The 144179-nt window shown below is 27.2% G+C and overlaps 5 protein-coding genes and 1 long non-coding RNA gene across 8 annotated transcripts; 2 read left to right on the forward strand and 4 right to left on the reverse strand.

Moving 5' to 3' along the window:
- Positions 1 to 6152: 6152 nt before the first annotated feature.
- Positions 6153 to 6740, reverse strand: LOC129966314 (zinc finger protein 346-like). The gene has a single exon (XM_056080733.1). It carries the CDS (start codon positions 6738 to 6740, stop codon positions 6153 to 6155), a length of 588 nt encoding a protein of 195 aa, XP_055936708.1.
- A 1949-nt stretch (positions 6741 to 8689) lies between these two features.
- LOC129965668 (uncharacterized) lies at positions 8690 to 55527 on the forward strand. Its single transcript, XR_008784228.1, has 4 exons — positions 8690 to 8832; positions 22192 to 22243; positions 42075 to 42194; positions 55103 to 55527. It is a non-coding gene; the product is annotated as an uncharacterized LOC129965668 (long non-coding RNA).
- LOC129965667 (E3 ubiquitin-protein ligase DTX1-like) lies at positions 40101 to 67442 on the reverse strand. Of its 3 annotated transcripts, XM_056079764.1 has the most exons (11): positions 67029 to 67441; positions 63846 to 63991; positions 59741 to 59954; positions 59527 to 59638; positions 55668 to 55696; positions 55085 to 55213; positions 51768 to 51868; positions 46726 to 46860; positions 45435 to 45596; positions 42052 to 42141; positions 40101 to 40552 (listed from the first exon to the last, which is right to left on the reverse strand). In XM_056079764.1, the coding sequence occupies exons 1-11, from the start codon at positions 67234 to 67236 to the stop codon at positions 40316 to 40318; spliced, it is 1563 nt and encodes a 520-aa protein (XP_055935739.1). In that variant the 5' UTR covers positions 67237 to 67441; the 3' UTR covers positions 40101 to 40315. The 3 variants fall into 3 exon arrangements, with proteins under 3 accessions (XP_055935739.1, XP_055935738.1, XP_055935740.1); XM_056079763.1 differs by having other exon boundaries at positions 59527 to 59954; positions 67029 to 67442; XM_056079765.1 differs by lacking the exon at positions 67029 to 67441 and adding an exon at positions 65253 to 65482 and having other exon boundaries at positions 59527 to 59954.
- A 4281-nt stretch (positions 67443 to 71723) lies between these two features.
- Positions 71724 to 73884, reverse strand: LOC129966909 (plasminogen activator inhibitor 1 RNA-binding protein-like). The gene has a single exon (XM_056081521.1). The coding sequence runs from the start codon at positions 73684 to 73686 to the stop codon at positions 72496 to 72498; it is 1191 nt and encodes a 396-aa protein (XP_055937496.1). The 5' UTR covers positions 73687 to 73884; the 3' UTR covers positions 71724 to 72495.
- Positions 73885 to 78670: 4786 nt separating this feature from the next.
- On the reverse strand, positions 78671 to 86730 carry LOC129966786 (uncharacterized). Its single transcript, XM_056081349.1, has 3 exons — positions 86531 to 86730; positions 85373 to 85468; positions 78671 to 82122 (listed from the first exon to the last, which is right to left on the reverse strand). The coding sequence occupies exons 2-3, from the start codon at positions 85444 to 85446 to the stop codon at positions 81033 to 81035; spliced, it is 1164 nt and encodes a 387-aa protein (XP_055937324.1). The 5' UTR covers positions 85447 to 85468; positions 86531 to 86730; the 3' UTR covers positions 78671 to 81032.
- Positions 86731 to 123057: 36327 nt separating this feature from the next.
- On the forward strand, positions 123058 to 135937 carry LOC129966891 (transmembrane emp24 domain-containing protein 2-like). Its single transcript, XM_056081500.1, has 4 exons — positions 123058 to 123337; positions 126185 to 126377; positions 130641 to 130748; positions 135755 to 135937. Exons 1-4 carry the CDS (start codon positions 123146 to 123148, stop codon positions 135877 to 135879), a joined length of 618 nt encoding a protein of 205 aa, XP_055937475.1. The 5' UTR covers positions 123058 to 123145; the 3' UTR covers positions 135880 to 135937.
- Positions 135938 to 144179: the final 8242 nt, after the last annotated feature.

Raw genomic sequence — 144179 nt, forward strand, 5'->3', positions numbered from 1 at the left:
AGAAAACTATTTTTTAATTGAATATTTACTGTTTTAAGTCTGTATAAGGCTCTAGCAAATGTTAAAAATCTAACGTCATAAAGTTCACAGACATGGAGTTACGAAATCTTCCGAAAGAATTGATACATTTTATTCACATGAGCATTACGCAGAAAATAATGCATTATGTACGAAAAACTCATTCAATATTTTCGTCTCCGTTTTCACAGAGATATAATACATTATTTATTTAAAAAATAGGAAAAATGGGGCGAGTAAGGCAATACTAATACAAAATTAGGATTTTGATTTAAGGGGGTTGCATGGTATCTTTATATATATATATATATGCAGATATATAAGAAAACTATTTTTTAATTGAATATTTACTGTTTTAAGTCTGTATAAGGCTCTAGCAAATGTTAAAAATCTAACGTCATAAAGTTCACAGACATGGAGTTACGAAATCTTCCGAAAGAATTGATACATTTTATTCACATGAGCATTACGCAGACAAATAATGCATTATGTACGAAAACTCATTCATTATTTTCGTCTCCGTTTTCACAGAGAAATAATACATTATTTATTTAAAAAATAGGAAAAATGGGGCGAGTAAGGCAATACTAATACAAAATTAGGATTTTGATTTAAGGGGGTTGCATGGTATCTTTATATATATATATATATATGCAGATATATAAGAAAACTATTTTTTAATTGAATATTTACTGCTTTAAGTCTGTATAAGGCTCTAGCAAATGTTAAAAATCTAACGTCATAAAGTTCACAGACATGGAGTTACGAAATCTTCCGAAAGAATTGATACATTTTATTCGCATGAGCATTACGCAGACAAATAATGCATTATGTACGAAAAACTCATTCAATATTTTCGTCTCCGTTTTCACAGAGATATAATACATTATTTATTTAAAAAATAGGAAAAATGGGGCGAGTAAAGGTAATACTAATACAAAATTAGGATTTGGATTAAAGGGGGTTACAGGGTAACTTTATATATAAATATGCAGATATGTAAGAAAACTATTTTTTAATTGAATATTTACTGTTTTAAGTCTATATAAGGCTCTAGCAAATGTTAAAAATCTAACGTCATAAAGTTCACAGACATGGAGTTACTAAATCTTCCGAAAGAATCGATACATTTTATTCGCATGAGCATTACGCAGACAAATAATGCATTATGTACGAAAACACACTCAATATTTTCGTCTCCGTTTTCACAGAGAAATAATACATTATTTTTAAAAAAATAAGAAACATGATGAGAGTAAAGGAAATTCTAATACAAAATTAGGATTTGAATTTAAGGGCATTGCAGGGTAACTTTATATATATATATATGCAGATATATAAGAAAACTATTTTTTTAATTGAATATTTACTGTTTTAAGTCTGTATAAGGCTCTAGCAAATGTTAAAAATCTAACGTCATAAAGTTCACAGACATGGAGTTACGAAATCTTCCGAAAGAATTGATACATTTTATTCACATGAGCATTACGCAGACAAATAATGCATTATGTACGAAAAACTCATTCAATATTTTCGTCTCCGTTTTCACAGAGATATAATACATTATTTATTTAAAAAATAGGAAAAATGGGGCGAGTAAAGGCAATACTAATACAAAATTAGGATTTGGATTAAAGGGGGTTGCAGGGTAACTTTATATGTAAATATGCAGATATGTAAGAAAACTATTTTTTAATTGAATATTTACTGTTTTAAGTCTGTATAAGGCTCTAGCAAATGTTAAAAATCTAACGTCATAAAGTTCACAGACATGGAGTTACGAAATCTTCCGAAAGAATCGATACATTTTATTCACATGAGCATTACGCAGACAAATAATGCATTATGTACGAAAAACTCATTCAATATTTTCGTCTCCGTTTTCACAGAGATATAATACATTATTTATTTAAAAAATAGGAAAAATGGGGCGAGTAAAGGCAATACTAATACAAAATTAGGATTTGGATTAAAGGGGGTTGCAGGGTAACTTTATATATAAATATGCAGATATGTAAGAAAACTATTTTTTAATTGAATATTTACTGTTTTAAGTATGTATAAGGCTCTAGCAAATGTTAAAAATCTAACGTCATAAAGTTCACAGACATGGAGTTACTAAATCTTCCGAAAGAATCGATACATTTTATTCGCATGAGCATTACACAGACAAATAATGCTTTATGTACGAAAACTCATTCAATATTTTCGTCTCCGTTTTCACAGAGAAATAATACATTATTTTTTAAAAAAATAAGAAACATGATGCGAGTAAAGGAAATTCTTATACAAAATTAGGATTTCAATTTAAGGGCATTGCAGGGTAACTTTATATATATATATATATATGCAGATATATAAGAAATCTATTTTTAATTGAATATTTACTGTTTTAAGTCTGTATAAGGCTCTAGCAAATGTTAAAAATCTAACGTCATAAAGTTCACAGACATGGAGTTACTAAATCTTCCGAAAGAATCGATACATTTTATTCGCATGAGCATTACGCAGACAAATAATGCATTATGTACGAAAACACACTCAATATTTTCGTCTCCGTTTTCACAGAGAAATAATGCATTATTTAAAGAAAAAAATATGAAAATAGGGGCGAGTAAAGGTAATAAATTCCATTGCAAAATTAGGATTTGGATTTAAATGGGTTGCAAAGTCAGTTTATCTGTATATGCAGATATATAAAAAAATTTAATTTCTTTTTAATTGAATATTTACTGCTTTAAGTCTCTATAAGGCTCTAGCAAATTTTAAAAATCTTACGTCATAAAGATCACGAACATGGAGTTACTAAATCTTCGGAAAGAATCGATACATTTTATTCGCATGAGCATTAAGCAGACAAATAATGCATTATGTACGAAAAACTCATTCAATATTTTCGTCTCCGTTTTCACAGAGAAATAATACATTATTTTTTTAAAAAGTAGGAAAAATGGGGCCAGTAAAGGAAATTCTAATACAAAATTAGTATTTGGATTTAAGGGGGTTGCAGGGTAAATAATATATATATATATATATATATATATATATATATATATATATATATATATATATATATATATATATATATATATATGCAAATGTACGAAAATTTATTTTTTTAAATTAAATATATAAAAAATCTTACGTGATAAAATACACTGACATGGGATTACTAGATCTTCCGAAAGAATCGATACATTTTCTTCGCATGAGCATTACACAGCCAAATAATTCATTATGTGCGAAAAACTCATTCAATATTCTCGTCTCTGTTTTTACTTAGAAATAATGCATTATTTAAAGAACAAAATAGAAATATATATCTGTGTAAATGTAATAGAATTAGGAACTGGATTGAAAGGGGATGCATCGTATCTTCAAAGATACGCTGAAATATAAAAAACTAATATTTTTTAAATTAAATATTCATTATTTTACATCTGTTTAAGGCTCTAGCAAATGTTAAAAATCTTACTTTATAAAATTCATAGACATGGGGTCACTAGATCTTTCGGAATAATAGATATATTTTATTCGGACGAGCTTTTCACAAACAAATAATGCATTAAATACGAAAAACTCCTTAAGTTTTCTAGACTGTTTTTTACAGTGAAATAATGCATTTCTTCAAGATTAAATAATATTTACTTGACAAACTTGAACATTCTGATGTTTAAAAATTGGAATTCGAAGGGATTAACTGATTATTTTTAAAATAAACGAAAGTTTTTATAAATTCAATTTTTTTTATTTCATTTATATTTAGTTTCTCCTATCTGAGGTTTTAACAGATATCTGAAATATATATTCTTATTTCACAAATATTGTATCACATTCTCTCAGGAGAAGCCGTATCTATTTCTTTCGTGGAAGGCTTACATAGACAAATAATACATTTTATCCCACGTAATATTGATATTTATTGCTGCCTGTTCTTTGAGAGATAATTAATCCTTCATTTAGAATATTAGTTTTGGATTTTGTGTAAGAAAATTTAAATTTTTCAACTTCGCAGAAAAAAAAATCAGAATTTCTCTCTATTATTTCATATAAAATAGACATTTTGAAATTTTTTTAAAATTTCTAGCTAGATTGATGATTTTAATATGTAACAATTCAATAAAAATTGTGAATAATATTCAAATTTTAAACAATATAAGTAAAATGGAAAATAATCCAATTTCTGTATTCAATTCTAATTCACTGTACAATTCACATAACTTGTCATATTTTGCGAGTATACGAAAAATTTGATTTCGGAGTTCTCCCACTGGCTTTATTGATATTTTGGCATAATGTTAAGTAATACGTAAACTGGATATTTTTTTCTAATTTACCAAATGCTTTGATTTTTGCTAAGTAAAAAAAGAGCCTTTCAGTGTTTAAATTATTATCACAGTAAAATTAAAACTAAAATAATAAAATAAATTACCTAATTAATGTTTATGTTGCATAAGTATACATCTTTCCATTTTCTAAATACATCATTAGAATAATACATATATCTAGGCCAGAGATTCTGAATGAAAGAAATGCTTCCTCCTTCAAAAGATGTTCAAAAATTGTGTTTCAAAGATTTAAAATTGCAAAAAGAATTTTAAAAATCTTGAACGATTAAAATTAAAAATCTTGGTAAATGATTAAAATTATTGAAAAATACTTTTAAACTTTGAGAATTTCTGCTCTAGATATCATTCCTTGTACATTGTTATAAAAAAATATATGTAATTTGAGTCATTTGATCGTCTTAAAGGAACCTGCCCTTCAATTGACTGTGATTTTAAGTACAAAAATTTGTGATTAATTTACACAAAAAACGGAATGTAAAAGAATCATTTTAAGCACAAGATGAAATATTTACCCATTTGAAATCGTCACACAGACTTCTTCTGTTTCGGTTCATCATCATGTGGGGTTCGACATTCAAATAATTTGTTCTTTACTCAGGAATGAAACTTCTCAATATTCCAGCTTGTTTTACTTAGTTCGACTTGTTCTACTTGCTCGATTTGTTCTTGCCTCGGCGGGTGAAAAGATTGGTGGGTTGAGTAGGTGTGACAAACATGCGACTTTTAAATTAGCTGCCTTTGGAACACATGCGAATCAGAATATGTTCTAATAAATGGTCTAATCGCATCATTTTTTTGGACATTTTCCATTAGCAGTATTATTCTATTACTGATACTTCAGACATTTCACATTGTTGAAAAAAAAATTCGGAAGAAGACTTGATATATACACCTTCTTTTAATATCATCACATTTAATCCAAATAATTTTTCAACAGTTCTGAAGTTTCCTGAATTTGTTTTTAGCTTCCAAACGAATATTATTTCATAAATTATGTACTTTAATCAGTTATTCTTTATGCTTAGATATTAATCGAAAATATCATTAGTGTCAAAAATTATTATCTCAAAACAATGATGAAAGTGGATAATCACAAAAAAAAATACAACCTTTACAAATGAGATTGTCTGTATTTTATAAAGAAGAAGTACAAGCCGCAAGAATGTGATTGTTTTAAAATAGCATAATCATTAGCCTCTTAATTTGCGGATTTATGTTTTGAAATAGTTTATTTGTATTTAAACAGCATATTTTTTAGCCCTTTAAATAGAGGTATGTTGCTCTTTAAACAGTTTTGCTCAATCGCAAGGGCCTCGGTGGCCTGATGGTAAGTTCTCGGCTTCGAAACCGGAGGGTTTCTGGGGCGAGTCCGTTGAACAGCCGTCATGTGAGAGGATCTGACGCACGTCAAATCCGTCGTGGCCAAATGTCCTCCCACTGTTGTGGAGTGAAAGCTTGGATATGAGTATGCCAGCTCAGGTGCCGTTCTCGTCATATGACTGCAGTTCAAAATTACAAGATCTGCCCCAAAATAACCCTAGTTTAGCTTTAAAAAAAACGGGACGTTAATACAACTAAACTTAATCTCAATTCTTTAATAATTCCAATCTCGTCTGTTTTGTTTCTAAAATCTATTCATATAGTTCATTCCTAATTTTCTTTGTAAAAGTTCACTCAAAAACAATTCTGATATAAAAATTTTAATTTCAGCAATTTTTATTCCAATTCGGTGAATATTAAAACATTTTTGGCTGAATCCACAGATAAAAAATAATCAATATAATTTCAACAACATTGCACTAATTCGGAACTTTCTACAAATGTGCCGTCAAGTTTCCATCTCAAATCACGGTGAAATTTTGCAATGATTTTTGCACTTCGGATTGCATTGAGAGATTTGTAATGTTTTTTACTCTTCAAATGTATGTTATATTTAGGCTTCGTAGACATAACTACAGAGCAGATTCTACATTGAAATATACCTTTATTTCTCTGATTTACTTCTTCAGCCAATTTCAGCAGTCTGTTATGGTACGTTTGGAAATCCACGTGTTTCTTTGTTTCAGCGTGGAAGTTGAGATTTTTGGCATGTTTTCTGCTTTTGTAATGTGCCAACATCGGTTCTACGTCGGTAGTTTTGACATCGCAAAGCTCACAATAGAGTAGTTGTGTTGGATCTTCTACTGCCTGAGGAACCAATTTTTGGAATATCAAGTTGATGATGCCAACTTCTAGCGAACTTTCTGCAAGAGAGATGCTTTCCAGCTTCTTTCTTTGGTGGGCTTTGGTTAGTAAGTGAGTAGCGCATGGAATAACGCCATTGAAACGAAGATTGCACATCAGGCATTCTATGAGATCAGGCTGATATTCCATGTTAGGCTATCAGATATTCCTGAAAAATTCATCAAAATTAGTTCATCTTGGTAATCTCAATACGATTTTTTAAAAACAATGCATTACTTTCTGTTCTTACTCTAAAACTGAAAGCGTGTGACAAAGATTATTTAATCAATAAATTTCTGAAACATTCTTTGTTGATAAATATTTTGCATTTAATATTTATAAAAAGGTTCATATTTATTTTATTCTGAGATATTCAATTACTAAAATATTGAATTAAACACTGAAATCTATATAAATAAACGAGCAGGGTTAAATTTATACTTGAACTTTTTCAGACAATTTCAATTTATTGGCGTATTAAAAAAAAGTGGAGTTCGGTGCATAATATTATTATTTTGTCTCTAGTCATCACGTACTCTTTGTAAGTTTAAATGGCACCCAAGATAGAATTTTGTTTAGATACTAAAGTCTTAATTAAGGCTGCCTCTAAAGATTAATTTCCATTGCATTTACAGCTCTTTTAACAATTGATAAAGTGCTTAAACTGACTAATTATTTATAAGATAATAATTAATTCGTTTAATTAATAACTGCAAGATAAATCTTGCAATCTGGATCACAAATGGCATGCACAGTATTGCATTTTCTATGTAACTTTGGCATCTCAGAAATTGATTCTATGGATAAATATATGCATTTGAAAAAACTTTTGCAGCAAATTTACCTATCAGTTTTTTTAATAGCTTAAATCAATTTCTAATACGTAAAAAAGTATTAACAATTGTGATATTATTTTATAAAGATATCAAATAAACCTAACATACTGATTTTGAATAAAATTCAAAGATTTTAAGCAATTTCCATATTATTAAGATCCTTTTATGATCCGCTTTATTTTGCATCATTTTAGATTACTATAGCTTTTGCATGAGACTACATTTAGCTTTATTGGTGCCTAATGATAGATTAGACATTCAACAAATAGATAGACATTTCAATAGCCAATAAAAACTAAACATTGGAAATAGATAAGAAATTAAATTCATACATATTGTTTATTTAAAACATTTTTCAACTATAAAAAATTTGTGCTTTAAAATGAATCTAACTACTTCAATAATTCAAAATTCATTATCATAATCATTTTGTACTAAAAAACTTTAATAAATAATATTCTAATTCATATCGTCAAAACATTTTTGAACAAAACTTTTGTAAATTATTTTACATTTATACGAAAATATCTATTTCACGTGCTAAAACGAAAACTTATCCGATAAAAAAAAAAGAATTAATACGAAGTGATCTAGTGCGTAATAATAACGATCAACTCTTATCATTCAGGAAAGCAAAACTAGATAAGACAACAAATTTTCTTTTTGTTCTTCTTTTGCTGAAAAATTGATTATATTTTATAAATTTTTGAGTCTTTTAGTATTTAAAAAAACTGTAAAAGAAATCAAAAGAAAGAAGAGGACATAATCCATTATAAAATCTATCTATGCAAAATTTTGACAGCAAAGGTATATTTTTTTTCTTATTCACTAACTTTCCAAAGCATAGTTTTGTTTATTTATTGATTCAATAACTGATTTAATTGTCGAACAGATTTTCATTTCCAAAAAAACTTGGCAATCAGTGAAATAACAATAAAAATATTTTTATTATTATAATTTTCACTTCAAATTTCACAAAATTAAAATTAAATATTCACGCTTCAGCAAATAAATATGCGTAAAAAATTCGATTTATCTAAGTCCTAAAAAAAATTTCAATCTATTTTAATTAAAACCTTAAAAAAATACTTTGATTTCTAATTTACATGGGTTTCTCATATCTTTTCATACATAATAACGGTAACTTTAACTGTTTTAAATTCTAACCAAGATCGATTCCAGCTTTTCTCCCGAAACGGGGATTCCCCTCTCTGAGCAGTTTAAAATATCTCGAATTATCTCTTTCTTTTCGTCAGACAGTCGGTGTAGTTGCGCCGCGATTTTTTCCGGTGATCGCGGCTCAGTCGGACTTGCTGACACTCGTATTTTTTAAGTCTCCTCTTTAATCCTTTTGATTAACAATAAACGGAATTACGGCTTTTTATCAACAACTACTATTTCGTTATGTGAGTTACTTTTTATTATTTCGAATTAATTAATTGTATAGTTTAATTATAACGAATTCACTCTGAAAATGCTAATTTAGCTACTCGAAATGAATTGCCTAAATGCATACTATAGCAGATGATAAGTCAGGCAATTCGATTTTAGACTACCATTGAGTTAATTACTTTGAGTTAATTTTTCAAAAATACCTATTTAAATTAGTAATTTTATTTCTTTTCTCTTCTCTTGTTTTTTTTTTTTTTTTTTTTTTTTTTTTTGTAAATTTTGTATGTAATAATTGATAGAAACTTAAGAAGTTCATTGCGATACAAAATAAAGTAATTTTCAAGTTAGAAGAATTTCCAAATTCTTAAATTTTAATTTTTAAAAAAATCTGTATCTATAAACGATATGGAAAATAATCAAACAGTATAAATCGATTGAAATACTCTAAAGAGAATTGACAAATTGAAATATTAATTTGTATCTTAATTTTTTTTTAAAGTCAATCATAGTCATTTTATCTTCTAAGAACAGCATAAATGCTGACTGAATGGAAACTCAAAAAAAGAGCATCCGCTCTCACTTCCTTTTCAAGATAACAGAGCTTAGAATAAAACAATCGTGACTAAATGATAAAAACAGCTAGCCTGACGCCTTGGTCAAAATTACTTATTTGAATGAAAACAGCATTTAAAAAATTTTGTATTGATGATTTTATTAGTAGTTTCCAATATTTGTTTAATTAATCCTAAAATGTATTCACGTGCACGTATTTTAATTTAAATGAATTATTTCAAAGCTTAATGGTTCTTTTTAGCGTAGAAAATAAGTCCTTTTTTTACTTTTTTATTATTATAAATATTATGAAATATATATATATATACAAATCTGTTGCTCAAATTACAGCCATAATAGAATAAACCACCGTTTTAAAAGTAAAAAAAATGTTCATTTATTTTCTAGACAATTTCTTGACTTTTTTTATTAAATTCTGAATAAATGTTCCAAAATATTCATTTACTATATAACTCCTGAATCCTACAATTTATGGATAAATTCTCAATTTAAGAGTTGCTTCGAGTTAAAAAAAATCTACTTTACAGCTGAATAGTACTTTATCAATCCTTGCATCTTCATGCCACGTAAGCCTGGATCAACACGATTAGCAAGCACTTTTAAATTACAGTTTGAGACCTATATGGAATCAACACATTTGAATATTTTAACAGCTAGAACTACTTTCTTGTCATTTTAAAGTACTAAACAAAATAACTTTAATAAAACTTTCAGAGGTCATTTCATTAAAATACTTTTTATTTATATTAAAAATTATCGCAATCAATTTTCAGTAATGAAATCAATTTTTATCTGTTTGATTAATTTTCCAATACATATATTCTTTTCAAGTCGAAAAAGTTTTTTAAATAAAAAGGAAGAGAACAATCTGCTTAGACAAAAAGCTGCGAGTTTTTTAAAAAAAATGAAAGAGATCCAGAAACTTTATCGATATAAAAAAAATGTTCATTTAATTATTAATTGAAATTATGAGTAATTCAAGTAAATTAGTACTGGAATTGAAAGACATAGAATGAATAAATTAAAAACTTCTCAATTAAAAATGAAACAAAAAGAAATTATAAGAAATTATCATCTCTCAAAAAAAATTGTTTATACCATTGAATGAACGAAAGTAGGCAAAAGAGAACCAACTCAAAAATAGTAGGTACTCCTTTCATTCAACTTCAAAATTAAGCTTTCCTTTACATTAAGAAAAAAATGAAATCAAATATGAATGCGGTTCATATTATTGGCCATATATGTCCTATTTTAACATACTCCAAGTGAAAGTAGTAAATTATATCTCTGTATTTCATTTTATCATTTCTTGAGCAAAGTTGTTTACAAGACAGTAGTTTTAATTTTTTTTATCTTAGTCGACCTTCATTTAAAACATTTTTTTTTATTTTTGAATAAATAAGAGGAATTCTAATAAAATAAGATGGAAAAAAATGAAGGTAAATAAGAATTTTATAATTGCTCCTTGTGGCAACAGATAGAGAAAGGAGAGAAAAATATCAACGTCATCAGCATTCCAATTTCTAAAGCCTAGTGCATACAAAATAAGACTAACGAGTTTATGCTTTCATTTATTTCTAAGCGCATAAACGGTGGATTTTTTTTCGGATATTTGATTTTGAAGAAGGAAAAAATAATAGGAAAATTGAAATGGAATAAAAAGGAGAAATATTTATCTTGAGTTAACTGCTTTCGCTGAAATTTGCAGAAAAAAATTTTACTGCTACATTTTTCCAAAACTGATTGTTGCATTATATTTGCCTTGCAATGATCTTGAGTTGATCCATTTTTCAACAGCAAACTAATAAATTTTGATACAGTTTTCCAAAGTGAGCTCAAATTCCAGAGCACGGAAGTAGATGCTCAAATGCATAAATACATCCGATTTACACATTCGCGTTCGCCTGTTTTGAATCTGGTTTCTGAATGATTATTCAACACCGTATCTCCCAAAAGTCTTAAGATGAAACCCGTCTTTATCGTAAAAAGTAACAAAAGATAAATTGTGAAAAGAGGAATGAACTGAAATTCAAAACGAAAACAAAAAGAAAATATAAAAAGAGCTTAATACATCTTCCGTCATGGAAGAGTATATTATCTTGATTAATTTTTGACAGTAACAAATTGTTTTTAATAAAATTAAGAAATCCGAAAAAAAGGAATGTTAATATTCCAATTTTAAGCAGTGAAAGCATTTTAGCAGTAATATAAAAAGATTGGTTAATACACAATAACAATAATAAGAATGGAAACTACTGAGTTGTAAGAATGTCTTCACAAATTCTAATTTTATATGAAATAATAAAAGAATTATAAATTAGCATTTTAATATCTTGCAAAGAAGCAGTGACATAAGTTTTAAATTACACTATAATTATATTCACAATCTTATTATTCTATATCTTAATTTTATTTCTAAGAACGATATTAAAAACTTTAGTAGTTTCTTTTGTTAATTATTACTATTTCCAAAAAATTGCACTTAGAAACAGGAATAAAATATTTCTGATGTTTTACACTAAGTTACAATATTCATTTGTTGGCTTTAATGAGAACAAAATTTAAATTATTTCTAATTTAAAATTTATATATCAATAAATTCTAATCTTTAATTTTTTATATTTTATTAGAAACTAAATCCTAAAAAATATATTGTCAGCAACAAAATAACAAAATTGTCAGTTATAACAAAATCGAAATAAGATGTTAAAATACTTGAATAATATAGATTGAAAAGTTTTAAATTTAAAAAATTAAATGGAAATTTTTATAACTAAATTTTAGAAGCGAAAATTGAATTTGTTTAATGCTCAAAAGTCAACTTCGCTAACTTCTTTAAAAAATTATTTTATCTAAATAAAGATTTTCTTAAAAAAATATTAAGATCTGAATAATTATTGAAAATAATCATCAAATAAATGGACAATAGAGAGTCTAAACGTTTTATGTATTTTGGATTCTGTATTGGAAAGTGCTCCAACCATTTTGATAAACATTTTTCCAATCAATTCATATACAATATCGAATAAAAGAATCACTTTTAGCAAAACGCAACACTGAATTTGTCTGTTGTTTTAAAATATTTATTTTAGAGACAGTTCCTCTTTAGATAATTTATTTCAACCTGTTGATAAATTTAAATAAATTATTTTTCCTCATTTCTTATGCCAACAAAATAAAGCGTTTTCTCATAAATAATTATATTCAATAATCAGATCCGAAGATAATAACTGCAAGAGAAGAAAATCAATTCTCAGGTAATAACAATAAATTCCGTTATGTACTCTAAAATAAAATCAGTTTTATTCAAGACCAAAGTTTTACGTATCAATAAAGTAAATTAATGTGACCACATTCATATAATAAACTGCGCATGCCATCTAACACCTTATTACAATGTCTGAAATCATTTTCTTTGAAATTCTTGTTTTAATTGCATATAAATTCTATTATTTATGATTACATACTTTTCTTTAAATTTCAACTATACCTTTGTTACCTTCCGAAAATTGTTTCTAAATTTTCAAAACTATAAATAATTCCCAAGTTTAATATTTCAAATTTTTAACGATAATTATTTTATTTCTTAATATTCATTATATAAAATTTGCTCAAATCAATATGGTATATATTATATTATGTATGAAAAAAACTGATCGAACTTTATTGACAATTAATTGCTTTGTTATAAATAAAACAATTTTGAACAAAAATTATTTCTTTTAAACTAAATTAGAAAATTTATATGAAAAATTCAGATATTGTTGATCAGCTTTTAAATAAATGGTACAAATACGAGAATTTTTTTTTCATAATAAACACTGGTGACTAAAAACTATACATAGAAAGATCAAATAAATAAAATTACATGAAAATTTCATTGAAAAATCTGATCACTTTCAAAAGATACAAATTTGATTACTATTTAGAACATAACGTGTAAAATTAAATTAATAATCAATATATAATTATTTTACTTTAATTGCTTTTTTAATTTTTTACAATGATATTTATTTAACTATTCCTAGACGATTATTTAAGCATTATTAATTATTAAAAAGCCAATTATTAATTATTAGAAAAATGCAAATGATTACTGTTTGTACAAAATTTAGTTATTGAAATTCTTAAATGATTCATTTAAATATAACTAATTTTCAAAGTTAAAAATACAATAAAATATTCTTTCAACTTTTAATTAATAAAACATTTATTTTTACCATTGAAATGTAATAAGACTGATTTTGCTCATAACAAAATTTACACATTTCCACTTAGCAATAAAAAAATATCAGATATATACACAATTTATAAATGAAGCATTGTGTTAAACTCTCATCTCTACGGATCACTCATTTTTTTAACAAAATATTTCAAATAAATTTTTTAACTAACACAATCTATGAATTTCACCAAGTACTAAATAATTTTTGCATTAACTAAATAAACAAATTATCAAAAGTAGATACAACATATTTTATTAATTAAATATTACACTAATGAAACTTACCAAAATTATCGTCTGCTGGAAGAAGATATCTGATAGCTTCTCACTTCCTCACCACTTCTGAAGGGAATGATCGAAAGCCGCTAATATATAGTGTTTTCCTGTGATGCAACCGAAACTTTCCCTCAGTTTCAATTCCTAAAGTTTCTCCAGCGCCTCGATTCATTCATAACTTTCAGTTTTGTTTTATAGTAAATGACGTCACAAGCAGTAACTGACGTCACGGAGCACTCCCAATTACTCTTTTAACCTTACGGTCTGTCCGATTACTATAGTACATGTTTTTTTAATTTTTACCTTTTTAGTAAGGGACGGGTTTTAGTTCGTTTCTTTGCACGCGTTCAATTAGTTTAGTTTAGAGAAGTTTAAAACTTTTTGTATTTATTATTTTTGTATAAATATTGAATATGGGGTCTGAATTAAAATTTTAATATCTTTTTTCTAGATACGGTATCTTATCATTTATGGCTTTTCACTTAAAAAAACACGAAGCACAAAACTGATAATTGCTGAAACAATTCAGATTGGGAATTCCTTTAAAATTAAAAAAGCAAGTTAATGTGCCATCTTCAGGCATTATTTATTCATTCGATCAGCTTGTACCACCAGTGGTAAAAAAACTTTTACCAGTCAACTTATTTTTCCTTATGAAATATGAAATCCAGTAAATTTTTATAATTGCAATAATTTATATGTCTTTGATATGCACTAAATGACTGTCAAATTAATGGAAGTTTTCATGCAGAACTGAAAAATTGATCAATTTAGAATTTTAATTTAACATCTGTAAGACTTAATATTACACCACATTTCTTTCTTTAGAGTTCATGGGCTCAATCAGATTTTTGATAAATTGCTCATGTTTCTAAGTTAATTAAAATGTAAAACATCACTTTATTTTTTCCTTTGATTTTTTTTCTTTTAATTTTTAAGTATCATATAAATTTTTAAGAATAGCAATTTTAGAACACTACTGAGCTCTGATTTTGGAACCCATCCCAAAAATTTACCTTTCATTTCTGACCATCAAAATTCTGAATGTAAATTTATCACATATTAATCTTGACAAAATATAGACTACTACTGACATTTTTTTGATAGGAATAAAATATATTGAATCAGAAAAATTAGTACAATATTAAAACTTTTACAGATTTATGAAACGAAATTTTTGAAAAATACAACTTTTTAATGCATGTCACAAGGAGCCTCATTAATTATTTATAGATTTATTTTGTGCGGAAGTTCGGGTATATTTGTGAGAGTAATACCAACATTTATTTATATTCCTATACGAACGATGGTGTACAAATCAGATATATTTCTGAGAGTAATACCAGTACACATATTTATCCTTCCTATATGAATGTTGGTGTACTAAGATATATTTATGATAGTAATACCTGTGCGCATATTAATCTTCCTATACGAGTGATAGTGTACTAATTGGGTATATTTGTGAGAGTAATGCCAGTACAGATATTATCCTGCCTATACGAACAGTGGTGTACTAATCGGTTATATTTGTGACAGTAATACCAATACAAATATTGATCAGTCCTGTACGAACGGTGGTATATTAATCGGGTATATTTGTGAGCGTAATACCAGTACACATATTTATTCTTCCTATACGAACGGTGGTGTACTAATGGTGATTGATTCTGTATTGAAGTTTCATGGATTTGAGACAGATTTTAACACTGATCCACAGTATATATGAGCCAAAACTAAATCGATCGGAATCGCACATTCTCTCGTTTGTGTAGCTTGAAAGTTTAAAAAAGGTGGGAATACTGACTTCGGTGTAATCATCTGAACACATTTGAATTTTCGCCAATTTTAAATTGTTCGTTGGTAACTAAAAAAAATAGGGATGTTAATGCAACAATTAAAGCAAAAAGCCTGAATTTTCTAAATCAGATCATCTTTTTTATGTATTTCTATTTAGTTGAGTATTGTTTTAAATGAATACAATTTTTGAAAAGCGATTATTTGTTTAATTAGAAAATAGTGCATCTTTTCTCTGGAACCTATATTTAATATCAACCTGTATTAATTAGAAAATAATATATCTTATCCGTATTTTTCTCTTCATTACCATGAACCCATATCTGGTAATATTTATAAATCAACTGTTTCTTCCAATAGCTTTTCTCAATCAAATTTTTATAGAAGTACACCAAGTATCATTTAACTTAATGATTCAAATTTTAATAGAATTATTTTAGCATAGGCAAATAATACGAGATTTTTTAGATGTTCATAGTCCATTAGGGCCAAGATTATCTGATAAAAATTAAAACGCAGTTTAAATGACAAACAGCTAAGCAGAATCGCTTCATGAGTCATCTCCAACACATAATAAATGTCGCTGCGTTTGCTATACAATTAATTCGCCTTAAATTGTGTTATAATGTGTAGTCCGTTTTCCTTATGCGAAAACACAGTGGATTCCAAAACTATTGCTGCGTATCATCCCACCATCAGAGAATATTGATGATGTTCTTGGGATTCTAACCTTATTCGACAGAAAAATTACCCTGCTGTTATGAAGGAGATCACTCAACTTACTCTAGATACCAAGGCGGAGTATATCTTTTCTACGAGAGAGAGCATTATGAGTACATAAATGAAGTCAATGGATAAGTAAGCGGGTTCTTGATTCTCATGGTGATTTAGTAATGGTGTGGAGTTGGGTTCCTTTTACTCCGATGACGGAACGTACCTCCCGGGATAGGGATGATGTGGTGACCTCTATCATTCAGACGAAACCAAATGTCAATGCAGACAGAAGTTAGAATGAAATGACTTTATCCCCTTAGTAAACCTGTTTTCAAAATATGTTCTAATCATGAATTTTTTCTTGAGCAGTTGACGTGTTAACGATACGTGCAACTGTAAGTAGTAAAATCATGTTCTTTCTATTAAATAGTTCTCTCAGATTAAACAATAAATTATTTTTTATTATTATTAACATGAATCAGTTGTTGAATCAGAGTTTTTTAAAAGGATCCAATATGGGTTTTTTAATATGATATTTTTTAATCGTACATTAATGAATAATACAGAAACAACAGGGAAATTTAGAGTCAAAGATAATTAAAAGATCAATAAAAATATCAGGAGTCATTCTATAAAATGCAATAATTTTAACATAAGTCGTTAATATTAAAAGGAATTAACAAGAAAAAGTTAATATCATTAGTAGAAAGATACTTCTAAAATAAAAGAAATGAATGGAAAGCTTCCAGGTGTTTTAAATTTTCTTGATTCTTTTATTTAGTCAAATTAATGGATTAAACAGGTTAAAAATATTTTCAAAAAATATTCTAAAAAAGTATTTTAGCAACTAAGGCGTGAGAATAGAATGAGCAAATTAATTTTCAGAATTGAAATTGTTATTAATCATATTCTAGCATAAAGTAAAAAGAAGCTCATTATTTAGCTAGTTTTTGAGGCATATGTATAGTAAGAAACTTAACTAAGCTGAAAGTAAAATTTTAGATCTATTTATTGCAATGGAACATGTCTAATTTTAAAGTTTTTAATTCAAATACCTATGATTTTTCTCTTTCACGTTCTTAGTTTTTTTTTTATTATTATTAATTTAATGTCGGTAGTATATCGTTTGTAATTTGAGTTTATTTGTTAATATCTAAACTAAATAGCGTTAAAAAATCGTTTTCATTTGTGAAATATTCAGCTACATCGCATACTCTGTAATCGTAACTGAACATGTTTTAAGGTCTAAATTCACTCTAGAGCTTAATTGTAGTGCAATGTATTCATTTTTAAAAACCGATATAAATTTCTTGCTTTAAAAAGAAACTTTGAACGCATTAGATATAAGTAGCTCTACTGATTTTGATTCTGAATTTAATTTAATTATGATAATGCCCTGCTTGAAAGTAACACAAGAGGTATATTAAGGCAGATTACGTAATTCTGAGTACCTGAAAGAAGGCGAAGATGACAAATAAGTATTTAAATTAGTTTATACAGTCAGTTTATCTTAATCCGAATTTTTGGATAATTATCATGGCACTCAGTTTTTAACTGACTAAGTTATCGGTAAAAGAAAAATAAGAAAAGAAATATTTTTTTTATATCAAATATTGTAAATTCTTCCCTCGTATCACAGAAACCATTTTATTTTGAAATACGTGATGTTGCGATTAATGTAACTATATATAAAAAGATCTAATAGATCTAATTATTGATCTACTAACTTTATTCATATTTTCTTTTTGTTTAGAATTAATAAATATCTTATGATGTAAAATTTATATCGAAGTGTGCAGGAGTGACCGCAGTTGTTTATCATTTAAAAATATGAAATGATTTTATTCTCACTTGAATCAAAAGTGGCCTGCGCCAGTTAAATTTTGGAATCGGTTGCGCTACTTGTAAAAGGAAAATTGAAATCTTATCACGACACAAAGAAAGAATATATGATTTACGCTTTTTATATAGCTCATGCTATATAACAAGCGTTTTTTAGTTAATTAGACTGTTTAGTCACAAAATCTATACTACATTATGTTTTATAGTATTTGAGATCAAATTTTTTTTTAAAAAATCCATTCAGTGATTTAGTTTTCTACAGCTTTCAAACTATTCAGGTGTTTCATTACATTGACGAAGCGATAAATAAAATTATCATTCTAAGGCCTGATTATTATTAAAATCAGCTAATTTACAGAAATTATTAAATTTTGATTATTTATTGAATATTTTAATTTAATTCATTTATTTTTAATATTAATTACTCATATATATATTCTGTATGAATAATTAATATTAAAAATTTATCTCCATAATCGAATCATTTAGTTTAATGATTAATTTTGTTTATACACGAAAATCAATCAAAGGAATGATTTATTCTGAATTTGTTTTTCGTAGATTTTCAAATATTATCAAAATTTTTGTCTGAATTTTTTATGCCGCTTCGCTTAATAAATTGCTTATAAGCAAAAAGTCATCGCTTTTTCTGTAAGTAATAATTCAGTACGAAATTAATTTATTATTTACTTACATTGCAATTTATTGCGAAAAGATATATCTTAATTCATAATTTTCAGGGAAACTATTTATCCGAAATGTATTATTTCGATTTCAAAGAAAATTCAAATTCTTTTTCTATTCCATACAATTTTCTATTAATATAATGTTAAAATTTAATTCTTAATTCAAATTTATTTTGGGTAATTCTAATATAAAATCAAAAATTTTAAAACATTTTTTTTTACTTTAATTGTTTTTATTAGTTAAATTCATTCCTAGTTCATATACTCCATGAAAGTAAGTGAAAAATTCTTAGGACCCATAGTTCATTCGAAAGTTGAGTTTAAAAAAGCAATAATAAATTTTTCAACTTTTATAAAATAATTTGAATGTGTTAAATGTTAAAAATACTGCTAATTTGTTTTATTGTATAATTGTTGCAAAAATTTTGTACTGTTTATTCAAATTATCAGTTTTTTAACTATTAAAATTTCAGTTATTTTTATTTTTATTTACATATTTACTTTAAAATTACTTACTTCTTTTCTATATATTATGAAGTATTAATTAAATTTATCGACTTTTTTTACAGTCTTGTAAGTTTCGAATGCGCATAATTTCGCTGTATTTTTAAATTGCCGCATTATTATTTTCATATGCGCTTTCATTTCAGATATTTTCATTTGAAATTATTTTTAAAATAATTTTATAGAAAAAAATCAAATTAAGGAAATCATATTTAAATTGTCAAGTAAGTTGAATTAATTAAGCTTGAAAACTATTTACATAGTCTATTTAATGATATATTTCATATTTATTCCATCTTATTTTAAAATTCTAAACTAGAAAAACTAAACTGTTGATCGTGAGTAATAAAAAAATATATAAATTTCAAATAGTAGGTGGTCGAAGGTGTATAAAACCGGAAACTATGTTTAAAAAAAACGAACGATGATCTTCTCAAATTCCCATGTTGTCTATGTCATTAAGAGAGGCAATATTTTAGAAAAATGGTAAAAAATTTGAGATAAGCAACAATTGGATGACAAATCAGTCACTTTTCAATCATATAGCAAAAACCCACTAAATTTTCAATCATATAGCAAAAACCCACTTCTCCCACAAGACAAAAAAACCCGTCTTTGCATAAACAATCACAAATACTTCCTCAAAATGCTTAGCATAGCGAATAAGTCTTTGTTTCACTTTCGTCTTAAAAACATCTCGCAATAACGAATAATGGAAAAGGATTGATGCATTCCAAAGGTGATTAAAATTTTAACGCATATTACTTTGATCATAAAGAAGTATTTTTTAAGCAATCATTTATAAATAATAAAATTTAAACTTGTTTTCGTCCTGAGCTAAAAAGAACAGGTGTTCACTCATCATGATTATTATTATTCATTCCGGCTTGGGGGGAAAAGTTGCCGATTTTACAAAATCGTCTGCTTTTCTTTATTTTTACCTAAATATTTTGTTATAAAGCATTTTTCGAGAATTAGTTTGTTTAATTGTATAAAACTAGTATCTGTTCAAATTGATCATGCAGTTGGTTTCTGATATTTTTGCTGGTCGGTACAGGCACATTCTGAAACTTATTTTCGTACATAATCATTCCAGATTTTGATCCCTGCTTGTTTCTATATTTATGATATCCCACAACTAATGTCCAATAGGTCATAAATATAGAAGGTACCAGAGTGATAAATATAAAATACGATTTCATATTTGTCACCCAGAAACAGCATTCTGAACCCTAAAACAAACATCTGAAAAATCAGACGAGGACGCTCACGGCTCGCATAATATTCGACATGAATCTGAAATGTTAGATATTTTCCTGAAACAAAAATCCCAGACTCCGATTAACTTTCTTCAAGACACCAGAAAATATTGGATTCATTATTATGGGGAAACGGGGTTAACAGAAAACGTATTGGTTACACTAGAAGAAATAACGTGAGCAATTTTTATATTTTTTAAACAATATTCTATAATTTATGCGTAAATTCCATAGACTTCTAATTAGTTCTGATATTTTTGTTATAAATGTTTCTTTATTCAAATATCATAATGTGATTTTTGTATTAATGAAATAATTTATTATATCTTTTTTCTATTTCTTGTCCATTTTTTAATGATTTTTTTCAATATTCCATACTGCTACTCACTTACATATTTTGGGGCTGAGTTTTTAAATGTTATTGATTTTTCCTAAATTACAAGTACATTTTTTTTACTTTATATTTAACAAACAATTCGTTAAAAATTTATCAATGATTTTTTTCATTTATTAATATTTTATGTTGTAATCTTTTTGGCTGGTTGTAATCTTTTGGATTTTCATATATCAATGTTTTACTGGTCTTTAAAAGTCAAAGTGAAAGGCATTATTGTCATATAACTTAGTTACCCAATTGCTTTGCTCGAATTTATAGAATGTCAATGTCGGAATCGATGTGATTCCTTATTATCAATAAAAGACATGTAATAATTAAAAAGCACATCAGAAAAAAAGTGTTTGTAAAAAATATGATGAATTTTAAATAACTTTTTAATGTGACAGAGAACGATTTTTACTAAATCATTTTCCACATTTATTTTCATCAGATTTATTAAACAAATTTACTTATTTTAATATCTATCTTTATATATTAACTTGTTTCATCGGTCTTGCAAATGAAAATTACATTTATTCAGATTTATGATTAAACGTGGAAATTTATGCTTTTATATTTCAGTATTTTCATCTGTTGTTGCCGGTGAAACATCAGGTGTTGAACACTGTCTCTCATTATTTGTTTTAAGCGGCAGTGGATTGATAGTCAAAAACCTTTTTTTTTTTATCATATTTGGCGTTTTAGCAACTGGAAAACTTTTATCTTTTGCTGTGCAGCGTTATATTATCAAATTTATTTCAATTTTATAATATTTGTAACTTTAATATTGCATGACTGTGTAAGCTTTTTAGAAATATATGAATCCTTTTGTATAAAAACTGATACAATACATAAATAAAGATATTTTATACCAATTTATTATTTTATGTTTTCTTTTCTGCATTGAATATACATTTTTCTATTGCAAAAAATCAGAATATATATATCTCACTGAGTTGATTTAAAATTATTATTTCACTTATTGAATAATTCTATAGATTAAATAACATTTTATAACATTCTATAAATTATAACGTATTAAGCTCAAATTTTAAAACTAATCAATTAGACAACTTCTAAATTTGTATGGATTTAATAAAAAAGTTACTTTTCTTTCGCAGATATTTTGGAACGGAAAAGAACATTTTTTTCTACATAAAAAGGAGTAACGTAGTAAGTATAAATAATACCATATATACCAAATAAAATAATTGTTTAAAAAAATAAACATAATTATTTACCATAAATAATACCAAATATACATAATAATTTTGCTTCCTCGTCAGATTTCTGCAGGAGTAGGGATTCTTTTTTTAAAATGTGATATAAACACATTACTATTTAACGTTAAAAATTCCTTTTCCATCCTTGTAACCTGTCCGAAGCATCTATACTTACTTGTTCTGCTATGTTACTTGTTCCACGCCACTGAAAAAAAAAAGAATATGTATAAAGAATAAAGAAAAACGTCTTGCATCTAGCATATCGTCTCTTGCTAAAATTTTTCCCTTTAGGAAAAAATCTTGTCTACTGTGATTATTTTCAAATTTGTTAAAATCGATGCACATGTTAGAAATTCACGATTTTATATTTTATTTCCCTTAAGGATATTTACGCATTTTTAAAACGACTTTGGAATAGCTTGATTTATGTTTAAAAGGCTAAGACTACCTTTTTAAATTTTCATTCTGATAGCTGTATTGTGATTTTTATGATAAAAGAGTTTTTCGTAAAATGTCCATAGCTGTTGATTTCTGTTCCACTTTTGAACTTTTCAGGGTCCGTCAATTATGGTGGATTTGCCCTTAGAAAAAGTTCAATCTAATTGATGTTTAAAATGCTAAGACTACCTTTTTAAATTTTCATTCTGATAGCTGTATTGTGATTTTTATGATAAAAAAGTTTTTCATAAAATGTCCATAGCTGTTAATTTCTATTCCACTTTTGAACTTTCCAGGATGCGTCAATTATGGTGGATTCGCCCTTAGAAAGTTCTATCTAATTGATCAAAAACTCTAAAGTCTGAGGGGAACTTCGAAGAAATATATTGAAATGCATTAAATATCTGTATCAATCTCCAGTTTATTAAAATTGAGTATCAATGATTACGAAAATATAATTGATTAGAAATTATCTTAAGGAGCAAACGCAATATTTGTCCCGCGCTGAATACGTTTAATTTTAAAAAATCCTTTAAGACCGATAAAAAGATTTTTTAATTAATAATTTATGAAGTCAAAAGCAAATTATATAAAATATTCAATAATAAGTAAAAGCAATAGCCTAAAATTCATATATATATATATATATATAGTAGTTTACATAAATAGTATAGTAGTTTATTATATTATTATATTTAGTATGCATAAATAGTTTATTATAGTAGTTTACATAAATATACACAACCTATATAAATATGAGGAAATTTAATAAATAGTTTATACTCTTCAAAACCCTTAGTAAATTCCCTTCAAATTTTACTCACAAAAACTGCGACGCATAAAAAAAGATTCCAGTGTACAATTCGTGCAAATTAATTTAGCAGTTTTTTTTATATTTGGAAGACTACATGTTCTTATTATACGTCATTAGTGTTGATATATAATGCAACAATAAAACATTGTAAATATTTTAAGTAATTTTATTTATTTTCCACCGAGTGTCCATACGCAAAATTTAATTAAATTTCTTATTATAAATTGAGAAAAATTATTTCTCTCGGTTGTTTTTAAAAATCGTTTGGAACAGTCTGTAATTTTTCAAAGAACTGGAGGATCTAAAATTCGTTGTGCAAAATTTATATTTTTATTTTAATTAAAAATTAAGTAGCAGGGATAAAAGATTTTTTTGTTTATAATATTTTACCTATGAAACTTTTTTGCAATAAAATATTATGGCTAGTTTTTACAGTGCTTTATTTTAAAATAGTATGTATATATATTTTTTAAAAAATGTCTTATTTATTTTTCCAAGTAATAGTATTAATTAAATAATTTCAGTCCTTGCAGGGCCCGGTTATTAACTAGTTAGAAAGAAAATCAAACTTAAACATATAATTTCAGGGGTGGTTTTTTTTTTTTTTTTTTTTTGCTTCATATATACGATTTTATTCTGACACTCTGTCATATCATTACAGACATTGCTGTAATCCATCATTTTGCGGTATTGTTCCATTATCAACTCGGACGAAATAGGAATTAATGTTTCTACTCTATTACTAAGACTAATTTCAGAGATTTCATTTACGTGTATTTCCTTGATCGTTTATTACGTATATTTCTTCAATCTTAAATACTTTTGACTTCGAAAAAAAGAAAAGGTTGATTTCCAAAGATTTAAAATTTGATAAATTGCTTTATTTATGTTTTGAAAATTTCTAAACAAAATGCAACCTCGCCTAGAATTTATTAATAATTATATATAATTAGGGAAAAAGAATAAAATTTTCAATCATTCTTTAATGCAAGTTGTTATATTGTTAGTCTACTAAAATATTTTTTCAGACCTGCACGTTCCCTACAATCATGATTGCTTGCTGGAAAGGATATTAATATTATTATTTTTTTAATTACCAAAGGTTACTTGATAAAGGCTAGTGTACAAAAAAACTAACTTTAGACATAGTATTTCATAATTCAGACTTTTAAGAATTTTTTTAATTTGAACTCAAGGCCTTCCGCTTTAGTGCAACCTTGTATTGAGTGCCCCTTGTATATGAGTTTTTGTTTTCAGTCCTGCCCTTGAAACTTTTATGTTTCTTAATACTGTTTAAAAAAAACGAGTATGCATTCTTTGTGCCTTTTTTTTTGGGGGGGGGGGCATTTAAAACAAAATTTAACAAAAAAAATCTACAATTTTAGTAACAAAATCGCATATTAAATTTCACTTATTTATTTTGATACATTATTGAATTATGCGGAACAAATATTGGTCTCTTTGATAGATTTGACTCAAAATTTGAGAAAAATTTACACTTTTGCTAAAATTGTGCGACGAATTTCATGTATCAGAGTCATTTCGTTATTGAGTTATCACGTTTAGATGCATGTAAAAATTCAGATCAACAAATGATCAAGCCCCAGGAAGGATTTGATTCAAAATATCATATAAATCTACAATAAAGATTCTATCATTCTAATTTTTTAAAGGTTTTTTTAATTATCTTTTCACCTGTACTCGGACAACCAGGTAAACTTCCTGTGAATGGTTTTTTTTTTTTTTTTTTTTTCACAACTTCATAAAAATCTGAAGATTTTGAGCATAAATCACATACCAAATTTTATCCGTCGAGTTTTTAGATTATCGTGTTCAAATACAAAGCGAAAACGGTCGATGAAAATTTGAAAATCAATTTGTCAACTATGCTTTGAAATTCAGATAAAGAATTAAGTATAAGATTTATTGCTTAGACATTTTCTTGAAAAGATTATTAGTTTTCCTAATGCTATTTTGTAAGTTAGTGTGAAAATGGCATTCAGTTTTTTTCACCAAGAAATTATAGGTTTATAAGCTGTGAATTAGATGCAATTATAGAATAGAAACCAATTATAATTTTAAGAATTCGACCTTACTATTTTTATTGACGATCATATGTGCGTAGACATCAATAGTCAAAATTATATCCATTCTAATCCATCTTTGATTAGCTGAACCAATTGAGGTATCTGTTAAATAAGACGTAAAAGAAAAATCGAACTGTGTTTTTCATTCCTTTTAATGAAATCAGTAGATTTACTACGAAAAAAGTGTCAAAATTGGCACTTGATCCAATTTTCAGAATGTAAAGATATGTAAAAATTAGTTATTAGAAAGAGATAGTTTATAACAATAAATTATTTAGAGAAAAACAAATAAAAGCGGTAATATGAGCACATTTTATCACATTTTGATGAATATTGCATTATAAATGTCTAAAAATTAAGAGTTTTTGAGAGTAGGAAAATATTTTTTTAGAGAGCACTCTTTTATATGGAATCTTTGGAAAAATACAAAAGTATCAGAAAAATCAATAATATCCGTCTATGTTCTTATCAGTGATTGCTCTGTTAAAGGATCCATCCTTCATCTTTCTTATCAAACATGGATCTTTTAACGGTCTACGTCTAGTTTCTTCTTTTCTACCAATTCCAAGTAGGAATTATTCGGATAGTATGTCACTTAATGTGTTGTAGTATTGGCTGACTTATTTTTATGCTTCCATATAAATAATTTTGGGGGAAGTATTTTTTGGAGAATATTCTTAAAGAATCCTTGGGATCGATGCAAATACTACAAAAAAATTCAGTAGCAATCGCAAATTTTCTTATCAGAGATTAATCTGTTGCTTCGTTGCTGATTCCATCCTTGACCTTTCTTATCAAGGATTTTTGAACGGTCTTTCTAACGGTCTATGCCTATTTTCTTCTCTTCTACCAATTCCAAGAATGAAATACTCGGACAATACATCACCAGCAATTGCCAATCTTCTTATCAAAGATTAATCTGTTGCTTCGTTGCATTGTCGGCGTTATAATATTGTCTATTTATTTTTATACTTTCCTATAAATAATTTTGGGTGAAATATTCTTTAGGAAATATCCTTAAAGAATCATTAGGGCGATCAAATGCAGTAAAAAAAAAAAAATTCAATAGCAATCGTCATTCTTCTTATCAGAGAATAATTTGCCGCTTCATTGCATATTTTAGCCTTTAGTGTTCTTATAAAGGATCTTTTAAACGATCCATGTCTATTTTCGGACAGTATGTGATAGTACTTGGTAACTTATTTTTTAAATTTCAAATAAACAATCTTGATAATTTTGTCAAGTGAAAACAAATCACGGTTGCCGATTTTGTCTATATTTACCGAGTTTTTAATTAACGCAATCAGTTCAGATATTCGAGGTCTTTGTAATAACACATTAAATTTAAAAAAATTTAGCAGTCGAAATTTTTTTTTCTATAATTATTTTCATAAAATAACTGTAGCTGAAAATGAGGGTTTTAAAGTTAATGCTCTTTTTATATCTACATCCATTTATTGTCTAAGCTAATGATTGTTCTACTCAAGCAATACTATTGAATGCATATGTACTGTGAAGCTAATTTGAAAGATACTAAAGCCTTCTTGAAGTTACAGAATCAGTTCATCTGGCATTCCAATCTGATGAAAATTTAATAGCGCATGTCATGTAGCATGTAATTACATGCAATCTCTCACTGTATTTCTTTTACAATATATTCAATGGATTTCAAATTTAAATTTATATCGTGTACTTTATCATGTGAACATAAATTGACCGCATCATCTTTCATTTAATTTAGTATATAATCTAGCTCATTTAACTTAACCTAATCTACATTTAATAGAATGTACTTATTTGATTGAAAATTTGAAAAAAAAATTACACATTAGGTACTAAAACTGTATAACAAATTTCACTTTTTTTTAAAAAAAAAACTTTCGGAACATATGCGTTTCGCATGCAACAGTCTTATAATGTCCTCAAAAATTTTTATTCTTAGTACTAGCATTCTATTTTAATCATATGTCTTCAATGACTCATAGTTTTTGTCCTTTGTAGCCTTTACTTTTTCTAAACTGGTTTAATTTCTTTTATATTCAGTAGTTGCATGCATTTGTAAGTACTCCAGAATGATAAAATAAGTCCTCCGTCCCCTTCATCTAGATTGAAACACACTTCCTTTTCTTTTTGTAACAATCTCACATCCGAAATAAACATTCAGAAAATATTTAAGTTGCTGAAAAATTCTACTTCCGAATAGTGATGATATTTCACATTTTAAATAGATTTTGAAAAGAACAAAAGAGAGAGAGAGAGTTATTACCGAAACTTTCTCACGTACACTTTAACAAAAATGCTATTTCACCCCACCTTGCATAAAATTGTAAATTTTGGCCAAGGCCATGAACGCTAGGAGTGCCCAGATTTTTATTTTCAGAATCCTGTAATAACAGTTTTGCTCTTCTTAATACAGTAAAGAAAATCGAATATGCCTTCTAGCTACCTTTTTTTCGCCAATTGAAATCAAAATTTGACATAGAATGACAATTTTAGCAATAAAATCACAAACCAAATTTTGTTTATTAAAGACATTGCGCTTCGGAATTAACGCATTTATATACGGTCAACCTTTTACGGATTGTATTCAAAATTTGAAAAAACAATTGATACATTAGATGCTAAAACTGTACACCAAATTTCATTACTTATCCATATTAGTGCATTTTTGAAATGCCGAAAAAAACATGCATCCGTGCATGCGAAAATGTAGACCAAAAAAAGATGAATCTTTCAATAGATTTAGCTCAAAATTTAACGAAAATCTGCTCTGGATATGCTAAAACTGTGTATCAAATTTCATCTAAATTGTGCCTTTTTTTTAGCCCTCGCATTTTTAGATATGTGAAAATACCGATCAACAGACAGTCTACTCGGCAAATTTAGTTCAAAATTTGTACAAATCTAAAATTTATATATATATATAAAATTTCTAATATGAAATATCTAATTCTTTCAGATTTGTAGTTATATTTATTTATTTTTTTGCTGGTATTCGGGCAGACCAACTTCCTCGGGCTGGATTTTTTTTTCTCCAGAATTTGATAAAAATCTACAATTTTTTTGTAAATATATGCCAAATTCCATCCCTCTAACTTAAAGCGTTTTTTATTTATCGTGTTCACAGACATATAGATAGATATAATAACAAAACTGGATTTTGGGGACTCAGAAATGTCTGAAACGTAAAGATTCATCAAATTTCCGAGTTCGAATTTTTTTATTACAATATTTTTCTTTGTATGCATCGTGCATAAGAAAGTAATAACATTTTCAGAATTATGTTCAGGCTCGAATTTATTTTTTTTTAATTATCTCTGTTGAATTCTAACTCCAAAATATGATACACAAAAACAAATTTTATTTTGTAGTTCTCAAACCAAAGTTGTTGTTCTGTATTTGATTGTTGAACCAGATTCATTTAATGTAAGATATTTTTTTAAACACATTGTAAAGTGTCCACTAAATCATGTAAATGAATCTTAAAAAATCTCATATTTGCATAGAGTATTTTAGCCAATATAATTTTCATTTTTATTTAAATTTATAATTATTTTTTTATTATTGCTTTTATTTACATGACCTTTTCAACTCAGTGAAAATATCAAATGCGTTGAATTATGACCAGGTTACAGCTGTAATTAAAAACAAATAATTTTTTTTTTTAAAAATGCGTAAATCAAAAATATTTTTAAAAATTGTAAGCATTTACCAAATATATTTTTGAAATAGTATAAAACTGCTTTATTTAGATAATAGCTTCCCTAGTTAATATCGAAAATGTCAAAATTACGAAATTTAAAACTAACAGGGATAAATTGCCAATGAAAATGATAATTTTCAAACCTTTAAGAATTTTACTGAAGCTAACTAGAGAACGTTTATTTGCATGACATATAAAAACACATTTATTTTTGATAACATGACATAAATTACATCTTGATGCTGGTTTTTGCGAAAAATCTATGAAAGAACACATTCAGCTTTTTTTAAACTAAAAGTATAAGTTTTAGTTCCTTTCATCGTTGTTTTTTCATAGTTTATTTTGTTTTGCTTCGGATCGCAGGAATTTTTGGAAGTACTTCCTTCCTTCGAGTTTTTATCAAAAGCTTTTTTTTTTATGAATCTGATAACAGTAACAATCAGTTGTTTTCTCACAATGATGCTTCATTTACCTTTGATCGAACAGACGATAATTTGTTTTTTCGCGAAATGATTGGCATTGTTTCAAAATGTAGCAACTTATTGTTTCTGTTTGTAATTACTTAATTCCTCTTGAGAAGGTTAAGGAAAAAACAAATCACGTTCATATTTTTATACTGGAATAGTAATTTATTTTTAAATTATTAAAATTTAAGCTCTTTATCATAGCAAATTTTGAGCTTTAAAAATTGCTTCTCCGCTTTGATAATATTTTCTTCAAATATTCCAAACTGAAATATTTTTACTAGCCCACATTTATAGCAATTTCATTTAATCTGGAATTAATTTCAAAGGCTGTATTTAAAAAAAATTGGAACATCTTGTTATTGTCAAATAGAAATTCATTTCAGAATTAAAAGTGAGTTAGGTATCGGAAATTCACAAACATAGAAATGGGAAATTTTTCTAATGAAAACAAAAAATTTGATCTACTCTTTATCTAGTTCCGCCGTAAACCTCATTTAACGAATAGTATAAAATAATTCCTATTTTTCTCTAAAATTTCATTATAATTTGCTCTGTAATTTTTCTTTAAAATCCATTTAATATTCGAAAAAATATTTAAAAAAATCATGAATAAAATACAGAATTATAAATATTACGAATAAAAGCGAATAAAATAAAATACGAATAAATTATTCGTATAACATGGTTGACAGCAGATAAAATATATATTTCGAATTTATATTACACTGAGCCAAGAACTATACTAGACTGAAAGTATGCTAGCCTTCAAAAATTTTTAAAAATTCAGAAAATTTTAAAAGACAAAAATTTTTTTAAATTGTTAAAATTTTTTTACAGTTTTGTAATCTATCTTTATTGAGATAATTTTCGCCAGAAGTATGATATACTGTTTTATTTATAAAATTACATCCCTTTCTTTCTTCATTACTACTGAATGCCGTTGGTTAAGGATATTTTCTTTTGTATAGGAAATTTTCTCCTCTGAACTTTCATGTGATCATTATCTCGGCTTCTAATTATAATTTTCACGCTTTCGTTTACAAAATAAACAAGAAAAAGTTTTTAATCCTCAAAAGATTCATTTCTGAGATATTGATGATTCCTTGTATTTTGAGACATTGAGTACGAAGAAAATGTTTTGGGAAATATGTTTGTCTGTTTATATATAGACCTATCACTGAGCATGAAAACTCAAAATTATATTAAACTAGGTGCATGAAATTTGATAAATATCTTCTCACCAAAATTATAGATAAATTCATTCACGAAAAGTGTATTAGCCTATTCGTCTGTATGTATGTATTTGAACACAAAAATTCAAAGACGCAGCAAGTAAGATATATAACAGGTGATGGAGATTTCTTTTTTTTTTAATATTTGGGTTGGGCACGGTCGACTCAGTCATTCATCCCTTCAATGGGCCGATAAATTGAGGACCAAGCATGCTTGGGAACTAAACACTGAGGGTTCCACGTTAGGCTGCCCACCTAACCGGTACATTTTCCTTGCACTCCAGGACCCTTGGTCAAGAAAGCAGATATAGGCACTGTAGACTTTGGCCCCCATGGGCTGTCCTGCCACTGAGTTTAGTTAGCAGATTTTTTTTTATTGCTAGAAATGAATATATATCAAATTTTGGCCTAAATTCATCTGATATCTGCCGTTTCCACCGGATGTAATATTCAAAAGTATTAACAGCAAGATCAATAGATTTTATGACTTATAACTTTAAACGAGCAATTCTTATATATATATATATATATATATATATATATATAAATTTATTTCGTGTATCTCTGAAATGGTTTTAACGATTTGGATCAAATTTTATATTTAGGTAAGATTTTGCTCTTTAAGTTTATCTATATAGGCGTCTTTCCTGAGAAAACGATATTTTACACACACAAAAAAAAACTTTTTATGGCTAACGATTGGAGTCTTTTTCTTTTTTTTTTTTTTTTTCTGCTAACAATGTCATATAGATAGTTAACTCTTAAATTTTTGTAGTACTTGCATTGTTGCCATAGGATGATACCCTACTGGTACCTCAAAATTTTATGAGATGCCGCCGTATGACATTATTCAAATACGAATTCACTCGGCTCACTTCCAATAGCAACACTGTAATTATTGTTTTAACTAATTCGAATTACATGTTAAATAGAAAGCGTTCGTGATTTTTTTTTTATTTAAATAACCAGTTCATATGTAGGTGAGATTGAAAAATAGTCATATGTAATCAGTATTTGATTCATATCTAAATACTTTCTCAAAAAAAAAAAAAAAAAAAAAAAAAACTGCCAACCGAAGCTTTTTTTTCAAGGTACTTGTTATCTAATCCTGGAAATAGACAGTCTACCGTCAAAGGATAGACAGTCTATCCTTCTGTATGTTTATGTGATACCAAATCCAATAAAAACCCAATAGCCAAGGTAAATGGAATTCGGTACGTTGTTTGGATAATGAAAGTGTAAATCGAAAGTAAATCAATCTAAAAAAAAAAGTGATCCAAGGTATTTTACACGATCCTATTCTCGATATTATGATGTTAAAACAAAAATTGGTATGGTATGATCAAAAACTGTCTTTTTAGATTTCTTATTTTAGCGGGATAGTTTACTTAGCAAATTTACTTATTTAATTAGCGAGTTTACTTATTTGGTACATGAAGGAAATATAGTGTTTGCTTTTCGTCTTCGCCTTTTAGAATAAAAACGTGCTGTAGAATACTGTTTGCTTATTCTAGTTATCTTCACATTTGTCACCGATTTTTTTTTTTTTTCCCATCAGTGATGGCTGTAAGATTTGATTGTTTTATCATCCATATTTGAAAAGTTAGTATGTTCACTAGGATTTCTCTAATTTAACACCATTTAAAGTTTAGATTATACTTCTTGTTAATCTGAGATTTTCGTTCTCTCTCTCTCTATATATAAATTCTGAGCTGAATTCTATGAGGCCGGGTGGCATGAGAGATTATTAATTTTCTGATTGTGTTCGGTTCAAACTGCGTTATTTAAGCAGTGTAATAAGGAGATCACGCATTTTTTAAAGCAATGCTTTTTTTTTTTTATTGCATTACATACGAATTCTGAACTAACATCTGAACATGTATATGGTTCATTGATTTAACATGAGCTAACTTTGGTTCATGAACTAACATCTGAACATGTATATGGTTCATTGATTTAACATGAGCTAACTTTGGTTCATGAACTAACATCTGAACATGTATATGGTTCATTGATTTAACATGAGCTAACTTTGGTTCATGAACTAACATCTGAACATATATATGGTTCATTGATTTAACATGAGCTAACTTTGGTTCATGAACTAACATCTGAAAATTTGGTTCATTGATTTTTTTTTCTCCTCATCGATAATCCTTGTATATATCCGTTTTGCTATATCACCAAAACCTGGAGAATTAATATTTTCTACTTGGTATTTATTTTTCTGGATTTCTTTTAACTTATTGTTCTCAAAAGTTTATACAATACTCTATATTTCCGATTGTCATATTGTACTGAAGCTGTGTTTTGTTACACGAAAGACTTCTATTTTCAAATTCTGTTTAACAGAAGATGCATAATAATCTGTGTAATAAGAATATTACATGTGTTTTAAAACATTGCACTTTTCTGTATTATGGGATTCTGAATAAAAATATTAACATCCAAAATTCCCACACCACACTAATATATTATAATTCAGCAGCCACCATATTTTCTCCGTTTTCATTGATGGATGGATTGCATTGATTCTACACTATGAAGCATAACGGAAATTTACTAAATCATGTTACATAAATTAAAGATATTTTTTAAATTCTAATTGTGTAACTTTAAAATCTTATTCTTTATATTTTATTAAAAGGAAAGTGCATTGTTTAAAGTCTTTTAGTAAGTTTAACACAAAACTATTTAAATTTTCACCGTCTTTTTTCATAATTCAAACCAGCTCAACAGTAGTCTATTATCTGCAATTCATGATGGATTATTTTCTTTGTAAAACATTTACTTTTGTTACAGAACTAGGAACAAGTTCGTAAAAAAATTTATTGTAAAGAACACGGAAATTTTTACGCATGACAGGAACTTGAAAGTGAAATTCCTATTGTTCAGCATTTGCAGAAATTTCAGAACCCGAAGCATATCATTCAATTATTCGGACAAAATATATTTTTATTAGGCGGTTGGTTGCCTTAGATACCGATCAACGAATGTCGAAATCAAAAGTGAATCAGTCAAAGGGCTTCTTGTTTCGGACATTTTCTTTTTCCCATTCAATTAGTGGGAAATGTTAATTACTTTTGGGGAACTGTACAAAAATTACATTTTATTTTCAAATGATTTAGAAAATAATTTTGAAACTTTTTCCTTCAAATGCTAACTCTATATTTCACAAAAATGGTCGTTCTCTTCAAAAGTAATTGAATGTAAATGAAACAATAAATCGTATTCATTGAGTAGCATAATTATTAAATCAAATAACAGAATATAAATTTATCCATTAAAAATCTTCGTATCTTTTTTAATCTAGTTTGCATTTCTTCTCATAAATGCAAAATTAAGTTTTTGTCTGTCCGTCAATTTTTTTATTTCTAGAAATCAGAATACTTATCATATACTTGATACTTTAAATAAAATAAAAAAAATTATACAATACAGATATCTGTAAAACTTGAAATAATGATAATACCAATTTTTAAGTTGAGCAAGATTAAATGGATAACAAGGCACGAATTTGAAGGAAAAAAAATTTAAAAAGAAGAATTAATTTTCATATTTTAATATCATTTTCAGAAAGTAAAATGATATCTATTTAATATATACGGATGATCCTGTGTACCATGGATGACTAACATTATTTGAATAATCCTGAATCTTGTAACGGATTGAACTATCTAAAACCATATTCTCTATATTAAATAAAAACTTTAGTTTTTTGTCATTCTTGTCTTGTCTATAAATGGAGCAGAGGAAATGGTTGCCCAGAAACTTTTTCGCATATTCTCTAATAAATGCAATTATGTATTAATAGTTACGAGGCAATAGCGTGAGATCTTTGCGATTAATCTCAGGTCTGCGACTAACATACAAGTATCAGAAAATCAATTGTGTATTTTGGACGTTGTTTTTTTTTAAAGATAAAAACTAATATTTCTCGCAGAACTATAATTATAGTCACAAAATCATATAACAAATTTCATAAGACTGCGTTTCTGAGTTATCACATTTAAATGTTTGTGGTACGGATAGACCGATAAATGGTCAACTCTTTGACAGATATGGTTAGAACTTGGTTAAGAATATATTCTGTAGCTGCTAAAATTATAAACAAAATTTCATTTATTTAGTTGTTATATTCTTGAATGATAGCATTTATATGCAGTACTGATAGTTGGTCAGTCCTTGACGAATTTGGTCCCAAATTTGATACTTGTCTATGTTTTTTATTTTAAATCTGAATAATAATGTTCATCTACTTAGTTCTTTATGTCTTGAAGTTGTGTTCTCTTACACTCGGACAGCTAAACAGGCAAATTTCTCGGAATGGACTTCGTTCAAAATTTGACAGAAATCTACAAATTTGATGAAAAACTTCAGGCTAAATTTCACTTATCTAACTTGAAACATTTTTCAGTTATCATATTCGTAAACATGCGTACTTCCAAAAATTATGCTTTCAGAAAAGAGGACGTCAAAATTGTGAGTATTTTTTTTAAGAATTAAAAGACTTTCTCTTTTAATGTTTCGTATATTTGAAAATAAAAAACTAAATTTTTTTTGATAAATATTTTTTTATCAACAAAAATAAATGTAAGGATTTTCTCTGTATATCATTTTGTGCAAATTAGTTTGGCAGCAAACCTAGATATCAGTTTGAACATAATCTATTGTTACGAAAATTTCTGGAGTTCGTTTGGATAGTGGGAGTTATATGGTGTGGAGAACACTCAATCAGCAGGCGGCAGTAGAAAATAAAACAACGACGTTTATTTACACGAAGACACACAGGACAGCACAAAGACGACAACTATATACAGCACAGAAGACGATTCTCTTCAGCCAAGACGTGCAGCATACAACCAGACTCTACTGCAGATAGAAGCGCACAGCTTAGTTCAGCACTAGCTTCACTCCGTCGCTGCTCCGCTTATCTCTGGAAGGCCAGTTCTTTACCGTCGATTCCGACTACTCTCTGGTTCACGACGACCCGGCAGCTGCGGCTGCTTCCTTTTATAGGTCTCAGGAGGCGGGGCTAGAAGCTTCTCAACCAATCAGGAACGTTCGAGGCGTAACTCGGTTCCTACTGGGCGGATCGGGAAAATTCTCGATGTTTCGGGTCTAATTTGGCGCCATAAAGATTCCCTTCTGTTAGAACTAATTAAATGGGGAAAATTGTCACCTCTTGTAGTAGGATCTCACTCGTATCCTGCATTATAGATAAGTGACTTGAAGGTATATGATGTTAAAAATTATAATATGTTATAATACCATGCCAAGGAACAAGAAGGGGGAAAGCAGGGAAATATTGATCATAAAACTAAAGAAGAAAAAAAAGAAAGGAAGGATGAAATCGAAGCCGTACGTACAGAAGGAGAAAAAAGAGTCAGTTGGAGAATCTTGTGAATGTTTAACAATAAATTTACAATATTAGTTCACAGTTGATGGAGACTTTTAAGAAGTCTGATAAAAAGGAATTCAAATATGATTATTGGCATGGTACTAAAAAAAAACTATTTTCTGAAAAAAAAAAAAAAAAAAAGTGCATTTTGAAGAGTACATAAACTAAACAGTAAGAATGAACTATGGAAACAAAGAAAGAAGTTCATTGTCCGACTTATAAGTTTGCTGTGGGCGTATTAAAATTTGACTGCCAAATGGAATGAAGAAGGGGGAAAAAAAGACTAGAAAACTTTTGTGACTATTTATGACAAGGCATAATGCAAATATACCCATTACAATGATAGAAAACACAAGTTTATCAAAGACAATAGTTTTCAACTCTTCCAATATTGTAACCTTTTAAAATTTCGAAGACGCACAGTTGAGATTAGGTTCTTTTCCTCCTTATATCATCTAAAATCGAAATGAAAAATAGTAGTACAGCCCCTTTTCAAGACGGTTCTACAATAAGTATAAGACTATTTTATATCATGAATAATTTTGCTTTTTTTTAATTAACTTTTCTTTTCTTTCTAACAATCAAACTAAAGTGTAATTGATGTTATATAAAATAAGATGCCTGTACTTAAAACACAAAGGTAAGTTTTATTTTTTAATTATATAATAGAATATGTGATCCAAGATACTACGGAGTATTTTTAAAAAGAGAAAGAGTGTCACTTGTGTCATTTTAAACAAAAGTTCTAATTTTGAGAAAATGTTATAGAAGTCCCTGGTGGAAATATAAACTATATTTTATGTGCTTAAGCAATATGTTAATTATTTTTAATAATTACTTAAAAATACAATATTTTTCTACAAGACTAGAATTAGTTATTTTCACCACAAAGGGCAGATTTGACAATACTGCGCCAAGAAGAAATTTAGAAAAGCATTTATAAATACCTGGTTTTTCACTGTCTTTAACATATCGCTAGATAAAAAAAAAAAAAAAAAAAAAAAAGAGACCGTAGTGGGAACAGTTAAAACATCAGATGGAGATTAACAGAGATTTAAATTATCACACAGAAAAAAAAGTAAAGGGCAACATTTTCATTTCTGAAATCATTTAAACACAATTAAAAACTTTTAATATATTGACTCCAATTTCAAGTCTTTTAACAAGTTATAAAAAAATTGATATAATTATCAGTTGTTGATACTTTTTTAAATAAAATCAGTACAAAAAATTCTCAATTCCACATCATTGCAATCTCAAATTCAAAAGTAGATTTCACCGTATATGCAGGTCTTGGATATGCTAATCCATTGGACTTAAACATTCTTTCACTGGTGTAGAAATTTTGAGAGAGGATGCAGACTGAAGGTCATACTAGTTATCTGACCATGGTTTTGAAATTAAAGATAAATCCCCTAATAACTTTCATGTAGATTTAAAAGAGGACATTAATCTTAACAAAATTAAACTAAACTATTCCAAGTCATGGCAATTGTAAAATTCTATTATTCCATGCCTCATTTCCTTTGTAGAATATAACTAACAAAACTTTTAGCAGATATGTAACACATAAGACACATTGCAAATTTAGAAATTAGAACTTTTGTCTTTAATTTTCTGGAAACTTTTCAAACCATATATGTAGAATTTCTCTTTTATGAGTTTTATTTCATTTTATTTTTGTCTTAATCAAAAATAAGCAGCATTTGATTTTTATAGATACATTTAATCTGAAATGAGATGTTAATCAGCTTGGTCATAAAAAAAAGATTGACTCTGTATGATGTGAATAGTAATTTATGCTATTTATCTATGTTTGCAAACAATTTGTGAAGATATGATTGACAATTTAATCGAGTTAGTTAGTTAGTTAGTTTGTGATTTTTTGGCGCAAGGGCCATATTTGGCCATGCTGCGCCAATAGTATGGTAGAAGACAATTTAATCGAACTGCCAAGATTAGGTTAATATTTTAAATACTAAATAGAATAAAAATCACTTCAATCATATTAATAGTGAAAGGCTGGAATCAAAAAATAGTTCATTAAAAATTACAGTATTAATTGTTAATAATTATCCCTTATCTAGAACCTTCATAATGCAGCATAAAATCAACTATACAGTGTATGATAGCAAGTAAAAGAAAATGTCACATAAGCATTGTAATAATACTAATTTTCTCTAAAATAAAAGTAAAGTGATAACTACATTTTTGTATATAATTCAATTAATTTCTAAAATCTATCTTATATTTATCTCAAATAATTTTTTTACTTATAACTCTTACCAAACACAAGGAAAGCTTATAGCAATTTTTGATAATAAACATTCTTATGCAAATATTTCCATGTTTTATAACTTTATAATAAAAAATAGTTTAATGTAATAAAAGTCATATATTTAATAGCTTAAAAAACAAGATTTATTTATCTTATTTTATTCACAATTCCATCAATTTATATAGAAAGTTCCATAATGGAAAACTTGCAAGTCCATAGTGAGATTGGAAAAATTTTATAATTTGCAAGCCATTGTATGAACCACTCCACCTATATTAATTTGTTTTACATGTATGTAAGACAGGGAAAAACATATATTCCTATATCATATAGTTTTCCAATTTTTATATTCAACCTTTAAGATGTTTTTAAAATCTAATTAAAATTAATAAATTATTATTGAAGATTTTAGATAAATGGGGCTCTAAATCTCATTGTCTTTCATATATATATATATATATATATATATATATATATATATATATATATATATATATATATATATATATATATATATATATATATATATATATAAATTCCCATTCTAGAACTTTGCAACATAGAAACAAAGTTTTTAGGTTGGTGCTTGTAATTGTAGGTGCTTGGTTGATTTTAAAGTATAAAACACACATTTAAACACAGTTTTAAAATAAACTGCAAACAGAATAAAACTCCAATGATTATGAAATTCAGATATGGTCACACAAATAATTTTCATGAAGCAAGGCACAGCATGAACTCAATAGTATACCAAAAACATTAAAAGAACCACTTCCTTTAATATTTTCCTTTATTGCTGCTTATATTATATATATGATTTTATACGGACTTTATAATCTAGTTTCACATCAACAGTGTCCTAGAAGCCATGATAATCAAATGTTTCTTAGCGTTTAATCAATTTGCAACAACTATATTTAGCTACAAATAATAATCTTAGTATACCATTAAATATAAAAAATAAAATATTCTCTTATCAAAATAAGCTGCACACTTCAATGGTGTAGCAACAATAAATGTTCTCTCTTTCTCAACAAATATTCGTCTTGGTTTTCCCATCATATATTTGAACAGAATTCCCAATTTCTTTTTAAATTTTATTTGATATACATATTCTTACTTTTTCTATCGCCATTCTTCAAGTATATACCTATGAGTATAAAATCCCAATAAATGAGAGTGAAATCATATTTACAAAAGCGATTATAATAAACACCATCAGAGATTAAAAAAAAATAGTAATAAAAGTAGTTTAATACTACTATCATATCCTCATATCTTTATTTATAACAATGAAAATCAGATATTAAACTCCCACAATATAAATATTTCCTTAACTGCTAAATGACTTCTATAGGAAATTTCAAGCGAAATAAAAGCAATAAACTGCAGTGATATATATTTATTATTACAACATAGTGAGTATATTATATCATACATTTATAAATTAACAAAATTCCTTTAAAGAGGCCATATACAATTCTCAATAAAAAATAGAATTCTAGAAATATTTACAAAAATCGTAAGAAAATAATAATTCTTTTCAAATATACAATGTAGAAATCATAATATATTACATATATAGAAATTAATGAAATAACTTTAAGCAGGATACCACATATATACATCATCATCTACTACACCATGAGCCTCTAGTTCGGCCAAAACATTATTAAAATAATTTGGATCTGGAAAACCATGCCCTCTTCGACTGTATCCAAATTCTGTTTTATGATGGATTTCATTCCAAGTGACAGTATTCTCTTCCCCAGTTGTGGAAGAACGCCCTATTGTGAAAATTAAACGCCTCTTCCATGCTTTTATCAGCAAACGCAAAACCTACAAAATACAGTGAGGAAATTAAAAGTTACATAATGCATACTACATTATCTTTGATAAATAACATCATTTTCAAAATATTTGAATTAACAGATGTGCAGATATGCATTTAATAACTATAATTGCAGTAACTAAATTCATAAGACAAACTGAAATTCATCTCAAAATCATTTTCCAACTAGAATCATACAATCCTAAACACAGAGAAGCTGAATCATTTTGAGTAATGCTCACTGTTAAGACATGGAAAAGTTAATATTTTATAACATAAATCTGATAAAAGAGATAGAACAGTAATTATTTGTCTAACTTGAAAATTATTAATTTTCTAAAAAACTTCTAGTACTAATAAAAAATTGAATTCAAAAAAAGATAAAATTTCAAATATTATATATACAATTAAATAAATCATTATGCACACACACAAAAATAATCTTGATGAGATACGAAAATCTGAAAATAGTTTTATAACTGTAAATGTTTTTTTAACTCTATCAATTAAATATAATATAAATAATGATTTCTCAAAGAAGGAATTGTGAAGGACAAAGACTTAAAAAATTCAATGCATAGCATTTGATTAAGAATGGAAATTCTTCTGAGTTCAAGAACAAAATCTGTAACAATATATTTCCTTTAAAATTTAACTTCTGGGAAAATTCTCCAAAACATTCTTACAATATTTTTTTTATTATTATGTGCAAACTATTTGATCTGACAAACTCCATTTTAAAAGGCAACCTTTAAATATATTTGAAGATTTCCATGATATTTTTTATTTGATAAATAATTTGATGTAAAAAATCTATAATAAAAATCCAACTAAAATCTTTTTAAAATGGATATAAATACTTTGCTATTGACAATAATTTAGAGGATTCCACACAAAAAAGCAATAATAAAATAACTTCATAAAAACAATTTAATGTTCCACCTATGTGTTCTTATTTTCATTTCTTATTCATCATAAATCTTAAATTTACTACAGGAAAATATTTTGTTTTTATCATATATATATATATAGAGAGAGAGAGAAAGAGAGAGGGGTATTTGTACATTTTACCAAATAGTTCCCTATTAGAAAATATTTCCATATATAATTTTTATGATCAAATGTTGACAATGTAAGCAGAATGTGTAACATATATAAGTTTCAATAGCAATAGAAATTAAGAAGAAACAGAAAAATTTCAAAATTAATAGAATATCAAATTGAGTCTCAAAGTTCATTCAACATTCTATATAAAGTTTAAGATTAGTCTGAAACAGGTGAATATTTTGAAACAGCCATAACAAGCAAAGAACCTGACATAAATTTAATTTAAACAGTAGAGAATATATATATATATATATATATATATATATATATATATATATATACACAAACGACGATTCAAAATTATCATATACAAAAGTAAAAAATGATCAAAAACAGTAAAACAATAGTAAATAATATGATCATTAACAAATATTTCCAAAAATTTCATTACTAATCTAACCTTTCTGCCCATTTCATTGTCAGGAAGAAAACAATGACGAGGAAAGCCTCTAGATGTGTACTTCTTTCCAGGCATAGGATGTTCCGGCCCCTAATTATGGAAGTATAAAAATCAGTATTCATTAAAATACAAACACTTTAAAGGTACATCTAATAAGGGAATATATATATTACTTAAAATTAGATGATTTTTTTTTAACATATATGCATGTATGGATAAAGAATATAACTTCAAATATCAAGGTTTTAATTAATTAACATCAAAAAAATTAAGTGAAAGAAACACTTTTTTCAAACCTTGCTGCAGAAATATATTTATAATCTCAGCTGCAGCAAGTTTTGAGGAAAAAAAGTTGATGGAAAGTAATAACACTCTCTTAATATTAGAAGAGCATTGTCACACAGTAGCAATTTATTGGATATCAATTTTTAGCTTAAAGTATTGTTAAACTTTAAAACAGACTTAAAAAAAAAGTTCTTCATTCTGTAATAAACCCACTATACAATTAATATTTGTTTCATGTGCATACATATAATACTTTTTTAACTTGGCAGATAATTTTGACTTAGCTTTTTGTCTGGGATTTAAATAAATGGATGTAAATTATCTCATACCAATTTCAATAAATATACACATTTTTATGTATCATATTAAGAATATTTTACCATTGTAAAACTAAAAACAAAAACTGTATTTAAATTTTTTTTTAACTCAAATATAAAATTTGAAAAACATTAATTAATTTAATAAAATCTATTTATAAAATTTGCTTGAAAAAATAAAATAAATAATAATGAAGTCTGATATATAACTAAAAGTTTGACAAATTTTATTTAAAATTTCTTTCAAAAGAAATATTTTTTCTTTAGATTTTAAATAAGTGCAGTATCTCTTTTTAACTCTTAGTAATACTCTGCTATATCCAAATCCCATATATTTTATATTGTGGTGAAATTTCTAACTTAACTTTCAGTCAAGATATGTATACAAAAAATATTTTGAAGTGCATGTCTTAAAGTTACATTAGTTCTTTTTGCAATATCACTGTATAATTAACTTTGTAATTACGTAAACATTTCTCAGAAATGTTTTAAGGACAATCCATGCTTTTTTCCTCAATAGATCTTATTTTTATCCTGTATTAATCCTTTTATGTCTTGTACAATGAACATTTTTTGCTTTTACCTTTTAATAAACTTGAGTAAACATCAATTATGTATTTAACGGAATCAGCATCAATATTCAGAGTTTTGTCTAATTCATTATAAAGTCCTAATTCCTGGTGTAAGTATGGTAAAAGGAATTGATTTGAACTGATAAATCATAGTCTTTAATCTTGAATTAAAATGCTTCCTAAAGAGCCAGTATCTTCTTATTCAGTATTGGTCTGAAGACCTATTAGTATACTCACATAAAAAATAGCATTTTTGTATAGTCATCTTATTGATCTAGTAACATAGTTAAAATTGTAAAATCCTCACAAATTTCCATTTAAATTTTGATATTTTATTTCAATGACAAGAATATAAGGTTTTTGCATGATTCTTTTAAACTTAAAAAATTAGTTACAGAAACTGGTGCAAGACTATTATCATTATGCAATTTTATTGAATGAATAGTCTCTAAAGAAATTAACCAATGTTCAATGATGGAAGTAAATGCCTAAGAATATTGTCCAGGAATACAGTATACAACTGATTCTTGAGAAAAATGCTGATATATATCAGTTTCTATTCAAAGAAGGCAATTCTAAGAAGATAAATTCTTAGTTTTAGGTTGGAATCTTAAAAACCTGGACATTTTATGTTAAAAGATTTTAATTACATATTAAATTTTAAGGACTTATTTATCACAATTTTACTTCATTTAGGGTAGTAGAGTATATAATTCTGATATCAATTTTAAATTTTGATAACAATATATATAATTTAACAATATTTCACAAAGATTCTATGAAATAGATTTCCTCTGATTTTATTTGTCAAAATTGTGGGTGATGAAAGAAGGGATTTTTTTTTTTTTTTTTTTTTTTTTACTTGTTTGTCTGATTTACTGGAAAAACATCAGACAATCTGCAAACTCCAGAATTGTGATGGCCTTTGTAATACTTAGCTTTCAATTTTGATGATAAATTGGTTCTTTAAATTTATTCTGTGAATAAATATTTCCCAATGAAATTTCACTTAGAAAACATATATTAATTTTTTAACCCTTATAAAAAATAAATGATTTTTTTAAATAGAACTGGTTACCAAATAATACTCCATATAACAGGTTCTTGTTGTGGCTTGTCCTCCAGCTATTTGTCGAAGTCACACAAGATCCATTAGATCGTTGACCCCATATAATAGGTTAGTATAGGATAGATATTAACCAGATGGTTTTCTTTTTAACTAAGATATCCATCTTTCAACATTAAGCTTAGTTTTTATTTTACTTTTACCATAACTTTTTTTTTGGGGGGGGGGGGGGGAGGGGGCATATTTATAACAGAGAGAGGGATTATTTTAATACAATTTAGGAATAAAGAGTATCTCAATTCTTCAACTAACATTTTTTTAAATGAAGAATGGAGCAATTTCACAATTTCCTTTCAGATTCTGAATTTTTTTTATGTTTAACAATTTTAATTTAAAACTTTCAAATACTTTAAATACTGAAAATCCCAATTAACAGTAGTTACAGTAAGTAAAATCAACAATTATGCAAACATTCTAATTTTCTTACAATTTTAAATATACATTTCTTTGATCTTATTAAAAGTGTTTTGTAAAAGTTAATACTTACCATTCAAACAGATTTAAATCAAACTGTGTCATTTTAATGTCATTTAATTCAAGGGTTTGATATATACAAATTAATAGTTATTTTTATTATTTACTTGCAATCATTGACATTAAAAACAAATGCTACAGGCAGAAAAATTTCTGACAAATAATTCTAGCAAATTCAACAAATGCAGCAGAAAAAAAAAAAAAAAAAGAATGACAATTTCTTTTATCACATTGTAATAATCTGCAACTTTTTCATCTCCTAAAACTGTCAAAAAACTTTCATTTGAATTGTTCAAAATACACAACAAAATTTTGTAGATGGTGCAAATCTGTTACAGCAAATCAAACTTGAATGGAATAGTTTTATAAAGTACACATAATTCGATATCTATGCTGTTGGAAAATTTAAAGCAGGGATTTTCTTTTGCTTGCATGTTATTTAATGAATTCAATTTCAGTAATCTTTCAGAAAAATTTTGAATTGCTTTGAATATCTTCATGTCATTAGCCAAACAATGTTAACAAAAAAAATTTTGTCAATGAATCATAAACAAATTAAAATAATTAAAAAGGCCTTATTCTCAAAACAAATCAGACAGCATAACTTACTTGAGTTCCTGAAGGAATATCATAAATAATCCGTATTGTATCACATTCAGGATATCCTGGTAATGAATAAGGCAAAATATGATAAATCATGTCACCAGGAGGCTGAATTCCATATTTTACACCATGAATTTTCTTGCATACAGGACACTGAAGGCACTTATCCTTTTTTTTAAAAAATTGAAAACTTTTATGAATATAAATAAAGAAAGCAAAAAAATTTCACAGAATATATATTTCTCAGAATAATATAAAAATTAAATATGTTACCAAAATTTTTTTTTTAATGTGAGAGACTTCTAGACCTTAATTAATATCATAATTTTAGTAGTTTAAAATATATTTTTTCAAAATATTGCCAGTCTATTGTATCATTTATTAATGGCATAATGTAGTCCAAGTACCGAGAAGAAAGAAAAAAACTATCAAAAATAATTAAAATATTGTGCTTCTATAATTGCAATACATATTATAAAAAAAGTTTAAATAAAATGTTCAAAAAATTTTTGATAATGACAACTTTTTTTTTTAGTAAAATAATGTGCAAATATCAAAAATTTTAAAACCGTGTACAGCAAAAATATACAATACAGAGATAAAACAGCACATTTTAATATAATATAAATAAAATTACAAAAAAATTAAGGTTTATTTTTCTGATTTTGTTATCTTAAATAATAAAGCCATTTATATAACTTCTTGCAGTAAAGACAATACTCCAATCTGAAAGAATGATATAAATGCCAAGCAAATGATATAAATGCCTAGCATTTATTTATTGTTAGAAATTGATAACAAATATTTAAAACACATCCTAAATATAAGGAAGCCAAATTTTGACTTTCAATATTTTTTTTTAAAAATCCAAAGTCAGTAAGTATCTTATCTTAATTTCAAATGCATAAAAGGCGGTGAAAAGATAAATTAAACATTATTACTACAGTAATTTCTTATAACAATCAATAATATTACTTGAATATAAAAGTAATAAAAAAATTTGTTATACTGATGAAAAAAAATTTGTAAATGAAAAAAATTATATTATATATGGAGATTCTCTATAAGAATATATATCTTTATTAATATATATGAAAAATTAAATTAACAGAATATTAAAATTTTTATACATCACTTGTAAAAAGTGAGCGTTCTTTTTGAAATTTTATTAAATACATAGAATAAATAAGTCATCAAAAATAAATCCAAATGCCACATTATTGTTTTAAATAGAAGAAGCCAAATTTGATATTAAAACTGATTCAAAGAATTTGATAATAAAAAAATAGTTACTTACTTTTGGTCCACTATTATACATAGCTAAAAGACATGATTTATGAAATATGTGTGGACACAATTTAAGTTGTACAATACTGCAATCATCATCGTAGGAGGATCCACCAGATAAAGGTTCACAACAGATAATACAATCCTAAAAAAATTAATAAAATAATATGAAAAATATTTAGATTTTAATTAATTGAAAGCATGTATTTTAGTTAATTAATGAGACCGAATATAGGAGATAAAAAAATCAAACAAAGAACAGCAAGAAAACAAAATAAACCTATTTTACATAGGAACAGGAACATAAATGCAAAAACTTCATTCAAACACACTATCAGTATGACAGTATCATTTCCCCTGTTATTGAAAAAAAAATTCAAGAACTTTCAAACCTTCAAGGATTTTTTTTAGAAAATTCAGAGACAATAAAATTATATAATTTAAATAAAGAACTGCAAATAACAAATTTAAATAAAATACTTTCTCTGTTAATTTTCAAATACATGATTACATTCTTGCCTATTCTAAATGCTTAAGAGAATAACACTGAGAATATTTGCAATGTTCATTTTCAGTTAATAAGCTAAAATGTGCAGCTAATTAAAGTAGATTTCAAAATCACATTGCAAGCACCTTCACTCTTAGCTACCATACTGCAACTACTATATGCTAATTTCACACAAAACTATTAAAGAGTGCTGATTTTACAAACACATTTGTAATTTAATCAAAACAAAATTCATTAAAAAATGTTAATTCCATAAGAATCTTTCTTTTACTTTTATATGAATAACCTTACAATTGACCAGCATTTGGCAGTATGAAAGGGAAGTTGTAAGAGACACAAATTAAGAAATCTTAAACTTAAACAAATGAACTAAAAACAGTGCGACATTAAAATATTTTTAATTCACATTTTAAATTTTCTGTAAAAGCTTCAATTCCTAAAACTATTTAATTCTACTATACACTGAAAATCTCTATATCTCCTAATTTTTCAACTTGTATGTTCATAGATTTCTGTAGTTTTAAACGGTCTCTGCAATTCCACCCTTTTGTTATTTTAAATTGTTTAATTCATCTACACTGTATTTCCTTTCATAATGCTTTTCAACATTTAAAATTGTAATCTTTGTTTGCCCAATTTTGCGATGTATTTAGAATGGGCATCTTTTAGCTTATGCAAGTTCTTTTGTGATTTAAAAATTCTCTTCTGTGTAACATTTTTTCCCCTCCAATTCATTTGAACTAAATATTTCATTTATAACATACGTAACTTTTTTAAGTTTTTCAACCTAAATATTTTTATTTAAGAAAAATTCCATTTCAAGTATGGTTTAACCACGGGATTGTGTAATTAGAATCTTAATTTCCATAATTTCTAATTAGACTGTTGGCCTTTTCAATATTTTGGATGAAAATTTGCCAATTCTTTTAGATACTTCAAACTCCTCAAATTCTACTGAACTGCAAACCACACCATTCAAAATATAATTCTTTTTTTGTAGTGCTTGCAATTCACAAGAATAGAAAGAATGACTTTCATCTTGTTATAGCAAAACTTGTTTGGTTATTCAGAGCTGAACACTAGTAAATATATAATAGAGTAGGAAATTATCCAAAACTTTACAATTGAAGGTACATACTAAGTCCTGACAAAAATGTTTTAAATATGTAGGCTTTTTTTTTTTTTTTTTTTTTTTTTCAAAAAAGCCCTTTTAAAATTTTGTTCCAAAAAAATCCAATAAGTTCTTGGATATTGATGCATGAATTTTTATTTGAAAAATAAATGAAATGCTAAAAAGATGGTTGGTAATTTTGGTCAATGATGAGAAAACTGTCTGTTTGACATACAGAATCTTTATTGCATTTTAGTTGAGGCAAAATATCAAATTGTTCCTCATTTTAATTGTTTGTTCAAACAGTAACTGCATTTACTAAATAAGTTCTTTAAAAATTCTAAAAAAGTTCCCATTCTCTAAAAATCTGAAGCATAATTTTTTCTTTTCACTGGCAAAAATTCTGATAATATATATTAAATAAAAAGTTGTTCAAAATCCTACGCAGGTTACAACTACCCCATTTATTAAACAAGTTGAAAATTCTGTTTCAATTTCATCATTCAATAAGTAAAACATTCCCAATTTCTTATGGACTATCCATAAAAACAGATTAAATCTTTCTCAAATCCAATTTTGCCCTAGAACATAAAAGTCTCATAAAATATTTTTGGTTGTGAAATGGCCCATTAAATAGAGTCATGTGTCAATGCACAAGTTGACCCCCCCCCCCCACACACACCAAAACCTAATGTATAAATTTGTTTACCTTGTTTCAAGGATTTATTGAATGTTCACCAAGCACTGTGCATAAAGATCAGTCAGACTATTAAATGTAACACCCTGAATAAATGGAATAATGCCAAATATAAATGCATCTTTACAACAGCTATATAAATAATAACTCTTTCCACACTTCAAAGCCATTTCAGTTTTGCACCAAATGCATAATAATAATATTATCCCCGGCTGTTGGGCCTGTTGTTATTTTTTCCTTAAGATATTATCTTGCTTGCTGCACCTCTTTTCCTCTTTCTTCAAACTACACAGAGAGTAAAATCTGCAAATTGAAAATTATCATATATGTCTTTTCTTTGTGGAATTCTTGAGACAAAATCAAAAGTCCAGTGAAAATTTTAAGAAAAACATCAAAAATATACATAACAGCTTTATTTGTTTATGTCACCTCTTGAAAACAGGCCTCTATGTTAATACTTGAAAATATTACCAGATTAGGAGTTCAGTGAGAAAGTCAGAACATCATTTTTTTGTGTTTGATTAAAACGTTATTAAACAGGGAGGAAAATTTTAATTAAAAAGCAAACAATGATCCTTACAATGAGATGATATAATGAGGTGTAAATTTTAAAAAATTCTCTTTTGGATATATATATATTTCAATTCGAATGGAATTCTTGTAATTCCATTTACACATTTATTAAACAGGAGGAAATGAATAGTAAAAAGTTTAGCCTAATATTTACACTATTTCTGGAAAATTCAACTTTGTTGAGAAAAACAGAGTTGTCAAAAAATTATTATTCGTCCTTTTTTTGTTTGTCCAAATTTATGAAACAAAAAAAATCCATTGCAAAAATGCTGTCCGACAATTTTAGACAGTATATAATAATTATCAGAAAAAAAGGGTTAAAATAAAATTTTAAAAGGAAAAAAAAATTATTTAGTGTTCTTTTTTTTAAATGACATTTCAAAAAGTCAACATATAGCTAAATAAATAAGCATTTTTTTTTTAATTCCTAAGCTTAATTTTTATCAGAAAATTACTTAATAATTGAGACAAAATGTTACTTTCAAATTTAATTTTCCTTCTCTTCCTCTGAAAATTGACTATTATAATACTATCTGAAATCACAGAGGGTGTTTTTTCCCCCCAATCAGCAACTAAAAAAAAAAATTTTTTAAGTTGAAAATTCTGAATAGAGCAAAATAAGATTTAAAAAAGATATGCTTTGTAAAACAGGAATATTAAACAATATGTGTATGATGTTATAAAAAGAAAATGTGTTGTCAACTACGAAAGTGCGAACTTCACAATAAAGTATCTTAGGTAATAATATATTCCCAAATTCCTTGTAGATTAATATTTTCCCAAGCTTGTAGCAGCTTAATTTTTGTTACAACAAATTCATCAAATAATAAAGGATCTTGTGCACATTTTTAATTTACAACAAAAACAAATCAATGGAGGAATTATGGCAAAAGATAATGAGTCCATTTTTGTCAATCCATTGCATAGGGAAAATGTAGTTGAAAAATTCTTGAATATGATTGAAATTTGAAGCATTTCATCATGTTTATACTATATATGTTCTTGTAGAAATGCAAGAATAAATATGGTTAACAGAAACACTTAGAGGAAAATCAATATAAGAAAAATAAATCAATTTGGAAATCTTCTAAAAAAACAAATTCTCCATTGATTGAACATTTCTACTAATTTCCTCATACATAAAATGTATGTCTGCCATTTCATCACTGCTATACAACTGCATTCTATTTATTCTAGTTTTAAAGTAATACTTATAATTTGTAATGATCATTCATTTTAGACCAAAATTACCAGAAGCAGGTACACATGGTGTGTTTCATCGATAAAATCCTATGTAAAACAAATTCTTAGTAGAACGCTTAAAATATTTCTTTCTCTTCTGCTTTGGAGCAATTCAAAACCCTTTTAAATTGCTTTAAATCTTTAATTAAAACAATACTAAAAGATAAAACTAAAAAAATTAAAGATATTTAAAATTAATTATTTAATACATGATTTCTTAGAAAAAGGGCTTGTATGATTGCTAAAAGTGCAACCCTCTATAAAGAGTCAAATTAGCTATCAAAATATCACATAAAAGGAAAAAAAAATTCAAATTGAAAAAAAACCTACATTAAGAATAAAACATTCTATATAAAAAAAAATACTAAAAAAACTTTCAAAAAATTATTAATTAAAATACAATTGAAGACCTTTTAAAAATTTAACATATTAAGTTTAAATTGAAACTATACAACTAACATTTGGAGATTTGCACAAGAAATATTAACTCAAATAGCTAACCATGCTTATTACATAATTAAGATTTCTATTTTTGATAAAGTAATTTTTTTAATGAATAGCATTCCAGATATTTTTAGATATACCTTGCATTTAAAAAAAATAACAAATAAACTTTTTTTTAATTACATATAAGTTTTAAAAAAGAAGGAAGATTTGGTGCTGATAAGAGAGGGTGAGAATATTAGACTAATATATAGAAGAAAGCATCACGAAATTTGGCAATGGAAATTTAAAAATAATAATTATTAAAATTGAGCAACAAATCTCATTACATTCTAAAATTGGTTATTCCATCTTAAAATGCAAAATAAAATTCAATATCAAGCATCTATAAAATATCAGAATTTTTCAACAATTGATTCAAAGACAAAGATATAATTAAAAAAAAAAATCAAAGTAAAGATATGAATTTAAAATTACTTCGTCTTTAGAATTCGATATATCCAAATTAACTTCCTTGGTATATTCACTCAAGACATCTTCAATTCCAGTATCCATTTCTTCATAATTTGCAAGTTTCACTGCAAAAATAAATACATAACTTTAATTTAAAAAGAATCACATTTATTACACATTGCAAGGCTGAAACAAAATAATTGGATAAATTTTTAATTCAAACCAGTTTGTCATTAAATATTTACATATTTAACAATTGGTTCAACTTTTCATAAATTTCAAATCTAAAAATGTTAATAAAAAAACTTGAATTTTATAAAATAAAATGTGTTAAAGTTTATTTTCTTTTTTTGTAATCCAATCATCACTTCAGGGTTTCTTTTTTCTTTTTTTGCATCAACAATAATTTTTCAAACAATATACTGAACTTAAAATTTTCTTTTATAAAATACAATGTGAAAAATATAATCCATTTAAATGAATTTCAATATCAATCAGAAATTTAAAGAAAAATTAATGATTTTTTCTGTTTTATGAAGGTCAGATAGAAATTGTCACATTATGTGTGTATGTGTAATATCTCTTAATTTAATTTAAATCTTAATTAATTCCCTATTTTTTATCTTAAATTTGCCCATGATACTTTATTCTAAAATTTTCTCTTATTTCCTGATTTAAATCCTAATTTTTTTTTTATTTAATTATCTCTAACTAACTCTAAGGACTCTAAAAAAAATGCTGATTCTGAATTCTCACAACTCCGAATGAAGAAACAGAAATCCCTAACACCTACAGCACTTTTGTAAAGCTAATAAGATATCTTTTCCTAAATCACCACAGGTCAAAGAAATCCCTATAAGAATCTCTTTAGTAAAAAGCACTAATGAAAAAATTTCTTACACTTTGCTCTTGTGTTTTGGAGCAAACAGATGTGTTCCCCTTTCCATTCCCATGTGCAAACCATGCTCTCTCATGGAAAAATAAATTTAAATTATTTCTCAAATTTATCATCTTTTTGGCTACTTTTTGTCTTTGAAATTATGTTATATTTATATACAGAGAAAGAAGGATAAATCTGTCTGTTTATATTCCAAATTTAATGAAATCTAAAACATGTGCTCTTCAAGAGAAATTAACCGGAAATTGATCAAGATTTAGAGTTTTTCAACTATATCTTTTAAAAATATTTCAAAAAAATTATTTTTTATTAACATAATAATATGAAAAAATATATGAATAACTTTTTAAATTATATTATATTCATATTTGTTTAATTTTTTTTCTAAAATGGTGATTTATTTAATCTCATGTAAAATCTGTAACAATGTTCTTATTGTTATGAAAAAATTCAAATGAATTTCATTATTCCATCAAATTACTTAACAGGATGTTTTTGACAATGCTAAATTTAAAATAAAAAATTGCTCCTCTGAACATTAAATTTAAAAGTGAATTTTCACTTTTCCATACATTTTTATATTTGAGCTTTTACACTTTTTAATTTGCGCATACAATAATTTGTAGTAAAATTATTTCATTAAAGTCCTATTTTTAAATCTTATATAATAAACAAGTGGGATTTTAATTTAATGCATTCCAAATTAATAGTTTTACAGTTAGGAAAGCTAATTTTTTAGGCAATCAAGTGAATCATCAAAGGTATCTAGTAATACATAATACAAATTTAGAACTCTGTGATTTGATTTATAAGACAAAATGTAAAGGATAAAGCAATTTTAAAACTCACTCAGGTTTTTTTTAATTATAAGTGAAATAATTGTTTTATACTTTAAAAAAATACATTAAATGCAATGTTAAATTGTTTAAATTAGGCAAAAAAAAAAAGATTAAAAGCAAAAAAAAGCATGTTCCATATTCCAAGCTTTCTATATTCTTATGAAGAACTTTGGTGTTTGAACCAATATCTTTGCATAGAAATAATTTAATTTATGCAAATATAACAAATTTATTCATATTATTTTAGGAAACAACATAATTTTTGTTTTTATTTACTATCAGAATCCATAAAATCTTTTAGTAGTACTGAATGATATAAGATATATAAAATCAGAACATGTCATTTTCCAACAAAGTTTCTTTCTAATGTTACTATATTAAAATCAAAGTGTCCTCCATCTATGCCCATAAGCAGATACATTTTTAAGCAAGTAACTTCAGAATGTTTATTAAGATTTAAAATCTAGTAATTTAAAATAAAAACATACATCAAAAATAAAAATTAGAAACATCACATAAAAACAGATATTCAAAAACATCTACAAAATATTTTGTTGTAACAATATATTTTTTTAAATTATCAGTGATATTATTATTTGAATTGCAAAAGAACATCTCATTGCAAAATATTATTAATCAGACATTATTTTAAGGAAAAAAAAATAAAATATAACCACTGCATGATTTAACATTTAATTTAAACAAGAATTACACAATATATATAATTCCTGAGAACATGCAACCATTTTATAGATATGCTCACACCTCCTAAGGATATTTTAATATAAATGTGTTAAAAAAGTTAAGTCTTATTGGCTCTTCTAACAACAAAGAAAACTTATCCATAATGTATGAATATTTTTTTCATCCGATTAAATTTTATTTTAAAACTAATACAATTTCCAATAAGCAAAATTTCTAGATAAATAAGCTTATTTAACTTCTCAATTTTCCAATCATTCCCTTTCACCTATTCCTTCATATGCAAAATATACATTTTAAAAAATTCTCCTTGAAAATATTTAAACTATTTTAAAAATTAATATTTTCAAACAATTTATATTTTCTGTCACAGCCATAAAGTCAATAAAATCAAGCATATAACATAAATTATAGGGGTTAAATCTGATTCCAAATCCTTTAGTAAAAAATGAAAAAAAAAAATCATTTGCTCTTGCATTTGCTACTCTCATTTCTTTCATCTAAACCTCCCATGCAGGTACATGAAGCAACAGCAAAAGATTTTGAAAAATTCCAAGCATTTTTTAAAAAGAAAATATGGTGAGGTCATATATACCTCATATGTGTATGTGTAGTTCACAAAACAAAGAAGTTTTATAGATATAAAATATTAAAATTTATATTCAAGTCTATTCACAGTATTTTCTCACAAATTTGAGAATAGAAAAGAATGCTTATTTGAAAAATAAACTTTTGCTAAAACATTTTATAAATGAAAATCAAAAGAAGCTTTTTTTCAATCAACTGATCAAATTAATATGTGCATAAAAGTATAAAATCCTGAGTATTTCAGAAATGGCATTTTATTTATTCTACAATACATTCCATATATATAAAAGCATATTAGTTTTACTCTAACATACCTTTCTTCTTTCTTTTAGTTTTTCTGCTACAGGCGGATATTGGATCAATTCCAGGAACAGGTTTTAAAAGAGATTGCGGTGTATGAGGAGGTCGACTGTGAAACCATGGTCTACCATTGACAAGGGCAACTAGTAAATTTTTTTAAAAACTTACTTTAAAAACACATTTTTACTGATCTATGAATAAACAAAAAATTTCTGAAATTCTTTTTCTTTCTTTAATTTATATTACTTCATTATAAATATTATAAAATCTTGAAATCAATTTCTCCAATTTGCTATCAGGTACCAGTACCGGTATGGGAACCAAATTTATTTTTTTTTTAAATCAGTTAGTAGATAATTAAGTTTCAGATATTTTAAAATTGAATAGTCATTAAAAACAAGCACAAACACAAAAGCTCAAAACTTTAACAAATAAGAAAGCGATTGAAAAATCATTTAAAAATTTACAATTCCTTTAAACAAACATAGAATTAAAATCATATTGAATAATCATGCATAAAAAATATACTTCTATATGACTTTATTAATAATTAAAGAGAATCTAAACAATAAAGAAAAACAAAAGAATCAATATTACCTGTAGAATTGTTTATTGCTGCAGTATGTCTAGAAAAGAAATCATTGATCACAAATACTAGTTTATTAATCATTAGAAAAATAATATTGTTCAATAATAGCAACTGAAATACATAAAATGTTTTTAATGAAAAAAAATCTGAATAAAACAGACAATACATTAATATAAACAAGTAGCAATATGCACTATGTGATTAAAAGTATCCAAATTCTTTTATATTTATGCATTTATTAAAATTCTCCAGAAAGAGTGAAAGAACCTCCTTTGAACTTCAACTATGTAAAAAATATTCTTAAACTTGCATTTTACTTTGAAAATTCAGACATGAGGATATTTAACAGGGGAATAAGAAATTTTTTTAAAAAAAATTGCCTCAATCCATTTATTTTTTGAATCTTTCAATAGGTGGTTTTCATTATGGAAAAGTCCTATATGCATGTTCCTTAAATAATAGAAATGTTCAGAAAAATATAAAAGTCTTTTTTAAAAAATCCCAAATATTTCCACAAATTATAGGATGCATAATGATTAGTCAAATTATGTGAAGTTTGCAGAATATGTGACAAAATATTATTAAAGCATTGCATTAAAACTAAAAGTGAATTCTTGTTTGTAGAAATATGATAATTTTTAGTAAATAATTTAATAAAAAATATTCTAAATATATTAGATGAAAAACAGAATATTTTCCCTTTCATAATTTCAAAATTAAGTATATAAGACACTTTATTAAGAATTCTAACAGGAACAGAATATGATTCAGAATTATATAAGCATTGCAGTGAATAGCAATTTTGCTTCAATTACAAATTTCAGTTGCTCTATAAAAGAAAATGACAATAAGTTTTTCTATAAGTTGAAAATTGTTAACCTTGAATCTCAGAGTAAATATATTGAATTCTATAATGCTAGAAATGTAATAAAAATTCTTGCAAAGTTACAAATTATGCACTTAACATAAATTACAATAAATTAGGCATCATAAATAACAAAAAACTACATTATCATTTATAAAACGTTACAATTCTAAAATTAAGAGACATGATTTCCATAAGCACACGTGCTACTCTGTGAGTACAGCTGTCTATAAGTTTTTGTTTCTACATGCCATTCTTGTAAAAGAATGCTGGCAAAGTCTGTTACCAACATGGGTTGTTACAATCTAATTCGAATTTGAAGTTTTAGCATTGCAATATTTAGATGCTTTTAAATGCAGTGGGAAGCAGGAGGTATATAGCACATTTTTAATCTTTTATTGAATTCCAATACAACTATTCAAAGATCCAAGTATAAGAAATATTAATTTGTGGAAAGCTCATTAAGATTCTCTTTGAAAGCAATTTAAATTCAACCCTTTGCAATGCCTGTATTTCACCAAATCATAATGTATTCAGTTAAAATCTTTAAATAAATAGTAATATACATCTATATGGCTTTGAAATTTTGAATAGGGAAACATGCTACATTTCCTCATATATACCTGAACAAAGAATTTACTTTCAATTTTGGTATAATGATTTAATATAATTTGGTCGTATTTTATATTTTGTATGATTTGGTTAAAAACTCTACATGTTATAACCATAAAACTTACAAAAAAATTTTTGGCTTCACAAAAGAAACTTTATATCTTCCCAAATATGCATGGCATTTTCACAAAAATGTTTGAAAGAATAGTTCATAACTGAAGATTTCTAATCATTATCTATTTTATGTGAAACAGTAAAGTATTCAATAGTAACCCCAAACCAAATCTTAAGTAAGCCAAATTCTTTTTCTCCTTCTTCTATCTCTGATTGGTTTTCTAAATGATCTTGTAACTGAATCTTCACAGTAAATTATGAATTAAAGCATATTTTTTATATGGATGTAATTCAAAGACTTTTATCATACTTCATCACAAAAAAGGAAAAAAAATTCAAAAACATTTTATCATCAAAACAATTTTCAAGAAAACTATTAACAGAAAATTACAAGTATTTCTATAAAATAAAGAAGAATTTTACTCTCTATGAGTTTTGACATGATCTCATACATTATAAACAATGCTAATTTTTGGTAATCACATTGTTTTTATTTTATAAAAGAAATACGTACACGATGGCAAAAATTTAAAATCAGACCAATAACACTAGTTTTAAAAAGCAAATAATTTATAATATCATGTAAAAATAAACATATTTTATTCATGCACAGCTCTCAATACCTTATATTCTGATAAATATTATTACATATTTTTCTGAAATTATGCCTTAATGGTTTTTCTTAAAACAATAAATAAATAAAACCTTAATTCAGAATTTGTACATTATGGATTTATTTACATTCAATATTATAAATAATAAATAAGATTATCGTTATACGGAAAGATGTATTCATCATGAATGATTTGATGAATAATCAAATGCGATTTCATCTTTCACTGGAAATATATTAATTCTATGTATAAACTGCTAAAGTGACACAAAATTTATCAATATATGCAACATATCAAAATTTTTTTTAGTACTAGCATACACAGAATTGGATTTGTTTTAATTTTTTTAAAATGGATCACTGATTGATTTGAATATTTTATAGTAACTGCTTTGTTAATTTTGGGGTTAAATAATAAAATACAAAAAAATTAAATACCTGAAGAATTCAATCTTTTTGAAATCTTTATTATTATGAATGATAACAGAGATTAATTTAACAAATTTTTGCCATTTTTACATCTATAATGACTGTTTCATAATGACTTTTTCATCCTAAATTTTTTTACAATGTAATTTATATGAGTTTGCCAGTCACCGTGACCCCCACAGCAGTCAAAGCATTATTTGTTAATTCTTTGTTTAGTTAAATATTCCAATTATAAAAAAATTTCCATTTCACTACCCCCCCCCTTTGATTTTAGGCAACTATTCCACGACCACCTTTTTTTGTTAAAAAACGTTTGCTCAGACAAAATAGAGACAAACTTGCATATAAGCTTGCAGAGTTTATTTCTTAACCATTTTATAACAAGCTTAACCTACTCATCAAAAGCAAAATTAGATTGTGTTGTAGTAATTTAATTAATTATAACAATTCAGAATCAGATTTACTTTTAGGCAACTATATAGGTATGTCCCATTGATAAGATATTTGTATGTGATGCATGCACATGAAAAATGCACATGAATATGAGTATATGCATATAAATATGTAACTATGATTTTTCTAACTCAAAGGTAACTTTTCACTTGTTAATTTTAAAAGTTTAAATATAGGATCTAAAAAAAATATAGAAAAATTTCAAATAATCTACTAACATCCTGCATCATGAATGACACTCATCATATTCAAATAAATAAAGTAAAGGTAAGAAATAAAGAGCAGATATAAAATTGAATATCATCGTGTGATTCTTAGTTATGAATTTAAAAAAAAAAAAAAAAAAAAACATTTGCACTCTAATAATTTGTTGATCGGATCTGTATTATAGAACCAAATGATAACTTCAAGTAATGCTGTTATATTACTATGATAGTATTACATTGATACAGAATATAAGAATCAACACAGGAGTAAATAATGTGTAATGAAAATTACAAAATAAACTACAAACAGAGTATTAAAATTTTTTTATTTTAACAGAAGTAAAAATATAAAACCAAAAAAGTTCCTAAAATATAAAAAGTTGCAAAAGGAATAAAAGGAATAAAAAAGTGTAAATGATCAAAAATTACAAAAATAAACCCTACAAATAAGGTAAAGCTGATTTAAAACAAATCTACAGTACAAATAATCCTATGACTGCATATATGCACAGACACATTTTTATGTATAAATTGTCTGTGTATAATATTTATATGTATAACATAAAGATACTCACGATTGATTTCCATACGAATTTTGATTGGTATCACAGGTTAATAAATCATCATGGTTATTTACATCTTCATTTCTAATTAGCTCATTAACAGTAGAAACATCAACACCATTATCTGTAATATAGCTTCTCTTAACATTTCTGACATACTGATTCATTTGTTGTAATAAAGCATCGGTACCTGGTATATCATTCATAAAGTGAGAATAATCCGCACCTTTCACAGTACTAAAGGCACTATCAGTGGTGGAGTCAGTTGTGGGTTGAGTCGCAATAGAATCATCTGTAGATACTGGATAAGGAGAAGCACTTTGAATTCTTCTAATAGACCTCTTACGCTTTGTTTGCTTGTTGATTTGTAACATTTTCTTGAAATCAATTTCATAATTATACCCACGGAATACTTTTTTAAGAGTAACATGCTTCAAGCCCTGAAAAATTTCAAAATAAAAAAAAATTAGCAATGCTGCAAATAAGAAAATAATTCACTATCAAAGAAAAATTATTTTTCGTAAATAACAAATAATAAAATATTTAGAAATAAGATATTCATAAATAATGCAAATTGAATTTTAGTTTAGGAATTTACTTATAAATAGATTGTAATAAGGAAATTTATGAGCAACAATATTTCTACCATTCATTTTAGAAACCCCTTTTTGTGAGAGAAATTTTATTATAATTGAAACATAATAAAAGAAGCAATTTGAGATTACTATAAATCCTACTATAAACATACCAATAAATCAAAATACACCAATTCCTAAAAATTGATAGAATAGGAAAATAACTATTTTTGATACTTGTAATTAATAGCTCTATTACCACTCTAAAAAATACAATGAAAATAACTAACATTACATCCACCACTGTTTATATATATATTTTTGGTACTTTTCAGTTAACTCGAAAGGTGCTAGATTTCATTTAAAATGGATAAACTTCATCCGATGAAGTGCATCATTTTACACAACAAAACATAAAATTTCTGGCCAATAACTACTTGATCTACTTTATCACTGATGTTTGATAAGAACTAAGCTACCATCAATTTTTTTCAAATATGGAAAATGTAAAACCTATTAAAAACATTAATGTTTAATTTTATGATTATACTATCAATAAATTTAAAAGTACCACGGAAAAAATGCAATGAACAAACTACAAATTACTACACAATGAACAATCAATAATGATAAGTCTCTCAAATAAAAGTCAACTAGCAGTATTCTAAATGAGTGCAGAATTGATTTATTTCTTAAAAATTATACAATAATAAAAATATGAAATTTCTTTTCCCAAGCATTAAATATAGTTTAGTTCTTATTATTTTAAAATACCTATGATTTAATAATATTTCATACTTTTCAAACTTATTTATTTTTTTTATTTTTTTTTAATTAAGGGATGTCTCAAAGTGTAACTCTTCAGCACATATGCAATCTGATAAAAAGAAAATACTTATTCCTGAGGTAAATATGACCTCAATTTTCAAGTCCATATTTTAATTTGCTTCATGAAATATTAAAGCTTTAACAACTTATATAAAATCTTTAATTTTTACAAATTTAAACAATTTAAAATTAAAATAATTGTATTTAAGACAAATTGAATTTTAAACTACTATAAAAAAATTTAATTCTTCTTTTATCTTAGTTTTTGAGACATGCATTCTTTTTTTACATATTCTATTTATTTATATAATATATCTGTAGAAGAAATGAACCATTTTTATCACATTAAAAAAGTGAAATTTTTAAAAAAAAATCAATTCATATAAACTATACATTGAAAGCTAAAAAATTCATTAAAAATATAATATAATAATTACAAAATCATTTTTTTTTTCATCTAAACTCTACTCAATATCCCCCCCCCCTTTATTCAAGAAACATAAGTCAGTTTCCTTCCTTTTCCAAAGCACTTGGAGAATATTTTTAGCAATTATCTTTTGTTTAGCATTTTTTTCTTTTAATAATTTCAAAACAAGAAGATACCTTTTATTCTTTTTTATTAATTGCATAAAGCAGGATTTTGTTCTGGACTTTTGAAAAAATTTCTGATCTGGCTTATTTGAGAAATTTATCATTGGTTTATATCAACTTTAGTACACTATAAAGTCAATTTTCATTGCTGAAATTCATTTCAATTTTCAATGTTGACAGTGTTATACATTTATAGTTTCAGCACTAAATTACACGGAAAATATCTATTAAAGTAAGCAAGCTTAGTAGGGGTTTTCAATTCAGAACAAATAAAATACTGGACAGTAAAATATTATTCTTATATATTACTACAAAGAAGAGCATTCTTTTTCTGCTTATGTCATAACTGTAAAAAAATAAAATCCTTATTTTCAAATTTAGCCAAAAATAATTGCCACAGTCTGCACCATTTTCAGATTTGATTTTTGATAGTTGCATATTAACTACATTAGCCATTATACAAGCCACAAAATTTTGGCTTAGATATATGGCACTGGAAATTTAAACTTAATCCATTTCACTGACAAAGATGACATTTTAGACAAATTTTTTTGGTAATTAATTATTAGTTTCAATAAACATGATATTTATGGAGATTTATCGCTACATGTGGTGAATATACAAATTCCTAATTTTTGGTTTGCTTCAAGAAATGTTATCAACTTCAGAAGTATTTCATTATTCATCTATTTTATTTTCCTTTGAAAGAACAAAAAGATTTGCTCAGTTCAAATTGAATTAAATGTTAATCTACAAAGATAAATTAACCCTTTATTTACCAAATTAATTTACAATGAATTTTTCAAATTTATTTTTGAACCATAAGTTTTGGTGCAGAATAAACCAAGGCAAGAAAAAAATGTTGTAATTAATTAAAATAATTTAATTAATAGTTATAGAATTTTAATGTTTAGTTGATATTTACTGCTTTTTATTAAAAATATGCTATCCGAGTTCTTTTAAAAGCAATTAGAAAAAAGAATCATATTACAAAGATATCAGCCTTATTTAAACAGTACTTTAAAATACTGTTAATAAATAAAGGATTAAATCCACAGCTCCCAAGAAAATATGATTAAATTTAAATATCCTAATTATTGTTGAACTATAACCCTAATTTATTTTAGTTGAAACAAATTCAAAAAAACAACAGCAAAAAAATTAACTGGGTAAAAATAATTTTAGCCTAAAGGACTTTAAAAAATATCTTTTATTTTTAATTAGAAGACTGACAGGGTGAAATGAAGATTGTTAGTTTATTTATTCAAACACATGCCAAATAAATAATCCAAAAAAAATTAAGATAATTCTTTTATAAATAAAATTAACTGAATTAAAATAAGATTTTTCAACAAAAGTCAAGCAAATATTGTTCATTCAAAGATTCAAAAACTCTTTGTGCTTTTGCACATATATTATTTAATAAAAATAGGGGTGAGAGGAAACATAAAAGGAGACTTTCACATTTAACATTCGGATGAATTTAGATTATTTGTGGCATAAAAACAGTAGATAACTTGTAAATTTGTTGGAAAAAATATTCACAATAAAATATTTTAGAGAAATTTTTATTTACTGTGAGGTTGAAACATTAAACTATGATGATTTCTGATCTTAAAATTTGTTAATTCACTTTCTACAAAATAATAATTTTTTATGTTAAACACTGTTTATGTTATTGAATTTTTATAACATTTTGATATTAACAGTATATAATATTGGTTACATTTAATGATATTACTTCAAATACTTTTGTGCCACTTCTGAAACCTTTTTTGCCATGTAAGAAATGAATACGCAATTTTGAGCTAAAAGAAAATAATATGATAAGAAATGACATAACACATTCCTGTAGGAAAAAATTTAAAAAAAAAAAAAAAAAAGTGTCTAATGGAGCAGAAATAAAAGTTGAAGAATTCTGGAAATGCACTCATCCCTTCACATCCCAGCTCTTAGTCATAATCTTGGGATATTGAAACAAACAGAACTATTCAACAAAATAAATTGTAAGTTAATACAACCAATACAAATACAGTTGTATATTATGTTCAATAATAATAAAAAATTGAGTAATATTAGAAATAGTAAAATATAAATTTCCATACAAAGTTGAAAGAAACTCAAAAGTAAGCCCAATCACAGTAAAAAATAAAATGTGAACAATCTCAACATAAAAATGTTAAGGATTTCTTAACATTTTATTGAATGTTAAGAAAATATTTTATTTTTTCTTACAATATATTTCTTTTGTCATTTAAACTGCTTATTGTATTGATTATAAAAACTTGGATTTTAAAGAATCAATTTAGTTTAACATTTCATAAAAATGCATCCTACCTCAACATACGCTTTCTCAATAAAGTTATTTACTTCAACATCATATGAATGCCATACATCATGATCATCATGCCACTGCCAGGTAAAACCACTACATAACAAATCATCTTTATTACACATCCGTCTTCTAATAGTAGATTTTGTTCCTATAAAAAAGAATGTTAACACTTTTTTAAAAATAGAATTTTTGAATTCAAAAAACAAATATAGTTTAAAATAGCTATATTTTAATTTTTAAAAAATAAGTTTAATCTCTAAATGTTAAAGATAAGAATATTTACAATCATCATAAAATTACAATTTATCTGAATCTGAAAGTCGCTTGTAATTTAACCCAAGCAACAATATATATATACAATTTTTTTAATTTTTATTTTAAATAACAGTAATATTTTTCCATACCAATTGTTAAAAAATGTCAATATTATAACTAAACATCCTACAGCAAACTATGTTACTTCATATAATAAAATCCTTCACACTCTTCAAATGCTGATTTTAGTAGCAGATTTTATAGGAAAATCTACTTCCTATATACTAAAATATAATTTATGTTATATCTTATAACAAACATACTAAATGAATAATTTGAAAAAAATTAAGATAAAATTTATAAATAGCTAATTTTAATTGAAGAAAAAATGAAAATAATCAGATATTATGAAATTAGTTCACTTTTTTTTTTTTTAAATAAATCTATCCTATACTGGTTGAACTTCAGTCTAAAATCCTACTTGCATAAAAAAGATTTATGGATGGTTATGATGTGTCAAAAAAAATTAGGGAATTGCCCTAAATCTGATCTTGGATGTTGTTACTTTTGTATGAAAATGTCAATGAGAACATGAAAAATAATTTTACAGTTCTCTATATATCAATCACTAAGTTAGACTAAATCAATAACTTCCACTGCCAGATAAAACAGAGATTTAGGTTCTATTTTAACAATAAGTAAAAGGCAAGTTTCATTATATTTAAAATTTTACTGCTTATTTTAAAAACTTTCTTATTTATTTCTTCCACTGCAAAGTATATTCTTTTTTCCCCCCTCAATCTTAATGAGGGACATAGGTAGTCATAAAATCTGTAATCATTTGATAATGCATGAGTACCAAAACTGACAAGTGCTTTTTAGGAGATAAGCACTTAATTTCCAGTTTCCATTTTTAAATATGTTTTTTGTATTATTGGTAAGTTGAAAATATCCTAATTACATACCAATTAGAACATTATACATTCCTCCAAGCCTTGTATGAGCTTAAGAAAGGCTGTCGCATTGAATTACAATATAATGAAGGTCATCAGGACAGCTTTTTCATCTGATGAATCACTCAAACCTTGATAAAATTCTTTCCATCATTTAAAACATTCATTATCAGTTCTGTCTCAAACAACCAAAATGATTACCTTAAATTTGATATACTTTATTAAAAGAGGGCCAAAGTCAAATATACAAATGTTTCATCACATTCTACAGTCCGTCAGAAAAATCCATATATGCCAGTTTACACACAACCAATAAAACTTCAGAATTTTGAAGTTTTATTGAGGTGACAAGATTTCTAGAACTTCAGGAATCTAATATTCAAGTAGACAATAGAAGATTCAGAGTGAGTAAAGGAAATCTTAGACAAATATAAATAATAATAATAATAAGTTTCAAAAATCAAAAATGATTGACTAATTCATTATTAAAATGTTAAAAAAGAAAAGAAATTAACTTAATGAGGTTAAAAATAGATTTACTGAAGTACAAAAATATTTTGCTTTAATTTTAATTTTATTTTTTATTCTGATCAATTCATTTGCTATTAACAGAGTATTCAATCTTAATATAAAGCAGCCATTATAGCTATGCATGCATGCATGTTCTACATTTCCTCCTAAACAATTGGACTGCTTTCAACCAAACTTTACATACTTACTTTTCAGGTCAAGAGAAATAATATCTTTTCAAAGTGCAAGCATTAATTAAATATTCAATTAATCAGAAATTAACTCAACCTTTGTCATTTTTTTTCAGTGACTTACTAGAAATAATACCACATTTCATTTTACTAGAAATACCTTATTAACACCTAAAATAATACCTTATCAGTAATCTTACTAGAAATAATACCATCTTTAAAAAATTTACCACCTCAATTTCATTTCTGCGTACTATTTCTTTCAATTATTACTAATGTTTTAAGTTAAACACATTAAGATAAATGTTAAATTTCAATTACTCTACCTTTATTATAATAAAAGTTTTATTAGATTTACATTTAGTTCAAAGAATTAATTTAACAATACTTATAAGGAGACACAAGTCAATTGCTCAATCAGAGGCAATGTTATTAAAATGTAGTAATATAATTTTCATTTATATGCATACAGCTATAACATATTTTTTCTTCTAAATTTTGAAAAAAAAAAAAATCGCTTTTACTTCTTTTTGAAATATTTAATTCAAAAATATAATGAGAAATATACTGAACAGTCACCCATAAAAAAAAAAAAATAGAAATTCTTTATTAAATATTCTAGAGTCAACTGATTTAAAAGTACTTTCTCCCCCTCTTCAATCAGAAAACATAAAAACCAATGCAAAAAAAAAATTATTAACTTAGCTTTAAACTTGATCAATTTAAAAAACTTAACACTTAAATTAAAAATACTGATCAGTATCTGGATTTTCTATCAGTTAACATCCATAAAAATATTATTATTCCCAAATGAATCATAACAGCATATGAATAACATTTAAACTTAAAAGACTTCAAAATTTGCTAAGAAAATTCGTGGTGTTATTATGTTAGTTGTAACTTGATACTGTTTTCTCAGGAAAATGTGGTTAAGTCAGGCCAACAAATATCGTTATCAAATAAATGAATTAAGAACAAGTACATGTAAAAATTCCCTGTAAAAGTATGCCCAGAAATCGCTTCACTGATAACTTTCCTTAACAGTCGGGTGATCTTTTTATAGATGTTCTGCATACAAACATTTAGCGGAAGGCTATGTTACGATACCAAATTAGAAAATGAGGACTTTACAAATATAGCTAGATTCTGAACTGAATAACCATCTATAAAAATATCAGCAGAATATATAGATCTATGTTCAAGAAACATTTTAGAAGTATTGAAACAAATATACTTTAATGTTTACAATTGTTAAAAGGATAAAAATAAAAGAAACCTGTAGCAGTCGAGATTTGAACCATATCTTTGAAATTCACGTTATAAATTTTCAGATTTTCATCAACATCGCTTAATGAAACTTCATCCAAATCCTTTTTATAACTTTGTTCTAAAAATTGAGATACGTCAGCAGAATATGGACACCATTTCCCAGTTTTATTCAAACGCTCCCACACAACAAATTTCCACGTGGTATTATCTGCCATTTTTTTAAGAAAATCAAAACAAATTCACAGTTCAAGAACTGATGGGGAAATACTTTTGGATAATATTCAACGATGACTCGAATAACTGTGAAAGTTTTGTCATAAACATGACGTCACTTAGACGAGGGAACATATTTCAAGGAAAACTTGTTTTGATTTCGTGAAGTAGGTGCACGTGATTGCGTCACTTTGGTCTACTTGTTCATGGCCGAAAAAACAAGGAAGGCAAATGGCGCGTAAAATTTATCCGATCCACACGTGGGTTTACAAACAGAAAACAATTGTATCATAATGGTTTGAGTCTATTAGAAAGTATACATAATACCAACGTATTATCATATATGTATTTTAATTCTTTTTTATTATCTGAAGCTACCAATAACAAAATTTATTAGCCATCACTAACACCTCATGTCAATAATGATTTTCTACGGACCTAAACTTTAAATTTTGCTCTATGATCTTGATTTCCTTTAGCTCCATATGCGAATATAATTTCTAGAAATCTGAAAGCAAATTAAAAATTCAACTCCTGAATAAAATGTAGGTAATATTACAAGCTACATTAGAACATGCATACATGTAATAGATCATTCTATATATAAAAATCATTCTATATCATTAATATTCAAAACAATCATATAAACAAGATCAAACAGCAACTCTCAAATGAAATTTCCAAGCATTCGTTTTGTCTTTTTAAAGAGTAATTTTAATCTCAATTCTCTTTTGATTTAAAATTAAGGCTTCAGAAATCTTCTAATTGATAAGGCTATCAATTTTTTTTAACAACAAACAAAATATTTTTCATATACAATTTGCCAATCATTTCTTTTTTCATGCTTTTTGGATCATTTACAGGATTTTGATTAAATGTTTAAAATTAAGTTTTTTTTTTATAAAACATTGTACTTTAATGTTACATCCTCAATATTATTTTCTATTATTAATTATGATAAGTAAAAAAAAACACATATCACCTTCTGAAAGTTTAATAATAACAAATCATTTGATCTACTTAACAAATTTTCTTTCTAAATTTCATTTTCAATCATATTTTAAACAAATGTGCATTTCACACATCAATTATTAAATCAGAATTTTTTCCAGTAAATTTATTTAACTTAGGTTATTAGTTAATGAATTAAGTTTAAATTCAAATAATTTCTTTAATTTACCTTTTCTACAAATTAATAATACTGCTGTCATTTTCAACATTGTTTATAATTATTATTCACAATGTTGGTCATAATATCTTTACAGCTGCAATATTAACTTTGCAATCATGATATAAAATTCATAATAGTATAATATAATATTGAATTTCATATATATATATATTAATTGACTATGTATCATAGCCCGTCTTTCCTGTCGTTGAGAAATTTATACATGGAATTAAATATAACCAATAAAAACACAAAATCTTGAATTCTATAAATAATGAATATTTTTTTAAAATGTTAGAATGATTCCAAAAAGAGTTAATTTAGATATAAGCACAGAGTCAGATTTCCTTCTAAACTATGAGGCAATATTTTCCTAGTGCTATTAGGCTGAGAAGTAGTTACAAGCAGATTAAAAAGAATGCTTTATTTTCTTAGTTTATTTAAATAAATTCATATAACATATACTATTAATGATATTGTTTGCATTTTATCAAGTATAACTGGTTAATTTCCTATATATTCACTGTTATAAGAACATTTACATTACTGAATACATGTTTCAATATTGTATGAAAATAGTGATGGGAATAAAACTGGGAAAAAAATGTTTTTTTTTTTTTTTTTTTTTTTTTTGAGCAGTTTAATTGAAATATCCCTTTAATCTTCATCAATTACCAGATAAATTTATTCAAATACAATAGTTCAAAATTTAGTTTCAAATACGTTGCAGAAAATTGACAATGCACTTCCATCCTATTTGTTAGTGTAATTGAACAGACCAAATATAAGCCAACTATTAAAAGATTTCTATATGTTTATCAACTTTTCTTTCAATCTAATTTAAATGAGATACCACAGTAAAAATGTGAATTCTATTTTAGACAAAATGATTGAACATAAGTATTCATTTGAAAAATTGTAATGACTGTATTATGTACCAAACTGTGATTGATTTGTAGCAGACTTATTCTTATTTCTCTTTCTTAAAACTTGTATAGAAAAAAAAAAAATCCAATAAAAATAAGTCTTAAATTTTCTTTCAAATGAAATTATAATATATAATTGTTGCAATTTTTTCCCCTTATTCCGTAAGTTCTAAGCTTAGGCACATACACAAAATAAAAAGATTGATTTTTGTCATAAAATATTAATTTAATCAAATTATTACATTAATTTAATGTTTATACCATAATGAAATGAAATAGTCAAAATAAAAATAGAGATCTTTATAAAAAAAAAAGATATACTGTTAATCTACCAATTTATTTACTATCTCATTTTATCACTTAAAATACCATGCAATTCTGAATGAAATCTTTTACTAAATTAATTTATGAAATCTAACTTGATTTTATGTCTACTTCATTTTGTTAATCCAATCATGAACAAATGAAGATACATACACGTACAAAAAAGCACCTAAATAGTTCGTTCATTTGATGTTTCATACAATGTAAGATTTCAATTTTTACCTCTAATTTATTTTGAATTGATATCAACTGTTTCTTTCCTAATTATTACATAATCTCCTAAATTTTTTAAAATAAAGATAATTGATTATTTTAAACTTTATTTTTTTAAATTCCTAGCATCAAACATTTATGTTAATGCTGCAATTCATTTTTAACACACATTCTAAGACATGAATTCTATAAATCATCAATTTAAAAGGAACTATTAAATATCTTTTTACAACTATCAGCTTAAAAATTTAAAACTGATTATCTGAATCAACTCAAGATCAATTCATAAAGTTAGACTTTAAAATTTATATGTATTATAAATTTTTAACAGCACAGATGCATCTTCTATCTAGAAATATTCAGATTTATATTCAAAAAAAAAAGAAATGATATTCTGTTATCCTATAAATCTGTACTGCCAAATATATGGAAAGTTTCCTAAGAGAATTTATTTCAAACACTAATTATAAATTTCAATTGTTGCGAAAGATCTAAATTAAAAATGTTCACTGATAATAATTCAGTAATAATTACAGCATAAATATTTTTTAATTCCTGCTATAATATTCTTTTCTAACTTTAAACAAAAATCCTAGCAAGTATTTCAATTAATACGTATTTTTATATTCATATGATTCATTTTTCAGGTCTAATTTCATATTAAGCAAATAAATTAGTGTCCATTTTAGTTTCGGTAAACAGAATCCCCATTAGATAATTTTCTCTACTTGCAATTTAGTATTACTTAAAACCAACAAACAGAATGAAATTAAAATTCAATTTTTATGGAATTCATTTCTCTATTCTTTTTATAGTTAAGTAAAAGCAATAGAGAAATGAATTCCATAAAAATTATAACAATTACAAAAGTGACAGATAAAATACATTAAGGCACTGTCCGAGCAAAAACCAGTTGCTATGAATGTATGAAAATTTAATATTCAATTGATGAATGCATATACAGAAACTTATGACACACAGAACGCAATTCAGAAAATCATAGTTTAATTCAACTTAGGACATTTTCAATATGTTGACCTTTTACCATTACATTGGCCACTTATGGCACACTTTTTTTTTTTTTTTTTTTCCATTTTCTCACTATGCCCTACATATTGTGAAATTTGATTCTTTTAAATTCTCTAGTTTTAATAATAGATGCCTTCAAATAAGGAATGCTTTTTACTTATCCTGCACATAACACGGAAAACTTTTACAACTATCAGCTTAATACCCAAACTACAATAAATTATTTTAAACAACAATTTAAAGAGTTAAATTTAAAAAAATCAATGCTATTTAAAAGAAATTAGATAATTTGCTATTTCATTCCTGATTGATAGATGTTACATAAGAATATAATTGAAAACAATGTTATTCGCTTTTCTTAATTTTTCATTTTTAACTTAATTAAACTTAACTCAATTTCATTTAGTTCAAAATGTCTTTTATATAATTATGAAATAGGATAAATTACACTATAGATTAGAAATTTAATGCATAATTATTAAAACTGCTAATTGATTAATTCCTTAAAAAAATCCTGAAAATATACAAATGAATTAATTTGCTGATAATGCAAATTCAGAAAATTCTATATTTAAAATTATGCAGAATAATATATTAGAAATTTACTTACAAAATAACAGTATACTAATTTGACAAACTTACCTGAAATATCCAATTTTACAGCAACTATTTCCAATATTTAGAAAAGAATAGGAAGTAAAAAAGGCCTAATAAATAAATTCATTAAAGAAACACTATTTGAACCGTTGACTACTTTAGTAATCTTTAGTGTCAAATCCTGCAAAAGATATATGTCTGCTAATATATAAAAACATACACAAAACAATAACTCCATGACCATTTATTTCAATTATCATCAAATGAACATGAAAAGCACAGCAGGCACAGATATTCAACAATGCTGTTAATAGATATGGCACAAATCAGATGCTACCACTTATTAACAGTTTTACAAGACCAACTTTATATCATTAAAGTCGATCAGGACATATTAATTAACAATTTTTATCCATTAATATGTTTGGAAGCAATTAAAAAATTCAATTAAGTTTTACAAAATAAACTAAACAAAAAATTATTTTTTAAAAATCAAAATTTTTGTTGCATACAAACTGTGGCAATATTCTCTAAATAACAAAAACTAACATCTTTGTTGTTGAGTATATTAAGTAACAATATACAACACAACTTGGCCAATGCAACGATCAGACAATGACAAAGAGTATTATTTGAAAAATTCATACATTATTTTCACACTTAAAACAAAAATCATACATATGTTTAAAATTAAGATTTAATATTTGTTCAGTGTTTTCAAATAAGTCCTGTTGAAAAGATGCTGCCGAGCTATGCTTGAATAACAAATATCAAATGTTCATGAAGTTAAAAATAAAGAAAAAAGTTCATAGATTTCATTCCTGTGAATAAATTTCAAAGTAAATATTGTCTATGAAGAACTGTTCGCCTTTAGGTACATTTGATACCTAGCTGGACCCATTAAGAGTCTTACCAGTCCTCATTTATGATGTTACATCCATAACAGTAAAACAACACATGATAGGCAGGAATGATAACTATAAACTGAAGGTCTGAAAATGCTAAGCATTATTTAATGATGGGAAGTCGTTGAAATCATCAACACGTGGAGCAGCTTGCTGTCCCTTGCCTTTAGATGACTCTCGCCCTCCTCTTCCACCACGATTTTCTCTCAATCTATCTTCTCTAGGAGTATCACGGTTAGCACCACCTCTAGGGCCACCTCGTCCTCCACGGCCCCTACCTCGCATACCACGGCGTGAATCAGTGAAGTTAAACTGGAAATCCAACAGGACCTTTTGCTGCCCTTTGCGTCCAAATTCTTCTTCCTCTTCATCATCATCATCTTGTTCTTCATCTTCTAATGGCACCTTCTTCTTCAGAACATATCCTTTCTTCCACTGTTTTTCATCTTCTCCTTCACCGGGCTTACGGATGTTAAACTTGTGCACTGGTTTCTTAGCTTCAATCTCCCGCTTGTATTCATCCAAAGTCATCTCCTTGACTGCTTCTTGAATTTGTTCTTCCGCATTTTGTTCAGCATCTTTTGATTCAGAGTTATCCTGAACTTCATTCTCGCCTTTTACTCCATCATCAGCAAATTTACCAGATTCAGTATGATCATCATCAGGCCTGTCACCTCCAGACTCAAATTCTTCTTCCCAAGTATTTTCATCATTATGGGCTTGAGTGACCTCACTTCTCAAATCACCCCAATTATTGGGACCAGCTCCATCTCTCTTATCAACAGGTCTAACTCCTGTTTTGTCACTACCACTGTGACGATCAAAAACTCGACGATTCCTGCCTTCAGCATTATTGAAGAATCCCCGACCACGTTCTCGTCCACCCCTTCCACGATATCCACCACGGCCTCTTCGATACTCGGCATCTTTTAGATCATTGTTAAAAAATTGGTCATCCTTGTTGCGGGCATTTTTCTCAATTTCCCTGTCTTGGTAATTTCCAATACTTCTCGGGGGTCTATCATTCTGCCTTCCTCTCATCTTGTTAGGAACTTCAACTGCATCTTTTACAGGTTTGGTGTGCACGCTTTCGGTAGGCTTCTTCGGCGATGCCGCTGGCACAACCTTAGCGGCTTTAACAGGCTTTTTATCTTTTAACTGAGTTTTTTCGGTTTTTCTTCTTTGCTTTTCTTCTTCGCTTTTCTTTAAAATTTCTAGAGGATCAACATCCTCATCACAAAATAATTCGTACCGATTGTTAATGCCAATGCCTTGAGCTACATTCATGGTTATTTCTTCTTATTTTCAATGTGAGAAAAGAAAAAATCAAAAAAGGAAGTATTTTAGAAATAAAGTTTCATTTAACTGACGGATAAAGTACTTAAAATAAGTATTTTAAACTACGATATGAAAAAAACGCATTTCAAAAATTAGGCATAATAAAAGCACACCAGCTTCACTCCAGCTTTGAACAATACTTGATGGTTACAGTTTCTATGAAATCGATCGCAACTGCAATACGAATAACAAAAAAAAAAGGTAAATGTTCTTGCTAAATTATGTGATGAACTATCATTAGGAAATGATACATTTATCTCAAAATATCACCAAATAACAGATTCAAATGATAATTTTGAAAAAATGAAATATTTAGAGTGAAGAAGCGAATAATAATATAGATTTCAGATATTTTACTAGTTGCATTAAAATTCTTATTTATTATGGTGATTTTAATATATTTGCTTCTCCTATCTATTTTCATAAGTTTTTTTGGAATTGCAGTATATTTTATAAATTTTAATTACGTACATGTGCTGCTCTAGGACGACAAAGTGTAGATTTATTTTGTTGCTATTGTAAATCGCACGATGTATCGGTAAACTAATTTGACTTCCGGAAAAATTTCTATTAGTGGATGTACCGACACTCTTTTACTTAATATGCTTAATTTTACTAAAATTATTCATTTAATTACTTTTCAGTTATTAAAAAATATATATACATAGTATATTTGATTTTTTTAAAGTATAGATTGTAGTATTATAATGTTGGAAATCGTCTTTTCAGTATTATAATAATCTAAATCTTGACTGAAATGCATTATTTTCTCACAAGTTATGTAGAACACAACTCAATCGTCAAATTTTGAATAATGTCTGAGACTTTTGTCCTGTATTGCACAGTAAAGCGTTTAATTCAACGATATCTTCACCATAGTGTGTATTGAAAATATAGATCATCATAATTTCGTAATTTTCGTAGCACCATTAAAATGATTAGGTTCAATTGTTTCAGCTGAAAAGCACCTGCTTCACGATTGTTTCTTAAGAGCTTATCAACTTTTATCTAATTATAGAATGTTTTCTTCATAGCATCGCTCATTGGTCTCTCACCCCCCCCCACACACACACACTAACTGAAGACCAATAGTTTTAGAATTTCATGAAGGGGGGGGGGGGAAAAACGCTTTCTTCACTTTTTTTAACAGGGGAAACGATCTCTCTTAGCAAAGATTAAACTTCTTTTGTAACTAAAATTAAAAGTTTAATTTAATTAAAAGTTTAGTTTAATTTAATTTGCTCATTCTAGGTTCACATCGAATCAGTAAAAACCTTAAATTCAACTCCATTGCTTCTTCCCATATCAGTGATTGATTGGCATGGCATAACCGATTCAGTAGGAATAGTAGTCTTCCCAAACTTTTCTCGTATATTCTCTGTTATCCCAGAGAATGCTTTGCGTGGTATTTGCGCACAATAATTACGGAGTATTAATCTTTGGCGCAAATTTAGCATTCATATTGAATCTATCATGTGATCCTTATCAAATTTTTCGACGATTAATCCTTGGCATGAAACTAAAAGTATCCAAAAGTCGGATTTGGATTTTAGACGTGCTCTTCTCAATCAATTGAAACAAAAATTTCACACAAAATTAAACTTATCCAAAAAAAAAAAAAAAAAATCTCATACCAAATTTGACACAGTTAAGTCATTACGTTTGTAAATTATTGCATTAAACTATTTCTGAAAGTGCAGACAAGCAGGCGGTCAACCTTTTGATCTGTGTATCAAATTTTACTCACCTAGCTCTCTTTGGTTTGTAGTTATGATCTTAACTTACATTCGAATAACCCGACAGACTTCGGAGTTTACTCAAAATCTGACAGAAATCTATAAATTTAGTGTAAAGATCTAAATTTTTCTAGATTTTTTAAATTATCTCTGTTACAGACAAACATTTTCTAAAAATGTACTTTTCAAATAAAGTGAGATCTAAAACATGGAGATTCGTCAAAATCTCGCATCTTTTGAGGATTACAATATTTTCACTTCATAATAAGAAATAAAATTAAATGTATTTGTGTGAGATCTTTTTCCAAACAATATGTTTAACAAAAAAAAAAAAAAAAAAAAAAAAAAAACGACTTTTTAAAATATGAGCTAATGAAACAAATGTGATTTTATTGTATTTATGAAAGTACTAGTCAAGCAATCTCTAGACATTAATAGAATTCTCTACCACAAATATTTGAAGTAGAAATTTTCATTCCCCAAATAGATTTCCTTTAATTGGGCTAACTGACATTCTGAATATTTTCACAATAACCAGCTTTCTTAATCATTTTTTTATTTTAATTAATATAGGAGTCGCAACCAATTTAAACAATTGATCCAAAATCTTTCTCTGTTGCAATCAAGAGAATTTGGCATGCTATCTTTTATACGTCCATAATCTAAAACCATTTTTTTTTAAAGTTCAATAAATTCTAAGCTTTAAAGATTAGTTTTTAATGGATGAAAATTTCAATTAAAAAAATATTTAACTTTTCCCTGTTCAAGTGATGTTTGCCTTTAACCATCGTAAAATTGGTTGAAATTTTTTTGTTAATTGTTCGGTGAAAATTCAAATAGACATTGATGCATTGATTAGGACCGGAGTTCCTGATTAATGCATCAAAAAAAAAAATATGAATTTTAATTCTGTTAAAATATATAAAATAAATTAATTACATTTAAGATACCATTTCTTATATGATATGATATAGATAGGAAGCATTTTGCAATTTGAATTTTTTTATTGTTATTATTATTAAACACACCAAGAAATTTTCAATTTCCAAATGCAAAAATTTATAATTCTGGAAAGATTTTTTTCTAAAATAGATATAAAATGCATTTTTCTTGAAAGAGAGTAGCAGGTGGGGAAAGGGCTGAGCTTGCTAGAGGCAAAAGCTTAACTTCAAACTATTCAGGTTATTTATTTTGTTATGTACTATAATAAATAGCTCAAACATATTGCTTTATAATTAAATAACCAATAGATATTTTGAAATGCTATATTGTACATAATTCTTGTTTCATGAGCTCATTTCTTTTTTACGTAAAAAATGGGTTATGATTAAATAGAGGCAACTTTGATTATTAAACTCGTATGATGGTCTCAGACTTTATCATGATAATAAAGATGCAAGTGAAATTGAAATTCATGAAATTTTTAATCCAAAATTGTGAAATTTTATTCTAATGCTGTTGTTTTTATTTTCGATAGCCTAAGTTACAACTTCTGCCACATTATATGCAAAACTTGACTGCTATAGCAGAGCTAGGGTCTCTCTTACTTTGACATTATCATAATAGCACAAGATATAGAACAATATTTCCACAATGCATCCAATATCATGAAGATATCATAACAATACTACACGGCATCTTGTACTAATAGGGTAAAATTAAGCAAGTTCTTTTCTGCATATATTTTTATGGTATATTCAACAACCAGGATGCAGAATTTAACAAAATGTGCATTTTCTTACAAAAATCTGTATTCTAACCAACTAGCATGTCCCCCCCCCTTTATTTTAAATGAACCACATAATTTTACGGTAAAATATAGGAAATAAGTATGAAAAGTTAATAAATAATGATGCTTAAATAATTAACATTAAATACTTAGAAGTTTTTAATTTAATTATATCTGGTTAAATAGCATATTATCAGAAAAATTTTATAAGAAAGGACATCAGCTGTGGAGGTAAATTTTAATTCTGTATTTAATTTAATACTATTTAAATATAAATTTATGTCACAAAATGCAACAGAATAAGACAAATTTTTGATGTATAATCACAAATAATAAAAAGGAAGTATTCAACAAGCAAAAATTTTAATACAAAATCTATGATGTAATAATATGAATAAAGCATCAATATATGGCAAAGAATATAATAAGATATCTAATTAGGATAAAATTACATAATTAATTAAAGTTAATATAACAAGAATAATTTTTAAAATGACAAATGTTGATCATCTACAATGAAAAGGATTTATACAAAATTATTTTCCATTTAACTTTTCTACAACGTCTAAAAAGAATTCCATACTGCAAAGACTTTTAAAATAAAGTTATGAATCATAATATTAAAGTTAATAAGACTCAAATAAAGTTATAAATAACTCTAAAATAATTTAAATTGCAGAATTTTGCTGATTTTAAAAGTTTTGTAATTTCTAACATTTTTATAAGAGGTTGACAAACAAATGTATAAAATCTATCACTTCATCCATATTCATTATTGAATGAAGGCCAATAATGAATATTTATAATAAATATCTACATAATTTAATAATAAATATTCCATTTTTATTATTAAATTTAAGAATAAACTTTTCTAAACTAGAAAAAAAAATTAAGTAAGTAGATTTTAAATTTTAACATTGGTAAGATCAAATCTTTACATATTTTTTTAATTTTAAAGCACTGGAAATATAAAATTTTGAATTTCTATTTTTCTTATAATCAATACTCACAAAGAAAATATTTAATAAACAATATAAAAATTTGCTTGGCTTTTTTTCTCTATAGATTTATTCTGCAAAGCAAGTGTAAGATATAAATGAAAAATAACTAGTCATAACAATTTTGCAAACAAATTAACAAAATATTTATTATTAACTATATTATGTACACTGCACATAATTTTTCCCAGCTTTTCCAACAATGTTTATAATTTATGAATAAATATAATATGTACAGTAAATAATAATTAACAAATATATAACAATAACATGTTAAAAATGGAATCTACAACAATTATTTCATTACTATAAGGTTTAGGTAACAATCATTTTGGAATGTTTTCAGAATAAACTTGCAAAAAAAAAAATAAAAAAAATGGGGTTATAAAAATTCTGATTTATTCAAATTTAAAAAATAAGAATTAAGTGAACACCAATAAATTGCATATATATATATATATATATATATATATATATATATATATATATATATATATATATACTTTGCTTACATTGCTCCCCTCGCTCATCTTCAATTGCCTCTTCTAGAGACTGCCACACTAACCATGTGCTATAAATAGATTGGGAAAAAAACTAATTTCCAGAAAATTTAGAAAATGAAATCTGGATCAGGGATCAATTATCTATTTTGAACATTGTGCAGGATAATATTTCAATTTAAAAAAGAAGCCAGTTTTTAATACATTTTAAGTAAGAAATATCTCATGAATAAGACCAAAAAGACAATCCATGCAAATTTTATTTCAAAAGATAAATTGCATTCAAGAGATAAATACAAATACATTTTTGAGAATATGAATTAAACTATCTATACCTTTTAACATATCACATCTTAGTGAAACTGGATTTTCAAACATGTTTTTAATTAAAATTGAATATAGAAGACATAATGACGACTTCAACTTGATTAGTGTATTAAATAAAAAATTAAGAATCCGATATATTGAAATTGGCTTTAAAAAAAAAGCTCATTTATCACAATAATCATCAATAAGGAAATCTTAATACTTTCTATCACAAATTATTACCCACTATTTACTTACATTATGAAGTATAATTACATTTTATCATAATGTAAGGTTTCGGTCACAAATATGATTGAACATTATAAGCTCAGAATGTTTCGATTATAAGCTCTCCATATTTTATTCACTGATTTTCAATCAGAATGGCATATATTTTTGATTCTCTTTTATGTGTTAAATTAAAACTTCTGTATTGGAAAGTGAAGGGAGTAGCTGAAATTAAATGGCACAATAGTTTTACAACTAAGCTCATTTATTTAAAGAACTAAGGTTTCAATTTATTTAGAACTTCATATAATCTATCAATATATTTCATAAAACTGAACAAGTAATAAAAGGTTTATTGGGTTTGTGTTGGTAATTCAAAAAAATTATACTTCTACAAAACTACTATACCTCTTAAAAAAATATCCCCACTACAAGATTTCAGATTATAAACAGAAAATAATGTGACAAAAATTGTTATTGCAAGTTTATGTTTCTCTTATACAAAAAACTTTAAAATTCTACCTCTAAATAAATGATTCTACCTCTAAAAATCTCCATTGCAATAGCAAATCTCAGAATAAATTATTTTTCAAATTTAAATCTATCATCCCAATAAAATGATCTAGCTATAAAATTTATTAATGCATTTAGTAAAAATACTAAAATAAACTAGTGAAATTTTTACCCATTGATGCAATCTAAGGTTTGCACAGAAATACTCTGTTAAAAATATTATATGAAAAAAAATTGACATTAAAATAATTGTATATAAATGTTAAGAATTTTTTTATCTAAAATTTATTACCTTTTACATGCAATTGGGCTAAAATGAAGCCTTATTAAAGGACATAAATCAAGATTTTTAAAACCTTTCATACTTTATGAACTCGGGTTCCTTTTAATTACGTTAGAAATTTGCAGTAACCGAAATTTTTTTCTCTAATTTAGAACAGAAAATTTCAATCTAAAATTTGCCGTTATTTCAGGGGGAAAAAAAAGAGAAAATATAAATTTGGAAAAAGTTCTTTAATAAAAAATAGGGAAGCTAATTTCTTTTCTCTTTCATTTTGTATAAAAAGAATATGTACCAAGCACCAGGAGAAAAACCGATCAATGAAATTAATTTAAATATATATATACATAGAAATGGTTTCATATGTTAATATATTTTGTTCTCATAACTCTATTGTAACAAGCTTTAATTAGGATACAAGTTCATGTTCAACAAGCATATTGGTGAAGAATTCAAAACATTACTATAGAAATAAAATGTAAATTCTAAAAAAAAAGAAGATGTCTTAAAAATATTCAGAAAATAAAAAAGAAGTTTTCCATCAGTAAGCTTAACATTAGAATTAAAATTTGGGTTGCATTAAAAAACAATAAAAATTCTTGAATTAGACACTACAAATCTAGAGATATAATTAAGAAACATATGAGAAATTAATGCAGTTCTTAAAGGACATATGTAAAGATTTAGAAACAACATATTACATATTCAATACAATTTTATAAAATCCTCATTATATATTATATTCTCAAAAAATATTTATTAATATTAAGCATTGAAAATACTTTCACAAAAACATTTAAACATATTTTTAAAAAAACACACATTAATCTACATTTTAACCACGAGAAATACTGATTCATTATAAATTGACAATATTTAAAAGTCAAAAAGAATCAAGATAAAACTATTTCACTGCAAGGCACTATAGGTAATATACAATATGAATTTATATGCTATTATTATTATTAAAAGTCTTAATTTTTATTGTAATTTGGTATTATTACCCTAATGGGGATATTGTTTCAATAAATAACCCTCAGAATGCCTATTAAATAAACTACTTATTTCATTCAATTCAGATTGCAACGAATCAATTGCATCTTCAATTTTTGATTCCAATTTAGCCTGTATCATTTCACTATTGTTGACTCTTGAACGAAGTTGACACAATTCCTTCATTTCTTCTTGCATAATCATCTCATTTGCTATGTGACTAGTTTCAGCTGCTATACCTTCTCTTTGCTTTTGATCTCTACCCCAAGTATCATATATTCCATATGCAACTTTTCCAGCTGATTTGCAAGCATCTAAAATTGCAGGATTGCTATCAATATATCCTTCAACAGAATCATAAATTTTATTAACAGTGGCAGAATTAGCATTTTTTGAAATGAATCGATCTAGACAGTTTATAGTTGCTGAAACAGGGTTCTCCTCATTGCCATTTTTTAAGTCAAGCCAAAGATCATCAATTTTTAATGTTTTAGATACAGTTTCCAATGTATCATTAAAAGTTACAGAATGGAAACATCGCACCATTTCTTCAATATCCCTATACTGTTCTAGACATTGAGATCTGATTCTGTATAATGATTTTGTAATTTCAGCATCATCTTCCATAATTTTTTTAAATTCTATATTACATGCATCAACATTAAAAGCTTGAGCCACAGATGTAATACCACTGGCAGCATCAGTTAGAAATGTGCCCAGAGAAGCAAAAAAATCAATTGTGGAATTATTTGATTTTTTTAACATTCTAGAATTAACATTTAATTCTTTAAACATAATATTTGTTTTATTGAAATTTAATTGATCATCATGAATTTTTTTTAGGAGCTCTTGCAATTTGAAAATTGTATTTATTCTGTTGTTTCTCCAAAAAAGATACTTCTTATAAAAGCAATCCCATTTTTCTTCTTGTTTTTCAATCTGTAAATTCTGTTTTGGTTTAGTACCTGTTTTAACTGTTATGGGTAAGAATAAATCTTCATCTTTCCAAATTTTACTACTACTACTACAGGATACATTTTTTTCATGAACAATGTAGCTATCAGTATCAGAAGTTACAGATCTTGTTTCTGGATCATGAGACCTACAAAAATTAAAGAAAATCAGCAAATGGTACCAATAATAAATATTATTCATGCAAGCATATTTACAAAAGAGGTATCATAATAGTAAGAACAATAATAAAGTCGGTATTAACAAATAATAATTCCTACTTTTTTATTGCTAAACAGTTATTTTAAAAGGTAAAATTTTTGCAAAAAAAGCAATTACTAAAAAAATTTAATTTCTGCCCTGAAGTCAGCAAAATGTATAACTCAGTAACGAAATTTGTAGAATAGGCTAATTTGATCAACATCTAAGAGCAAAATAAATAAAATAACTGAAAATAAAATATTTAAACATTATGTAGATATTAAATTAATAAAAACTTTCTTAATCATACAAAAATTTACACTTTTCTTATATACAATCAATTGCTCTTTTGCTATCAATATCTACGTTACTACCCCAAGCTGAAATGATAGTTGTTTTACTTCAAATAAAATATGAGAATAGAAAAAATATAAAATTAAGAAACAAAAAAATTCTGTTCATAAAAAAAATTTGCATTTTTAACTCAAAAAATTAAAAAAAGAAAAAAAAAACTTTATTACAAAATGCTATTTTTTAATGAAGCTATAAAATATTATTTTTTAAAAAATCTTAATCTATAATTATGACAAAAATAAAATTTATTAAAAAAGTAATTCCTCTATAATTAATAGTTTGTTAATGTGAAAAAATGATAACTATAATATAAAGCTCTAAACTTTTCAACAGCAACAATGTATAACAACATAACACAAATTTTTAAGATCTCAATGATGACTGATAATCTCAATGATATTGGTATTATCCAAATATTTTAACTTGGTATAATTATTTGAATACTAAAATTAGTATAATAGGAACTCCTTTTAAAAAAAAAAAAAATTTAAAAGCAATAGAGAATTAAAAAAGGATATTACATTTAAAAAATACACAAAACGAAAGGATATGCAAGAACTGGAAGACAATAGCCAAACGAAGATAACACTGAAAATCTCAAAACGAAAGTAAGTGATAAAACTAATAATTCCTTATCAGAATATAACTCTGTAGTTTGTCATTTTTTAATAACCAGTTAATTTTAAATCAAACGAAATGTTTCAAAAATTTATAAAATCATAAATATAATATATAGAAATTAAAAAGTTTGCATCTTTGTCTAAATTATTACAAGATTGGATGGAGAGAGGATAAAGTTACATTTTCAACCATAATTTGTTATTAATTATTAAAATGATTGTTGAAAGTTAAAAAAGGAATCTGCTTAAAATTCAAGTAATTTACAAGAAAAAAGAAAGCGAAGTTGCAATACTATGATATTTAAAAGATAGATGAATTGTATATTTATGTTTCAAATAGAGCTATAATATCATGGGACTGGTTTCCATCAGAAAAATTCGTATGCACAGTAAACGCTAATTAAAATGAAATTTACATTTTTAAGAGATATATCAAATTAACTTTGCATGCTAATAAATTTGTCATTTAATGCAAATTTTGGATAAATTTGTTTTAAAATATGGTTTTAAATAAAATTTAAAATTTCTAAAAAAGTATCAAATCTTTTCGATAAATAATTTCACAAATATTTAAAGTTATATTTATTTTGAAAAAAACAGATTGTTAATGTTTTTTTAAAAATATAAACTTACCTTTTCTTTCAATTTAAATTATTAATAAACAATTTAAACTTTCAAAGATTTGATTTAACTTTAATACTACAAAAAATGTCGACAGAATTTTTTAAAGCCAGTCAAGTTTAGATTTTATTGTAATTAGATAAGTAACATTATTCCACATAAAAGCATTAGAACTGATAATTTAATTTTAAGTAATTCAATTTGATCATTAATTTCACTGATGGAATTTAAGTTCTTTTTTAAAAAGAATTCAGCTTCCAGAATTTAGAACAAATCATTATTTCCCACAGTAAAGAGATGTTTTATTTGTAGGGAAAAAAAAGGTACAGGGATACTAATAGCCAATAACATTCAATACCAAAGTATATAGAATGTTAGAAATTATTAGCTATATGACCACTGAATGACATAATAAATTTTTCTGCAGATTAAGATATAGAAACAATTAGTATTAAATAATTTTCATTTAAACAAAATTTTAATATAGAATGTTCATTACTATTTAAAATCAACTCTGCTAAAAAAATATATGTAATATTTAAACATATCGAGAAAAAAAAATCAGAGTTATGTAATTCGAAATAATGATGCTTGTAAAATTCATATCAGAATATAAAAATTCCATCTCTTTTAGTAATAATCATGTATTACCTCATCTGGCACTCTATAGGCCAAACAATTTAATCTAGAACTATTAAAACTTGATAGATATATATTTAGAAAAATAAAAAAATGCATTTTGGAATGATTTTTCAAAACTTAATTAAAAATTAAGCAAAATTTCGAAGTTTTCCCATCATAACTTTCAACATTATTACAGCACAAAAATTTTTACATCAACTTAAAATAAAAATAAAAATTACATTTTTAATTATATTAACTTAATATTCTTGAATTTTGGCAATGTCCAACAATAGATTACACTGTGGCTTTGAAATTCAAGCTGCTTTCACAGTTTCATCAATTGCATGATTTTTTTTTCATTGTTGAAAGTTAAAAAGGAATCTGCTTAAAATTCAAGTAGTTTACAAGAAAAAAGAAAGCAAAGTTGCAATACTATGATATTTAAAAGATAGATGAACTGTATATTTATGTTTCAAATAGAGCTATAATATCATGGGACTGGTTTCCATCAGAAAAATTCATATGCACAGTGAACAGAACACATGCAAGATAGTTAAAATAACACAGCTTAAATCTCAAACAATTTGATGGTATCATGGAAATGAAGTTATATTTAAACCATATGACCGTAATAAAATATCACCAAATTTTAAATAATTTATGTTTACATTTTTGATATGATTATTATACATGTTGCACAAGAATAAAATAATTATTTAAGATTAAAAGTCCTTAAGGATTATTTTAATATGTGTAGGTACCCCTCAAAAAGTTTTCTTTACATTTCGAGAAAATTAAAAACTTTTAAGGTGCTTATAAATGGCTATCAAATTTACGCACTTTTTATGATGTTGTACACTCAGTAAAATTACATGTAATTTTAGTCACATTAACAAAAGGGAAAATTTTTATAAGGATTAAAATTTAAAACCTTCACAATTATTCAATCTGACATTTTTTTTAAGTATATTTTAAACTTACAAATAGATATTTTCTTCATTTGTACAATTTTTTTCATGGTTTTGTCTTTTCTTGCGATTTTTCTTTACATCCATTTTCTTTCAAATTTGAACTTATCTACAAATAATAAAAAAGTGAACTGATTATAAACATAAATATAACTAATGAATATAGTACATTCAGTATATTTTATATCTATGTCCTTGAAGACAAGGGATATTTAATATAGTATGTTTAAAAAAAAAGCATTCATTTTTCAATGTCTTTAAATATATTTGGCACTTACTAAATTCAAAGTAAAAAAAAATAATAATCTGTAATTCACCCCCCCCCCCTGCCTTTTTTTTTTAAATTCTGGAATAGAAATAAATTAATTTTTAAACTATTAATCATACAAGAAAAAAAGGCTATTAAAATTTTAAATTTTAATTATTAAAATATACAAGATTCTTCAATAAATTCAGAAAAAAATGTTATTTTAAAATGTTAAGAGTGGATCAATAAATCATTTTTCAGTGCAAATGTTCCAGTAATTTTCTGTAAATTCCAAATACGAAACATACATCCAAATACAATCTTATACCATTCAAAAATTTATTTAAAATTAAAAAATTCAGTGTAAAACAATATAGATAATTTCTTCAATAATTCAAAAGGAGAAAGATGCATTAAAAAAAGCATAAAATGATTACATTAAAGGGACAAGAATTTATTTACAATATGCCTATCTACAAGGCACAGATTGAGGTTTTTTATTAAAAAATGCACAATGTATTGTTTACTAAAGACAGATTATTTTATCAAATGCCAAATAAAAACAATGCTGAATTCTAAAAAAAAATATGCATAACTATAAATAAATATGCATGACTATTTACTATACGTAAACTCGAGATTTTCGAGAAAGGTTTATAATTCTGGTAGATTATAAACTTCAAAAGATATTAAATAATTAGTATTAATACCAATTATTATCATAGTGCACTCGTATCTAATTTCTCAATAAAAAATAGTAAATATTTTCGAATTATAAAAAAATTACTATACAAATAAAAAAAAGTTAAAACATTTAATTTCTCCTAAACCAAGAAAAATATAGGAAATTTACAGTAAAAACTACAGGATAGGAGAAATTTTTTGAAATTTATTTAGCATTATAAAGAGATGAAAATTTCATACCTTGAAATATGCATCTAACTTTTCTTCAAGTCTTGCCAATAAAAAGGTGAACCTTTGTATTTATCATATGCCAGTTTAGGAAGGGAATTTTCCCTGTTTTTGTTATTATCGCAACACATGATCACATTTCCAGAGATTTTCCTTATCTACCTTTCCAGTTTCATTTCAAATGTGTTGCCTATGACGTCACTTCATAGAATTATATCAAAAATGTAATGATTCGGCTGTACAATAACCATTTTTAACCGAAGTCATATCTTCTATTCCTATTCCTAAATCTTTCAAATCGGATGAAAAATTAATTATTTATGTTTTTATTTCTAAATGTCTTATTTAAACCACCATTTTTTTTAAAAATTAATCATTAAAACATATTGATAAACGAAAATAACTTCTGATAAATTAGCAGAAGTAGTCTTCCCAAAACTTTCTCCTGTACTTTCTAATAGTGGTGTTACCACAGAGAACGACTTGCATGGCATTGGTGTGCAATACAATAATTGCAAAATATTAGCCTTTAGCGTGAATTTAACATTTTCATTAGATCTATTCTGTGGTGGTTGACAAATTTTTTGACGATTAATCCTTGACATGAGATTAATAGTGTCCAGAAATTGGATTTGTGTTTTAGTCGAATTTTGTCCAAAACAAAAGAACAAAAATTTGACACAAAACTACGCTTGCAATCACATATGAAACTTGGTATTTTTAAATCACTGCGTTTCTGAGTTATTGCAAAATAAAGAACAACCGACGGTCAAGCACTTATTGGATTTGGTACAAAATTTAATAGGTGTCTACTCTGTAGATGTTAACTCTGTGTACCAAATTTTATTCATCTAGCCTTCTTTTATTTGTAGTTATGTTGTTAACTTATATTCGAATAAACAGACAGACAGACTTCCCTGAATGGATTTTGTTCAAAATTTGATGGAAATCTACAAATTTGGTTTAAAGACGATTATCCCAAATATCATCCATCTAGTGCGAAGCGTTTTCTAATTATCTTTGTCACAAGCAGACAGATGGAAATATTCGCATTTCCCCAAAATTTGTTTTTTGTACTCAGGGAGGCCCGCAACATGGAGATCCATTAAAATCTGGACTACGAATTTTTTTGGATAATTACACTACTTTTTCAATACTTCGTGTACGGAAAAGTAAAAAATAATTAAAAATAGAGAAATAGTTGTACAGAAATGAATATATACCATACATAAATAAATTTATATCACTGATAAGACTTTTTTTAGGGGAGGGGTATATGGTGTACAAATTTCAGTGGAGTGATTTACTCTGTAGTTATGGCGGGAAAAATTAAAGTCTCTTATCTGCTATTTCACCTTCTTTAGAGGATTATTGATACTCTTTAACAGCAAAATAATCTTTCTGCGCGCTAAGAAACGTGTATACAAAACAAAACGTGTCTTTTGAATCCACTAAAGCGTATGGAATCGTATATATATATATATATATATATATATATATATATATATATATATATATATTCTACAAATTCCGCCAATTAATCGTAATAACGCAGCGCGTTTAATCGCTTGTTCAGCAGCTTGCTTGCTGTCTAATTCCTCCAATTCCCCAATTGTTGAGAGGGATTACGGCTCATTGGGGCTGCAGGCCCCACCATCCGTAAATCTAAAAATGGTTAACTTTGGAGTGATATGAAACTGACCTTAGTAATTACAGTGCATCATACATGGTTTATTTTAATTTGGAAGTATTGTTTTCTTGTGTGTGGGGGAAAAAAAGGGTTATGTATTATTTTTCTGCAATTAAAATTGCAAGGGCACAGCGAGGTCTGCGTTTGTTGCAGGTGTAGTTTATATCATATGTCGGTAGGTTACTTAGGCTGGGGTTGTCTATATTTATGATGTTTCCATAGAAGTTTTGGGCTTGTTTGAGGATGAATTGTTTGATTGGGGGGATGTTCAGAGCTTTAATGATAACCTCCAATTCCCCTGGTTTTGAGTGTTGGCTTTTTTATAGTCTTCCCACAGAAAGTGATGTCACTTACAGGAAGTGGCGTAATCTTGGGAAAGTTCCAGAACTTTCTCCAAGCTTCAAGCAAATACTGGTCTCGGAAACATAATGTTTAAACCATCTGGAGTCTTCTAGAAGATTCCTTTCGTCGCCAAGGTCGGCATGTCAGGGATACGTTTTATCACTTCGTAATAATATATATATATATATATATATATATATATATATATATATATATATATATATATATATATATATATATATATACATATAAACATAATGTTTTAAGTAGAATTATGGCCAAAGACAGAGAAGACACTTTGAATTTTTAATCCATCCCGGTAGGCATGATTTATGTACAAGCAGAAGCGACGAGCACGTCAACACAGAACGACACAAGAGCGAAATGTGGAAAAGCTAATGCAAGATTTATCCCTGTGATTATATACTGTCAAATTTTGATAAGGATTTCTTTACACGTGTCGATTTGGTAAGGGAATTATAGGGATCTTTTAAATGAATGTCTTGGTTCGACAATGTTTTTTCCGTTCACTCTGAGTGCGGGAACTTGTCGATGTCAGCAATTTCACAGAGCTTCCGTTGCATTAATTAAATTTAAAAAAGGTGGAATTGGGATCAGCAAATAAGAGAACATTTTAGAATGAAAATATCTTACACACACACAATTCACACAATCATTACACACACACACACACACACACACACACACACACACACACACACACACACACACACACACACACACACATATATATATATATATATATATATATATATATATATATATTAAGAATAAGTGTCTAAATTTACATATCTGTTAAGTGTTCTAACAAACAGATTAATAATCTTTATGCTACTTTAAAAAAAAAATTATCCACTGGAAGGAAACTTGCTTCATTATAACCATAATAGTTTTAAAAATCAATAATTTTATTAAATAATTTGTAATATTTATCAAACTAGTTTGAATAAATATTAAGAGGTTTTTACTTTTTTTTTTTTTTTGTAATTAATGTTTGTCCAAATATTGTTCCAATTAGACCAAACCAACTGTCAAAATTAATTGGTCAAAACATTACGACTATTATCTGAATAAAACAACAAAAAAAGGTCATTAAAAATAGAAAATATTAAAAAAAACAAAAAACTAATGCTTAGTGATTTTACATTAGTGAGAAACACAGGAAGAACGAGATAAGATACAGTGAATAAAATAGATACAGTGTCTCCCAAAACTAGAGATGCATAATCCACGATTTTTTGAATAACAAATAATATTGCTATTGTTATTTTTAAATATGCGTTCCTAATATCTGTTATTTGAATCATATTATTAATTAAAAATTATTACTTAATATTAAATATAAAATTTATTAATTTTAATTAATACTTAATTTACTAATTTAATTAACGTGTGATTGAATTAATTTATCTGTTTCAGCTAACTTCTTAAATTTTATTTTTTATCTCAAAACTATTAATTTAATTTATTTATTAGAGTGAACCATTTTCTGGAAAAGATGAGTTAAAAATATATGTCATTTCTTTAAAATGTTTACTTTAGTCCTATATTCAACCAATAGATGGCGCCAGCAGTAAACAGAGTACATGTAATCAAAATCAATCATGTCATGAGGAATTAAAAATGATCTGTATGGAATAGCGCTTCATCAAATACGAATATCCGTCACTCCTGTAAAGTGGAGAGGTGACTTCGCACTTTCCAGTTAAGCCTCGCACTTTCCGGTGAAATCACCGCTCCGATAAATTTCAGTGATATGCAATTCAATGATACGATACGATAATTCCAATAACCGGTCCATTCACTTTTCAATCCAATCACAGATTTCTTTCGAGAGTTTCCATTGGACAGATCGTATCGATTGTTACTTTCCAGTAAAGTCACCGCTCGTACAAATTTCAGTGATATCGTATCGATTGTTGGGATGACGAATATTTTCAGAGCGGTTATTACGTAACCAATATCAAAAAGTCACAAATACAAGTGATCAATACTTTTCAAAGAGGGGTGCGATTCAAATCCTTCATACGATCTTACTGAAGATTACAGGTTTCGATTACAGGTTTTGGATCACGATAGAAACTAACAATCAATACGATATCACTGAAATTTGCCGGAGCGGTGACGATACGATCTGTCCAATGGAAGCTCTCGAAAGAAATCTGTGATTGGATTGCAAAGTGAACGGACCGGTTATTGGAATTATCGTATCGTATCATTGAATTGCATATCACTGAAATTTATCGGAGCGGTGATTCACCGGAAAGTGCGAGGCTTCACTGGAAAGTGAAGCCTCGCACTTTCGGAAAGTCACCGATCCACTTTACGGGAGTGACCGATATTCGTATTTGATGATGCACTATTCCATATAGATCATTTTTAATTGCTCGTGACATGATTGACTTTGATTACATGTACTCTGTTTACTGCTGGCGCCATCTATTGGTTGAATATAGGACTAAAGTAAACATTTTAAAGAAATGACATATATTTTTAGCTCATCTTTTCCAGAAAATGGTTCACTCTAATAAATAAATTAAATTAATAGTTTTGAGAAAAAAAATAAAATTTAAGAAGTAAGCTGAAACAGATAAATTAATTCAATCACACGTTAATTAAATTAGTAAATTAAGTATTAATTAAAATTAATAAATTTTATATTTAATATTAAGTAATAATTTTTAATTAATAATATGATTCAAATAACAGATATTTGGAACGCATATTTAAAAATAACAATAGCAATATTATTTGTTATTCAAAAAATCGTGGATTATGCATCTCTAGTTTTGGGAGACACTGTATCTATTTTATTCACTGTATCTTATCTCGTTCTTCCTGTGTTTCTCACTAATGTAAAATCACTAAGCATTAGTTTTTTGTTTTTTTTAATATTTTCTATTTTTAATGACCTTTTTTTGTTGTTTTATTCAGATAATAGTCGTAATGTTTTAACCAATTAATTTTGACAGTTGGTTTGGTCTAATTGGAACAATATTTGGGCAAACATTAATTACAAAAAAAAATTAATAAATAAATAAAAACCTCTTAATATTTATTCAAACTAGTTTGATAAATATTACAAATTATTTAATAAAATTATTGATTTTTAAAACTATTATGGTTATAATGAAGCAAGTTTCCTTCCAGTGGATAATTTTTTTTTTAAAAGTAGCATAAAGATTATTAATCTGTTTGTTAGAACACTTAACAGATATGTAAATTTAGACACTTATTCTTAATATATATATATATATATATATATATATATATGTGTGTGTGTGTGTGTGTGTGTGTAATGATATTTTAAAATCTAATTTAAACATAATTAATTTCCTAATTTTTTTAGCTTAATTTAGCCGTATTAACTCCATTCTAAAATGTTCTCTTATTTCCTGAAAAAAATCGAACCGAGAGGGTGGTAACGAAAGGACACCCAATGAAGTTAACTCAATGTAATAAGAGATTTATACATAAAGAATTTGAGAAAAATCTACATTTGAGTGCTGTGAAGAATTTTACAAAAATTACCAAAATGTTTACTTCTTTAATTTCACTTGTTCTGTTACTGCAAAAAATGGAAAGTTCTTCCTGAAATCATTGTAAGAAACCAGACTGTCAAACGAATTAGAATCATGTCTCATTTGCAAGTGAAAGAAAATTTAATATTTTAGGCTCTGATGAACCTACTGCTCGTTTCAGTACCTTGAGACGACCACTTTTCGATGATTTTATCTCATTCAAGGGAGAGACGCGGAAGGATGAGATCATTTCCGGAATTCGTCATTCTTTGACCTTGATTTCCATTCTATTATATACTTTTTTTTCACGTGTATTTGAGTATCCTATTATTTTAATTCAGTCCGCGGGTAATCCGAGTTTATTTTATTGTTAAATGTAAACATCTCCTCCTTTCACCCCTATTTTGACGAATTATACCCGTCCTAAAGCATGCGCAGAAGCGCGAAGGGTTTTAGAATTTGTTAGCAAATAATATTATTGTATGGAGAAGAAAAAACGAGGAAACAATCTAAAGAATTTGAATTTAATTGGAACAGTAAAGCATGGTAATGTTTTTGAGTGAGGCTGCATATCACCATCAGAATTAGTAATTTTATATTCATTGATGCAATAATTAATCATGATACTTATTTAGATATTTTTAAAGGCAATTTAAAATTATCAGCCCAAAATTTGAGTAATGGGAAATATTTTTTTAACAGGATAACGGTTCAAAGTATATTGCTCAAAAAATTTACCTGATGCTCTATAATTGTCCATGAAGTCTAAAAACACCACTTCAATTGCCTGATCCAAACTCAATGTAACATATTTGGAGAAAACTGGAAGTTAGAGCAAAAACATACAACATTGGGGCGAAAACCGAATTAAAAATATTGAAGAAAGAAAAAGAAAAGAATAACAAAAAAAAAAAAAAAACTTTGTAACTCTATACTTAGACGTTTCAAAGTTATGAATGCCCCAAAGTTATGAATGCCGCAGGATATTTTACTATTTACTGATTGGTCAAACCATAACAATATTTATTAAATAGAGATTTCCCTAAAACACCTAAAGAAGTTTGGTAGATAATTCTTTGTTACTTTTCCTTTATAGATTAAAATAAAATGCTTTTGTAATATTTAAGAAAGTTTTTTTATCTAAGAAACAGCTATAGATATTAAAAATTTCTCATTTTGAAATACTAATTTTTAATAAGGTATAGAATAGTATTTCATTAAAATTCATACGAATATTTTCGGAAGCTAATGTTCTAGAACTTATGCATTGTGAATGTGAGAAAATTTTTTTTTGGTTTAATTATTCATAAGTGGTGATGAAAATGACCGTACGAATGAATGGAAAATGATGATACGAGTTAGAAAACTAAATTCCTGAAATGGGATATTATACATTTATTAGGCTTTTGTTTTAGTACTTTGAAGTGTATTACCTAAAAAAAGTTAATTACATTGTTTGAAGGCAAATAAGCTACAAAAAAGTTTTTATTTTTTTCATTAACCACTTCTCCATTAGTACAGTAAAAAAAATGTACAAATGGCTACAATGCAGTAATGATTTAAATTGCACAATCTTGTAACTCAAATCTGAATTAAAATGGCTTATTATTAATTGCAAAAAAAAGTATGAAGAGCAAAAAAAAAAAAAAAAAAGGTTTAGGATACTTCCTTTATACTACAAAAAGGCTCAAAACATTTACCTCACTACTAACAATTCGTTTCTTTTTTTAAGTCTGCTCAAAATTTTTTTTTCAGGCAGATGGATTATTATTATTATTTGCTTGCATTAATATTCACTAGAAGAAACATCTGCCCACAAACAAAGAACTCTATATTTTTATCTAGTTTCTACCTAATTTATTTTCTTCTTTTTGTCAATCAATTATTCAGCACAAAAAACCAATATTCTTAGAAAAAATGCAAATCAATTTTAAGCTACTAATACAATTTTAGATTTGCGTTCCAAGCTAACTGACGATTTAAATGACAATTAATGAGACTGTAAAACAATCCTCATAATTTTGAAAGCACTTTACTTTCAATACTTCGAGAAAATGAATATTTACTGCAAATAATAAATTTAACCAATTTTGTTTTAAAAGGTGTGATTTTTTTTTTTTTTTTTTTTTTTTTGCCTTTTTTAGAAATATATGAACCGGTAGAAATAGAAAAGAGAATAATGTACTTCCACCCATGGTTAGAAAGGACTGATTGATTTATGGCTATGAACTTTAAAAACGTGGAAATACATCTGACTTCCTCCAAGTGACATGTTTTAATGTCATACGTATCGAGATTCATTTATGTTGTAGTTTTGGATTATTGGTCGACTAACTGAAACTATCAATGGCAAAAAAACTAATAGGCGTTTTGTGCCTTCTCCAATTTATTTTCACCAATCAGGAATCATATTTCCACGTTTGTGACGGTTCGTATTTGAATTAATTTTTTTTCTTGAAATTCAGCTTTAAAAAATTAACTAATATCATTTAAAAAAATTATATAATTTTATATACTTTTTTTCATTTGATGATTTTTATGATATCATTTTTTAAAAATTTAATATAATTTAATATATTTTTATCTCATTTGATAATTTTTTAAAGTTATTCTCTTTTTAAAACAGAATTCTGTAGAATCATAGTTCGGACGTTGATTTAAAAAAAAACAATTTCATTTCTGAAAAGGAATATTATAATAGTATCAGCGTTTCCAACGATTAATTAACGTAATTAATTAAGCGTCACGTAATTAGCGTTTAATTAATTGAGATGATTAATAAAAAAAATCAGTTTAACTAATCAATTATCGTAATTTTTAATTTAAATACAAACATCTTCATTATTCAGAATTTTTTTGGGGGTTTTAATTACAAGGTTTTGTTTATAAATATTGCAGAATTCAGAATTTTCGATAGCCTGTTTTACGGTTTCTAAGAAATTGTTCTTGTAGCATTCAATTTATTTTGAATGATAAGTAATCAACCTTCATATTCATCTTATCAACATTAATATTTTATTTTTTAAATAAGTTAACTATATATATATATATATGTGTGTGTGTGTGTGTGTGTGTGTGTGTGTGTGTGTGTGTGTGTGTGTGTGTGTGTGTAACAGTTTTCGGAATCCTGTCGGCTCTTTAATATGTAAGCATTATTTTATGTGAAGCAGATTGCAGTTTGAAGACAGTGAAGAGACTTTTTACATTTTTAAATTCTTTTTAATCCATCGGGAAAGCATAATTATTTAAGGTGGGTTCATACGAGGCTTATTATTGCGCGCAATAGAAGGTCACGTCTACTTCAGGAAAATCACGTGACTGCAACGGGACAATGGCAAATGGTTGTCCCGTCGGGACAACTATTAGCCATTGTCCCATCAACGTTGTCTCAACTGTTCACACGGGGACAATAGAGGGACAACAGTAGAGAGACAACGATTGCGCGCAGTAAAAAGCCTCGTGTGAACCCACCTTCACAAGCAAAGACGCGGACAATTCACGTCCGCCACAGCGCAGCACAAAAGCGGAAGTGGGGAAGAAGGGCCGAAATAAATTATCCCTCGCCTTATATAACCTGAGATTTTGATAGGGAAAATATTTATTTACAGTGCTAATATATTAATAAGATTCAGATAGGGATTTCTGACGCATGTCAATCACATGTAAGGGAAACACGGGGATCTTTTAAGAAAGAATATGCTTACTGGACATTTTTTACCCCTTCACGCAGAGCGTGTGAAAGTATCGGCATTTAGCCGATTCAGCAATTTTATAAAACTTCTCTTGAATTAATTAAGTAGAGACGGTGAAATTGGATCACGAAATAATAAGAGAATGAACTTATTATGGGCTAGATTAAGATAAAACTTTGAAAATTAATTAAATTGAAATTAAGTGTTTAAAATATCATTACACACACACACAAATATATATATATATATATATATATATATATATATATATATATATATATATATATATATATATATATATATATATATATATATATATATATATATATATATATATATATTTACGTTTAGCTAACAGTCATTTAAGTTTCGCGTACAAAAAAAAATAATGTTTTTTAATTTTCAATTGTCATTGCTAAAAAGAAATTGCTACAAATTTCAACCTCACAAAATATTTAAATTATAAAAAAATTAATCCATTTAATTATCACAGCGATGCGATGGCAATAATTATCCTGATCTTTGTCAATGACTTTAAACATTTTTTTAGAAAAAGAGTCAATGCCAACATTGTTAAATTGAGAAGTTGTTTAAAACCGAGAATCTCAAGTTTCGAAATAAAACTAAGCCTAAATTTAATTTAAGAATCTTTTTATTTTGTCAGAAAGCTTTAATTGTATAAGAAATATAAATATGCTTAGAGATAATGATATTCTGTAATGATATTTAAAAAAGAGACTTTTCTTAGCAGAAAATAAATAACTTTTATGATTGAATTTTTAAATGAACGCAATTTTCCGTTATTATAACGAATAATTTTGGTGTAATTCCTCTATGCATGAGTATTCTTATACGTATGTATTTCCTTATGTATGAATATTTTTCTATATATGAGTATTTTAATGCTTACTTTCATTTTCTTATATAAGAAGTATCTAAACAGAAAATATTTTAAACATAAAAAAACACGAATTCGGATTTTTGATGAATCTTCACATTTTAGATCTAAGTCTGGGAAACTCATATTTTGTAATTATGTCTGTCTGTGAACACAATAACTTTGGACATTTAGTTCAAATGCGTAATTTTTGATATGTGGTCTTTACACCGAATTCGTCGAATTCTGCCACGCTTTGAACGGAATCCATTAGCAAGAAGTTTGTCTGTCTGTTTTTTCGAATGGAAATGAGCACAATAACTAGAAAATCTTAAGTTTTACATGGATAATATTTCATGCACAGTTTTGGCATCTAATGTAGAGATCAGTATCAAAATTTGAGGGGGGGGGGGGAATGGATCTTAGTCACTGATAAAGAGTAGAATATCTGTCGATCTGTTTTATCCTATTCAAATTCATTGAGGTGTTTATCATATATTAGTTTGTACATTTGCATGTATTCTAAGAAAATAATTCAAAAACAGAAATGACTTAAATAAACAAAATTTTATATGTGATCTTGTTATAATAATTGTAGCTCTATGTCAGATTTTGTTTTCAATCGGTCAAACAAAAAGTGTCAAAAATGCATACTAATTATGCTAGTAGTACAAAACGTTCATGTGCGGGATGTTCAAATTAGAACTATGAGCACTCATGTTGTTAACGGTCTTGTTTTCACAGGACTCACAGTTTTTATTCGGTGGCAGGTAGTAATGCCTTTATCTTTATCCTTATTTTTACTTCTAATAAAGACTAATGTGTGTTTCTGCGTGTCGGAATTTTACAGGCTAAACCATTTGACCTAGAGATACTAAACATGATGAATATATACTTTGAAGGATGAAAATGCGCAATTCGAAGCAAGTTTTTTGAACTTTTAATTAGAATATTATTTAATTAAAATTTTAACAGCATTTTTACATTTTCCCTCGACAACTTTCAAAAATATTACAATACAAAAATAATTTTTACAACATTTTGAAATAAAAAAAAAAACTTATTTTTGCAATGATACCAGTTTCTTTACCATATAAAATTCTTTTATCTATACTTATAATAAAGCTCAATGCATGTGTGTGTGTTGGTGCTCTACAGGCCAGGCCGTTTGACCTACAGTTACCAAATTTGGTGCATGAATACCTTGGAGGTCGGAAATGTGCACCTGGGGTTCTTTTTTTTTTGAATTTTTAATTAGAATTTCAATTATTAATTAAAAACTAACTTTCCCGCCAAAAGAACTTCATTTCTGCACCGCCAAATGTGTGAGGCTTCAGGTTTTTTCCCCACGCTAATGAGGTTAGGCGTAACATTTTTCGACCGATTATTTCAAACGATTCTGTTTATTTTCTTAATGTTTGATGCATTTAAAACTAAGCATTGTTAATTAATCAAATCTTTCAGATTCATTCTGAAGTACTTTTGAATTAAAATAAAACAGAATAAAGGAAATTAAAAAATTTTAACCTGCATAGAGTTACCCCAACTGGCGTAGAAAAATTCACGCATTTGCATTACCATAACTGGCATTGAAAATTTACGCATGCGCATTGTGTTCTGATTGTTTACATTTCAACGGAAGCGGACTCGATTTAAATTATTTTTAGATTAGTTGTATGCTTTTATAATTAAATTGTATTTATGTTAGTTCATCGTTTTTTAAGTATTTTTTTAACCTGTTTTCGACCAATTATTTTAAACGATTCTGTTTATTTTCTTAGTATTTGATGCATTTAAAATTAAACGTTGTTAATTAATATACCTACTCAAGATGAATCTGAGAAAATTTTGTAGACAAATTCTGGAGATATTACATAAATTAAGAAAGATATTCTTTAGTGCCCATAAGGTTTAAATGCTCAGTGACTCTGTTTTCAGTAATCATATTATAAAAAAAATGCTTTGTTTCAGTACAAAATATTATTATATTAATTGCAGATTAATCATTTCCACTTCAATTTAAGGCATAAATTCTACGGGAGCTACAGAAAATTAGAGAGATACATATTACGTTACGACTGAAGGTCTTTATACTATTATGAGTGAATTATATTATCAAAATTTGATGTTTTAAAATATTTTGATGAAGAAGCTATTTAAGTAGGAATTAAATAAAATATTTAATTGTTAAAATTTTAACGAGCATTAAGATTGGCGAACCGGCTGGTCGCCATAGGCGGCTAGAATTTAATAAATGTAAAAATATTTTAAGCATATTTTACCAGAATACAAGGAAACAAAAAATTTCAGAACGAATATTGAAAGTCTTACGAGTGATGAAACAAAAACATAATTATTCTGAAAGAAAGCCAAAGCTATTGATAAAAGTAAAAATATTGCTTGCTTTCCTGAAATTTTCTTTGCCTATAATGGTTTATATTTAAAAAAAAGAAAGTGAATTTTAATATCTTGCACATTTCATTATTTTTTCTTTAATATCGATAGTAACTGGAACTGCAAAACAAAAAAATATATAAATATCTACAGCTTTTATAGTGATTTTTATCAATAGCTTTGACTTTCTTTCAGAATAATTATGTTTTTGTTTCAACACTCGTAAGACTTTTAATATTCGTTCTGAAATTTTTTGTTTCCTTGTATTCTGGTAAAATATGCTTAAAATATTTTTACATTTATTAAATTCTAGTCGCCTATGGCGACCAGCTGGTTCACCAATCTTAATGTTCGTTAAAATTTTAACAATTAAATATTTTATTTAATTCCTACGTTAATAGCTTCTTCATCAAAATATTTTAAAACATCAAATTTTGATAATATAATTCACTCATAATATTATAAAGACCTTCAGTCGTAACGTAATATGTATCTCTCTAATTTTCTGTTAGCTCCCGTAGAATTTATGCCTTAAATTGAAGTGGAAATGATTAATCTGCAATTAATATAATAATATTTTGTACTGAAACAAAGCATTTTTTTTAATAATATGATTACTGAAAACAGAGTCACTGAGCATTTAAATCTTATGGGCACTAAAGAATATCTTTCTTAATTTATGTAACATCTCAAGAATTTGTCTACAGCAGAAAGAAGCAGTGAAATTATTTTACTATTGGCAGAAAGAAAAATATCAAATTTTACATTGCTTTATGTTAGAAATTAGGTTATATTGTTAAAAGGCTAGAAAAAACAAAATGTATCCCTTATTTACAAATTTTAAGGAAGCTGATAGAAAGAATGTAATACATAATACAATGAACAAAATGGCGCGTAAGGTTTCTAAAATAGTATAAATTATATACCTACAAAAAGGAGAAGCTTAAAAATATTTTACTGAAGAAGCTATAAGACCAAGTTCGATAAAATATTCAATTGAGAATTTTAGCGATCAATAATACCTACGAGCCTGCTGGTCGCCAAAGGCAGCTAGTTTAATTTTAAAGATGAATGTGTAGGTAGTGGTGCTCAACAGATCAGGCTGTTTGTCCCACAGCTACCAAATCTAACGCACTTATTCCTTGGAAAGTGGGAATGTACACTTCGTGGCGATTTTTATATGAAATTTTAATTAATTTAAAGTGAAATTTTTAAGTTTTTCCGTGATAATTTTCGAAACTACTATTGCACAATAACGAATTTTACATCTTTTTTAAAATTAAAAAAAATTGTCTTTTTAATTATGCCAATTTAAAAATCATACAAATTTTTTCTGAATTTTGGAAATTTTTAAAAATATATTTTTATCAATAGATCATATTGCTGTCCTTAAATTCAAATTGTTTAATTGTTCCATTAACTATTAAATCACACGATTTTTTTCCATTATTGGAGGCTAAAGAAGAAGGAAATGAGTAGTTTACGAGACGAATAAAAAAAAAATGAATTTGCAATACTGCAAAATTTAGAAAATAGTTGAACCATTCATTTACAATTTTAATAGCACTATGATTTTATGGGACTCTTTTCATTAGAAAGATTTACGCACACAATAAGTAGAGCGACAATAAGTAGTAAGACAATTAAAATAATACAGCTGTAATGACAGATAATTTAACGGATTCATAAAGACGGAGTTATTATATCCAAGCGATTCAATTGGAATGAAGTATAATCGATATCTCCAGGGAATCATATTGAATATACAAGAAAGTTTGGGAGGAACCATTCTTGCTGATTTACCTTTCATCTTCGTATGTCAAATAGATTATTGTTTTCATAGAAGTTATAATTGTTTAAAGATAAGGTTCCTTAAATACAAACATCTAAGTAGTTAGTGAATAATTTTTTAAAACAATGTAAAAATATTAATTAATAAATTATTAATTTGTGCAATTACTTTTCAAATTTAACAAAAAAATTATATCTGAAATACACAATTCACAGTCTGTTAAAAATTTATGATTGCAATTTGTGTAAAAATCTATTTTTAGACGCTGAAAATCGAATACAAGAATTTTCCGTGGATGTTTCAGATTGCGATGCCAGTGAAACATGTGTCGTTCCAATCGGAATGATATTATACATTAAAACAAATTTCGGTAAGTTAACTTTTTTAATTATAATTTTTTACTATTATTTTAAATGGAATAATATAATGTTAATGTTTTCTATAGCGAAATGCCAGAGGAAATTTTATTGTACGCTCGAAGATGCTAAAATCCTTTTTTTTAATATCTCTTTAACATCTTTCATTATCAATTACCAGCTTAACATAACTTCTATTGAAAATCGACCTACTGCTAAATTCTGAAAGTATTATCAAAATGTTGACGTATAGCCGAAGCACTTAGATTTTTCTGTTAGCGTCCTGGAGTAGGGGTAGTGTGTCTTTTCCGTGATCTAGGCGTTTCGGGTTCGAGTCCTGGTTCGGGCTTGGTTGTTCTACACTCTGTTTTCTGTTTGTGAGGTGTGTGAAAGAACCCCTTCCCCGTAAAAAAGGGTTGTGCAAGCGAAGTGTGAGTGTCATCTTCATATGAACTCGAAGTCCGATTTACTCCTTCGGGCGCTCAGGGGTCTTTACCCTCAGAAACTATTGCACCCATCTTTCCGTGATAAAGCAGATATGACATCATCATCATCACGTAGATTTTCTGATTGTGTATTTCAGGAAGGGATCAACAAAGGAGTTCTCACAGAGAATTCATATTTAAATTTGCTTATTCAAATTCAACGACAAATTAAAAGCGCCGACGCAAACTGGAACAAAAATAAGATAAAAGTTTTGCATTTTACAAATCAGATGAGAAATTTCTGGTATTAATAACCTTTTAATTCGGGTTATTTTTTTAATCGCAGAATATGGTATTGGAATTTATTGCCGCAAGAGCCAAACTGGCTATGCTTGGCTGAATGTACAAGCACAAATAATTTATAATAAAAGATTTCGTAGTGTTTTCTATTTATATATTAGAATAGCACGTATTATATAATAAAATTGTTCAATATTACAATAAAACCATATTAATTAGTTTAAATAAAAATAAAAATATATAGAATAACTGAGTCACAATTTCTGCTTTGTCCAACTCTACGGCATTAAAAAAAATGATAACAGCAACAGATTTAACAAAGTATATCGTAGCCCTGCAAATACATTAATTTCTTTATTCACTGATTTCCACTTTAAATTTTCTTTAAACTGCTTGTAAAAATTTTCGTAATTCGTAAAATGATAATAAAAAAATTATATTTGTTCATTTTGGTATTTAAACTGATATTTAAGATGTATGGATGCTATTGCAATGGAAAAAAACACATATGTCAGGTAATACTTGGACCTTTTATTCAAAAATAGTGTTTTAAAAAATTGTAACAATCCATTTACAAACTAAACTATTTGACTTTTCATATATTAAGCGATTTTGGAAACCAGCTGCTTCACCCTGAATAAGACTTTCTCAGCTGTTAAACTTTTAATATGGGACGCATTTATTTAAAATTTATAAGAAATGACTGAAAAACATGAAATTAATAGAAGTACTTTACTACAAATCAATGCGTTTGCAAATTAAAAAGTATACATACTAAGAAATTAAGAGGAATTCTAATTGATGGAAGGCTTTTTCATTTAAATCAAAGATTCGGAAAATTGTTTAGAATATAAGAATTTTTTTAATTCATTTAAATTCTTTTCAATTTAATTATAAACTTCCAAATTAAATAGATTTTTTTCCTTGTTATTTTTCAGTCCTTGGAGATACCGTGAGCAGCTTGAAATCTCGCGTCAGCTCTAAACTGGGTGTACTTGTAGTGCCGAAAGGACCGAATCGTCAAGTGTGTCTTAATGCCATTTCTGAAGAAGCAAACTTATGCAATATGGGAGAGGGTCCTGTGAAAGGCCGGCACTACGTTTATATCGAAGATTTTCTCGTCAGACCGCAGTACAAAGATGTAAGTACTAGTTATTTTCCTTACAAATGATGTACTTAAACAGATTTGTTACTTTCCATTAGGTTTGTATCTCAGGCATTAATTGAATCTCTAATCACCTTATAGATAATGTTTTTCCTATTTCTAACTCATTTTTTAACCATTAGAACAATGCACAATAGCTATATCTAGAATTACGCCATTAAAATCGACAAACCAAACATTATGCTCCAATGTGCAATGTATATATATATATATATATATATATATTGAAAATGAGGTAAGACAAACTTAAGTAATCGCACAGGTGATTTAAAGTGACCACATATGTTTTTTCCCTTTATCTCTCTCTCTAAAAATAAATAAATAAACACTTTTCCGTTTCTTCAGCAATATCCTCGTTTTTACTAGAAGATTTGCACTTTCCTATTCTGTATAAGAATTACCTTTCAACATTTCTCTATTCTGAAAGGTTAAAGCTTAATTATCAGAAGTATAAGCAAAAATATATAGAGTTAAAAAAGCAAAACAATTTGATTTTTTTGTATTATTTTTCTGTTTACTAGTTAAATTTCTATACATTTCGAAATTCGTTAATTCATATATAAAGATAAAATTATTTAATTAATTAAATTAAAAAGTTTTCAAGAATCTAAGAACAACAGGCATGCGATATGTTTCATATAGTAAGTTAGCTTTTAATATTATCATTTTTACGAAACATTATTTTGTAGTTCTCAAAATTTCCACTTTTATTTATATATTTAAAATTCTAAATATGTATTAAAAATTATATTTTCGTTCTAAGTATTTTAATTTTTTTCCTTAAATATGGCATTATAAAATGTTCCATAGTTTAATTACTGAATTGCTATTTCAATTATCAGTAGCAATTAAAACAATTTTTCTGAAATGAATCAATAACGATTCTATTAAATATTCTTTGGGGCAATTCCATTCACTTGTATTTAGAATCCATTTACAAGGTGATTTGTCAACCTGGAAATTTTCAGTTGTCTAATCAAAATAAAAAGTGTTTTAACATAGGCTTGTGGAAGTTTCAGGAATAAGTAAGATGCTGTAAGAAGCGGAATCGTAAATGTTAGGTAATCTTGAGTTACAGAATAGTAATCTGGTGTTGCATCATTGCTATGTAACCTTAGATTAAGAAAGAAAAAAAGAGATATAATGCATGTAAATAATTATAAAATATCAACGTAGATTTATATATATATATATGCGTGTGTGTGTGTGTGTGTGTGTGTGTGTGTGTGTGTGTGTGTGTGTGTGTGTGTGTGTGTGTGTGTGTGTGTGTGTGTGTGTACAAGAAGCCCGGACAAAACACGTCCGTCCAACAGCGCGGCACAAGAGCGAAACCAAAGTAAAAGTGGAAAAGCTAATTAAATATTTATCCCCGTGATTATATACTGTGAGATTTCGATAGGGATTTCTTTCTTCGAGTCGATTTAGGTAGGGAAATCTAGGTATCTTTTAAAAAGAATTCGCTTAGCTAGACAATTTTTTATCTCTTCACTCGGAGTGTGAGAACTTGTTGACTTTAGAAATTTTAGAACTCGTGTTGAATTAATTAAATAAAAAAGGTAGAATTGAATCAGGAAATAAGAGAGCATTTTAGAATTAAGTTAATATGGGCTAAATGAAGCTAAAAATTAGGAAATTAATTAAGTTTAAATTAGATTTTAAAATACCATTACATGCATATATTAAAATGCAAAAGTATAAAATTAAATATCATCCTAATATGCGTGCATATAAATAATACGAAAAGCAATTACAAAAAACAGGATTATAAATAATTTAAATATTAAATTAAAGCAAAAATTGGTATAACTGAAGAGTTTTTTCCGCCCAAATTTAAAGTAGTGTAAAATGGGCTCTAAGCAATAATATGCTCTGAATCTAGTCAAATTATCATTCAAATTTCTATTACATTTTTATTAAAAATGTAATTGAAATTTCGAAAGTCTTTTTTAATAACCAAAAGAACCTATTATCCAAAAGTTAACTATGTGCGAAGTTTGTAACTCTAGATGTAACGGAGTGACCTGTAAAGCAGTTGAAGTAGCGCAATTTAAAGATAATATGTCAACCGATAAACAATACAGTGTTAAAATTTTTTTCCGATGCATCTTCTTAAAATGTGTGTGTGTGTGTGTGTGTGTGTGTGTGTGTGTGTGTGTGTGTGTGTGTGTGTGTGTGTGTGTGTGTGTGTGTGTGTGTGTGTGTGTGTGTGTGTGTTTTAATATTGATTGAGATAAACCTAACGGTATGCTAGATCTTTCAGTAATACCAGTCTATTCCTTTGTAGATGCAAATGCGAGTTCGTGTGGAATTTTTCACTGGACGCCGACCATTTAGAAACAACACTCTTCTTTGTTACGAAGTTCCTCTGAAAGTCACGTAAGAACCTTTTAAAATTTTTTTACCACTTTCTTTGTTACGTTGTGTTTCGAAAATTGAAACCAATTTTCATATCTTTTAACCAATTAGCTTTCATTTTATTAAATTACATACTGAAAGTTTCGGGCAGTTTCATTTGTGAAATTCATTTAATGAAGGCCATCTGAAACTTCTCCCACTCGTGATTACCATCTTAAAAAATTTTTTTAACTGAATTTCTAAAATTATAAAATGAATAAGAAACTCATGCATCTATTAATGATAACCCTCCAAATAAGTCAATTTGTCAAATTGTAATCAATCTTTATTTTAAGAAAGGCATTCTATGTCCATTTTTGTTTACTGTTATTGAAGAATCCAAAAAATGAATGCCCTTCAGGGAGATCCTAATTCCACGGCAGCAGAGCAGTAATGCTTGGATTATAATCTAATTTTTTCCCCACTCAATTGTTTAAACCATACAAATGTAGTTGATGCCAAGCATGATTTATTTTTTCGCCTTATCAAATTTAACTTTGAAAAGTAACATGCACACATTATCATTTTGCCTCAAAGAAACTTTCTGGAACTACTTTCTGAAGCTCTTCAACTCTTCTTTTGCCTCGGCCGTCAATATTACTGAATGTGAGATTCTAATCATCATTTAGGACGCGCTACGGTTGTAGCTTTGTGTCAAATTTCCATTTCAATTGGTTTGAAAAAACGGCGTTCAAAACACATCCTCGACTTTTTTCACTATACTACATAGCACAAAGTGGTTGTATGTGGGATTCTGAAAATAAAAAATCTGAATGTTCGTCTGAAATTGGCGTTCGCGCCCTCATCCAAAGTCCACAGTTTTGTTTAAGCAGAAGTGAAATAACATCATTATTAAAAAGTATGCGATTAGACCCTTCTTCCATTGGTTTATTCTATAGTAACGGATAGATTGTACAGGTTAGTTACATAAAATATATTTGGCGATGAAAGTCATGTATTAAAATCATGGTCAGATGAAGTAAACTTCCTTTCCACTACCGTCTCTCTCTCTCTCTCTTTTTTTTTTTTTTTTTTCCTAGCTTCCACGCCATACTAAGAAGATTTTTAATTCTCAACAGATTTAAGCGCACCCGACCTTTATTCAATATTATATAAAGAAAATATGAATGTTGGCTTTTCGTTTCCTATCAGAAAATGTAAAAATCTATCATTTTCCCTATTTATGTATTTAAATGAATATAAATGGATTTGAGAGACTTTTCTAAGTTCTCATTTGAGCAGAATTGTATTTCATTCTACCCATTTTTGAATGAAATTCTACTTTAAATTTTCTTTTTTATATTGTATAATTCTCCCAAGTATAAAGCGATCGAATTGCGAGGAAGAATTAGCAAATTTTTTCGAGAATATTTTATGCAAACAATAATTTATTTTATTTGTTAAAGCAATCGTATAAATTTCATTTAATAAATATTAGAAACTTAGGAAGAAAATGATTTTGATTTTAATTTTCAATTAAAATTAATTGTTGGTAGAAATTCTTTACTAAAGTCTTCTCTTTTTAAGCAAACATTGAAAAATAATTTAATTGCCCAGTTCTTAAAGTATTCAAAATAAATTAGAAAGAAGAATAAGATTATGATAAAATACAAAAGTGATTCATTGTATAGAATTGAAATAAAATTATCATTTCTAATTAATAAAATTATCAATTATCAGACGAAAAAAATTATTCTTGAATATGAAGAAATGGTGTACAAATGAATAAATAACCAGGCATAGTGGTCTGCCCAAAACTTTCTCTTATGAATACATAACATACTCTCTAATAAAAATGCTATTCCAGTGAACGCCTTGCATGGCATTGGCGCACAATAGTCACGCCACGCCAAAGGTTAATAATATTAACCTTTGGCGTGGATTTAGCATCGTTATTGAATATATCGTGTCATCCTTGGCGAGTAACCCTAGCATGCTGTCAAAAGTATCCAAAAATCGAATTTGGGTTTCAGATGCGCTCTTCCCAACCGACTGAAACAAAAATTTGGAATAAAACTACATTTAGAGTCTCAAAATTACACACCAAATTTGATATATTTTTAAGTCGTTGGGTTTTTGAGTTTCCGCTTTTATATGCTTCTGAAAGTACAGACCGACAAACGGTCAACCTCTTGCTGGATTTCTCTTAAAATTTGCTAGGCTATGCTAAAAATGTTAAATATTAGTATTAAATTTTATCTACCCATTAATCCTTTGTTGTTATTGTGCTAACGTAAATTCGTTTGTTGTTATTGTGCTAACGTAAATTCGTTTGTTGTTATTGTGCTAACGTAAATTCGAATAGCCAGACAAACAGAATTCCTGTGTACGGATTTTACTCAAAATTTGGTAAAAATCTACAAATTTGGTTTTATGTTTATATACGAAATTTCGTCCCTCTTGCCCAAAACACTTTTGAGTTATCTTTGTCACAGATAGACAGACGGACTGACATTTTTCAAAAAAGTGTTGTTTGAACTCAGAGAGATCTAAAATGTGGAGATTCGACCAAATTTCGATTTCGAATATATATATATATATATATATATATATATATATATATATATATATATATATATATATAAATTACACATTTAAAAAAATTAATTTTTTTCAATTTATAGAGCTCTCAAAAGAAAAAAAAATTACATTAACCATTGTTTAAAATTACTCTTGATAGGTTAGGTTCATGCTTTCTGGTTTATGTTTTTGCTTTGAATGAGTAACAAGTAACAGTACATTTCTAATTAATAACAGTTTATAGAATAATAGCATTACATGCTTTTAGATGGAGATACTATGTACGATTTTAATTTTATCGTTACTTAATACCATTCTTTCATGAGAAAACAGATGTAATAGTCTTAAAATTATTTCTGAAACCTAATTTCACTCATAAAAATATCTTTAAAAAAATAGTTATGCTGTTTTTGCTAATTAATGAACCCTTTTCCTATTTTATAAATTTTTTAATGTTTTGCAAATTCAATTATGATTTCTTTATTTAATTAAAAATAAATAATAATTTCTATTCGTGAATACTTTCTTTTTTTCCATTTTTAAAAATACGACTATTTTGGCATTTTATTGTCAATCATATATTTCGAGCGTTTCAAAATTTTTTAATCTTGAATAAGGCTATTTTTATTTAAAAATATTTTTTATTTAGTAAAACTGAAATGTGTCAGATGCTTTATTAAAATAGTAGAATTTCACCTTTAAAATATTGTTTAATATATCAATTTAAAACTGATAAGTGATTTTAACTTTTATAGATGATAGTGGACAAGTATCATTTACAATGGATAAGATGGTGGACATTTTCTTGAATTCGTAATAAGTATTAAGAAATTAAGAAGGATATTTGTAAGAATTTTGTCACCTTAAATTCTCTCCTTCGGTATTTATAGGTCGGATTCCTGAGAATGAACAGAGAAGCTGGTTCCACCATTCAAATTCCAGTGTTGCCATTTTCCATTGGTACTAATTCAGTCTCTGCATCGTAGCAATAGTGAAGCTAATTTCAAAAGATTCAGAAAGAAGAGAAGGGAGAAAATAAGAAATCGGCAACCATACCGAGAAATTATTTTTGAAAAATCACAACAAGAGGAATTAACCAATTATACTATCAAGATTTATCCCAAAAGCCTATTATAGACTAAATTAACAACCATAAACTGGCGATATCTTCCAAAACTCACAAAAGAAGAAATTAATAGTCATACTATGTATACTCCAAAGAGGGCAAGTTCAAAGAATATATCATTTGGCTTATATCTATGAAGATATTTTCTAAGAGAAAGAATTAGCAATCATACGAAAAAGATCTCAGCTCTAAGTTGAAGACGGTTTAACTGAGGATGGATTAATTTTTTTTATATTAATTTTAAATTGGAAAATATTTTATATTGCATATGATTGAAATTTTGTTTATATTTTCGACTAAGACTATATTTCTTCATTAAGTCACGCCACTGCTTAATTAACTGAATAATAATTAATTCATTAACTGAATAATAATCATATAAAGATAAAATCTAAGTCATGTCTAATATGTTGCATCATACTTTGAAAAATTATTACAAGATCATTTTTAAAATATTTATTTAATTGATAAGTTCATTAGAATACTAAACATTGCTGTGACATATCAGCTAAGCTATTTAGAAGTACGTCGCAATTATGGCAATGTTTTTCTGTCGCTCCGTGAAGAATAGCAGCATTTTGGCTAGACTGAAAAACTTACCTGGGCAGTTAAGGATTGTTGCTGCGCAACTTAGAATCTGCAGTTCACCAGCCTCTGTTTCGTCGCAATCGAGTCCGCCATGCTGGGGAGCAGGTTGATTTCACGCTCGTCCTCTTATTCTTTCACCTCTGCCCCAATATCCCCAGTACTCAGTCCACTCTGACCATTGTCCATTCACTAAGGGAAAATCAAAAGAAAAAAGATATCAAATAGTTAATGGTGATTCTAGTTTTATTTGCTCTATTGTATTTAATCAAGCGGAAGCATCAAAAACTCATGACAGAGTAAAAAGTGTGTCATCTCCTCTTGATCAAAGCAATCTTGTTAGAACCTAGATAGTGACAGAGGCAGAAAATTGAATTCCAGCATATAAGAGTCGTCTCCTTCATGAAAAACTTACAGGGGAATCTGGTTCACAGTTGTGTGTAGTTTAAATGAAAACCAGAAAAAAAAGCCACCAACAACCACCTCGACGCCAGCAAGGGATTCATCGCTAAAGTGCATATCAGTCTGCAAGCTTTTGAACAATATCAATAAAGAGCAGAATCAAATAAAACCCATAACATTACAGTTTATGTTCTTAGGTTGTACCATATCTTATCCCTCTCTCTCTCTCTCTCTTTGGTAGTTGTTCGACACATTCTTAATATCAAAGCAATATTTTAATATATCCAGGCAGTTTTTTTTTCCGAACTGCTCCCTATAATTAGTGCACTTTTAAAGACTAAAAGAATATGTCTTATTATTCATAAGATTTGCCACAATTGTCTAGCCAAGATGTGAGAAGAAAAAATGTACGATATAGGAAAACATGTCTCCAATTTTGGACACAGTCGGTTTTGGGGGCATGTGATTCATTGACTTAATATAGTGAAAGCAAAATAATTCTAGAAGACAAACACATTTGAATCACCAGTTAGTCGAAACTCACCTGGATGGTCGAGATGTTCTGCAATGCCTTGTCTGTTGCTTTGGACCTTCGCAAGGTTTCCCCTCTGCCATAGAAGGAGTTATTACAAGATCTGTACCTATTAATGGTACCTCCTGGGCCACATATCACTGAACAAGACGACCCTCGACTCCAATTTGACCATCCTCTATCACCTGCACATATTAGATATATAATTGTATCATGCACTGTTTAAATTACACATTAAAACATAGATGAAATGCAGATTTGGTGCATTAAATATTTTTATAGGACAGTTTCTTCTATAGAGAGTACATACATTAATTAAACATTCATAATAAATTAAAAACGTTATACAATCATAATGAATCAAAAACAATAAGGAATATAAGAATATTGTTTAAAACAGGAATCAATCCCCAAAATTGATTCACTGTTTCAAAGCGTTCTGTGAAACCCCGAGGTGTGCGCATTAGAGAATATTACTATAATAAGTGTTTTGAATTCGAAGGTTAAATGAACTGTTTGGACTCTAAAAGAAATTGAGATGCTTTATGGGACGACTATCCTAAAATAAATGTCACTAGACGTGCTATAAGATGAACCGATAACAATATAGGCGAGTGGTTCAACTCGTTCAGTTACCATAATAACATGTTAATCATATTACGTTCATTCTTCTCAGTTGCCATGCAAATGAAAAATGTTGATTTCTATACTCTAAGTTTTTCAAGTACAGAATAAGAACATGAAATTGAAACAATAATCCAGATTTCACCCCATTTGACTTATGTCTTTTCCTGATTTCGAAACATATTGTGTGGTTAGAAATTTACGGTGAATACAGAAATTCGGATTGCGATTATATCATTCTTTAAAAGAGTTTTAGAAGAAGAAGTTTGAATACTGTCTCTATCAAATATAAAAAAATGTTGCATCTATGTTTTAAAAGTGTAGGCCAATTATTTGAAGTGTAATTGTATTGAGAGCAGAAATGAATAAATGTGCCTTAATTTTGTTTTCGCAAAAATCTATAAAACAAACTTGTGTAATTAGATGTCTGCATTTTTTCAAACTTCTCCTTTTTATAACATTGATTAAAGAATTGATCTATATCTCTATATCGTTTTCGAATCGACATTCAGCGTTGTTGCAATAAGCCAGAACCACTAATAATTATTTTAGGATATTTATTATTTAAAAGTTACTGAATCACTTATTCCATTAAATTTCTGCGTTTTTTCATACTTCTCCTCTTTATAAAGTTGATTAAAGAATTGATCTATACCTCTACATTGTTTTCGAATCGACATTCAGCGTTGTTGAAATAAGCCAGTACCACTAATAATTGTTTTAGATATTTATCCTTTAAAAGTTACTGAATCACTTAATTCATTCTCCCAAATACATTATTCCTTAACTGTTTTCCATTTTTTATTGCCTAATTAAATGATACTGTTCATTTTGGAATCGTGTAGATTCAATTGTTTCCATAGAATACGTGAAATGTTTTTGGATAATGTGTAACTTTTTCGTAGAATATTTGCATATTTGAATGATTTCAGATTATAAAAAGAAATAATTTGATACCCATATGACGCACATGCACGGTAATTAAATGGTTCAAGAACGTGGATCTAATAAAATTAAAATTCTACTTAAATAATTTTATTTTAAATTACTCCAAAGATGGAAGTTAACTTTTTTTTTCACAGAAAGGCTTTAATTTCAATAATCAAATTAGTGTGACAAAAATAAGTAGTTACACTGATATGGGCATTCTTTGATGGCGAAACACATATCTGACTCCTGAGGGGCACCTTCACAGGGTCTTCCTCCGTTCATCGGTTGTTGCAGGATCTATATCTGTTGGTGATGCCCTATCCACACGTAGCAGAGCACGATGGCCACTTGTTCCATTCGCCACCATTCACTGTAGCAAGTCAGACTGAAAAAAAAATTATGAACTTCAATACAACAGTAAAAAAAAAAAAAAAAAAAAAAATTGAAATCTGCAATCGCAAATTTCAAGTTATCATGTGAGAACATTATTATTTTTAAGTCATTGTTTGTCTTAATTAATTTAATTCATTAAGCAGTTTTAAACCGGTTGGAAACAATCACTTGATTATCAGATTACGTATGCGCTAATATTTAGAAAAACGTTTTTTTTTTTTTTTTTTTTTTTTTTTTTTTTTTTTTCAAAATTAGTCGAGCTTCAGAACTTTATCTCGAAGCCAGAAATTCTTTTTGTTTGTAAAAATACGGTTTAAACTACTTGGAATAATCGCGCGGCAATTGTATTGCGCAATCGTTAATTTTTAGAAAAGCGATATCCCCCCCCCCCCTCTCAAAATCATTTCGAGCTTCAAAACTTTTTTTGCCTTCTAGAAAAATTGAAAATTAAAAAAAAAAAAAAAAAAAAATACATAACTTTTGATACCTCTCCTCGCTGTTTCGCTTTCATTCCCTTTTTCTTCTTTGAGCTTCTTCAAGCGATAATTTCTTAAGTTGCTGCTCTTTATTGGCCAGACAGGAGAAGAGTACATGGAGGACATTCGCGCCAAGTTGTAACTTTTTGTTGACGAAAGTCGCCTAATGTAGCAGCCTTCTTTATTATTTTATAATTACCCTAAACATTTTCGTGATGAGCTTTTGATTCTCGATGCTACGACCTGTTTCCTCTTCATTTTGAATTATAATACATAATGAAATATGACAAAACTTCAAATCTCAACAATTAGATAGAATTCGCCAATTTGTAGTATAATTAATCAATCAGAATTCGCTATCAGCATAGCTAAAGTATGATTTAAAATAATATTTTTTTACTTTTTTTTTATAATGCTTTTATTTATACTACTGTAAATATATTTTTATTATTTACAATAGTATAAATAAAATTTTATTATTATAAATGTATTTCTGTTGACACTGTAAATTTGTATTATTTGTGCTAAATGATGTCTTTTAACTCATTCTTTTATTTTCTAGAAGATATTATTTATAACTATTTACATTACTTTAAAAATGTAACCTTATACTGCCATTATTTAAATAATAACTAAAAGTTACAATAGATCAGATTTAAAATGGGACGTGCAATATTAATATTCTTCCGGTGTTTTATGCCATACTGAGGTTGAATCATCAATAAAATATGATAACCCTATGCAGTCTCGTTCCAAACATTCTCCCCAGCCTGGTCAACCTCGCGGAGGGTGACCAGAGAGGACGGGCGTGTTAGTTTCGATCATTAGCTCTCAATTCGCTGAATCTTACATTTCCGTCGTGTCCCGAATATAGGCCGATCACTCTGGCCTTATTCCACATGTGCTGTGGTTGGACGTCTTCTTGCAAGAGCACGATATCGCACACTTGGACGTTAACAAGAATGTCCTGGTTTCGAACTTGATGAAAAGATTGCATTTGTAGTGAATATTTCTTTACCCATTTTTTTCTACTGCTACTTGGATTTTTTTCTTCTCATTCTTATCTTTACTTAGTGTTAAATTTTATCTAGGGGTTCTAACAATCCACCTAAACCAATGCCAGTTCTGCGCTTGAAACCGGTCAACTGCAATAACCGTTATATAACGGTTTACACTCAGGGTTAGAAACACTTCAATCTAAGGATCTAAAGGAATCTAAAGGTCCCTGGTTCGTTCTCGGGTTTCATCACAAAATGCTAACTACAAATTAACAAACCCCATTTTCGGATGTGAAGCATTTTAAGAGAGCATGGCGTCTTGTTATGTGAATACTGAAAACTCCTTAATCATTCATTAGTGGTGACAAAAATGAAGTTCGTCGCTAACTTCGATATCGTGTATGCTCGTTCATTCAAGCTGGTGGATAATGAGTATAAAAATCGTGGTAACGACTTGATTGCCCAGATTGCGATCAACGAATAAGGGTCAGGTCCTGGAAATTCGATATGTTGCGGATAGCTTAAAAGCAATAAGCAAGTCTCATTTACAAATAACGGCTCTAAAAAAATACAAAATACAGTCAAAATCCTCTAGATTTAAGCTCCAATGAAATGAAAATCTGTGGAAAGAAACTTTAGTACTTGGATTCCTTCAATATATATACAAATCATTCAATAAATGATCCATTTGTTTCACTATATTGTAGCCATCATTGTTTTCATGACACAAATAAAATCTTGTAAAATATTTGAGATTAGTCACGCATGATAAATAATCCACAAAAAATTATATTCTCAGATGTCATGTGTACATACTATAATCTTGCCTTATGATGATGCAATGTGAATCTCGTTGCAGACGATTCTGATATCTTCTTTTCATTCGTAAAACTGGAGATCCATGACTATTCCACGCTACTCCAATGTAGTGGAATCCTCAATCAGTAATCAATATCGTGGAGTGGAATTTTGGTACTTAATCCAAACAAATTTTCATCATACCATTTAAAATGCGTGGATGGTGAATGCAGATGAGAACAGAAAGACTTGGGACTTGTAGGGCTAGGCTTGCCATGGACTCCAGCAAGGCATTTTCCAAGTGGATTAGGGCGAGCGAGACTGACGTGAAATGTTAGCATTCCTTTGGCAAAGCATGGAATGATTGTGAATCACTGGATTTAACTACTATGTAGCTTTTTAAGATTAAACAATATTACACTTTTTTTTTCTTGGAAAAGATCGTTCCACGATCTGAAAAGTCTATGAAGTCAGCATTCTGTGATCATAAAATTATCGCGACTCATTTATTGCATGATTGCTTTGAAGTCACGGTTTCTTTCAATATGCCTTTAATCCCTACTTATAATAATATGCTTAAAGAATCATTACATTATGGCATAGTTTCTTTTGTCAAGGATATCTTAAATGTTAACAAAGATTATTATGTCTAGAAAATCATGCAACAGTTGTGTCACAGTTTTCAGTCTGTAAGCATCATTGGCACTATCTACTGCCCACACCAGATGCAGGATTAGAACAAAGATTATTATGTCTAGAAAATCATTACATGTTAGTGCAACAGGATGTCATCAAAATGGCTTACAAGAAACGACAAAAAAGGTCTCTACCTACAAGATTTCATTTCTATAGTTCCATTATAGTATTATAGTAAATTTTGAGTTGTTTTAATCAATTTTTGTATTTACCTGGACATGCAACAGTTGTTTCACAGTCTTCAGTCTGTAAGCATCATTGGCACTGCAGGATTAGAAGCACGAATCTCTTTCTTACTCCACATCCGCAAGAAACAGAGCACGAAGTCCAGTCTGACCATTCGCACCATTACCCATCAGCTGCAACTGTAGAGGGGAGGTATGAAAGCGAATATAATAAGAATATTATGTATTAAATGTATCGAGCAATTAGAGGCAAGTAAAATAAAATTAAAGGCTCTTTTATTTGTCCAACACGATTTATAAAGCAGTTTTTTAAACTTACATTACTTTTTATACATACAATAAATACCGTAAATTTTTCTAACATAATATATTAATTATATTTAAAATCAAAAATATTAACCAGCATGATTCTAATAATAAACCAGCGGAAATAGTCACTTCAAAACTTTCTCGTATAATCTCTAATAAATTTGTCATGCCAAAAAATGCCTTACATGCAATAACATACATTAGTTACGAAATATTAACTTTTGGTGTGAATTTAGCATTTTTACTGAATCTATCGTGTCATCCTTGGCGATTTATTTGGCGATTAATTTTATCATGAGGTTAATAGTATCCGAAAATCGAATTTGTGTTTTAGACACATTTTTCCCAATAATTTAAATCTGACACAAAATTACAAATATAGTCCCAAAATCCCATACCAAATTTGATATATTTAAATCATAGCATTTTTGAATTATCGTATTTACATGTTTCTGAAAGTACAGACCGACATACAGTCAACCAGTAGTAGGATTTAGCTCAAAATTTGACAGATATCAACACTATAGATGTTAAATCTGTGTACTGATTTCTATCTATTTAGTTCTTTTTATTTTGTAATTATCGTGTTCGAACAGACAAAAGGACTTTCTCTGAAAAGATTTTACTCAAAATTTGATAGAAATAGGTAAATTTGATGTATTTGATAAAGACCGCATACCAAATTTCAACCGTCTAGCTCAAAGCATTGTTGAATTACTTTAGTCACATTCAGACTGACGAACATTTTCTAAAAAATGTGTTTTTTGAATTCAATTAGGTCTAAAACGTGGAGATTCGTCAAAAACTCCAATTTGATTAGGGTTTTTTTTTTTTTTTTACGATTATTATACTTTCCTCTATACTGCGTATATGAGAATTCATAACGATATTTGTTTAACTTTGATTATTCATATGAAGCATGATACAAATCCACTTTGTTTGTTCCCCGATACGTTTCTAAGTAGTAAAATTAAGACATGATTACAAATATTAAGATGATTTGTCTTTAACAATCAAATTATAGCTATCTATCTCATATCTTAGGAAATATTCTTAAATCTTAGATCTTGTTGCAAAAATAGAGAAAGGGTTTATCATGCTTTTTCCAATGAAAGGAAAAAAAGTCTGTTATATCTTCTTACAAACTTATACGATAATCTATAGTCAAATATAATTCATACTCTCATTATAAGGAAAACTTTCGTTAGTAAGAAATGAAGCCACCAAAGATGCAATGATATAATAAGATAGAAGGTTGAAACCATCGACATTGTAATAAGACTTTTCCTATATAATTCACATACAACAAGAGTAGAGCAAACAATCTTTCTTCATATGTCGTACATTGCACTTTGAACAGTTGGATATAAACATTTTCCCTTTCGATTAATTTCGTAACCTTATCTACAATGAGCTTTGTAGGCTGTAGAAAATAATCAAAAGAGGAAAGGAAGAGAGTGATGCAATTTTTTGTTGCGTCTGCGTTTTAACTAGTCAACTGCAATCGCCGTGAATACACATCAATCCATATCTTCATTTTGGTGCGGACGACGTATATACATGTCATCATTTGATTTTGATAATGCATTGTGTGAGGTATTAAAAAAAAACCCTAAGTAAATTGATTAAAGTGATCAATTAATGTTCATATTCATGACGATATATAGAAATTAAGTTTCTTAACACCCTATAATCTGTCACCTAAATCTTTTCTCATTCTTAGCAAGATAAATATTAAAATTTGCATATTGTTAATTAAGAAAACCAACTATTATTCTATACTTTCAAAAAATTTCAAAAAAAAATAATGAAACATTTGATACAGAATATTTGCTATATTTCACTGAGTATAATCATGTCTTTGATATAGATAGATAAATTAAAACAAGGGAATGATCAGATATTTAGGTCTGAAATTTTTAAATACACATATTAAATGCAGTTTCATCTGCATCTAAAGAAACATGATCATGGAAAAATAACTGAGAAAATTACATTTGTAAGTTTTGAATGCAGTAATGTAAGAATTTATTCTAGCATCTCAGTTACTTAGCATGCTTATTATTTTCTATTATGCTATAAATTTCAGTTCCAAATCATTTCAGTTGCATTTATCAAAATCAGTTGTATTCCACTTGCATTGCAAATTCATTTTTGTGTGAATTTTCCTGATTAATTTTCTCTGACTATTTGACATATAAGAATGGTATCTAACTTTTTTCCTTTTGTATTATAGTTAAATTTGAATAGTATGGACACCACGTGCTTTGACAAGATGAAAGAAAAATTTCAATTATTCTGAAAATTCAAATAAAGTAAACTGTATCTAAAAATAAAAACAAGAGAAAACTATCGTTTTTAAATAGCTTAGTAGAAAACTATTTTCAGTTTCCATAAATAAAACATAATTAATAAACAAGCAGTCAGTTAACAGTTTGAATAAAATAATGATTATTATGAGTAAGAAATTTTAATTATTTAATAAAAATCATCTGAATGAATAAAAAATAAAATACATCCTTTATCATCATACGTATAAAGAATATGTGTTTTTTAAAAGTTTTTTGTTTGTTTGTGTGCTAGCAAAATCAGGGTTTTCCTTTTTTTTTTTTCTTTCTGCGGAATTGATATTTTTGATAGTAGATCATTTTGAACCATCATTAAATGGCATACTAAAAATAGCTACCTTTGGCAACTAGCTTGCTAGGCCGGATTATTGACTTTTTATGCTGTTAAGCAATGAATACTGAGTGCATTTTTAAAACATTTCTGGAAGCAGAAATTTTTTAGTTCATAATAAACATTATTGTGGCTACAAATTAAATAAATATATATATTACGAAATAAAAGCAGAATGAAAATCCAATTTCATAGTTAATATCCAAAGAAAATATTTTTAATGTTAATTTTACGTTGTCACAAGTGATTGCTATAATGTTTTCATAGTTGAATTTGAATTTCGTCTTGTAATTAGTATTAAAAACACTGTAACAGCTTTGTATAAAACTAAATTATAAATGTATTGAACATAAGGAAAAGATTGTACTGAAATGAAATTGACTATCCTTAAAAAGGTAATATTTTTTTATTTGAAAAAATTTAAAAACCATTTGTGTGAGATTAATAGTTTTGGAAGATATGGTCATTCATTTCTATAGAAAAATATATAGATTACGCTTACAATTAAACTATTTTCACGATCGAGTAAACTTTCAGCTTCTATTTCTTTCTCTATTTCTTTTACATGTTCTTTCATCTTTCTCTCTAATTTCGAGAAATAATTTTACAATTCAATGTACTAAATATGTTTTAATAAGTTTAAAACAATTTAAAAAAATTCATGAGATAGGGCGCATTTAATTTTTAACAACTAAAACCTTATCAAAGCAAAAATTATATATATATATATATATATATATAACCAATCTAAAGTAAGAAAAAGTTTGAAAACGAAACTAAAATGAAAACGAAACAAAACAGTTTCGAAATCGCAACTAAAATTTATTATCTATTTAAACTAAAACCAAAAAGGAACTTCATAGTATTTAGAGAGCGCAATTGCAGCTACTTCTAAAACACAGATGAATTTATACAAAAGTATTAGAATCAAGTTAATAGGAAAAACAAAATCAAATAAAAATTAAACCAAAAAAAATTATTAAAAAATATTAAAAAAGAATCCGGCCTGAAGACTTTTTCAAGGGTCACCCTCAGGCAGGGATTCAAATAAAGGGATTTTTTCTGTGAGGACATACAGACATTAAGTCTAATAATGATTCCTCGTGACCCGATTTCGGGGGATTTTCGGGTCACGAGGAATCATTATTAGACTTAATGTCTGTATGTCCTCACAGAAAAAATCCCTTTATTTGAATCCCTGCCTGAGGGTGACCCTTGAAAAAGTCTTCAGGCCGGATTCTTTTTTAATATTTTTTAATAATTTTTTTTGGTTTAATTTTTATTTGATTTTGTTTTTCCTATTAACTTGATTCTAATACTTTTGTATATATATATATATATATATATATATATATATATATATATATATATATATATTGTTACGAATCTGTGATGCTGCTTCCCAGCATAGTTGGTTTCATCATCAGAAAGACTGTTTTACAGTCATCTGTATTGGACGGAATCTGGGTGTCGCGTCGGAGGTCCCAGAGCTTGGCGACAAAATGGCAACCATTTGGCAACTTGGCGAAGAATTTGGCGACTTTGGCGCCAAAATAGATTATACCCGAAACATCGAGAATTTTCCCGATCCGTCCATTAGGAATCGAGATACGCCTCGAAAGTTCCTGATTGGTTGAGAGGCTTCTAGCCCCACCTCCTCAGACCTATAAAAGGAGGCAGTCTGCAGCTGCCGGAGTAGTAGTCGGAATCGACGCTAAAGAACGAGTCTTCCAGAGATTAGCAGAGCAGCGACGGAGTCAAGCTAGGGCTAAACTAAGCTGTGCGCTACTGTCTGCAGTAGAGTCTTGTTGTATGCTTCTGTGTGCACGTCTCGGTTGAAGATAATTGTCTTCTCTATGCTGTAAATAGTTGTCGTCTTTGTGCTGTCCTGTTCTGTCTTCGTGTAAATAAACGTCGTTTTTTTTTCTACTGCAGCCTGCTGATTGAGCGTTCTCCACACCATATAACTTCCACTATCCAAACGAACCCGGAAATTTCGTAACAATATATATATATATATATATATATATATATTACGTAAGTTTTATGTAGTGTTATATGAAACAATCGCAAAACGAAGGATCTATTCTTCTCACAAAGTGACGCGATAAGCAATACTGACACTGCTTTCGCGTGGCTGGGAATTAATTAGTATTCCTACTGGGCGGAAAATCTGCAGAAGGGGAAAATAATATCGTTACAAAATTTGTGACACTAAAAAGTGTAAACAATATAGCAAATATTAAACAAAATATGTAAATGGAGAAATTTCATTTCAGAGCAATGTATAAATATATTACGCCATCCATCCTTAAAAATTAGATTTAAAAAAGACATTATATTTTTTCAAAATACTTTTTAAAGAATAAAAAAGGCATGTAAAAGGAATATAAAATTAATTATGCTTAGAATAATCCATTTATCTAATGATTTTTTTCTAATTGTATAGTAGAAATAAATGGTTTAATTTTAAAAAACCCATGAAATCACTTCTATAAAAGTATGTATTTTGTATGAGAAATATTTACAGGATAACATTTTTTTTTTTTCAAAATATATTTGATAAAAAAAATATATAAGACCTCTTTGTTGTATAATACGTGGAAAATAATCAACTTTTTTTAAAAAAAAAAGAGAGAAATTTTCTTTCACTTTTATTAATATAAAGTTGATCATTCTCAGATTAATGATCATTCTCAGATTCTCATGATTGGTAGTGTTTATCATGAAACCTCATGATAAACACTACCAATGCTTCGTTGTCAAAAACAGAAAAAATGAGGTTGAATTATCAAAAACCGTAATTAAAAATTCAAGTAAAATGAATTTCATGTTTCCTCAGTATTGAGATTTTTACCTTGAAATACTGAAAAATGTATTGAAAAAAAATATATATATTATTCATAATGCTTAAAAATTTATATACGATCGATCATTCTTAGGTGAATGTACCAAAAAGACACCGAAGGAATCAGTCGATTTCAATTTCATGTACGATATTTATGTAAAATCTTAAAGTTGGCAATAGGCAAATATGTTGTAAGTGGAAAAGGAATAGAGTCGCGGATTCCCTTCAATCTAAAACTGTAAAGGAACAACTCCCCATAGTGACATTGCTCTATCAAAATTTAAGTGGTCTGAGCCAACATCTCTGGAAGAAAAGAAGGGGTATCGGCTAATCCTCGACCCACCAGAGGGATGAAAAGAAATCTCAGAAACACAAAACATTCTTCTCTTGTGCCCTGAGGGTCCCATCCCCTTAACGCGAATAAAGGGAAAAAGAGAAATCTGTGAATGAGTTGAAAAGTGAACGAACCGGTTATTCTTGTAAGGTTGGTTAGTATCATTGAAATGCATATCACTGAAATTTATCGGCTTCACTGGAAAGTGTGAAGTCACCGCTTTATGGTAGCGACCTTGACTTTCCGATATTCGTCTTTGACAATGCACCACTATCCCATATAGAAAATTTTTAATTGCCTGTAACATGACTTTCTGATTGCATATATTCTGTTCCCTGCTAGCGCTATTTATTGGTGGAATATAGAACTAGAGTAAACATTTTAAAGAAATGACATATATTTTTAGTTCAATTTTTTCAGAAAATGCTTTACTCCAATAAATAAATTAATTAAATAGTTTTGAAAAAAATTAAGTTTAAAAAGTAAGCTGAAATAGATAAATTAATTCAATCACACGTTACTTAAATTAGTAAATTAAGTATTAATTACAATCAATAAATTTTATAATTAATACTAATTAATAATTTTTAATTAATAATATGATCGAAATAACAGATATGTGGAACAAATATTTGAAAATAACAATAGCAAAATTATTTGTTATTTAAAAAATCGTGGATTATGCATCTCTAATTTCTAATTGTCTGTGACAAGACCTTCTAATGGAGTCCTTCTGCAGGCGCCATCTGTTGGCAAAAAATAGAACTAAAGTAAAAATTTTAAAGATATGGCATTTTTTTAATTCAACTTTTTTAGAAAAAGCTTTACTCCATTAAGTAAATGAAATAGATAGATTTGAGAAAAATCAAAATCAAGACGCAAGCTGAAATAGATAAATTAAGTCAATCACTCGTTACTAAAATTAGCAAATTTAGTATTAATTACAATTAATAAATTTTATATTTAATATTCATTAATAATTTTTAATTAACAATGTGATTGAATTAACAGATATTTGGAAAAAATATTTAAAAATAACAATTGCAAAATTATTTGTTATTCAAAAAATCGTTATTATGCATCTCTAACATTGATGACTCATGCGTGAAAAAATATTAATACCTGGAATCTGGCATTAATAAACTGCTGTTCAACCAAAAACTTAACGTGGCCTTTCTTGTATATAAACATCACTTTTCATTAGTTTCGAAATAATTTTTACAATGAATTTATTTCTCAGTAGGTCGTTTCAATCTGCTTTAGTTTTATTCTTATTTGTTCCCTATATCCAATGTTTATTTGTAAACGTAGATGCTCATGCAGAAGAATGTTTTTATGATAAAGTTACTGCCGGTACGAAAATGGGTTTGACTTTTGAAGTTGCAGAAGGTGGATTCCTGGATATTGATGTCAAAGTATGAAAAGAATAAAATTACATATTTGATCATAATTTTATTCTTGTTGAAAATATATGAAATTTCATATAGGTACTTGTCTTCAATTTAAAAACACACGCTATTTAACAGGTTCATGCATCACATCTTGAGTGAATCTAATTTCTGTTATAATTTTGTTATTGAAAATTTGCGAAAAGAATATATAAAATTGTTGATAAAATCGCTGCTATTTCATTGCAATAAAATATTTATAAAATCAAATTTATTAATGAAATGAGACACCTTTATTTTATAAGCGCAAAATGCTTGCCACGCTGAAAGTTTTGGATAATTAATGCAAGAATTTATATTATGATGTTTTTTCATATCCTTAAATCTGGAAATCAATTCAGTTGCAGAAATGTTAATGTACATAATTACGATTTATGAATTATACCAAGTACCATGTACTAAAATTATAATGGACTTTGAATATACAAGACAGTTTTATTTTAATTGACTATACAGTTGTGTATATGCTGCAGTATATATATCTATATCTGAGAAAATGCTATAAACAGAATGATGGTGCATGTTATATATTATTTAAGACTACCTTTCATTGAGTTCAGTTTTTTGACCATCATGAAATTTACAAATAGTTTTCTTAAACAATTTATAAAAATGCTTCAGACCTACTAATTTTTTTAAATAAATAGAATACGTAAAATAAAAAGTTTCTTGAAAGAAAGCAAAGGAAATTGTCGAGCAAATTATATTATTGCTTGGGATTTGTTTAGATATCTTTTATATTTAAAAAACTTTAGAATATATAATTATAAGGGATTATATTCATTTGATACTTTTCCATTAGCACAGCACCCATAGTTGTCAAGCTAAAATATTTGTATAATTGCTGTTTAACACCATGGTACATTATTACATTAATGCTAGCATTATGATCATAGAAAAGTGCCATTAATTTTAATGGCCTCTGCATAATTGCCTAATATTAATTTGAAATCTAAATCAAACAAGAATATGAACTATAACTTCAATTTTTATCTTAGGAGAGTATTTAACATTTTTAACTAATAATTAAACTAATATATATTCTCTACAGGTCAAGATTAAACTACTTTCATTGCTCATATTTTTAATGGAAAAACTACTTTTGTGTAAAATATAAAGTACAAAGTCTTTATCATCTGAAATACTTTTATTAGAGCGTAATGTTTTAGTATAATAAAAATATCATCTGAAGCACTTTTATTATACTAAAATTCCAATAACTAATTTTCTCTATAAAGTATTAATATTTATTATAAATATATATACTTCAAATTTTGTTCTCAAATATTGAAGTATAAGAAATGTTTTGGCACAATATTGTTGATAAGCATATTTATATTACAATAATAAATATAAGGGAAAAAACAAGTATATAATTGTTTTTGATATTAAAGTAGACACGTTAATTGTCTACTTTTAAACTTTTATTTTCAATTATAATCTGAAACTTAAGATTTGACGCTGTTTATTCTGCAAAAGATCATTAGTTAGTTAATATCATTAAGCTATTCTTTCAGCCCTATCCTTCTAGTATCCTATTAATTTTTAGATTTTGGCAACTAAACTCTAAAAAATTTCTTTAAATGCTGCTTCTCAATAACAGAAATTTAAAAAAAAAGCCTTTTCATGCTTTTAACTGCAATTATTGAAAATTATCCCTTTGATTTTGAGCATCCATAGTGTTAAAGAGTATCTCACATCTGCGTAATATGTAGGTTACACTTTTGCAATTTTGTTCTTAGCTGAATCTTATATGTGACTTTGTATCACATTTTTATTACACTTTTCCTTTAAAATGAAATAAAATGTTAATTCACTAATTTTGCAAGAAATGCTATCAAATAAAATATTATGATGCTGAATAAATTATATGAAATTTTTTGCTGCATAGTTATTTTACATATGAAACAAAACTTCACCAATTTTATAATCATATATTTATAGAGATAATATGAATAGAAACTTTTACCATGATTATTTTGAAACCTGGAAAATAATTGAAATTTATTAAATGTTTAAATTATTGCTGAAACTATGAATTTTGTTCTTTTTAAGCTTACACATTGCAATGTGAACTTCAATTTATATTTTTAGCAAATCAGTTTTTTATGAACGAGGTAGTGATCTATGGATAATATTTTAAAACTAATTTCTTGTATTTTCTATTTAAAAATGCTCATTTTTTTCCTCGTGTATCACATAGGTTACTCTGTTCTTCTAAACCATAGACTAAAAGTGTAATTAAATAATATTAATATATTATATGCAAAATTGAGTACATTTTTTTACTAAAATAAAATCATTCAAAAGTTCTAGACTTGGATAATTACCACATAGAAATCTAATAATTTTTCAATATTTAATATACAGCAAGCATTTTATTTAAAATCACTAATCTCACAATATTAGATGATATGTATGAAAGTATTATTAATGGGATTATAATAACTTTGTATGAGCTTATTTGGGTGCATCATAATTTAAAGTAGTAAAACTTTATTATTGAAAGGTAATATTACATTAATATTTAATGCCTGGTTAATGAAGAATCATACTAAATTTATTTATAATATGACCTCTATATATTGTTTATAAATAATTTTAATAGAATTTTTTTAATAATAAATATATATCTTGTATTGATCTTTTTATAAAATGCCACTAGTAGTTATTATTTAAATAAAAATGAATATTTAAAATAAAAAAAAGATTTAATAAAAGCTATGTTTTTAATATATAATGTTTCTGTTTATGATTGTTAGAAATGTTAAAATTATATATATATATTTTTTCTAATTGTTATTTATATTTTAGATTGTAGGGCCAGATGGTAAAATAATCTATCAGGGTGAGAGAGAATCAAATGGGAAGTACACATTTGCAGCCCATGCAGATGGTGTGTACACTTATTGTTTCAGTAATGCAATGTCCACAATGACACCCAAAATCATCATGTTTTCTATGGATGTTGGTGAAGCACCTAAAGGACAAGACGCTGAAGCAGAAGGTGCATCTCTCTCTTTTTTTTTTTTTTTTTTGTACTTATGAATAGCTTAGTTTTTATTCTATTTTCTCATTTGTATTTTCTTTGGTTTTCAGAACTATTTAATGTACAGGGTGTCCATAAAAAACTCTGAGTGTTGATGCAATTTTTAAAATTCAATAATAAAATTAATGTTATGTATGTATATGTACTTAAAATTTAATTTATCAAGATTTGTACCATTTAGTAGATTTCAATATGTACCCCACTTGTTGTATGGCATATATCCAAATGATCTTCAACCTCTTCTTATGACCTGGTCAACAAGTCTGGAGTGATGTCTACCACACAAGTGACTATCCTTTGCCTGAAATGATTTACATCCTGAATTTCTCAGTATAAATAAAATTCTTGACAAGTTCTCAGTAGAAAAAGTCTAATGGAATCAGTTCTGGGCTTTTTGGAGGTCAAGAAATAGGCACTATCCTTCTAATCCACTTATTGCTGAATCAAGAATACAATGCTTCCTGTACATGCAAACTGAAATGAAGTGGTGCTCCATCTTGCTGAAAGTAGATAGGACCCTTCTCTGCCTCAATATCAACTAACTGAAAAAAAGCATATTCCTCTAACATTTCAATATAGACATCACCATTTATGGAATTTTCTACAAAAATGAAGGGACCTGTAACTTGAATATGCATAAGGCCTCACCAAACATTCACTTTGATGTTCTACTAACTCATGAGCTAGCTGTGAACCCCAAATTCTATAATTATGTTTGTTCGTAGTACATGGAAATAAGCCTCATCAGTAAAAATCACATTTAAAAAAATCATTATTAGTATCTGTCATGTCTAGCATAGTAACAGCATACTCTAGTCTCTTGTTTTTGTCTATTGATTTGATTTCGTGTTCAATTTGTAGCTTGTATGCACTTAGATGGAGCCTTTTCTTGAACCATCTTATGAGCAGATAATTTGCTCGTGCCCGAATGAACTGTATCGTCTCAAGAATATTTTTAGACTTCGTTGACTTTTAGCACTGATTCTATTGACATTCTCTTCAAACACTTTTGGCCTGCCAGACGAATTATGTTTTAACACATTTTCCATTTCTTTAAATACATGTAGTCATTGACAGATGGTTTTGTCCATAGGCCCATTACCACCATACCATATACATGTCTAAAGTTCTGCTGTACAGTGGTAACAAATCTAGTTTTTATAAGCCAGATGATATACTGAACCTTTTGTCGTGGTATCATCATTACACTGCACTATGGAATGAGAATCTGTTATGTTGCTTCAAGGTCAATTATGTGCGATGCTACCTGGTGTTGAAAAAAACAAACTGAAACTGATATCAATAAAATTTGAAGAGCTACTGTTTTCTTCAAAGTTAACTGATCTGACCAAACTCATGCTATTAACTTCATATGATATTTTTAAACCCCAGAGTTTTTTTATGCGACACCCTGTACTACGAATTGCATAAAATAATTTACATAATTTTATTATAAAAACCTTAAAAAAAAGTGCATTGATGTTATTTGCTTGATTTGGGAAACCAATAAAGATCTTATATTATCTTTTATAAATGCATTATAAAACATCTTTATAGTAATTATTCACCATTCCAAGAAATGACTAGAGAAATTTATTGTTTTATAGCATGTTTACATTTTGAAGACAAAATATTTATTAAAAAAACCAACCTTAGTTCATTATTTCTGATATAGTAGATTTAAACATGTTTCTTAAGAAAAGAAGTATTTTAAATTTAAAAAAAACTATTATGTGTATATATTTTTTTAATGTATTTGCTCCAGTCTTTTTATTATTATTTGTGCAGGGGGCAGTAATTTTTCATTTTATTGGACTGAAAAAGTAACTTAATTTATTGGTAACTAAATATTAATTTATTTGTAAATGTAGAAGAATGTGAAATAATATCTTTAATTAATACACAGTTTCCTGAGATAATAATTAATGATTTTAATTGTGTTTTCCATCTATCAAGAGGTACAGCTGATTTTTTTACTAATTTTTTTTATCAGACTGATGTAACAGTTGTAAACATTGGTTTAAATTCTGTAAAGCACTCTTAGTGTAATTTATGTTTGTGACGAAAATGGCTTATTGTTTTGTGTATAATAACTATAGTTACTTGAATTCCCCACACCAAAAAGAGAAAAATTCATTTTTCTTTTCACATTGGAAAACAGATGATTTTTTTTTATTATTATTTTTATCTGTCTGTTTCTCTCTTTCTCTTCTTAATAAAAGACACAAGATCATGGGAATGAAAGGAATGCATTTTATTGAAATTGAATGAGCAACCAGTTCTGCGTATTGAAGATGTTCAAATGACCATTCACAATAAGTTATTTTAAGTTTGTGACAATAAATTTACAAGGCAAAAATTGCATACCAAACAAAAGACACTGATGTTTTTTAATATTTTAAAAAATTATTAGCTTTTAAAATTATTGCTCTTGTACATAAATGATAATATTAGAATTCTGCAGATAATAATTTAAATGAAATGAATGACTAATGCTGTTCTAATGACTTCTAACCAAAAATGTTATATCTCTAATTTTCCATCTGTAGCAAAAAAAAAGTAGTTGATTGTTTTAATTTTTTCTAAATATAACATGATATGCAGTACTGATGTGGTTTGTCAATAAAAAGCAATTCAAACTTAGTAAATTTATGGGAAATTAATGAAAATGCTGAATAGCTACAAATTCGAATGTAGTTTCGATTATCTAGAAAACAAACTAATCTATCAGTTAATTGAAACATTGTAATTTTTCTTTTTCACTTTTTGCGATATATATATATATATATATATATCCATAATAAATTGATTTAATGATCAACTAATATTGTATATATTTTAATTCACTTTTATACTGTATATATCCATAATAAATAAATTTAAATGTCAATTAATATTATTTGTTATTTTTATAAACATAAACAGCTATGTAGTTTCGAATATTTTCAGGTGAACTTGGAGCAAGATTTATTCATAAAATCAATATTTTTCTTAAATTCTAACAATGTTAAAAAAAGTAGCAGGTTAAATAAAATTTTTATTAAAAACTTTATGAATTACACTATTGGAAATGCGTGGCAGAATGGAGTTCATATAATACATAAAGCTTATTTTCTATTTGCATACATTTACATAAACAATATTGAATCAATCTTTAATTGTTATATTTATTACCTTCTTGAAACATAAGATACTTGAGAAAGATTGTAAGTTTTGTCTATGACTGTGAAGCTATGTGAGTGAATACTGCTTTTTTATTTTCTATCTAAACAACACTGATAAATCTTTTATTATTATGTATAAATCTTTTATTATTTTTTTATTTATGATAATTCTCTGGTTGTGGAATTTAATTTTGTTATTTGTAATTATTTTTCAATAATCTGACATTCTACCTTATTTTACATTGTATCATCACAGTTGAGTGTATTTTAATGGTTGAAACAGATTTTTGATATTTCTAGGTATACTTTCCTAAAATTCACTTGATTATTTTTCTGTTTTACTTACTTCGTTTTGAAAATTATTTGAATAATCATCTTCACTATCTTGCTTTTTTGTGGGATTAATTTTCTACTTAGCTTGAAGATTTATTATTTTCTTCTTTTCAAAATCTGATTTTTTTTTTTTTTTCCCCTGCATGGTACACTGCAGAGTCATTCAACGTTAATTATCTTTTGAAACTGTTTTATTCACCATCATGTTATATGTTACAATTTCTACTCTAATTACAAATGAAATATATCTTATTTAATATCTTCCATAAAATTCTCAGGACATTCATTATCAAGCTTATTATATAAATCTATAATGCTAATTTTCTTAATTCTTGTTTTATAATAAAAATCTAATGTGTGAACTTTTCTAATTTTTACGTACTGTAATTTCTAATGCTAATTATTTTCTAAGTACAGCATAACAGAATTCCTGAAGAAAGATACATGGAAGATATTTCTTTAAAAATTATATTTTTGAACTTGCATAATAATTTTATATTTTTATGCTGTCTTAAAAATTTAGATATTTTTATGATTTTTGTAAACTTTGTTATTTAAATTTACTGGATATTTTTGAAGCAGAGGAAATTATATTTTTGTTATTTAACTCTAATTAATTCTATACATTTTTGTATATTAAAAAGTGGGAGATTTTACATGAAATAATTTTTTAATAATGTTCCTTATACAACCTTTCTTCTAACATGTAAACTTTTATTTTCAGCTCATCAAAACAAGCTTGAAGAAATGATTAAGGAACTGTCTTCATCTTTAACATCAGTCAAACATGAGCAAGAATATATGGCTGTAAGAGATAGAATTCATCGTGCAAGTTAGTACTTTTTTTTTTTAATCTTCATTCTCTGTTGAAATATTTAATTTTTGTTTGTTATTAATCTAAAATGTGTGGTTCTTTATATTTTTTAAGTAGTCTGTGAGAAGTCTTCTAAATACTTGAAATTTTTTTTGAAACAATGTATTGTTCATGACTAAAACAGCATTAAAATTAGTAAATGCAATTACTTTTATGATATATTAAATAAATTTAATATGAATGTTAGTTATTAGTGCTATTATCTTAGTGTTAAATAAAAATAACAAATTTAATTAATTTTTTTAAATCTTATAATTTTATTTTTTAAATTGTTTGTTTATTAGAAACTTGTTTCTCTTAGCTGTACTGTTCTTCAATTTCCATTTTTATCAACAGGTTTGTATATTTAAAAAAGTCTTTACTTTAGGGAGATCTAAAAACTTTTTACAAAGTAAAAGTATAGGAGTTTCAGTAAATTCATAGGATCAAATAAATAAGATTTCTAGTGAAACAAAATTAGTGGATTCCGTTGGTGAATTGTTTAATCTCCTTAAATATCATCCATATGTAGTTATTTCAAACAAATGATATTGAATTTTCTTCCAGAAATTAACCATTATTTCTATAATTTAAAATCTTAAATTTACTTATTCTATTGATCTGATAAAATGTTGTTAAAAATCAGTTTAAAACCAAAATACTAATTATAATTTTTATTATTAATTTCTTTTTTATAATAAAAAATATTTTCAATTTAATAAATTTCCTATCTGATTAACAGTCACTTCCATCTTATAATAAAATTTCCTCCTTTAAATAAAATATGAAAATTCATTGGCTTAAAATGCCATTACAAGGATTAGTTTCTTACCAATGAAATAAAATTGAATTCATTTAATTCACAATGAAAATTTCTAGAATATGAAGGTATAAATAATATAGAAATATTAACAGGGGTGTTTGTGCTCCGGGGAAATCCCGGAATTCCAGGGATTTTGAACTTCGATACCCGGAAATTCCGGGGATCGTCGTTCAAAAGGAAGTAAGAATAATAATGAATTATTTATTTTGATCTGGGTAATTTTGTTTGCTTTGAAAGCAGAAAACGCAAGGTCAATGTGTGTGATGAAAACTTTTCCTTTCTTTCTCCAAAGGCAGTGATAATGCGTGAAAAGGGGGGGGAAACTTCTTTTTTGTTCTTTCCTTATTGCGAGTTATGACTCATTCCCCCGGTTCTCGGACATTCTCTTCTGGATTCTTTTCTGCCAGTAGGCCCGGCAGAAAAAAAAGGGAAAGACTTCGTTCGACCAGATGTGCGATCACGTGACCTGGGTTCAAAGGTCTTAATTTTGCAAAAAAAGTAATTCATTGAACTTTTATAATTAGGTCATTCAATACTTCATAATTGTAATTTTTTATTCCCCCCCCCCTTCTCGAAACTCCAAAATGTTGGTAGTAAGTCCGTAAAAGTTTCAGGGGATTTTTTGGGGTCCCACAAACACCCCTGTATTAAGGGAATATAAAAGTAAATTTTGTAATATTTTTTAATTGTTTATTTTTTATTTTTAAATTTTTTATGTTAATGATCTGTTTGAATTATATTTGGTTAATTTTTTTGAAATCTTTGTGAAATAGAATGAAAGAAATGCTTTATCTCCCTTTTTAAAAACATTTGCTATTTGTATAATGCTAACTGTTATTGATAATAAGCTGATTCGTTAGAGGTATTGAATATAATTAATTTCATTACAAAAGTAAAAATAAAACTTCTTATTCATGATTCTTTCAAATTGTCAAACATTAAAACTGTGTTATTTTAATAACCTTGCATATGTTCTCTTCATTTTGTATATGAAGTTTCCTAACAGACATCTATTCCATGACATCTTAGAGCTATTACCTATCAGTTATCTATCTTCTAAATTTAACAATATTGAACTTTACTTTTTATTCTTCTTTTAAAATACATAGATATTAAACATAAAACTTCTTTATCTTTCGATAATGAATGAAAAACACGCAGTCAAATATTTGAGAAAACAATGAAAATGATTTTGGTTTATTCATAACAATGAAAATATTGTTGTGAAATATGTTTAAAAGTTAATTAAATCTAGATTAAAGAATTTCATAGTTACTAAAATCTAGATTAAAGAATTTTATAGTTACTAATTTGGCATCAATGGAAAGATAATTTATTAAACTTTAAAATGGTATAAAAGTCATTTTTATGCAGGAATATTTCAGGAAAATTATTACAAAACACCAGAATCTGGCTTATTTTTAATTAAATAAAGTTTTGAAGAAATCTGTCAAGTGCACATTTCCATCCTCCAGAATATATCTGTGCCAAATTTAGTAGCTCTAAGTTTAACTGGTCTTTATTATAAGTAAAGATATAGTTTTAATGGGTTGGCTTTTCATGTAGAGCTTTTAAGTAAACAAAACTGATTATATCTCAGGAACTATGGTTAATTTTTGGAATGGAATTTGTTCACATATAAAAAAAGATGTACTTAATCGAATTATTGGGTTGGCTTTTCATGTAGAGCTTTTAAGTAAACAAAACTGATTATATCTCAGGAACTATGGTTAATTTTTGGAATGGAATTTGTTCACATATAAAAAAAGATGTACTTAATCGAATTATTAAAAATTCTTGCTTTCTGTAATGAGAAAATTTGAAGGCGCTAATTAATTATACCAGTTTTTAATCTAAATAAACTTCTACCTTTAAGTCTCTTCCATGAACATCAATTTGTGAAATTATGATAATAAATATTGAAGCTATAGCTTTGTCACATTTTTTTCTTTTATTAAGAACTGTATCATCTACACTTTTATTATATAAAAAAGATGCTTGTTTTTGTATTAGTTTAATATTGAGTTACTTGAGATACTAAATTTGAATGAAATTCCCCCTCGAACGTATCACTTATTTACTTCTTATGTCTTTTTTTTCCTTTTTTTTCTTCTTTAATCTTCTTATTTTACTTTATTCTATACATGTCATGGTATTTATTTTTAATCTTGCTCCTTATCTATTAAGTAACATTTATAGAATATGATTGTAGAAAAAAGTTGTAGGATTATTAAATTTATATATATATATTATTATGATAACTTAAATATTAAAGCTATTTATGAAACTTGTTTTAAAAATTACTTTAAAATGGACTATTCATTTCTTATTGCATAAAGAGTTATTACAGAATACTGTTAAACTAAGTATATTTTAAAGCATTTTTGAAGGCACTTTATAATTATCCATGGCCTTCCCCCCCCCCCTGATTTTATGCTATTATACTAATAACTAAACATTCTAAGTTAATAAAAGCATTTTTTTTTTCCCTATATGTTATGGCCACAGTGCTTAGTTGTGAGGTATCAACTACAGAGCTTTAGGTCAAAATCTGGTTCCTCAAAAGATTCTCCCTGTATGTGGGTGTTGTGCAGATTAAATTTGGCTTATTAGGCAAAATGTCCTGCCTTTAAAATAGCATGAACGTTTGGAAAGGGGATGGGGGTACCAGCCCAGTTATCATCTGAATGGGATTCAAAATTAAGAAGTCCAGTACTGAATAATCCTAGTATTTCCAAAATATTCTCCAAAGCGGGATATTAATACAACTAACCAAATCCTTTGTATATTATCACCTTTAATCTGTTTTGTAAATGCTTATGTTCTTTTTCATTAACTGGATCACAAAGTCTAGCAACTTTAATAATGAATGTTGATGGCAAAGCAGAATAATGTCACCATTGCAGCTTGGTAGTGACTAGAGTTTCATGAACAGAAAAGTACCAATAATTGTTGTGAATAAAAAATTTTGAAAATTTTTTCTCATCTTGACATTTTTTTGTATTTTTATAATTTTTTTTTTTAAATTAAAAAATTGTTTTATAATGGGCATTGAAATTTTGTACAAATCACTATTTAGTAAATTGCATGAATTTGCTTTGGATTACAGTGTAGCTGTAATCAAGCATCAGCATTAAAAAAATTACACAGGAAACTAGTATAAATAAGTATTTCTAAAATCCTCAAATAAAAGTGACAGCTTCAGCAGAATTTCTACTTGACTTGCTACACAATTTTCAACATTTGGTATGGTTAGTTTTCAAAGGTGATTTACTGAAATAGAATAGCATTGTAATCTATTCAATACTCAAAGTTCAAAATTCATAATTCCATGAACTATATCTGTAACTTATCATTTTGATTATGCACTTTCCATAAAATATGATTTGAAACTCTCTTCCTCATATTTTGCTTCTGATACATATCTCAACTTATTAAACTTATACCTTTCTTTTATTATTCATCTTTTCTTATCACACTTTCTTTTTTGTTCTGCTGTGTGTATTATTTTGTCTTAACACAGCTTTGACACAACATAGATTAATTGCAATGCTATAGGAGAACTCTATGTGTGCATACTGATTTCAGTTGGTTCATATTCTTAAAATAATTTTCTAACTATGTGAATTTTTTCAGTTTAACTTCTTATTTACAAATACATTATTGTTTCCTACCATCCTAAATCAACTCACACGTAAAATAAATGCTGTCTTGTTAAATTCCACAAAAATTTACTTTTGAACGTATATATGCTCTAAATTTATCTCTGCCTCCCTATTTTCCTACTTTCAGGTTGGAATGAGCCATTGCCTGATCATAGTTTTCACATTTTTAAAACTATCAAAAAATACAAAAAAAAAAAAAAATTAAGAATGTAAAGAAATTGAAATGCTTGCATGCATTTTAAATTTTTTACTGATACAATTATTTTTTTATCTATAAAGAAATTTATCATTTAAGAATGTAAATAAATTGAAATAAATACATACATGCATTTTAAATTTTTTACTGATACAATTATTTTTTATCAATAAAGAAATTGTCACTTTCTAAATGAATGTAGGTGTGTATTTTATACTGGTATATCCATATAATGTAATGTTCTTGTAAATAATGAAGATAGTCATCTATTGGTTTGTTTACAAAAGTATTTCTCTTTCAGTTAATGAAAGCACCAATTCCCGTGTGGTGATGTGGGCCTTCTTCGAAGCAGTTGTGCTGATTACTATGACTTTGGGTCAAGTCTATTACCTAAAGAGGTTTTTCGAAGTGCGGAGGGTGGTCTGATCTGTTAATTAATAATAGATTTTTTTATTCTTGGCACAATAAATTTTTGTATAGTAAACTATTGTGTCAGACATTCCTTATTTTATCATTACATACAGTTTTGAAATGTGTGAAATTGAAGGGAAAAAAGGATTGGTATTATGCATCTCATGTATTTTAATATCATGTAACTGTATGAACTTTAACTATTTTTATTATGTTTATGGAATTCTTTTAGGGAGATAGAAATATTCTTATGTTTGAGTTTTTGTTTTTATTATCTATTCTTTAGAAAATTTTAAAGTATAACAAAATTATTTATTTTGTGTATAATTATTAAATTATATTTATGTTAATTAAAAGAATATTTAATTTTTTTTCTTTTATTATTTTCACTCAAGCAGATTTTGTTGGTATTCTCATTCAATTTTTTCTTATGTTAGGATTGAAATGTGTGCTGCAAAATATTTGCACATGTTTTTATGAGTTTAATTTATTTATTTTTTAATATGATCCATTTTTTCAGAGTGAAAATTATTTTCCTTCACATTAGTGGCAAATAAAAACTCAAAATTATTGGCCCTCTTTAATTTTATTAAATAAATGAAATAGGAGTATTTCTTTTAAGTATACTCGGGTTCTCTTAAATAAAAAAAAATTAAATATATAAATTTAAAAAGTCATTATTATTATTATTATTTTACAATTTAATATTGTTTTCTGAAAACTTGTGTAAAAGTCTCATTCAAAATTGTTTTGCAAATCCAAATAAAGCATCTTACAAAATCTTTTTTAAAGAATCATATGACATAAAATAATTTTTAGAAGTCAATATGTGCTGCTATATTATGCAAATTGAGTTATCATATATTTTAATTGTTGAATATGGATGCAGTTATGATGATAGAGACATTAAATTATAATATTTAAAGATAAATTGTCGCAATTGTATATTAGGAAGTATTATAATAAAGGTAAGAAAGAGAAGTAAAAGTGTGCAAGTAAGAGATGTGATTAAATAGTAAAATAGTCTTAAAATTTAAACTGGGGATGCATTTTTATGAATTGTATTTAAATTAATTACATACAAATTATTAAAGTTAGAGAAATAGTCATGCATAAATAAAATCTATATAATTTAAAAGCTATTTTTTTAATTTTTAAGATTATATGGAAAGGAATGTTTATGCAATGATATGTTTTGAATGAATATTTATTCAATGAATAACAGAAAAACATAAAATCATCCTACCCCCATTTCATTTTCTTCAGAAGAATATAGAAATTTCTTGACGAGCATAATTAATTCTTCTAGATGCTAAGGAAAATGTGCATCATTTTTTTAAAATTATGTCATGGGGTGTGGAATTGTATAAGGTTCATACAAGAGGGCCTTTCATTTTATATATATGGATTATAATAGCAGAGCGCTGGCTATGATATTAAGAATGTCAATTATAGCAGCAATAACATAAAATAAAGCTGCAAAAAAATTAATATTGATTTTGAAAAAAATTTATATTTATATAAAATACTATTATTATTGTTTGTGACAATAATATAATCTCAGGAAAGAAAGATAATAAAAATCAAAACAAATAACTGAAAATAAGGGTATGCTAAAAAAAATGAAAACGAGGATGGAAGTAAGATGCTAAAAAATTAAATTACTCGGTGTTCCTGAATTCTTGGGCCAAACTTTAAGGGTAGGTAAAACCCATGTAAAGAAGTATTGTTTTGTATAGCAGTATGGAGTCGGAAATGAAAATTGCCTGTGGGACAAGTAAATATAAGTAAGTCCTTGAAAGGCGAAAACTGCAGTGTCTACGAGACTGCAATTGACTCATTGCAAAACTTTCTGCTGCAATTGTTCATGAAATACCAGCAACTTCGAAATAGTATGCCAATCATTTGCTAGACTTTATTCGTCTTGTATTGATTTTAGTGACGGCACATTTGTACACTTACTGTAATATTATGAAAATAAAGAGCTTTCATTTTATTTTACCAGTAATTTTATTTTTCCCGCCAAAACATTTTATTCCAAACCCTTCATTGCTAGACGAAAATTCTTCATTATTCATTCTTAAAGTTTGACCCATAAATTCAGAGACACCCTGTATATATATATCATTCAAAAGTACAGGGTGTCCCACAAATTCGGATAGAACACATCAAAATGAGTATTGTCATGTATAACATGTGGGATCCCCGAATATAACGCCATAGTTGTGATGTTTCGTCGCCTTTGGTGACGTCTGCGGAAACGATTGGCGAGATTCTCCGTCACCGTTGAAAGTTATTGTTTTTTGTGTATGGTATGATGAGAAGAGCTTGTGTGGCGAAAGGAGAAGGATGGTTATGCTTTTGCTTTGATTTTGAATTGATAATTTTAAGAAAAGTCTGATTGCTGCATTTTATTTGATATATGTTTTCTTTAAGAATACGCTCGTGTCATTACAACACGCTCTCTTTTGAGAACCAGAGGCTAGTAAAGTGTAGTTGCTAGTTTGAATTTTGAAAATAGTTGAATTAAAAAATGTTTAAGAACGTTGGAAAAGAAGATTTAATGCTTGTACTGAATGAAGTTGGAGAACTAGCGACGATTGACTTGAAGTTTGTTGAGCTAAAGAATAAACTAATTGAAATGGAAGAATATAAGTAAGTTGATTAGAAATTATTTGATATCGACAGTGGAAAGTAGAAGGCAAGAAGAGGAAAATAAAAGACAAGTAGAAGAAAATCGAAAACAGGCAGAAAAAAATCATATGAGAAAAAGGGAGGAATTGCAATGCGAAGTGGAACTGGCCAGATTGCGGAATAATGAAAACGCAAGTTTTAGTGTTAGTGATCGCAAAGGAGATGAAAATGAAATGTCCCTCGATAAACTTATTAACGGAGGGGAAGTTTTGACAATCCCTGTACCAGAAAAGACAGAATCTTGGAATATATTTTTCCATAAGATAGTTCGGAAAAATTTCTAGCGGAAATAATGTTGAGATTACTTAGTGACAAAGCTCCGAATGCGCTGGTTTTATATTTATGCAGATTACGCTAAAGTGAAAACTTAATTTTAAAAGAATTCCAACCAACACCTCGGTCTTGTCTGGAAAACTTCCGAAGAGCAAAGAGAAACTTGAGAGAAACTCCAGTTTGCATCCAGATTGACGTCTATGTGGGAATATTATTGTAAATTGAGAGAAGTAAAAGATTTTCAGGCCCTGAAAAAACTTATAATTTTGGGTAAATTGTTTGATTCGCTGGACAATGAAATTGCATCTCATATTTCCATACGACAGAGAGAAAAATAGTTCAAACCACAGGATCTCGCTAAGAAATGTGACATTTACTTTGGAGCCAATCAGAAACCATTCGATGAGGTCCGAAGTGATTTTAGACGACCGAACTTTTCACCTAGTAAATATATTCCTCCATAACCATAGAAGAAAAATTACAAGAGTAAATCATAGTATTCCAAAACGAAAGCATTGTTATTCCTGTGAAAGTCATCTGTATCTGTTACAGGATTGTGTGGCTAATCGGAGAAGGAATGAAACTACAAGACAACATGATAGAAATTCTAATGGAAATCTGAATTCTAATAGGAATAATAACCCCTCGAACCAAGCAATAGTAGCTAAAATGCAGTCTTCACACTTGCAATCAGAGCCGAATCAAAATCTGGTTACACTTCTAAAGATCAGTTTTTATATTAATTCAAATTATTTGCATTATTTTATATTAATTCAATTAATTATAATTATTAATTCAATTGATTATAATTACTAATTCAATTTATATTGATTCTGAAACACAAATTTCTATTGTTCATTCATCGTTGGTACCTAATTTATATGATATACAAGCAGGTAAGAATTTTTTTAACTCCTGCATTTGATAAACAAATAGGGGCGAGAGTCTGTAGAATCCCCATTTATTATAGGAATCAAGCGAATTTATTCAATAATATGGATATTTTAATTCCACTGACCGATAAATTGAATGCTTCCTGCATAATAATCCCGAATGTTTATGAATTGTTAATTGGTTCATCGGAAGAGTATTGTTTTAACGAAGAGAGTAGTAAAATCGAGGCGCCAATGACGAACAGCCAAGCGTGGTAACAGCTTTTTTTCTTTATTGCAACCCTTGAGCGCGCCGGGGGAAAGGAGCAGTATGAGTCATGCCAGTATAAACGGAGAAGAAAATAAAAATATTGATGATTTGATAACACCGGAAGCTAACATTGAGTCTACTAATGAAACTAATAAATACGAAAAGCGCAGAGAACTTGTGAATCACTAAAGGATGCTTGCTAGGGTTTATACAAAAGCCGACTTTTTGAAAAAACGGTTTTCTAATTCGATATTTCCAAAAAAAAACGGTTTTAACCGGTTTTGGAATTTTTGTCAAAAAAAAAAAATTGAATAGGGTAAAATAAAATATTTTTTCCTTTTTATTTTAATTTATATAAAATAACAAAATCAATATCAAAGTCAAAATTAACGATTACATATACATAATATCTACACAAAATAACGAAAACTCAAACAAAAATTTTTAATAATGATATTTATATTATTTTCACTAATTTTAATTTCTCCTAAGAAAATAGGATTTTAAAAAAACATAAAATATCCACTGAACGGTGGCTAAATCTCGTTTTTATTTTGGACACAATATTGCCTGAAATTGAAAATACTCGTTCACTAGTTACTGAGTTTGGCATCAAATTACAAATCTAAGTTTTTTGTTCTTTTATTCGTTTGTTCAAATAATGAAAATGCAGCTTTCAGTGTCTTTGGATTTGTAAGTTTTTCTTCAGGGACTTCAAGAAACTAAACAATTATATTATTTCCGACAGTTATTTTATGAACTGCTTTCAAATGATTATGTAGATTGCTCGTAGATGATCCTTTGCAACTCAACATTTTATTACAATGATTTCAGATTGGCTTGTCTATCCCGAACTTTTTGAAAACTATCCCAAACTTCCGACTTACTCATTTTTATCTAAAAATGAAATTAAAGTTATTGAATTAATATTTTTGACGTTTATTTTACAATTTTATTATGTTAACTATTAATATTAATGCAATTTTAAATCATCTAATCTACACATTTTCTAGGAATTTTGAAAAAAAAAAAAAAAAACTCTTCTTAATCTAATTCCGATGCTTGCTAAAGGCATAATTTAAGTTAAAACGTTGCGAAAGAAAATATGGAATATTTTAACACCCTGTGTTTTATTTAAAATTCCATTAAAAAGAAGCCAGAACTTCTTATTTTACACTAATTTTTGATAGAAGAAATTTCTATAATAAAATTTAAACTTTAAAATGTAAAATAGAAAATATAAACATAAAAATTAAACATACTTAATGCTTACTTTTACCGAATATAACAACTTTATATTTTTGTTTCCAGTTTTCACCTTCACAATATTAAGCAAACCTGTCGTGACTCGAGACGAATCGGATTCTGTGACCCCATTTCGACAATTCCATTTCATTAAGAGGTGAGACGCGGAACGATGAGCACATTTGACCTTGGATTTCTCGCATTAGATACTTTTTTAGTTCTATTTTTTTTTTCACTTGTATGTGAGTGTTATGTCATTTCTGACAGCATTTCATTTTAACTGAATATTTCGTATTGATATGGCTAGTTCAAGTGGTGTAAAAAAGCTTTCGGGAGTGGTACGAAGAAAATTTCATATATCATTAAATACTGTGATCAAGAAGCAGAAAACGAGGAATTATTTATTCCTTTCACATGTTCTTCGAAATGAGCCACTCAAATTGCTGACGTTTCTATTAGCGCCGACTTCATACCGATAGACAAAACATCCGACGAGAAGCAAGAGATGAACTTTATCAAACTTTTGTTTCACCTAGAAAAAAAAAGTGAAAAGGGATGTTCATGAAAAACATTAATTGACGAATTGGAGGCGCAACTGTGCAGTGCACAAGCACTGGCCAACGCAATTTGCAACGTTGAAAAAATGTGTTTGCTGCCCGTTGCATAGAATGAATAGCAAATCAAATAAGTTAAAAATTAATTTTTACATAATAATATGAATTCTTAAAACCGGTTTTCTTAATTTAAAAACCGGTTTTCGAATGTGACAAATTTACATTAAAAAACCGGTTTTTTAAGACCGGGTTTGAAAACCGTCAAACCCTAATGCTTGCCTTCAAGGGAAAAAGAAAACAAATGGATATATATATATATATATATATATATATATATATATATATATATATATATATATATATATATATATATATATATATATATATATATATATATATATATATATATATATATGATGACCCCATCTATCATAGAGATAAAATTTGAGGACAGCCGGTAATCCAACTTGTACTTACTAAAGATAGACGAGAACAAGTTTTGAAACTAACTCATAAATCGAATTTTGGTGCTGACATGGGAATGCGAAAAACTGCAGAGATTATTCATTTTTCTGGCCTGGTCTTTCTCAAGATGTGGAAAATTTCTGTAAAACGTGTAAAGATTGTAATTTGAGAAGTCCTGAGACAAAAGCATATTGAATCCCGATTAGATCTGTGTTAAGACCAGAATTACCATTTCAAGTGGTAAATATTGACATAATTGGACCTATTGAATCAACTTCAGCAAGAAAATTTAAATATGTATTATGTCTAATGGACCAACATTCCCGCTGGCCTGAAGCAGTACCATTGAGAAGTTTGACAGCAAAATATACGTGCGATGCCTTATTCGAAATTTTTATGAGAACCAGCATTCCGAATGTTATTGCTAGTGACCAAGGAGCCAAATTTTATATCAAAATTCACCTAAGAATTCCAGAAAAGATTAAGATGTCATCTGAAATTTTCGTGTCCTGGATATCCAGTTAGTAATGGTTTGGTAAAAAGATACAACAAAGTTTTGAAACAGATGTTACATCAAGTGATAAGAACTGATTCATCAAATTGGGATAAGCACATTCCATTTCTTCTATTCGCTTACCGTTAGGTTCCAAACTGTACAACTGGGGTTTCACCGTTCTAGATAATGTATGGAAGACAGGCAAACAGTCCTTTGGCAGTGCTAAAATCAACTTGGAGAGATTTCTTTACCTAGGAATATGAGCAAATCTTCAGTGGAATACCTACGGGAGCTGAAAATGAAAATGGAGGAAGCTGGTGAAAGTATTTGCCAAGAAGAGGCAACAATCATACGCTGATTTTAATAGGGGAACTGCAACGAAAAGCGTTATGATTGGAGATCTTATGTATTTACTCATTCCGGACTCGAGAAACAATATTGTACGCTCGGTGGACTGGATCTGGTGTAATAGTCAGGGTCGTTCCATCACATTCCTACCCAGTCAAATTACCATGGAAAAAGGAGACTTCATGTGAACAAAATCCGAAAAATTCCAGACAAGAATCAATGCTGTGGGAGTTATTTTTGAAGACGAGGAAGAATTCGGAGAAATTATAACAATTCCCGAGAAAGACTATTCTGTACCTTTAAAGAAAAATGAAATAAGTGAGATAGAATTAGTTCATTTAAATGAACAACAGAGAAAGCAAATAAAAGCGCTGATTAAAAAGCATCAAGGATTATTTACCGGAAAACTCAAAAAAGCAAAAGTTGAAGGGCATAAGATTCTCTTGACACCAAATATGGAACAAAAGAAGCCATACATTTAAAGAATACCGGCGGCTTTAAAGAAAAAATTTGATGAACAGGTGGACGAATTATTGGAAGCAGGATTAGTAGAAGAGAGTGATGCCGACATAGCTCATCCAGTGGTCTGCGTTAGCAAGAAAGATGGGAGTTGGAGACTTTACAGAACCCTGAATACTGTTACAAAACTAGATGATTTTCCTATGGAAAATGCTGTGGATTTAATGTATAGTATAAGTATAGCTAACATCATAACAACTTTGGATCTATTAAAGGAATACTGGGCTATCCCAATGGTAGAGCAAAGTAAAGACTATACATCTTTTAAAATTCATAGCGCTCAATATTGATTTAAAGTTTTACCTTTCGGACTGAAAAATTTTGCGTTCACATTTCAAAGAGTCATAAGTAATATTTTAAAAGAATGTAGTGAATTCGCATCGATGACATTGCAATATTTTCTCCTGACTTTGAAACTCGTCTACAACACCTGAATTGCATATTTACAAAATTAGATGAGCTTGATTTCACTGTAAACGCAAATAAATGTTCATTTGCGAGAGCTCAAATCAAAAATCTTGGACACATAATAGGCTCTGAGAAGCATCTACCGGATCCAGAACAAACAAGAGTTGGAA

Source organism: Argiope bruennichi, chromosome 4 (genome assembly GCF_947563725.1).
Source record: "Argiope bruennichi chromosome 4, qqArgBrue1.1, whole genome shotgun sequence".
In the NCBI taxonomy this organism is placed as follows: Eukaryota; Metazoa; Arthropoda; class Arachnida; order Araneae; family Araneidae; genus Argiope; species Argiope bruennichi.

Excerpts from the sequence above, each read along its gene's own strand:
- LOC129966314 (XM_056080733.1), bottom strand. The coding sequence starts at position 6,740 with ATGGAATATCAGCCTGATCTCATAGAATGCCTGATGTGCAATCTTCGT.
- LOC129965667 (XM_056079763.1), bottom strand. The coding sequence starts at position 67,236 with ATGGCAGATAATACCACGTGGAAATTTGTTGTGTGGGAGCGTTTGAAT. Across the intron at positions 63,992-67,028 it reads TCAAATCTCGACTGCTACAG|GAACAAAATCTACTATTAGA; the intron begins GTTTCTTTTATT and ends TCTTTTTTATAG. Across the intron at positions 45,597-46,725 it reads TGTATAATAGTGGACCAAAA|GATAAGTGCCTTCAGTGTCC; the intron begins GTAAGTAACTAT and ends TTTAAAAAAAAG.
- LOC129966909 (XM_056081521.1), bottom strand. The coding sequence starts at position 73,686 with ATGAATGTAGCTCAAGGCATTGGCATTAACAATCGGTACGAATTATTT.
- LOC129966786 (XM_056081349.1), bottom strand. The coding sequence starts at position 85,446 with ATGGATGTAAAGAAAAATCGCAAGAAAAGACAAAACCATGAAAAAAAT. Across the intron at positions 82,123-85,372 it reads AATGAAGAAAATATCTATTT|GTCTCATGATCCAGAAACAA; the intron begins GTAAGTTTAAAA and ends TAATTTTTGTAG.
- LOC129966891 (XM_056081500.1), top strand. The coding sequence starts at position 123,146 with ATGAATTTATTTCTCAGTAGGTCGTTTCAATCTGCTTTAGTTTTATTC. Across the intron at positions 123,338-126,184 it reads TCCTGGATATTGATGTCAAA|ATTGTAGGGCCAGATGGTAA; the intron begins GTATGAAAAGAA and ends TTTATATTTTAG. Across the intron at positions 126,378-130,640 it reads ACAAGACGCTGAAGCAGAAG|CTCATCAAAACAAGCTTGAA; the intron begins GTGCATCTCTCT and ends TTTTATTTTCAG.